Source organism: Salvia miltiorrhiza, chromosome 4, assembly GCF_028751815.1.
Source record: "Salvia miltiorrhiza cultivar Shanhuang (shh) chromosome 4, IMPLAD_Smil_shh, whole genome shotgun sequence".
In the NCBI taxonomy this organism is placed as follows: Eukaryota; Viridiplantae; Streptophyta; class Magnoliopsida; order Lamiales; family Lamiaceae; genus Salvia; species Salvia miltiorrhiza.
In genome coordinates, this window is record NC_080390.1 from 33,183,216 (window position 1) to 33,327,394 (window position 144,179).

At 36.2% G+C, this 144,179-nt stretch overlaps 13 protein-coding genes and 1 long non-coding RNA gene across 25 annotated transcripts; 6 read left to right on the top strand and 8 right to left on the bottom strand.

Annotated features, from left to right (window-relative positions):
- Positions 1-4,101: 4,101 nt before the first annotated feature.
- On the bottom strand, positions 4,102-6,726 carry LOC131021214 (uncharacterized). Its single transcript, XM_057950314.1, has one exon. The coding sequence runs from the start codon at positions 6,257-6,259 to the stop codon at positions 4,292-4,294; it is 1,968 nt and encodes a 655-aa protein (XP_057806297.1). The 5' UTR covers positions 6,260-6,726; the 3' UTR covers positions 4,102-4,291.
- A 608-nt stretch (positions 6,727-7,334) lies between these two features.
- LOC131021215 (alpha-mannosidase I MNS5) lies at positions 7,335-14,252 on the bottom strand. Of its 2 annotated transcripts, none has more exons than XM_057950316.1 (15): positions 13,850-14,252; positions 12,749-12,791; positions 12,592-12,657; positions 12,445-12,506; positions 12,178-12,277; positions 11,769-11,951; positions 10,903-10,951; positions 10,579-10,758; positions 10,321-10,441; positions 9,992-10,073; positions 9,825-9,910; positions 9,560-9,660; positions 8,758-8,899; positions 8,396-8,546; positions 7,335-7,849 (listed from the first exon to the last, which is right to left on the bottom strand). In XM_057950316.1, exons 1-15 carry the CDS (start codon positions 13,984-13,986, stop codon positions 7,625-7,627), a joined length of 1,728 nt encoding a protein of 575 aa, XP_057806299.1. In that variant the 5' UTR covers positions 13,987-14,252; the 3' UTR covers positions 7,335-7,624. The 2 variants fall into 2 exon arrangements, with proteins under 2 accessions (XP_057806299.1, XP_057806300.1); XM_057950317.1 differs by having other exon boundaries at positions 12,592-12,673; positions 13,850-13,946.
- Positions 14,253-24,725: 10,473 nt separating this feature from the next.
- Positions 24,726-27,162, top strand: LOC131021216 (uncharacterized). 2 transcript variants are annotated; one of them, XM_057950319.1, is made up of 3 exons: positions 24,726-24,929; positions 25,433-25,516; positions 26,387-27,162. In XM_057950319.1, exons 1-3 carry the CDS (start codon positions 24,912-24,914, stop codon positions 27,035-27,037), a joined length of 753 nt encoding a protein of 250 aa, XP_057806302.1. In that variant the 5' UTR covers positions 24,726-24,911; the 3' UTR covers positions 27,038-27,162. The 2 variants fall into 2 exon arrangements, with proteins under 2 accessions (XP_057806302.1, XP_057806301.1); XM_057950318.1 differs by having other exon boundaries at positions 24,734-24,929; positions 25,433-26,260; positions 26,387-27,157.
- A 2,798-nt stretch (positions 27,163-29,960) lies between these two features.
- Positions 29,961-32,258, top strand: LOC131021217 (U-box domain-containing protein 38-like). The gene has a single exon (XM_057950320.1). The coding sequence runs from the start codon at positions 30,378-30,380 to the stop codon at positions 31,965-31,967; it is 1,590 nt and encodes a 529-aa protein (XP_057806303.1). The 5' UTR covers positions 29,961-30,377; the 3' UTR covers positions 31,968-32,258.
- Positions 32,259-33,685: 1,427 nt separating this feature from the next.
- On the top strand, positions 33,686-34,270 carry LOC131023325 (protein ALP1-like). The gene has a single exon (XM_057952868.1). The coding sequence runs from the start codon at positions 33,686-33,688 to the stop codon at positions 34,268-34,270; it is 585 nt and encodes a 194-aa protein (XP_057808851.1).
- Positions 34,271-54,213: 19,943 nt separating this feature from the next.
- Positions 54,214-57,239, bottom strand: LOC131021218 (uncharacterized). Of its 3 annotated transcripts, none has more exons than XR_009100896.1 (3): positions 56,853-57,238; positions 56,292-56,375; positions 54,214-54,411 (listed from the first exon to the last, which is right to left on the bottom strand). XR_009100896.1 is itself a non-coding variant. In XM_057950321.1 (3 exons), the coding sequence occupies exons 1-3, from the start codon at positions 57,060-57,062 to the stop codon at positions 55,327-55,329; spliced, it is 441 nt and encodes a 146-aa protein (XP_057806304.1). In that variant the 5' UTR covers positions 57,063-57,239; the 3' UTR covers positions 54,703-55,326. The 3 variants fall into 3 exon arrangements, 1 of the variants encoding a protein (XP_057806304.1); XR_009100895.1 differs by lacking the exon at positions 54,214-54,411 and adding an exon at positions 54,440-55,612; XM_057950321.1 differs by lacking the exon at positions 54,214-54,411 and adding an exon at positions 54,703-55,473 and having other exon boundaries at positions 56,853-57,239.
- Positions 57,240-62,112: 4,873 nt separating this feature from the next.
- LOC131021221 (uncharacterized) lies at positions 62,113-69,628 on the top strand. 5 transcript variants are annotated; one of them, XM_057950327.1, is made up of 8 exons: positions 62,113-62,258; positions 66,551-66,737; positions 67,178-67,435; positions 67,531-67,723; positions 67,803-67,912; positions 68,182-68,260; positions 68,345-68,412; positions 68,661-69,628. In XM_057950327.1, exons 3-8 carry the CDS (start codon positions 67,211-67,213, stop codon positions 68,934-68,936), a joined length of 951 nt encoding a protein of 316 aa, XP_057806310.1. In that variant the 5' UTR covers positions 62,113-62,258; positions 66,551-66,737; positions 67,178-67,210; the 3' UTR covers positions 68,937-69,628. The 5 variants fall into 5 exon arrangements, with proteins under 5 accessions (XP_057806310.1, XP_057806313.1, XP_057806309.1 ...); XM_057950330.1 differs by lacking the exon at positions 66,551-66,737 and having other exon boundaries at positions 62,134-62,258; positions 68,661-68,727; positions 69,299-69,628; XM_057950326.1 differs by lacking the exon at positions 66,551-66,737 and having other exon boundaries at positions 62,134-62,258; positions 68,661-68,727; positions 69,349-69,628.
- LOC131021219 (probable LRR receptor-like serine/threonine-protein kinase At3g47570) lies at positions 62,136-66,484 on the bottom strand. Of its 3 annotated transcripts, XM_057950324.1 has the most exons (5): positions 65,265-66,484; positions 64,358-65,182; positions 62,960-64,285; positions 62,512-62,881; positions 62,136-62,220 (listed from the first exon to the last, which is right to left on the bottom strand). In XM_057950324.1, exons 1-4 carry the CDS (start codon positions 66,178-66,180, stop codon positions 62,532-62,534), a joined length of 3,417 nt encoding a protein of 1,138 aa, XP_057806307.1. In that variant the 5' UTR covers positions 66,181-66,484; the 3' UTR covers positions 62,136-62,220; positions 62,512-62,531. The 3 variants fall into 3 exon arrangements, with proteins under 3 accessions (XP_057806307.1, XP_057806305.1, XP_057806306.1); XM_057950322.1 differs by having other exon boundaries at positions 62,523-62,881; positions 62,960-65,182; positions 65,265-66,483; XM_057950323.1 differs by having other exon boundaries at positions 62,960-65,182; positions 65,265-66,483.
- A 5,542-nt stretch (positions 69,629-75,170) lies between the features above and the next one.
- Positions 75,171-76,621, bottom strand: LOC131021222 (protein JINGUBANG-like). The gene has a single exon (XM_057950331.1). The coding sequence runs from the start codon at positions 76,451-76,453 to the stop codon at positions 75,326-75,328; it is 1,128 nt and encodes a 375-aa protein (XP_057806314.1). The 5' UTR covers positions 76,454-76,621; the 3' UTR covers positions 75,171-75,325.
- A 12,139-nt stretch (positions 76,622-88,760) lies between these two features.
- Positions 88,761-91,698, bottom strand: LOC131021224 (uncharacterized). Of its 2 annotated transcripts, XR_009100898.1 has the most exons (3): positions 91,559-91,698; positions 90,147-91,487; positions 88,761-90,040 (listed from the first exon to the last, which is right to left on the bottom strand). It is a non-coding gene; the product is annotated as an uncharacterized LOC131021224 (long non-coding RNA). The 2 variants fall into 2 exon arrangements; XR_009100897.1 differs by having other exon boundaries at positions 88,761-91,487.
- Positions 91,699-92,660: 962 nt separating this feature from the next.
- LOC131021223 (probable transcription factor At1g11510) lies at positions 92,661-94,157 on the bottom strand. Its single transcript, XM_057950332.1, has one exon. It carries the CDS (start codon positions 94,004-94,006, stop codon positions 92,951-92,953), a length of 1,056 nt encoding a protein of 351 aa, XP_057806315.1. The 5' UTR covers positions 94,007-94,157; the 3' UTR covers positions 92,661-92,950.
- A 25,561-nt stretch (positions 94,158-119,718) lies between these two features.
- LOC131021225 (aminoaldehyde dehydrogenase 2, peroxisomal-like) lies at positions 119,719-125,200 on the top strand. Its single transcript, XM_057950333.1, has 15 exons — positions 119,719-120,061; positions 120,280-120,422; positions 121,256-121,336; positions 121,423-121,571; positions 122,560-122,652; positions 122,734-122,857; positions 122,956-123,021; positions 123,118-123,184; positions 123,441-123,517; positions 123,708-123,821; positions 124,159-124,236; positions 124,308-124,459; positions 124,544-124,604; positions 124,704-124,810; positions 124,905-125,200. Exons 1-15 carry the CDS (start codon positions 119,953-119,955, stop codon positions 124,993-124,995), a joined length of 1,512 nt encoding a protein of 503 aa, XP_057806316.1. The 5' UTR covers positions 119,719-119,952; the 3' UTR covers positions 124,996-125,200.
- A 2,371-nt stretch (positions 125,201-127,571) lies between these two features.
- On the bottom strand, positions 127,572-129,233 carry LOC131023326 (uncharacterized). Its single transcript, XM_057952869.1, has 2 exons — positions 128,427-129,233; positions 127,572-128,105 (listed from the first exon to the last, which is right to left on the bottom strand). The coding sequence occupies exons 1-2, from the start codon at positions 129,231-129,233 to the stop codon at positions 127,572-127,574; spliced, it is 1,341 nt and encodes a 446-aa protein (XP_057808852.1).
- A 3,488-nt stretch (positions 129,234-132,721) lies between these two features.
- LOC131021226 (uncharacterized) lies at positions 132,722-136,965 on the top strand. Its single transcript, XM_057950334.1, has 15 exons — positions 132,722-133,093; positions 133,537-133,634; positions 133,836-133,936; positions 134,034-134,112; positions 134,262-134,322; positions 134,410-134,456; positions 134,556-134,648; positions 134,744-134,834; positions 134,990-135,038; positions 135,414-135,530; positions 135,606-135,753; positions 135,832-135,924; positions 136,027-136,095; positions 136,259-136,301; positions 136,725-136,965. Exons 1-15 carry the CDS (start codon positions 133,036-133,038, stop codon positions 136,823-136,825), a joined length of 1,248 nt encoding a protein of 415 aa, XP_057806317.1. The 5' UTR covers positions 132,722-133,035; the 3' UTR covers positions 136,826-136,965.
- The last annotated feature ends 7,214 nt before the right edge of the window (positions 136,966-144,179 follow it).

Consider the following 144,179-nt stretch of genomic DNA (forward strand, 5'->3'; position numbering starts at 1 on the left):
TATTTCATCTCCGCCTCCAAATCCTTCTCCAATGCACCGTAATCGTCGATGCAATGGACCACCGCCCCGACTTGGGATTCCAGCTGCAGGGAATTGAAGGGAAATAATTAAAACAGGGAACTCAAAAGGTCAGCAACATAAAAATGCAAACATGTTAATTGATGCAGGGTACCTGAAGCACTAGGCGACTAAGGGAATTCGCCAGCGCAGCTTTCGCCATCTTCTGCGTAGCCTCCCTATCCCGGGGATGGATTCGGGAGAGGAGGGTGTTGACGAAGTCACGCCCCTTTAGGGATAAAAATGGCCTGGAATCAGGGTCCTCCGATTCCTCTTCAGGTGAGGCCACTGTCTTACCTCTTTTAGCAGCCACGGAGGCAGCCTCCACTTCACCCGCCGACCCAACCTCAGGGTCCGTGAGCTTGCTGCCTTTTTCGAGGTGCGCCTTGCGACGCCTATCCGCAAGGTCTTCCGCGGCAGACTTCCTTTTCCTCGGGACCACTCGGGACCCGGGAGTAGGAATATTGCGGAGTGATCGGACAAGGGGCACATCATCCTCGGCGTCCTCGGCATCCTCAACAACCACCACTGGGATGATGGATTGTCCTCCACTTTGGCCTGCGCCAGAGTCCTTTGCCCTTTGGCTGTCCGGGCTGAAGGAAAGAAGTACTTCCATGTCCTTCCCCTTGCCAGGGGGAAAGCGTTGCGCCAGAATAGTCTCCCTTGGGACCACAGGAATCAGCCCGGAGATGTCCACCCCGGCATCCGTAGGCTGCCCAGAGCCTTGGCCTTCTTCGCCAGAGGCAGGGTCGGTGGAAAGATCGGACCTACATTTGTTCCTCCACGACATCCCTGCAAACAAACACAATCTTATCACCAAAAACAAGGTAACAAATAATTTTCACATACGCTACTAATGCCTATTTTACCTATGGATCCAGGAGGGTATAGGGGAAACAGGCCATTGGCTGCCAAAGCCGAGAAATTTTCAGTGAGATCTTTGCAGGGGAATGGCTCTTGGGTGTGGAGGGCATTAAGGTTACGCAACACTCCCAGGTCGTGATCGGAGGGGTTTCCTTGGGAGACCGGCTGGTATTTGGTGCGGGAGGTATGCCATCGCAGCTCTTGGGCGCCATACTGGTGCCAAGTACCGGAAGTAGTCTTCACATAGCAGTAGGAGTGAAGAAAGTCATTATCATAAGAACTCAGGGAATTCAGGAAAAAGGCAGGATATGTCTTACGCGCGGCAAAGCTATACAGGGGCCCCCCCTGCAATCTTAGGGATTGGGTCTGGGTAAACAATTTAAAGGTATTCTTAACACCATGAGCGGTGCAAAGAATGTGAAAACAATACAACCTCCGAATGGCGGAGGGAGCTATTTGATAAAAGGGGATTTTGAAGTGATTGGCCACGTTTACTATAAGCGGAGGAGGGGGAAGCCTCAGACCGGCATCTATCTGGGCTCGCCAGATAACCACCATATTCATGTTCATTTGTCAAAGGCGGGCATCAGAGACTTGGATTGGGGTACGAATTTTAAACCCGGAGGTTGCCTACAGAGGTCAAACATCTTGTGCAGGCTCTCCATGCTCAATCGGAATTCAGGCATGGATTTGGGCGTCCTAGGGGCTTTCTTCTTGCCCTTAGAAGATTTAGGGGTTGCGGAAGCGGGGAGAGAAGATCCAGAAGCCGATGGAGAAGTCCGGGGAGAACTAGGGTTCGAAGGAGGGGGAGAATCAACCGGGGAGGGTACAGGAGAAGGAGAAGGAGAGGGAAAAAAGTCAGGCTGGGCAACAGGAGCGGAGGAGGAAGCCATTATAGAAAAAAATCTAAAAAATCCTAGGGTTTTTCACGCTCAATCAGAGCACCAACAAATCTCAACACCACTTTACACTAAACACAAATATCGGGAGAGGAGGATACGCGAGTTACCTAAGTCAAAGAAAGATCGACGGTAAAAACTGGAACAGGTACGCCGGAACAGGGAGAGGATTGCCGGAAATCGCAGACGAAGGAATTCGGAAAAACGGGAAAAGATGAATAGTGGGAAGTAAAAAATTCAAAACTGACTAAGTAACGTACGCGGGCAACTACCAACATACGGAATGAACGACACGTGGCCCTAAAAAAGCAATCGACGGTCAAGGATTTCTGCGGGGAGGCGAAAGGACGTGAGGGCTGAAAAAGGTAACCTGGGGATACGGAAAAGCACTGTAGAAAGGGCAGGCATTTAATGCGGGTGACGTCAGCCACGCGGATGAACACTCTGACTAGGTTGCTTTGTTCCAGAGTAAACTAGTCAGACCAGAGGGGGGAGTGGTTGATGAGGAGTAATATGTGCAGAGCAGAGAAATGACGGTATCAGGGGAATCATGGGGAGCAACGAGACGGCTCTCGCCAGAGGAATCATCCTCGCCAGAGGAATCACCCTCGCCAGAGGAATCACCCTCGCCAGAGGAATCACCTTTAGCAGAGGAACCATCTTCGCCAAAGAAATCGTTCTCGCCAGAGGAATGGTTTTCGCCAGCGGAATCACCGAAACGCGGGGAAATCTCCCGCGTAGAGGCGACTTTACCATTATGCCCCCGACCACGCAAGACGCATGCTCCGGTGCTGATTTTACTGTTTTACCCTCCATATGTAAATCTATAAATATCCGCATGCGTGCTCATTTGTATTTTACGCTATCTCTATTCCTAATACAGCAGTAATCAATTTTGTGCTCTCGTCTTCACTTTCTTCTCTCGATCGTCAGTAACACTAGGTATAGTTCATCGTTTTACCTTAATTCTCCGATTGAATTTACACCCACGAAATCATGTCACACCAATATATATAATAGCAAAATAAATCATATCCTACGTGGCGTCATATAATCACTCTATTTTAATTTTCTTCAATTTTCATTCATTCTTTTTTTTCTAAATTTTTAATCAATTTCCATATCTAAAAAAGATTTATATTTGTATTTTATTTTATTATATAATATTAGTTTAAGTTTATCACATCATACTCACAAATTAATATGTATATATATAATACGTTTATATGTAGATGTATTTACTTAAATAATTAACTATATATATGATTGAATATGATTTCAAATTTGACGATGTAGTTTAAAGTTTGAGACAAGATTATTCTCATAACTTAATTATAGTTTCACAAATTCTAGATAAAATGATACTCACTAGTAAGTTATAATCTTCAAGCTCCATACAAGATGATGCTCAAAATTCAGATGTGGTATTTCAAACTACAAAGAATATGATTTTCAAAATTTTGACGTTCAAATGTCATGTGTGGTCTTTAGAGCTTCATATGATTATCTGGTCTTATTAGGTCCATATGAGGTGATACTCAAATGACATATGTTTAGCTAAATTATTTCTTATCCGTCAAATTTAAAGAATTTGAACAAACTTAATACTTCATCTCCGTCCCCCAAACATATTCCTAAGAGAGGATGACACAGGTTTTAATAAAAGTTAGTTATGTATTTGATAAATTGAGAATGAGTCCCACAAAAAGTGAAATTATAAGAGTGATAGTTAGTGAAAGTGGAGAACGAGTCCCACAAAAAGTGAAATTGTAAGAATAATAATTAGTTAAATTGTTTCCAAAAATAGGTTAGGAAGATGTTTTGGGGACGAATCAAAATAGAAAAAAAAATGTTTGAGAGACGGAGAGAGTAAATATTATCGATATACGATTAACGGCAGATGCGACAAATCAATCGTACATCATATCATACTTTAAATTTATATATTTTTTTCTTCTAAAATCTTCAATCCCGCATCAATTTTTTATAAACTTCATCAAATGAATATTTATATAAAAATGTATTTCTATTATCACAACCTACATTTAATTGGCGAAAGTGATTAAGATTAATATTATTTCAAATATTGTATTACTAATTTAATTTGATGATATCAAATTAATTAAAGAAATAATTTATATATGAAATAATAAAATAATTATAAATAATGATATAAAATGATTCGACGCTAGGTGTGCAAATAGTAAATTCGTTGGCAATAAGGTGATAGAGTATGATGTGGGACATTTAGAAGTGAAGGATGATATGATAAGATTGTGAATAACGAGTCTGGGGCCCAACCCAAAAAAGCCCACAATTTGGGTGGACATCCTACCCGATTTTAATTTTACAGTTACAGGTGGGTGGTGTTGGCAAAGTATAAAAGCAGAAGACATTGCAATGCAAAGACGTGATCCTCTGCAATCCATTCCTCCAACAAACTACAATTATATACACAACACAACACAAATTCAGTGGTACTGTTTGGACACTCTGGATTGATAGAGCTCGAATCTCTTCTTCGCCTCATAAACCAGCGTAACAATGGCGTCGTCCTGCATCAGATGCGGCTGCTTCGTCGACCACTCTAGCGCGATCAACACATCTTCCTGCGCCAGCGTCTCGCTATCCGGCACGTGCATCGCCAGATAGCACAGCAATATGAAGGACGGGATCTGCACCATCTGCTCCCCGAAGTAGATCAGCGGGATCAGGTGCTTGTGCCCTCCGCCACTGATGATCGATTTGCAGTGCGTGTCGTGGAGGAAGTTTTCCGGGCACGCGAACTTGTTCAACGCCAGCGCCGCCTCGCAGCTCACCTCCGGCTCTCGATCGTCCAGCAGATTCACCAATGGCGGTATGAATCTAGTCTCCGTCGCTCGGAACGTTCTCGCTAGGTTTCCAATTGACCTAATGCTGGGGATCAGGAGCTCGCAATCGGCTTTCTCCACGATTCGGAGGAACTGATCTACCACTGCTTTCGCCACGGGGGCGGTCGGCTTGAACGCCGATCGCCTCAGATCTGAATCCTGCTCCGCCACGGCCGTGATCTCCATCAACGCCATGGCGGAATTGTATTTCACTTCGTCTTCCCCCTTTTCTAGTAGCACGGCGAGGCATAACAGAGCACGTGACTCTGTTATGCTTCGGCATACGGCGACGTTTCCTGCGCAGAGGTAGCGTAGGGCTCTGGCTGCCATGGCTTTCATCTCTGCTTTAGTAGCGGGATCTTCGAATTCCCTGCGCTTGATGCTGCTCCCCGGCAATCCATGGGTCTTGTGCTTGTGGTGGTGGTTGATGAACTGGTTCTGCTGCTTACTAACTTTGCCGCTTTTTTCGCCGGCGTCGGAGTGGCTCGGGGAGCCGGCGGCGCCTTTGTTAGGCAACATGGTGGATTTCATCGCCAAGGTGTTGGTGACGATGTTGTGCATTTGGCTAGGCATTTGGTTGTCCATGGGGTGATTGGCAACGCTGGTGTGCTTCTCTTCACCTTCGTCGCTGCTTTTTGGGGTTGAATTCGCCATAACAATGGAGTGGATGGAGCTCATGGAGTGCTTGCTGGCTATGGCGTATTTACTGTGTTCGGGGATGGTTTCGAAGGCGAGGTGGCTGACGAGGAGGCGGATGACGTTGTGCTGCGCGAAGGGATCCTGGCATTTGCGGTGGTTGGCGGCGAGCTCCGACAGCGCCCACGCCACCACAATCTGCACCTTCATGTGCCCTTCCTTGAGGATTTTCGCCACCACCTGGCAGACGCCGGCGTTGACGATGTGCTCCACACTCTCCGGATCCCTCCCGAGCAATCCGATCGCCCTCGCCGCGTTTTCCTGCCCTTCCATCCGCCCTTCCTTGAGCAGCTTCAGCAGCGGCGGCACGCCACCCTCCTCGATAATCAGGCTGCCATAGCGGTCGTTGTCGCGGGCGAGGGACACGAGGGAGGCGGCGGCGTCGGCGCGCTCCTCCAAGCCGCCGGAGCAGAGGATGGCGATCTGCTCCCAGATGAGGCAGAGGATGGGCTCGTTAGCGGCGATGGGGGGCAGGCCGAGGTACTCGTCGTCGCGGTCGTCAGCGGGGGCGGAGACGCGGAGGAGCCAGGAGACGTCGCCGATGGAGTTGTCGAGCTGCTGCTGGACCTTCTTGAAGGCGGCGGCGGGGGTGATGGTGAAGATGCGGCGGAGGCCGTTGGAGCGGCACTTGAAGACGAGGGTGAGGGCCTTGTCGAGGACCTGCTCGGTGTCGTCGATGATCCGGCGCGTGGGGCGCTCGTAGAGGTCGCCGCTGGCTCGCGCGGCCTGGCGGAGGAGGCCGGCGAGCTTCTCCGTCCTGACCTTGATCTCCCCGCATTCCGCCTTCATGAAACTTGCCTGATCCGCAAGCTTGATCACCTCGTCCGCATATTGGATCGGCTTCGCGAGGATCTGCTTCACTATGTCCGCCATGATCACAGCGGACCGATTATGAAACGATTAACAATGTCTTCACACCATTCAAGATCTATCTCTCCTCGTTTCCATAATTTTGTTTGATAATAGGGGTTTAGCAGCGATTGTGCATGTGGATGAGAGAGAAGGCTGAGGCTGAGGCTGAGGCGGCTGTGACGACGGTGGTGGAGATGGGGAGATGGGAGTGGTGAAACGTAATTGTTGTCTGTTTGTGTGGTGGTTTTTTTGTTTTGCATTAAAACCAGAAAAAAGGAGCGACTGTTACAACCTTATTAATAGGGACGATGATGCTTCATCGACCTTTAAACTCCCAAACACTACAATTTCCCCATATCAGTAATTAATTACTACTTCCATTTATATATATTGGTAGCAAACCTATCAACCAATTGCCCATGCTCGACTAATCCTATTTCAACTCCTATATCTAGTAACGTCGATTTATAAGCAACAAGCTATTGCATCCCCTCTTTATATCTTGTATATATACATCAAATATACCTTAATTTTAAATTTTACCTAAATACTATTGTCATATTTTTTTAAAAAAATAAAAAATAAAACTCTCCTTTCCAACTAATCAGTTGTGGCGAACAAATCAGTTGTGCCGAACAATTCAGGAATGGCATGCAGGCGAACAGATCAATTATGTCGAATAAATCAGTAATGGCTTGCAGATTCAAAGGGAGTTCACACTTTTAAATTGATATGTAATTAGTTACCAACTTTTAGTTCCATGTATGATTTAGTATTGTTGGAATTTTAATTCAATCCATCCAAAAAAATTAAAATTATTTTTTGATTAAAAAAAAAATAGAGTTGGTTAATGACCATAATTTAGATATAGTTGTCTTTAGAGACAATTTAACCTTTTTTTTTTTTTGAGAATACAATTTAACCTTTATTAATCAATTACTACGACCACTTTTATCTTGTTATGAACAATAATCTTTGTTATTATTATTATTTTTGCTATTATCTGTTAATATAGGACGCATTTGATGTCACAATTTATAACTGATGGTTGGCTTATAAATTACTTGTTTGGAAATTAACACATACAATCTTCATCTGGTAAGGAATCAAATGCCTCAATGTTTTAACGAATATCAAATGATATTCCCATACATTCTTTTGATCTGAATTTTGTTTTTTTTTCCTCACAAAGATGGTAATCATGAAGCTAGTCATCTACAAATATTATATGATACATTTGTGCTACAAGATTTGTGTGATACATGTGTTTCATCTTGTTTTCCTTTTCCTTACAAATGTTTGTGTGAGTCTAAGCCTGTGGTTCCCCCAGAAACGGGCGTCTGTTATTTTCCTGTCACAAAACAAAAGAATTTGCCGCGCGTGCCCTCACGAGAGCCACAGACCGCAGTAGCCAGCCATGCTGCACGATCTTCGCCTGCACGACGTAGAATCGACACCGCAATCCTCATCAGTGACACATCTGTGATCAGCACGAGCATCTGGGACATGACAAACGCTCTCGAGCTGCTCGTGGCTGTGCCTGCAGTTTGGAGCTGTCGCTGGACATATCCGCTGTGACATTGCACTGGCTCGTTTTCGTCGCTCTTCACTCTGCAAATAAGTTGTGAAATCATTTCAGTCTTTCAGATCTTGCAAATAGATGGGACAAGGTTTTCCAAAAAATTTACTGCTTTGCTAAATCTGGGGATGGAATCATGGAATGATGAGCTCTTATCGAATTCTTAGGTGGAACAACATTGCTTTATTAGGTGAGGTGAGAAAAAAAAATCACCTAAAATCCATCGTCGGATTTTATATAATGGGACAGTCTTTGGAAAATGTTGAAAATTTGGGAATTTTTAATAGAAAACGAAAGTCAGGAACATTTTTGGAAACTGCTGAAAGTTACAATGGCTGGATCCCGTTCATGACCCATCTAACCGTTTCACAAGCCTTCGTCACTTTGAATATGAGCTGCTTTTTCGGTCATACATAAATATCCGACTAAATATAAAGACAATCATCTCCTACTTTCAAGTACTCACAACAAGACAGAAAATTGGAGTAAGATGACTAATTAGAATAGCAAATCTGTAAAATGGAAGAAATTATTTCGAATAAAATCAGTAATCCAAATGCACATAAAGTAAGCAATACCTTGACTGATGTCCAATTACTGGGAATATATGCCTCAGGAAGTCTCTCATGCCAAGAGCTTAAAATAGGCAATGGGTGGCCTTCAGTCGTAAATATGTAGTTTTGGTTGACCAAAAATGAATCGTCAAACAGAAGATACAGGTATTTGCACCTACACAAAGACAAAAGATGAGAGGCACCTCAGATAAACTATTCACAAATGGCTCATGGCTGTGTCACTAAGCGAAACTTTTTTCAAAATTCTATGACTATACACGGACGCTAGAAAAAAAGGTTCTAATAATACAGCAACAACTTATCAGTTGCCAAATAAGAATAAGCAGAATAAATGACCGTTGGACTAGCAATTACAGTAAACTCACGTCTCAGCGAGGAAGAAGCTATGCTGATGATCTTCCAACTCCATGGTTGTTACATCTCTAATGCTAGCAAAGCCACCTTCAACTCGTGTGTGCAAATTGATAGAATCCACAATTGACTCCCCCACTAGTAGATACCACGGATCTGACACATATGATGTAGGTGGTTTTATAATGGGAAGATAAATGGAATGGCTTGCGAGAAAGCTCATTAGCTAGCCTGTAAATCATAATTGATCTAATAGCTCGACATTTAACATAATTTTTATACTTTTACATATGATAATTATATAAATACATATTAGACTTAATTTTAATATAACAAATCATTTGCCATAAAAATATGAACAAAAATCATCAATTTGAGCAAATATATTGTATTGTTTGAGATTGCATAAATTACCTTTTCTAAAGAAACAACAAATATCATTCTATTAATATATAACTGTCAAGCAAATTTTGCCCGACAATTAATGCTAGATCTCAAGTTGATAATAACAAGCCAAGCTCAAGCTGCTAAGTATTATATGGCACGGCTCGGTTAAATTACATCCCTCTATATTATTTCAAATTGCATCCATCATGAAACAATAGGTGTAACTTACAGTATATAATTAGAACTTTATGTTGCAATGGATCTCCAAAAGGGTCAATATATATACATATGCTGAGTTTTATCCACATATTTAATTATTTTCTGAGGCGATTCTATCCATACATGATACCAAGCTATTGACCCTAATACATTAAGTAATGCTTGGTAAAATGTAAACTTGAAGTATAATATACCAGAAAGATAGTGTACCTTTGGTTGCTTGATATAGGTAATACGTTGACTCTGCCAACTCTGGGCGTAAAGGATAGTATTTCTCAGTAGGATGCAACATTTGATGATCCAGGAGATATCTAAATCACAGAAAATATCATTATATTATCCACGTCAGCAGCAGATTACAAAGACTGGAAATAACATCAATCAACAACTACACATACACAAAACAAAAAACAAAAAACATAGTATATACGAACAAAAGAACAATAGAGTATAGAAATAGAATAAAATGTGATACCTCTCTGGTAATACTCCAAACTTCTGCCATACATAGAAAAATTCGCGATGTGACGAGTTAGCGGCAGCGACGTCCCCAAGAAGAACCTAGCTACCACAACAAAAATCAAGAATAAACTTCCACATTCAAATTTTTTAGGAAATGCTACGAGTTGCCAGTGTATATACCTGAAGGCCAGGCCAAAATGCTTGTAGGCTTGTAAGTTGCCAGTACGTTGCTCTTCCTGTCCTCATGTCAGCTTCATGGTACCTAGTGATAGTTAAATACTTTGTATAACTTCTAACTGAACTCCAAGTCAATAGTGCAAAGCATAATATAGCAAAAGATCACTGCCGAAAAAATAATAATGGGGACAGAAATGATAGCAAGATAATCATTTTATTCTTCAGCTATCCTTTGGTTAGTGTTTGTACCAGCGCCATACTTCAAACAATGAAGCAATGCGAAGCAGTCCAGCAGACATATGTAGAATAAAAACATGGACTGAAGAGTTTACCAAGGACCATGTCGAAAATATTTCTGCACAGCAGTATAAGCAGGCTGAAACATCCTCCACAATTCTTCCCTTCCAAATAAAATGTGGGCTTTAAGTAGATACTCATAGAACGAATCAACTCCTGGAGGACAAGAAAGTGGTTTAGGAAAGCGTAAAGAAAGGATGTTTTGATTGATTAACATTATGCACCAGCATCTGCTAAAAGGTGATATGTGTATGCTGACGTAGTTTAAAATTGGCTGGCAAAAAGAATCACACCAGCTCCGATTCCAGAAGAGAACTCTATCCATTCCCCTGTTTCTACATCAAGTGTCGTTCCCACGAGATTTAAAGAGCTCCTCATGCCCCATAACTTGCGCAGAGCACGAAAAGCAGCAGACTCAAATCTTGGGTCACCAGTTAAATGTGACAGTGCTCCCATTTCAAGAATTAGAGAACCTAGAACCAAACATGTCAAATTAGCATCTAACGTGTTAGCATGCAAGCACCAAGTTGCAAGGGTTTCTCTAAGAGCTTGTGTGTGTGTGTGTGTGTGTGTGTGTGTGCGCGCGCGAGAGAGAGAGAGAGAGAGAGAGTTCATACCACAACCAGATGTGCTTGTTTCTGTTATCTCGTTCTCCATCACACCATGCTGCACATAGAATTTTGTTGGTAGACGCCATGAGAAACAAAAAAGTGCAAGTGTGGAAGATATATAAACTAATCATGCTATAAGTAACTAATATCAAAACTGAACGAGAGATGAACCTTCTTATGTTACAAAAAATTAAATGGAATTTCAACCATTTGCATGATTCATGTTTCATGCACTTTTAAACTCAAAGTTAGGGTCAAGAGATCAAGGTTCACAAAAATAATTCTTCCAAGTAATTTTACCCATCTATAACCCTGCTGAAAGATCCTTGAAACTAGAGCAAACTAGCAAGTAAATGTTGTGTAGATGTCTCAATCTTTCGTCCGGCTGAGAATAACTGTTAGCGGTACATTGAACATCTAATACATCCCTATCTAGAAATAATCTATTGAGGAAAAGGAGTAGATGTCAATGAAGTTTCAAAATCTCAAACCATATGGATCAGCCACTGTCACAGAAAGCACAGAAATTCAATGTGTTTACCGTGATATACACAGAATGATATAAATGGAAACAAGAACTCTACAAAGTGAACAGAGACTGTAAAATCCCGTGCCATTTATATACTCTAACCGGATTAAACAATTTGAAGTTTCAAAGACTGAAACTGTGGGATGTGTAATTACTAAACTTCCGGTTCCGGAACTTCAAGCGGTCATATTTAAATCTTATAACATGACAGCGGCAGAGACAGTAAAAGTATTGGTGATTGTTTAGAAGCACATTCGTAGATTTGTACAATGCAATTTCAATCAGAACAAGTTACATAAACTAAGTTAGTATTCAGTTATTTAATGCATGATTCAAGCAGTACCTTCAAGTTGATCCAAGCGTAAGGCAGTCCAGTAGGGGTATCAAATGCAGGTAAAAAACGCTGTCCCAACTCCTCAGCCAGAACAAGAAGTTGATTACTATAAGTTCCTTTAGTTAACCTGTTTGTAGAATCAGTTGCAAGAATATGAGCAGACACAAGTCCTCCAAGTACTCTTATGTTGCACTACAGGATATCAGGCAAAGGCAAGGAAGGATATGATTAAAACTCTCCAAAAGCATGATCAATGGTGGAAAATATTATTTCTACAGTGTGTCATGATCATATTAGATATAGCCACGAAATTTCGATAATAATAATTGTACAACAAGAAAAGGCCTCATCAGATAAGGTTTTCAGCGATAAGATTGAGATTATCCTAAAATGCAAAACTGAAAAGTTGATTCATTACCTCAAAGAGATTTATCCTAGCATCAACATCAAATGTTAGATTCTCGGATAACCAAAGAACTCCCTTCTCAAACTCGGTATTGTTTCCCATAATTACAAGGCTGAAAGTTAAAGAGGAGGACATCAGAACTAATCTGAGGGCAATATGATGCCACCACTAAAATGATACTAGAACAAGAGATAACCAGAATTGGTTTAAAGCCAGAAGCAAGATAAGTTAAGGTTTCTCTCAAAAAAAAAAAGATTAAGTTAAAGGTGCATATCAAACCTGGACAGAGACTCGATGAGGGTGAGTGCTGAACCATTATACTCTTGTGGCAGATGTTCAAGCTAAAAATCAGGAAAAACTCATTGTTATTTTAATAGGTCTTCAAATTAATAGAGACTATTCCAAGTATAATAGTATAATACTCACCTTCAGATTTCCAAGCTCACTTAGAGAATCCGTGAACGATTTTGTCAGAGGCCTCAATTCATCGTGCTGAGAAATAAGTCATCTGGATTAAATACTTGAGTCATGCTGATTGGTAAATAACCTCACATGATATGCAATTATATAATTAAAGACTGACCGGGAAAGCATACATCATATAGTTGTCATAGGCATGGTAAAACCTGTCATGGAGATGAAAAGAGTGAGTATACACTATACACTACAGACTTCAGTGAAATGTCAGTTTGATTAGTTATCTTTTCTCAAACAATATCGGGCTCAGAAACTTACTTTTGTTCCTTAAGCATATTCCAATATCCTAAAGCCTTGTTTACCTTAGTGGATAAGGGTTTGATTGCTAAAATCCAACTTTGTCCAATGTTTACTTTCCTTGATTTCAAATGGGTGATTAAATGAATATGTATGTCGGATATGGTTCAAGTTCAACCTTCTCTTTCTTCTCGATACATCCAAAGTAACAAAGGATATATTTATCCTTTTATTATATCCTACCACCTATCCACTAAACTACAGATCTACCAAATTATAAATGCATCGAAGTAAACAAGGCCTGAAAGTACACCTGACATACTAAAAAAGTTTTACCTGTATTGGAAACTGAAGGCGTGATTCTAAACGCTTAGTAACTAAATGAGAGTCCAGATATCAACCTATATTGGTAATTCGATTCTTCTGAAAATTGTACATAATGCAGGTTCATCTCTTAGAGTGCCTTATATGAACATACAATCATGCACGAGTGGTAGAGCTCTAGCACATATCACCACATCGCAGTATATTCATTGGTTAATGTCTCTCCCAACACACATTTCTAGTCTACCGGTGCGCAGTGCTCAACATATAAAATGAGGAATCTAACAAATTCATGACAACAACACCATAGTGTCCCCTTTCTCAAACACCCAAAGCAAGCTGGAAATCTATTAATTCCAAGCAAATCAACACCCAATTACTAGGCAGCATACAGTAAGTGATCAAATCCAAATACAAACACACATCATTGTATCAATACCAATTAAACAAAATTACGAGCATAAAGCCAGAAATCAAACACTAAGAACTCCCCAAAACAAGACATGAATCACTTTAAACAATCAGCTGGACTAATCAGACACTGAACAGCGAAAATCCCCCACTAGTTGCTCTTTCCACAGCTTGTATTCCTAATTTGAAGTGCCTACTCAAAAAACAGTTAAATTCGGAAGAGAGAGATAATTACATCTGGCGGACTTTTTCGCTCATCCGCTTCTTCTTAGCTGCATACGGGTCTGGCTTTGACGAAGCGATTTCGATGTAAAATGTGGAAAAAATCGCCATAAATATCAGAAACGATGCCCATCTCTTTCCAAGTAACATAGATTATCCGTGCGCGCAAAAATGGAAGCCGATAATAGTATTTGAGCAAATGGGACTTCGAAATTACCCTTGAAAGTTACGAGTATATATGGTTTTTGGGGGGGTTTGGGATAGGCTTCTCACTTATTTTGTGTTTGCTCTTGAGCTTCTTCTCTCTTTTCCGGAACAGCTACTATTTTGCTTCTTAAATTAAATCAAAATTAAAAATTACTGTGCGAGATTAATGTGCAATTAACGTATAGTATTATTCTTACATAATTAGCGCTTATTCAATATTGTTTCTGTATTATTTCCCTTATAATAAACGAGGTGTTTAATAGGATTTTTCTTCTGATAAAAGGTAGTAGGAGTATAAAAAAGTCAACCCACCATCTTTCATCTTTGATTCTCGCAAATCGCAATAATGTTTAATACTCCCTCCGTCCCAAGAAAGTTGGCCACATTCTTTTGGGCACGGAGATTAAGAAATGGAGTGTTATGTTTTAATTGAGTGGAGCCCATCAAAATTAATGAGTTAATTAAGGAAAAAAAAAATTGAATCTGGTGCTTCTTCTTCTCGCATTGGGCGCTTCTTCTTCTTCTCACCTTCTTCTCCGGCGGCGCCGCCGCCGCCGGCGACATCGACGACCCCAAAACCAAACACCGCCTTTACCCGCCTGAATCGCACCTCCATTTCTCCTCCAAATCAGGCCCCAAATAGTGTGTGAACAAAATCGAAAACACGAATATGCCAAAAACATCTAAAAATTAATCATCTTTCATGTTAATCAATCTAAAGGCACATGCGTAACATCAATTGAAAAACTCCATTTCTCCTCCAAACCAAACCCCAAATCGCATACCCAGAATCTTGCCCAGGAAATCGGTGCACATGTGAGCTTCGAACACCACAGCCTATCCTCGATCTCTTTCGGTCTGCCGCCCTGACGCCGGAGTCGCACCTCGAAGAGGCAGCGCCGACTGGAGAGGCGGAGCCCTAGCCCCAAATCGGAGAGGCGGAGCAGCGCTGGGGGAGGGAGATAGTTGAGACGACGACGACGGCCGGAAAGGCGAGAGGAGGCGGCGGCGACCATGCGGGTGGCACCCGCCGGAGAAGAAGAGAGAAGGGGGTGGGGCGAGAGGGAGAGAGCAGAGGCCAGGGAGAGGGAAAGGGTCGGCGGTGGTCGCGGCGAAGACCACGACGACGGCGGCCGGAGGCGGCGGCGACCATGGGGGTGGCACCCGCCGGAGAAGAAGAGAGAAGGGGGTGGGGCGCTGGGGGGAGGTGGGGTGGCTGTGTGCGTGTGTTAGTGTATGTTTTGTGTGTGTGTTTTTAAATAAAGGTGATTTAGATTTAATTAGAAAATTTTAATTGAGTGTAGAAGATAGGTTTAATTAGGTGTAGATTAGTTGATTAATTATAGAGTTTAATTTGGTGTAATTTTTACCCAAAAATGAAAGTAGTCAACTTTAGTGGGACGCCCAAAAAGGAAATGTGGCCAACTTTCTTGGGACGGAGGGAGTACTACTATTTTCACCATTTTTTTCGTTATTTTCATATAAGTATTTATTATGATATACTCCCTTCGTCCCTAAAATAAGTTCCTTTTTTTTCCATTTTGGGACGTCCCCCAAATAAGTTCTTCTTTCTATTTTTGGACAACTACCCCACCACTAATAATAATTTATTTATTGTTACTTTTCACTTTTTCACCACTCCCAATACTAATTATAACACTTTTTCACATTTTCACAACTCTCAATACTAATTGTAACATATTTTTCTCCACTATCAATACACTTTACCATTTTTCCTTAAAACCCGTGCCGTCCCCAAAGATGAACTTATTTTGGGGATGGAGGGAGTATATTTTTTTTAATATGATGAAATATTTTTTCAAACAACTTCTTTGCACTCATTTTCTCTCAAATATTGAATAATATTATCTTTTGATAGTGGTATAAAAATATTCCAACATTTTTCAATATTTTCATCTCTAATAAAAATATAATAAAAATAGAGAAAAAAAAGTATAATATTTTCTCATCTTTTCTTAGTCATTATTTTTCAATAAAAACTTTACAACCAAAATAAACGTAAAAATTACTTATGAGTCAAGGTCTGTGTAAATCAGTTTAGTTCCCAAAAAAGATCACCAACTTACAATCGTCTAACCAAGCCACTCAAGAAGGAGTCAACTAATAACAAATCTATACTATATTAAAACAGCAGTTTTCAATTTGAAATTGATTTCAAATCAATTTGAAATTGATTTGAATGGCGATTTTGTGATTCCTTCAAAAAATAATGTCATATTTTATATACACAAAAAATGGATTAAACTAACTTAAATTAAATTACAACTTACAAATCCCACGTCTAAAAAAATGGAGCATACACTAAAAACTGCATTTTTTTACGTGCAATGCATTGAGAAACTGCATATGAATTTAAGAAAGCATGCGTCTCAAAAAAAAAAAAAAAAGCAAATAGATTTGTGCAGCAAAAAAAATTGATTTTTAATTTACTTTCTTTAATCTATACTTTAAAAAGTTAAAATTTTTATTTAAAATTGAGTGGTAATTTTTTAGTTATAATAAAATTTAAGGTTTATTTATAAACTATATTTTTTTTTTCTTTTCTTTTTTTCCCTTTTCTTTATCTTCTTATTTTTTATTTATTTTCTTTCTTTCTAAAGTTGTGAAATTTGACTATTTATAAAATATTTAATATTCATATCAAATTAAATATCATGATAAGAGCTTTAATTTTATATATTTTATGTAAATATTTAATTTAAAATATAAAAGTTATATTTGTTTAAAGATTAAATTTTTTTAAAAAAAATCTCTCTCCTCACTTATCTTTTATTTGAATAATTTTTCACTTCTTTTTTATTTTTACTTCTAATTTTTTACTTACATTTTTGGCTTTTCATAATATCAATTTTTATTATTGTGAATTTTTCTTTATTCTTGTATATTTTTCAATATTTAGCTCAAATATATTCAAGTATAATTAATTTTCTATTATATTTATAAATATAATAATTGAGTAGGAATCAATTTTATATAAATATAAAAATATAAAATCATTTCCCGTACATTGCACGGTATGCTTAATAATTTTGATAATACTTTTAATATGAAGGTTAAAAAAAAATTATTAACACCACTAACTCATTTCACACGTTCACACTAATTCAACAAAATATATTAATTACTTAGAAAACACTATTCAAATATATTTATTCAATTTGATTTTCTTTTAAATTCATCAACTTTAATTTATAAAAAAATATTCAATATGGATGTTAAATTAAAGATAATGACGATATCTTTAATTTGATGTAAAAATTATAAAAAATAAATTTAAAACCAATAAGTTATTATAGTTTAAAGTCACCAAATTATTTTTTTCTCTCTCCTCTCTCTTCTCTCCTCTATCATCTCCTCTCTCATTTCTCATTTTTTAAAATTCACGGTTCTTTCATTCCTTTTTCCATATTTTTTTTATTTTATTTTTTATGTTTTTACTATAGATCAGTATTTTTTATATTTTACTATTTATATTTTTATTATATCAGTTTAATGCAATTACAATGACGAAACTTATATTTGTTCATTTTAGAAATCTTTAGCTTAAAAATATTTTTTTAAAGGTCAACTTTATATTAATATAAATTTGTAGATAAATAACTAACATATAGTATATCTTAAAAATCGAATTTTTAAGCTTCAAAATTACTCATTGGAAAATCAGTAATTAGAGAACCATTATCGATTTTCTTTAAAAATAAAAAATAAAAGTAAATTGAAGAGTTTAATTTTTTAGTAGCACATTTATTTAAATTTACTGAAATTGTATACATTTTATTTTGGAAAATGAACGACACATATCTCATGTTAAACCCTTTATTTTTTCACTTTCCAATTGAAAAAAAAAATGTATACATTGTAACTTTATTTTAAAATTTGAGCATAAACAAAATGACCTCATAAATATGCATTCGAAAACTATATTAAACTACAGTTATACTATATGTAAATAAATAGTTTTGTACATCTTAGAATATTATATGATCCATAATGATACTCATTATCATCTATACTTGCTTTTGATATTTCATAATTTATTTATTTATAAATTTATACACATTATCAATTAAATCAATTAATTGCTATTTCAATAATTGAAAATTCGAATTTTTTCAGATTGATATTTTTATTGAGATTATATTGTGAATAATTTATTTTTTATTGAGATCATTTATGTTTATATTTACTTATATATATATATATATATATATTATGTTTAACATTTTTATTTATTTATTTAAATTATCGTTCAATTTCGATGATGGTCGTGCATCGCACGAGCGGGCACATACTAGTTAGTTTATAAAATAACAATAATAAATTAGCTGATATTGACCGAATTGACGATTAACAATCTCTAACATAATCTGCAAACAGGTACGATGGTGCATAAATTGATGACATGTTCATGTTGTAGGCATGAAAAACGATGACACATCAATCATAACAGTAATAAATTCAATGTCACGTAAGATCGAGATTTAAATGAGCTCCTCTAATGACTTTATTATCTTCTCCTTTGATAAATATATGACGATTTCAACACAGAGAAGGTTACTAACTAGAAAAATTATGTGAAAATCTACAAACTCTCAAGCTCTCGACTCTCTTAAGCCAGCAAGTACCAACACAAAAATACAAAGTTAAGTGAATCTCTCGAAGTGTTGTTTCATATCCACATTTAAGATTCCAACGTATGTTTCCTACTGTGTTTCTAAGCATTATCCGTAGTAAATCTAAAGCTTAAATTTGAACAAACTAAACGGCATATATAATTTATTCTTTATTATAACACTTTGCTCACCTAATTTGATACCCTTCAAACACTCAACCCGTCAATAAAGCAATTAAGCAGCAAAGTGTAAATTGTCTGAAACCGAAGGAAAGAAATTAGTCACGATTAGAAACTCGTGGTTCAGATTAAGGTTACCAAACTAAACAATTAACTTACAACTATAAAACAAGAAATCCTAAACTTAAGTGGATTCACCTGATTGGATGAGATCCATGGACATAGTAGACTTTACGCTGAACCACGTTAAAATTTTGTGTGCTTTAGTTTCTACTTTTACATTAAGTGTTAGTGAATTGTCATCTATCAGCACACTTGTACCAGCTAGCTCATAAGCACACTTTTGTTAGCTGAATCAATTCAGCTAACTTGCACTTAATCTGACTAACTTTGCATGAGTTGGTCTAAGTTTTCTCAGCCATTTTTAAGTACAAGCAAGTAAACTAAGCTAACACATTCTATACACCAACTTAGTTATCTGTCTAACTGATAAGCTCTAAGTTGTCAGTAGGTTAGTAAATTGTTTTGTTCACTCTCGATAAAACAAACTACTTAAAAAAGAGTAGCTCACATTTTATGCACTTATCTATGTCAACTTAAGACCTAACTGCATTAAGCTAACCTAAAGTCTTATCTTAAGCTAGCAACAACAAAAGTTGCAAATGATGTATTTATTCCTCATACACAAATATTCACGCGTTCGGGATCTATGTTATACATGGACATTTAACATATGTATATAAATTGATCCATGACTACAAAATTTTTCCACCTAAATTGAACCAAGTAATTTGTACATAGTTTTTGGCCAAAAAATTTGTATTATTTGGATTGGAAGTGTCATTATTTGTTGAATATCTAAATAAAAAATATTTTAGTTATTTTTTCAAGTTTATCAACTATTCCACTCACTTAAAAAAAATACTTCTTTCATCCTGTGTAATAGTCCTATTTTTTCACTTTGAACGTAAAAAATAGTCTTATTTCATTTATACACACTACCCACAAAAGATCGATATATCAATATATCAATGTATTTACCTATTCTACCACATATGACATACCACAATACATTCAACTACAATTATGAATACTACCCCTAAGGTGGATCCCTTTTCCCACTCACAAATCACTCAACTACAATTATCAAAATTTGTGTCACTCCCTTCTAAAATTATATTAACAGGACGACGAGAGTATATAAATATTTGGACGCAACTTTGATATTGACGAGCCCATTTTTCGTGCTCTTTTCGTGTGTCTTTTAGGTCTAGATCGAGTCTTGTTTTCGTGTGTTTTTGTGTCTTTTGTGTTTGGGATGACATATTTAGGGCACAAGGACAGGTGGATAGGATCTTGGGCACAACAGGCTGCATTCCGCAAAAGAGGCACAGATTTGAGATCATTTATGGGCACAATAGTTGTACTAATGTGCCCAGACCAAGTACCATGCGGGATCCAGTTGCGTTCTAAGGCACAGCGGCGAGACAGGAGCAAAATCTGGCATTCCAGGGCACAATGGAAAAAGTTGGTGTTCATGGGCACAGCCGCAAGTCAGAGGCAGAACGAAAACTAAGCAGAATTGTGATGCTGACTTTGAGGCACAACCTGGCGTACAAGGGCACAACGCGCACCCATCAATATAAGGAAAGAAGAAGGCGGATATCCACTTACAATACATAAGAGGATCTGCCCTGCTTTACTTGCCAAAATTATGGGATGCATATCTGATGCGGGCAAAGCAAATATGGAAAGAAATCTCAGTAACATGGCTGCGCCCAGAAACCCTAGCCGCCGTGCCCAGAAACCCTAGCTGCTGCGCCTAGAAGCCCTAATTTACATGGACCTGGCCCAAAGGCCCACTGAAATCTCTATATAAAGAAGCAGTCCCCCTGCGGCCAGAGGAGCGAGGGACGAATTTGGTGAGCTAGAGAGTGAAAGTTCACCACACATAATTCCACACCTTAAATTAGTTTGTTTTGTATTTCTATTTTCAATGAGAGTCTAGCCAAAGAAGAAACAAGCCCTTTGGGCACCTTTTTATTTTATGTATTGTTTTTATTTGCTTTGGACAAAGTTGGTGTTGTCCAAAGATTGCTTTTATTTTTTAACTTCTCTTTCAATTCAAGTATATTTATTTCGTTTATTTATTTTGTGTTATTTTATTTAATTATGTCTAGGTAATTGTTTTACTTGGTTTGAGGCTAAAAATTGAGTTAAGTATGAGCAAGTGAAATCGTGAGGTCTAATGTGGGCACAAGATTTGTGCAATCACGTTCCCGAAGTAATTGGCCTGATTCCAACACAACTTGGACAAACTCGGCACTTTATTCGGTCGGTACTGTTCTGGGCATGGCCAAGTTACAAGCAGTATGTGGGCACAAGTTAGGATAAATCCAGCTCCATGAAGTGCGGCAATTGTGGGCGAGTGGTAGTATGTCTTTGAACATGGCTGATGACCATTTGGGTCCGACAAACTTCCTGTGGGCAACCACATGAAGGGCGCGGATGAGGGCGGGGTAGGCTGCGCACGTGATAAGTGACAAGGGGGCCCGGCCTATTGACATCTGCCCATAACCAATGACGTGAAGACACAATGACAATCCTTGAACCTATGAGCGATGACTGTGCCCTGACTTGACGAGACTATGCCCAAACCAAGTTTCTTTTTTTATCTTTCTTTTGTTTTATTTCAGGTTCTTTGTTTCCAGTGCTCTGACCAGGGCACAACCCAGAGTGTGTGATCGTGACCGTGACAAGAGAGAAGAATACACCAACTCCTCGTGGGATCGACCCTATACTTACCGCTAGTAGAACCTAGCTGTGGACATAGGAAAATTACAAATTTATTTGCACGGAGAATCCACCGCATAACGGCAAGGCAAATGAATCGCCTCCGTCAGATATTATTTTCATTTTATTAAAAATAAATTACATAGTGTATTTAAATATTTTCGTGATATGAATATTAAATGCATTGCACTGAGGGTAGATCTAGTTATAGTTTTTTTTTTTAGATCTAGTTATAGTTTAATAGTTAACAACTTCAAAGTTTGATTAGAAAAAATTTATAGTTCGAACTTTCAGTGAATTTTAGTTTGTACTCTCAAGTTTGATTTATTTTTGGTATGTTCTAAACTTTGAGAAATTGATTAATAATGTGGCTTGTTTAAATTTTCCGACTCCAAAGTTCCACAATCATGCTGAAGTGATGTTCATAGTTGTTCTTTGCCGATTTGTTTTTTTAGAGAAAGATAAATTTCATTTCATAGCAACAGACTATACGAAATGCCTGACATGGAGTCAATGAGGCCTAGCCCAAGCGGTTAAACTGAGGCACCAAAGTCTTTCTCTTGCAAGAGGTCATCGGTTCAAGTCCAACCGACGTCATGTAGGTTATTTTTCCATTTATTTGGATACTTGGTTTAGTTTGTACTAGCTTGATTATTGGTTTAAGTTGTACTAGTTATAGTAAATTTTAAAAGAATGTCTGATATGAGGCGAAACTGCAACATAATATTAATCATTAGGACCTCTAGCCATATTATGTGTAACTTGATTGTGGTTTTGATGATTGTAGCTGAAGGAAACATGACAATCTCTATCGATCATCTACAGAATATATCGACAATGTAACTCAAACCCTTCCATTTTTCTTCGGTCATTCAACGCCCTCATGAAATTTTGGTTGTCATTCCCACAATCACATGATCGAAATTACGATCTATGGTGGTCTTAAGTGCATACCTTAATCCTAAACCATCCAAGACAAAACTACTACACGGTCTACACCCCGCCCTGGACTTTTGTAGCCCAGCGAGAAGGATCTGGCCTTTGTTTGCTAAAATTATACTTAAAACAATGATCATCATTACGACACTATAGTCTATTGTAGACTATTCTACATTAAAATAGATTTTCAATGGTAAGTAGTCCATCGTCGTCAAACCATCAGTGTAATCGGAATCACGATTGTAAGTTGGCCAATAGTGGTGTCGAGTTTGCGACCAGTTTCTAGTCGTTTTAGAACAAGATTCGTTTGATTGATGCCTGAGCTTTGTCGGTCATATCAAGATCAAAATTTTTGACATACTACTCTGACAACTGTGGTTAAGTAACGAGGACGAATTTTGTCAAAAAATAGCGAAGAAGTTGTTGTTCGCGTTAATGCAGCGACGTTTAGACCACATCAGTTGTTTGATGATGATGGATCATCTATTGTTGGAAATTTCTTTAAGCGTGGAACATATTTGACTCTGGTTTCATGGCGAATATTGATCATTGTTTTAAGTGTAATTTTTTTTTTGAGAACAGTTTTAAGTGTAATTTTGATAAACAACAACTACTGTCATAACTCCGGCGTGATTGTAGCATTTTTTGCACCAAATTTTTTTAAACGAACTATAATTATTCAATTTTTCAAAATTTAAAGTATACAAAAAAAAATCAAGTTGAATCTACGACTTGAGATTTGCTTAAATTTCAAGCTAAAAAGTTATAATTAACCCTTCAATAATTCTATCTTATAATAAAACGATATTGTTTAATATTCTTAAAAATTTAAACATTGAGGATAATATTAAAATTTCATACCATCCTTTTTTCTGTATTTTTTCATATTAAAAGTGGAATACAGTTGGACATAATAAGTTATGGAATAGAAGATTACATCTCTGTCTCTTGTAAGTCTATAGATTTGCAACTTCACTTCTCATCTTCGTTTTTAGTTTAACTTTTTAATGCAACTTCAAACATTCATTTTCTTATATATATTTTGTTTTTTGTATTTTGAGTTCAAGTGATATATAACCCTGTACACCATTTAATTGAAATGATTATTTTTTCAATGTAAAAGAATTTTTTTTCTTTTTTTCTTAAAGATAATTACCTTCAAATGAATCAAATACATTGTTGGAATTGATCATTGTACCACCTAATCGATATTACTCGTGGAAGCGGAAATGTTAGTACATTAAATAAAGTGAGAATAGCTGATAGTACCCAACTATCTCAACCTACATTTCAAAACTATCCACTTTTTCATACTAATTCACCCCATATCCATTCCCCTTAAACAATAATAAAAGGTACACTGAAGTTGGCAGGGAGTATCATGCGTGTCAGTAGGAAATTTATGACCAAATTTATTGGGTTTAGAAATAGGTTGGTAGAATTGTCTTTATTATGTCCAACCAATTCTCTCCAATTATGCGCCCCTCCCCAATTATGCGTATGCGCCCCTCCCCAATTCTACCTATTATGCGGAAATTTCCTATCTGCGCCCCTCCCCAATTATGCGTATGCGCCCCTCCCAATTCTACCTATTATGCGGAAATTTCCTCTCTGCGCATACGCATAATTGGAGTTCAATTTAGTTCAATATATAAGCAAACTAAGTCCCATATTTTGTAAACTCACCAAGAATTTGCAACAAAATTAAACACTGCGCATTTATGATTCTTTTTACACAATTAAAGAGCAATTTTATTGGATCAACTACCAATTTCCGGATTTATAAATTCATTAGAAGCCATTTTTTTTTCAATTAATTTGTGTTCGAAATATATTAATTTATTATCCACTCAATTAATTTACTAATTTTACCTAATATGGCAATTCGAGAATTGGGATGTACCAAATACATAGAATGCGGAAATTTCCCCCTCCCCAATTATGCGTATGCCCTCCCCAATTCTAGGTAGAATGCGGAAATTTCCTCCTCCCCAATTATGCGTATGCCCTCCCCAATTCTAGGTAGAATGCGGAAATTTCCTCCTCCCCAATTATGCGTATGTGCCCCTCCCCAATTCTACCTATTATGCGGAAATTTCCTCTCTGCGCCCTCTCTCTACGGAAATTCTGTCTCTGCGTAACAAATCTCTCCAACCCTTTTTTTAAAAACAATTGATGCGCCCCACCCCAATTCTCTCTCTGCGGAAATTCTCTCTCTCTCTGCGGAACAAATCTCTCTCTCTCTGCGGAAATTCTCCCTCTCCCTCTCTCGACCGAAGCTTTATTTATTTTCACCGTAAATTGGCCGCCGGCGCCGGAGAAGATGGACCAACCGAATGAGGTTTGGTTTTTCTGCAATTTTTTTTTAATATTTATCCTATTTTGTTTGGAGTATATGTTTGTTGGTGCTCAATTTATTTTCTTATGTAACTTAGATTATTTAAGATTGAAATTCCAATTTTTATGCTTTGGTGTTGTTACCTGATTTAGAGGTTTTTCGCTCGTCCGATCTTGAAAAAATTTTGCCCCCCTAATTTGGTATTATTTTTTCGAAATTTTGAAAAAATTTTGCCCCCCTAATTTTCGCCCTAAATGAAAGTTGCCCTAATTCTTGGCCCCTATTGTTATCAATTTAGTGTTACGTCTATATTTGTTTGTTTATTGTGAAAGAAAATATATTTTGGAATTGTTAGTATGCGCTAAAAGATTTTGTGCGCAAAGTAGTATATAATTTGCGCATAGATGGACTCATAGTATGCAAATTACATGCGCATAGTTGGACTCATTGTTTGATATTTGCATTGTTTTGGTTGAATTTTAATAATTATTTACCTGTTGTTACAGGGTCATCCTGTTTTTTTGAGAGCGGACACAATTAATTCAACGTGGGACGTTGGCACATATTATAAAATAAAGTATCTTAGCAAGGTAAAATCTGTTTTGAAGGAAAAAGGTGGTCAACAGTTATTAGATAGATTTATAGGGGGTTGTTTTGGACATTTTTTGGATTGGAATCCTGGTCCGAAATGTGCAATGGCCGTGCATCATGTGGTATCCCGCCAAATAAAATCAGATAATAATGATCTCTGTTTTAAATTGAATAATACTAAGGTTTATTTATCGAGGAGGGATTATGCTTTAGTGACCGGTCTTCAATTTGGTGATTTTAATTATGATATGTCACGTAATCATAATTTGGATGAAGTGGAAGTGTTTAGAAGATTTAGTTGTGGTCAGTCTCATGTGAAAGTGTCGTTTCTCGTTGATTTTTTTGATAATTTTAAGATTGATGATGAGGATGGGAGTTTGCACTTGAAGATTGCCTATATTATAGTCTTATATGGACTTCTCGTAGGCTATGAGACTGATAAAACTGTTGAGCATTGGGTTTGGGCATTAGTGGATGATCTCGATGCATTTAACCGATTTCCGTGGGGGGCGTATAGTTATAATTTGTTATGTCATCATGCCAGTAAAATTTTTACATCTAAGAAACAGTATAAATTTTATGAACCTGTGTGGGCATTGCATGTGTGGTCGCTTGAGGTAATGCCCGACTTAGGGCAGGTTGTCGGTAAATGTGTGGCGGAGTTTGCGCACCCCCGATGCTTAAAGTGGAAGTTTCGGAGTCGACCTTCTACAAAGGAGTTACACCCATTCTTCGAGAAAGAGGTACTTGGATTTTGTTATTTTTGGTGTTTTAGTTTTAATGTTATACTAATCTTTTGATAATTAATGTGTTTAGCATGTCATTTTGATAAAATGTTACACTGATCTTTTTATTTTATTTATTTTTAGGAGCAACAAATATTGGAGCTTCAACCAGATGAATTTGAACTGACGACCATGTACTACTTATCTACACTTGGATTTGATTTGGGTCAACCGGGTGAAGAAGATGATAACCAGGAGGAAGAGCCTCATCCATCCGGCTCTTTGAATGATATCCATAGGGCACGGCATGAAGAAACGCCTGATTTGTTGTTTGATGCCCCAATTGAAACACATGAAGTATCGGCTCTACATGATACACCTATTGGTGTGGAAGATATCCCCTGGACAGGGACTGATAGACGGGTGCGGGGTTCATCGTCCCGCGATGGTTCTCGTGGAAAAGCTAGGGAAAAGCGCGTTCGTCAGCCTACTCCGTCTTCATCATCTAGCAGCGGTGAGCAAGCAAACCGCCGTGTAGACCGCGAGTACATAGATAATGCTGTCAGGAGGATTGATGCGGCAAATGAGGCGAGAATGCAACGACACAGCGATGCTTTGCATGAACGAGTCCATTTGATGTGCAATGGACTCATCCAACGAAACATGCGATGTATTCTGCTCATAAGTGGATGCACTAGGTATATCCATGGAAGGTCGGTATACATCACGCTGCGATGGATAATTCCTTCCATTGTCAGTCACAAAAACTTGTGGCTCGACCTCATTGGTGCATAACAGCCGAAGTTGATCATCATTAATTAACAAGGAACGAATCAGCCGACCACTGCGAGTTCTTGAAAAACAATAAAGATCATAGTTTGGATTCAAGGAGTTTGCCACCAAATAATAATTAATACTTTGCCGCAACTCTAGAATATTTATATTATCGGCTCGAACATAGCAAAAGGTAGCACTGCCGCCATTATAAAGATTATCATTCCAATATCCTCCATAATTTACGATAATATTCTTCCACTCCGCCATCTACGAAGAGACAACGACAAATACCATTATAATTCAATAATAAATTTTCGCCTTCATGAGGGTATATCACATAAACATCCGAAATATTATACACCAAATTTTTCATGACAATATTAAACACCAAATTTTTCATGAGGATATTATCCACCAAATAATAAAACAATCAACATCAACATCCGAAATATTAAACAACAAATTTTTCATGATGATATATCACATAATACAAATTATCATCTACGATACACCAAATTTTTTACATCTAAAAAAATTAATTTAGCAACATAATGTATTACGCATACATAGATGCATAATAATAATTAATAAATCTAAACTAAGTTTCATTTCATGATTACACTCAATAAAATTAAAAATAGTGCATAATGTAGCAATTAAATATTACATAATAATCTACATATGAGAAATATGAACCTCTTGTAGCTCGCTTCAGTTCCTAGATCTCGGGGCAAAGAAACTTTCAATTTGTGAGTTCTCCAGCTCTCCACGACATTTTTTTGTTCATTTACAAGGTTTCACAATTATTTGTGTTCCCTGCCCACCAACAAACCAAATATCATCGTATCGAATAATTTCCCGTGAACTAAGTGTACGTTCATCGTATGAAATAATTTTCCGTGAACTAAGTGTACCTTCTTGATGTTGACAAATCGTTCACATGAAATCTACCATTACCCTTACAGCTATACCATATTTCCACGTGAAACAGAATAAAAATTAAAATTGCGCATAGATCTAATTAAATGCGCATAGATCTAATTAAATGCGCACTAAATGCGCACTAAATTTCCTGCGCACATATACCAAATTCATGCGCATAGATCTAAATTTGGTATACCATATACCAAATTCATGCGCATATATACCAATTTGGTATACCATATATAATTAAATGGCGCAAAGATCTAATTAAATGGCGCAAAGTTGACCCCCTTCTGCACGGCGCATAGCTTGTTGCGCATACATCATCAATCTCTCATGCGCATAGATCTAATTAAATGGCGCAAAGTTGACCTCCTTCTGCACTGCGCATAGCTTGTTGCGCATACATCATCAATTTCTCAATTTTCCTTTACCTTATTGCGCATACACCATGAATTTTCCTTTATTTTTTTTATATAAAAATTAATACTAATTCAATTATCATACTCGGGAATATAATAAAAATTAATTTTAATTAAATATATATTGAATTGAATATTAAAAAAAATAAAAATAGAAAAGAATTTATACTTATAAAATTTGATATTATGAAAAGATGTATAGCTTATAAATAAACCTTCAATTTTATTCTATCTACAAAATTGCCACTCAATTTTGAAATTGATTAGCAATGGATTTGAAATCAATTTGAAATTAAAAACTCCATTTTTAATATAGTATATAGATGTTAGTCGTGAATTTGAGTTTTAAACCTTGATTCATGACTAACAATATTTCTAGTTGTGAATGCAAGCTTTCAAACTTTAATTCATGACTAACAATATTCCTAATTCATGACTAACAATATTATCTTAATGGATAATTTTAATTTTTACTATTTCAAAGTGGCTATTTTAAAAATCCACTCAAATTAATACACAATTTTAAGTATAGATAATTATTAATAAAAAATTACAAATTATATCAAAATTCATATATATATTGTTTTCTCAAGATCCTTACATTAGTATATTTTAATTAAGATATCTAATTAAATTAGATATCTTAATTAAAAGGCGTAGATTAAGGTGGATCCCACAATTAAATTAGATTGAGTAAAAGACGTATTTTAATACTAATATATAGTCATCACTTACTTATAATTAATTAAGGTGTTCTCAATTTAAGAAAGGGCGTAGATTAAAGTGGATCCCACAATTAATTTCCTGCGCATAGATCTCTAATTAAATGCGCATAGATCTAATTAAATGCGCACTAAATGCGCACTAAATTTCCTGCGCATATATACCAAATTCATGCGCATAGATCTATATTTGGTATACCATATACCAAATAATTAAATGCGCAAATATGGACTATGCGCACTAAATAATTAAATGCGCAAAGATACATGTCACAACATTTTCCAATCAGGAGACAAAACACGGAAAACAATATCACTCAAAGTACCAATAACCAATAATTGGTGTACTTGTCTGACAGTACACAACAAAGGTAGCAACTCAAATAATAATAAACAAATGAAATGGTCATGGACTAAATTAGCTCAAAAAAGTGGGTAGTTTTGAAATGTATTTTGGAGGAGTTGGGTAGTATAGAAAACCTCTCTTAAATAAATTGGGTGAGGATGCTCATTTACATATTATTGTGTACTTGTATACTTGATATGCTAATCTTCGGAAAGCATATTATTGGGTACATTTGATTATGTAGTGTCTAGTGTGTGATTGTATACTTGATATGCTAATTTCGTTAAGTATATTATTGGGTACATTTGATTATGTAGCGTGTGCTTGTATACTTAATATGCTAATCTCGAAAATTAATATCAATAGGCTTTCAAATCTAACGTGTTTTTAGTAAGTGTTTGTTTTTGTACATAAAAATAGTACTAGTAACTTAACTAATTGAAGCTCGATAAAACATAAAGTCGGTTATAGTTTTAATACTACTAGTATTCAGCATTCAACATTCGATTTCCCAACAAATCTTTGGATGAATTAAAAATTGAATAAAACCTAGAGCAGCTGGATTTAAGCATAGTCCGAGCAAAGAAGTTGTTCAATGATAGTATTTCATTTTATATTTCCCTTTGAAGAAAGATGATGACTCATTCTTCAAACAGTCTTCCATAAGTATAACATAATTAACAGTATCATAATTAGCGCACATCGTGAAACGGCATTTCCTCTCTTCTCTCATCATCTCCATCAACAACAACAACATCACCATTTTCTCTCTCATCCGCACGCACGCAGACTTAGTCCACCCAGATTCTCCCTTCCCCCTAAAAATCCAATCTTTACCAAAACCCCCCCACCATTAATAAAAAGCTGCTCCGAATCACATGAATCTCTTCAACCCTAAGCCGCTTTTCCCCTAACCCCCCCAATCTCCAAGATTCGCACCCAAAATGGGCGGAAATGGCAAGTTCCGCCGCTGGAGAATCTCGTTCCACAGATCTCCGGCCACCGCCAACAAGGACCCGCCGCAGGAATTCCTCTGCCCAATCTCCAACTCCTTGATGTTTGACCCCGCCATCGTCTCCTCCGGCCAGACATTCGAGCGCGCGTGCGTCGACGTCTGCACAGCTCTGAGCTTCGCCCCCACTCTCGCCGACGGCTCCAAGCCCGATTTCTCAACGGTCATCCCCAATTTAGCTCTCAAAACTGCTATTCTCAGCTGGTGCTCTAAGACCGGGTCGGGCCGCCCGTCCCCGCCCGTCCATTCGGAAATCGAGTCGACCATTCGCTCCCTCTCGGCCTCCACCGGAACCCTAGAAAGCCCCAAAATTCTGGTGTCGGAGAAGGAATTGCTGAAAGGCGTCGCCGAAACCCCTCCGATTTTGTTCTCCCACGCCGCGACGGAACTGAATTCTAGGGATTTGAACTTGTCTTCGAGCTCAGAGGAATCGGTGATCGCCAATGCCACGCCGCTTCTCCCCTTCGCGACGCGGCCGTCGTGCTTCTCGTACTCGTCCTCGCCCTCCACCTCGTCGGAATTCGTCGCGGAGGAAGGATCTACTAACGCCGCATCGATAAATTCGTCGTCGGAGGATGAGAATTTCATCACGAAGATGAGAAGTCTGGACGTTTACGAGCAGGAGCAAGCCGTGATTCAGCTGAGGAAGACGACGCGGACGAGCGAAGAAGCCCGCGCCACCCTCTGCTCGGAGCGGCTGCTTCTGGCGCTGAAGCAGCTGCTGAGCTCGCGCTACTCCGCCCTGCAGACTAACGCCGCGGCGGCGATGGTCAATCTCTCACTCGAGAAGGGGAATAAGGTGAAGATCGTGAGGGCCGGGGCGGTTCCGCCGCTGATCGACATCCTGAAGAGCGGCTACGACGAGTCGCGGGAGCACGCCGCCGGCGCGATCTTCAGCCTCGCGCTCGAGGACGACAACAAGACCGCCATCGGCGTGCTCGGCGCGCTGCCGCCGCTGCTACACGAGCTGAGATCCGGCACGCGGCGGAGCCGCCACGACGCCGCGCTGGCGCTGTACCACCTCACACTGGTTCAGAGCAATCGAGCGAAGGTGATCCGACTCGGCGCCGCGGCGGCGCTGCTGGGGCTGCTGAAGGACCGTGACGTGGCGGCGCGTGTGGTGCTGACCGTGTGCAACCTGGCAACGTGCGACGAGGGGCGCGCGGCGCTGCTGGACGCCAATGCTGTGGATTGCCTCGTAGGGTTGTTGAGGAACCGGGCCGAGTTGAGCTCCGAGTCGACTCGGGAGAACTGTGTCGCCGCCTTGCACTCGCTGAGCGACCGGAGCTTGAGGTTCAAGGGGCTGGCTAGGGACGCCGGGGCAGAGGAAGTGCTGCTCGACGTTGTGAAGGCAGACAGCGAGCGGGCAAGGGAGAAGGCAAGGCGGATTCTGGAAGGGCTGAGAGGGCCGGAGGCGGCGGAGGACGGGGAGGTGGATTGGGAGGCTGTAATGAAAGGTGGGGTAACTCAGGCGAGGCACCGAGTTGGGAAGAGTTCGGGGCGGAACTCGACTGAGTTCTGAGTTGGGATGGGTATTTAACTATTTATTGTGTAATTAAATCAATATTTGGTGGTGATTAATTTTGGTGGAATATGTCAATATTGATGGTTCCCTTTTTTTTTTTTTTTTTCACTTTAAGGTGTTTTAATAATCTTTATTTTGAGGATTAGAGCCTAACATCTTTTGTTTCTTGTTTCTTTAAGAAGAAATAATTGCTCGAACTTTGAGATTAGGATAGTGATACTTAGCTTTTGGTATTTATCTGTATATATAATTTGGTGTTTTATATAGTTGAAGATTGTGGACTTTCTACTTGTGGGCTGCTTTTTCTAGAATGGTGGAATTTATTACTACAAGATGTCAAATGTATTAAGCTTCAACTTTCAACACCCAACTCGAGACTCATCATATATCGAGGCGTACTAAAACTGAGATACCTTAGAGCACCTCCAACGGTAGTGTCTTAGAGGGGTGTCTTAGAAGTGGGGCCCATCTAAGACACACCCCTCTCCAATGCATTGTGTCTTAGATGCGTGTTTAAATCCTCATTTTCACAAAATTCATATTTTTATATTTTTATTTTTAAATTCTCAATTTCATTAAAAATAAAATTAAACATTATAATAATTAAAATAAAATTAAAACATAATTAAATAATGAATTTCGATTTATTTTTTTCATTGGACACGTCCTCCGGACGCGCCACACATTTCTCGCCTTCGACCCGTATTTTGGCTAAAACACTGCCTCGCACCAGGGTGGGTCTCCAATGCAGCCTCACTCCCTAAGCCTCGGATCGATCCTCCACTCGCATCGGCGAGTGGAGATGCTCTTAGAGCATTTACAGCGGGCGTGTCAAAGCCCGCGTCGAACCTCCTCGACGCCGAGCTGGAGACCCGCCCTGTTTCGAAGCAGTGACGAAGAGAAGACTCAGGGCGAAGAGCGTTATTTTATGGCGCGTCCGCCTATTAAAAAAAATCGAAAATGCAATTTCTTTCAAATTTTTTGACCGTTTCATTTTTTTTTTCACTTCATATATATATACTCCAAATCAACTCCATTCAATTCACTACCAAAAAACATCTCCACATCAAAAAAATCTCTACAAAAATGTCATCCTCTTCAATCTTCATCAAGCGACGACGAACGACGTACTCAAGAATTCTCTAATCTCGTGCAACAATTTCATCAAATTGTTCAAGCTATTGGTGATCCGCGGAGACGGAACCCTGTCGTCGTCGACAAAGAGTGGCAAAGAAGGCGTACATTCATCGGGACCGTGAAGGCGGATCACAACGTTTGCACGCGAATTATTTTGTCGAAAATTCGGTCTACCCCGACAACGTTTTTCAGCGCCGATTTCGTATGCGTCGTGCATTGTTTTTGCGCATCGTCAACGCCGTGCAGTCCGATCCATACTTCCAACAACGCAAGGATGCACTTGGGAGACCCGGCTTCACACCGTTACAGAAATGTACGGTTGCTATTCGTATACTAGCTAATGGTGGGGCAGCGGACCAGTACGACGAGCATCTACGGATTGCAGAGTCCACCTCGTTGGAGTGTTTGCGCAGATTCTGTCGAGCCATTGTCCAACTCTTCGGCGCGGAATACCAGAGGAGGCCGACTTTCGCCGATTGCCAAAGGCTTCTAGCACTGCACGAGGCAAAGCACGGCTTCCTGAGAATGCTAGGGAGCCTCGATTGCATGCATTGGGTGTGGAAGAATTGTCCAACGGCATGACAAGGCGCATACACTCGCGGCGATCAGGGGAACCGACCATCATCCTCGAAGTCGTCGCATCTCAAGATCTATGGATCTGGCATGCCTTTTTTGGGATTCCTGGTTCGAACAATGACCTCAACGTGCTCAATGCTTCGACGTTGTTCAACGATCGCCTACGAGGAATGGGAGTGCCGATCACATATCAAGTCAACAACTCCTACTACACAAGTGGGTACTACTTGACTAACGGCATCTACCCCAATTGGCCTGTTTTCGTGAAGAGTCCTACACATCCAACGGACACGAAGGAGAAGAGGTTCAAAGTGATGCAGGAAGCGGCTCGCAAGGATATTGAATGGGCTTTCGGCGTGCTTCAAGCTCGTTGGGCAATCGTCAAAGGACCGTCGAGTCTTTGGAGCAAGGAAGAGATGAGCGACATCATGTTCACGTGCATCATTTTGCACAATATGATCATCGAAGACGAAGGCGAGCACGCAACGCAATGGGAAGAAGAGGTCACCGACGAAGCTTCGAGTAGCGCCGCCGCATCTCGTCCTCGTGCCGGTGTTCCGCCGGATTTTTGTGTATTTGTGGCATGACAAATATCCATGCGAGACGCGGAGATGCATGCTCGCCTCACTTCGGACTTGAAGGAGGACATTTGGTCTCGTTTTGGTCCGATTGAGCCCTAGGAAATTATTATAATTTTTATTTTATTATCGTGTTTTAATTATGTCTTTAATTTTATTTTAATTATTATAAGGTAGAATTTTAATTTTAATGAAATTTGGAATTTAAAAATAAAAGTATAGAAATATGAATTTTGTGGAAATGAAGATCTAAGACCCCTTCTAAGCCACAATGCATTGGAGAGGGGTGTTCTTAGGTGGGGACTACCATCTAAGACACCCTCTAAGCACCAATGCATTGGAGATGCTCTTATAATTTCTCTTTATCTTAGGTACAAAGAAATTATATATTTTTACTTTATCTTTATGTTTTGGTACATTTTAGAGCATCCACAGTGGGTGACTCGATGGGGATATTCGAGTCACCCACCCATCAAGTCACCCCACTGCAAAGTTTCCTTACTCGAGTTTTACTCGAATTTAGGGGTAAGACTCGATTGCTTTAATTAACCGCGCGTGTTTACACGCACAAGGAATTAAACAAAAATTGAAAATTTAATTTCAACTGCTCTTTTAGCCATTTTTATTTTGATTATTATTATTATTATTATTATTATTATTATTATTATTATTATTATTATTATTATTATTATTATTATTATTATTATTATTATTATTATTATTATTTCGATTCAAATGGCTATATGGTCGTTCAATCCTTTTTTTTTCATTTCCCTTCCTAAAAAAACCCTCACACTTTTCTATTCATTCACACCTCCAATTCATTCTCTCCTTTAATATTTTTCTCTTTTTTTATTTTTAAGTTTTTTTTGTTTTTTTATGTAATTTTTAGGATTTTAAAATTAATGCAATTTTAATTTGAAATAATTTATGTTATTTAAATTTGTGCAATTAAATATAAATAAAAAATATAAAAATCAAAACTAAAAAAATCAAGTAAGAGATCAAGTCATCCCACTGTGACCTCCTTACTCATTATGGTCCCTCCTTCTATCAAGTAAGCTATCAAGTCATCCCACTGTGGATGCTCTTATTGGGTATTTAGCTGAGCTGTTTAAAACAGCTTATAAGTTGTTTATAAGTTTTTTTAAAATGTTTAATAAAATAAGCTCATAAACAACTTATAAGCTGTAAAAATAAGCTCTAATAGCTTATAAGCTCTCCAAAAAATAAATTCTTTTATCCCAACTTATTTTCACATTATCTTATAAGCAACACTCATTTTACAAAAATAACTTAACTATAATTTTTTATTTTCATCATATATTATTCTAATTTCATTTCTTTTCAATTTTCTCTCTAATTAAATTTTTTCTCTCTAGCTTATAAACTAAATTATCCAAATACGTTGACAACTTATAAGTTCTTAAGAAACTACATCTTATAAGTTTTTTGTAACATCTTATAAGCTCTTTAAAATAAGCTTAGCCAAATATCTTCTTAGTTCGATATAACACAATTTCAATACGAGGAATTTAATATTTTTAGTTCATATTTATTGCAGTATGCCATATTTTTGCTATATATCAAAATAATCGATATCTCAATTTTGCCAATAAAATCAAAATTACACTGTTATGCTGAAATTCGATACTGTATATCAATAACTTATTTATCTAATAATTCATTATATATCTTTTCTTATTTATTCTAAATTAAATGTAATATCGTGCACTTAAAAAAAATTACAAAAAAATTGTGCTTTACAGGAAACTTATTCGTAAATTTATATCGGCTTCTTTGTTATTCTCACTTCTCACGAAAATAGTTATTATCATTGGATCTTCAACCCTATATATGTGTGTGTGGAAAGGTTCACTATTTAAGAAATCATTCTCAGCTTTTGGATCATGAAGATCTACGATTGATGCATAGACATAAGAATAACGAATAAGCTAGTATATAGTAATGAATCGTGCATTATATAGTGTTGAATAACAATATTCAAAAAATTGATAAAATTTTCGCTTCTTCCAGGATTTGAACATATAAAATTTTGCTCTTTTCAAGTAAATATCAACCATTAGATACATTAAATCAACACTTACAAATTAATCTAAGATCTCACCATATATGAGAGATCTCATTGTTATTGTTGTTGTGCTGATTTAAATCAAAGAATAAGGTGGTCCACCGACAGTGGCTTTTTTGCAGTTTAGTCGAGGACGGAAGCGGCATCACTCTAGCAACGCTATTGCTTGAAATCGAAGGGAGTGGAGGCTGATATTCAGGGATCTAGGGTTTTATAGAGAAAGAAGGAGAAACAGAGAGAGGGGAGAGATAGAGAGAGATGAGAAAGGGAGACCAAATCGACAGTAAGAAGAGGAAGACGCCAAAAAGGGTGTTCGAAGGCAGTGCTGTCGTCAGAGATGGATCAACGACGGCGACAAATACGTGTAGCGTGTTGGTATGTGTGTGTTCAGTCAATGGGGAGAGGGAGAGAGAGAGAGAGAGCATAGAGGTTTTCAGCAGAAAACGTTTTTGGATGTACTCCCTCTTTTCAAACCGTGTGTTTTTTGATTTTCAAATGCGTTTTCATTTATGTGGATTTTTTTAATTCCACGTGGACAACATGATAATTGGTCGGAACACGTCAATTATTGGTTGTTGGATTATTTTGTGGGCCAAAAATAAGAAAAAAAAATAAACAACGAATATTATTTTGTAGTTACCATTAGAGTGTGATATTTAAAAAAAAAAATACTCAAATAATGGACCAAAATAGTATAATATTTACCCTGTTATAAGATTTTCTTTTAGTTAATTAAATTCAAGTTAATTTATGAGTTTGTTAAATGTGTATTGGAGAATGGAGAAAAAACTCGAATTTGGTGACGTGAAGTGTGAAAGACTGAGAGCTGAGAAGTTGAAACTTGAGAGGTCTACAATTGGAATATATCCTGTATTTAAAAATCATGTTAGGTTAAGAATTTTAGATACACTTTTCAAATATTTATACGAGTAACCTTTGCTTTTTAAAACGTGGTGTAAAATTATTCTATTAACATATGCAATGTAATCGTTTCTGAAACTCATGGATTTATGTCGAAATAATTGCTCCGAAGTTAAAAACAGCCAAGAATTCTTATGGTTCCGATAATGTGTGTGTGGAACATCTGAAATAAGTTTCTCTTGAAAAACAGAGGAATGTTAAAATCGAGTAGATGAAAGTCAAATTGCGACAATAGCAAAATTAATAGCTGACTGTGGAGGAACTTGATTTAGATGTCACATCAATTTTAATAATCAAATACTCTGGCAAGATTCATGAGGTTGCCAATTCGCCATCCAAGCAGAATTAGTCAAAAGAAATTCGTTACACAACAACTTCTTTTATTCATATTTTTCTTCTCACAAACAACCACACACACTTAAATTACATTTTTACAATTAATTTCATAAATATCATCCACAAACTTTTTAGGTTTCAAAACTGTTGCATTGATACATGTAATATTATTAACGAGGCCTAGCTCTAATGGCATTTTTTTTTAAAACGGTTCAAGTGACAAAGTTAAAGCACCTAAATACTCTTTTTTGTGATTGGTGATCCAATCTCACCTGCTTGCGGGTAATTTTTCCACTTTTGTGTGGATAGTAATTGATGAGGATAATTTTATGCATACCTCTTTGAGCCAAGTTTAATGAAGGAAAACTATCAAAAAAGAAACGCAAAACACTTGTGTCAACCTTAACGACAGCTTCGCTGGAGTCAGTCTTGACGGGTCAGCTCTTCCAAGACCAGCCTTGACTGGTCAACTCTACCAAAGTCAGTATTGGCTAGTCAACAGACTCTACCAAAGTTAACATTAACTGGTCAGCTCTACTAATGTTACCGTTGACGACTCAGCCCCGACAGCTCAGCTCTGCCCACATATGATAGTTTAGCTCTGGAACTAAGACTATTATAATGAGACTAAGCCCAAATTGACCTAATGAATGAGCCTTTAAAGTTAGGGATTCTTTGTAAACTATAGATAGAACTTTCACTTGTAAACTTAGGGGATTATTCTTTTTGAGCAGCTAAAACTTGTAAATATAATCTCTGAACAATAGTGTAATTCTCCGGCGACCTTCTGGACGTAGATCATTTGATCGAACCACATAAATCTTCGTATTTTTTATCGTTTTATTTAATTTGTTGATACCTGTTTCATCAGTAGTCCCACCTGCGTGCGGGTAGTTTTCTCACATTTGTGTGTTGTAGAATATCTACACCATCTTTATGTGGTATAGAGATTCTGCATACGTGCAGGTTGCTTATTTGAATATATACCTCTTATAATTCTAAAAAGCCAATACATGTAATATTTTGATTTGAATAAGTTAGAATAATCGTATTCTTCAGGTCAAATTCATGGTCTACAACTAGGGATGTCAATCGGGCCAGCCCACCGGGTTTCGGGTTAATCGGGTGTGGGCTAATCGGGTTGGAAATTTTGTCGGGTTATAAATCTTCAACCCTAACCCTAAACGTTTGGGTTTCGGGCTAGCCCATCGGGCTAGTTGGCTTAAATGCGTAAAAATAAAATAATCATTTGTATTTTATTATTTTTAATGATTTAATGTATAATGTATAAAATATTCATAGAAATCATATAAATTATATAGCAAGCATGAAATGCAAAAATATAAGATATTGAAAAAAACATCAAGATTACATAACATATAAAATAAGTTGATAACAATAAAATGTTCAATTTTGTTAACGAAAAAACAATAAAATATCCAACAATAGTTTGAATTCATGGAATCAAAACATCTCAAAAATACAAAAAAATGAAATGATGAAATTTTATAATATTTTGTCATTTTTTTTATTTTTATATCTAAATATTTAATATTAAGTATTCGGGTTTCAGGCTAGCCCATCAGATTAGTCGGGCCGACCCTATCGGGTGCCGAACTATTCGGTTACGGGCTAATCGGATTGTAACTTTTATCGGGTTGAAAATATTCAACCCTATCTCTCTCGAATAGCGGGTTAATCGGGTCAGCCCACAAGTTTCAGGTTAGATTGACATCTCTATCTACAACTACAAGTATACAACATTGAGCAATGCCGCGACCGTGAGTTTCGTGTCCATTTTTTTTTAAGACCTGAAAGCCCAATTCAACATTTTGACTAGCTTCATTGGATCGTTGTATTTATTAGTATTTTAATAAGTATAAAATTATTAAGAAATATCTAAAATCCTTAAATGGAAATCCCCCATATAATGTATTTTACGATATACTCCCTCTGTCCCATCATTTTAGTCTCTTATTCCATTTTGAGATGTCCCAAAAAGATAGTCCACTTTTCTAATTAATACTATATAAGAATATTATTTTTACTAAATTAACCTCATTTAATGCTTCACTTAGAAAAGGATGTGTGAAAATAATAAATAAGGGTATAAAAGATAAAAATATAAAAATTAAATGCATTTTCTTAATATGTGTGAAAAGTGGGAAGGGACTAAAATGGTGGGACGGAGGGAGTAATTTTTTATTCAAACAGAGAAAATATTTGCCTAAGCCTTTATATACTGATCACTCAGTGAAACATATCAATTACTCCCTTCGTCCCATTATTAATGGAAGGTATTTCATTTTAGGATGTCCCAATTAAATGACTCATTTCTATTTTTGATAATAATTTTATACTACAAATTATATGGACTCACATATTTTTATACACTCTTACATTATAATTTTACTTTACTTAATTTTCGTGTCGAAAAGGTATGTTCCATAAATAATGGGACGAAGGGAATACTTGAATCCAATATACGACAATTTTTCGTCTTTAATTTTGAAATTTCAATATATAATGAAGATAGGTTCATATGAGTGCAGATCACATCGTCCTATTACTAGTTAGAAGCCTTTGCGAAAGCCCAAAAGCTAAACTATATTTACTTTTACCAACAACTAGGGGTGTAAACAAACCAAGCTGCTCGCGAACTATTCGGAGCTCGGCTAAAGAAAAGCTCGTTCAAGTTCGTTTAGAGAAGCTCGATAAATAAACAAATCAAACTTGAACTTTGTAGTATTCAACTCTTTAGCTCGTAAACATGTTCGTCAAGTGATTCAACTTGAAAAATATAAATTATTAGTATATACAACTTATATTTATCCACTAAAATTAATAATAATTATATTAAATCTCTAATTAATTTTATTTGTCATAAGAAAATAATTAATATATTTATTATTTTAAATAAAATAATTTATTTTTAAAATAAAATAATCAATATTTTGAATATAAATATAATTTAGAAAGTTCGTATAGGCTCGATTAGGCTCGCGAGCCTCAAAGTATTCAGTAAGTAAAGTTCGGGATTCGATTCGATACTAAACAAACCAAACTTGAGCACACCACTATTCGCTTCGGCTCGGTTCGATTACACCCCTACCAACAGCCTACTGTATTTTATTGTCATTTTCAGTACTTTAAATAAGGGTAAATATCATGAAAACTCCTGAACTATACCCACTTTATCAAAAATACCCTGAAGCTTTTGAAATGTTCTCTAAACCCTCAAACTATCAAGTTTTTATCAAATATATCCCGCATCTATTTTTCGGTTACCAGAAATGTGATGTCGCTCGCCGGATGCCACAATGTAATTTATATTCTATTTTTTTTAATGACATGGAAAAAACGACTTTGTTTCGTACCATATTCTATCGTGTTTATCCCTAATTCTAGGTTATTAGCGTGAATTTCAAACACGATAGGAGTGAATTTTAAATTTCATAGTGGATTTTTTAAAATGATATGGTACGAAACGACGTCATTTTTACCATTGCATTTAAAAAAAATAGAACATAAATTACATTGTGGCATCCGACAAGCCACATCACGTTTTTGGTGACCGAAAAATAGATGCGGAATATATTTGATAAAAATATGATAGTTTGAGGGTTTAGAGAACATTTTGAAAGTTTCAGAGTATTTTTGATAAAGTGATATAGTTCAGGAGTTTTCATAATATTTACCCTTTAAATAATAATTAGTTTATAAATAATTGTTTTAAATGGGTGGGTATTGCGGTATTTTTCGATTCACAATCTAGTTTTTTTTTTATATAAATTAACAGTATTAAATAAAAAAATTTAAAGATCGCGCACAGTGAATTCAAACCTAAAACCTTTGACCTTAGGTATTAAGACCTTACCGCTTGACCAACACACAATCACACACACATTCATAGTTTAGTTTGAGTCTTATAGGAACACATCTACGGTTTTTTATGTTTATAATGTTGAGTTGTATTCTATATATTAATCAAAGGGTTAAGGTACAGATACCCCCCTGAACATGACCCCCCTAGAACGTATACCCCCCCATTCTCCAACTTGGTACAAATTGCCCCCCAAAATCGACGAAAAGTATACAATTAACCCCACGTCACAAACGGCTGTTAGACGCCGTCCAGAATTTTTTTTTTTTTATTACAAGCGGGGCCCACCAAGAATGTTTACGCGGGTTTCTCTAATAACTGATCCATACGAAGAGTCTCCCACATTCAAAACTCAAGAGGGGTAGAAGATATTCAAGACGACGAAGTTGGAAGCAACGCGCGATTTCTCAGGCAATAAGTCTCCACCGGCGACCACAGTTTGCTACTTCCTAAAAACAGGTAAGTTATGCTTAAACTCGAATCGTGGGGATGGTTTTTGATTGCATGCAGTTAATCCCTAATCAATGAATGTTAATAGATTGAACTAGGATTGAACTGTGGTGTTAATACAAGAATATGTTGTTTCGTTGTGCAGAATGGCAAATCCTATGGTCACCTTTGTGTTCAATCTTTTTGGTGTTTGGTCTAAAGATGAAAATAGTGGTGAAATCAAATATGATGGTTACGATTCCTCTGAAATACAAGACAACTTAGGCAATATGACTTTTGAGCGAATAATGTCTGAGTTTGAGTCATCTGAGTCTTGCTTCATGTCTAAACCTAGGGCAGTTTATGCGTATGATGATGATTACAGATTACATAAAGGCCTAATTCTCATTAGGGATCAAAGGCATTGTGCGAAGGTGTTAGATTATCTAGAGATGGTTGGCCAAGGTGAAATTCAATTCTTTGCTGACTTTGAAAAGATTCCTATGCCTAGTTTCACACTATTGAGCTTGTTTACAGAAGAAGAGCTCGATACTCTATATGGGGCTGGGCCAGAGGGTTTAGAACACACAAAGGATGGGGTAGATGTTGGGGCATCTGGTACTGATACTATTGTAGGGGATAGGGTTCTTGATAGCTTAGTAATTGACAATGAGGGCGGGGATAATGATAGAGATGAGTGCAGGGATGATGAGAAAGATGAGGGCAGGGATAATGATAGAGATGAGTGCAGAGATGATGACAGAGATGAGGGGGTGAAAAATAATGACAGATATGAGGGGGTGATTAGTGATGAAGTAAGAGATGAGGCAGTTGACATGGAAGCAGAGGTGGATGAGAGTGACAGTGAAAGAGAAGAGGGCAGGGATAATGACATAGATGAGGGTGTGATTAGTGATGATGACTCTAGTGTTTACAGTGCTCATTTAAGTGAGAGTGAGGTTGATGAGCAAGAAGTAGAGCAAGTGATTGCTACTATAGAGGATGGGGAGGAGGGTAGATTTCAGTTGGGGCAGACCTTTGCTGGGGCAAAGGAAGCTAGAGAGGCCATCAATTCATATGGTGTGAAGTTTGGTTACAAAATAAAATTTGTAAAAAATGAGAAAACTAGGATAAGGGTCATATGTATGAATGAGAAAGAGTGTCCCTTTGTCATGCATGTGTCCAAGGATGGTGATGCTGATGGTTTGGTGATTAAGACTCTTATTCTAGAGCATACATGTTGCAAACAGAGGGAGGTACCTAGTGCTACTCAGGGATACTTGGCTAAGTATTTCAAGCAAGCAGTTTATAGGAACCCAAAATACACCGCCAAGGACATGCAAGGTCATGTGAAAGACCATCTGAAATTGCATGTTAGTTTGGCCAAATGCAAGAGGGCAAAGAAGGAAATCATATGCAATCTGGAGGGGAGCTACAAGGAAGAGTTCAGTAGGCTTTGTGGCTACATTGAGAAGGTGAATGAATGTATGCCAGGAAGTAGGTTAGAGCTCCAGTTATCTACATGCAGGGCATGGGAATTAACAGGTATTCCATGCCCTCATGCAATTGCAGCCTTCTATTCAAGCTCCATGGAGCCACTGTCTGTGCTGAGCCACTGGTATAGTAGGGACACCTACTTGAAATGTTATGAACATACCATACAACCTATACCTGGAGTTAAATTCTGGAATGTGAATGAGGATGATGCAATTGAGCCTCCACCTGTGGAGAAGAAGGTTGGAAGGCCCAAGAAAAACAGGGTTAGAGCTACAAATGAGCCTAAACTGAAGCACAAGCTCTCAAGAAAGGGTAAAGTGCAGCACTGCAGTCTTTGTAGGAGTAACCTACACAAGAAAGATAGCTGCCCTGAAAAGCCTTCACAGGTATCAATCTTAACTGCTTAACATTATTTATTTGTGCATTAACTAACATTCTGTGATTCTTTTGCAGCTGATCAATGAATCACAAGCTTCAACATCATCCAAGCCAACAAAGAAGAGTGGAAGAAAAAGGTCAAACTCAGGAGTAGGTTTGTATGTGAATGAGAAGACTGGAAAACAAGTTCTATTGGTAAGTTAGCTTTATTTATTGTCTATCTCCATAATAGTTCGATTGACTAAACTGTAAAGCCATTGCATCTTAACACAGAGTGGAAAATCCTCATCTATTATCATAGATGAAGGGACCCCAAGAGGAACTGATCCACAGACCAGATTCCCTATACCAAATGAATCTGAGATAAGGAAAGAAAAGAGGCAGAGACAATGCACTGAAGAACCTGGCCCAGCACAAGTGAAGAAGGAAAAAATCAAGCCATTCAAGCCACCCAGAGGGAAGAAGGCAGATGATACGCAAGCACAGATACTAAGGAGATCACCTAGGGGGAAGAATGTCATCTCAACTCTTGGATCCACCACTACGAGTTGACATGATATACTTCTTTTGTTTTTGTGATGGATATAAGGTGTTATGATTTCTGTTGTGAATTTGAAAACAATTTCTGTTGTATTTTGGTATCATTGAATTTGAAAACAATATGTGAATATGAACTTCAGTTGTGATTTACATCTCAACTCTTGAAGGCAGTTATGAATTTTTATGAATTTCAGTTGTGATTTACATTCTAAGTTATCTTTTACATTTGAAGTTATCTTTTACTTGTAATTTGTATGAATGATCAGCAGCCCAACTCTGCTTTGCCCCCATTCGCAGAGCTCAGCACTGCCACTATGCACAAATAGAGATAGCACTAAAATTTGCAAATTCATTCCATCAAATCATTGTAACAAACAAACCTACACAAGAACTTGAAGGTTGCTAATTTCCTTCATTGCTTCATGGATGATACAACATCAATGATCAAAATCAACAGCAACACAAAAAGCTTTAAGCTTCATGCTACAACTACATACACTAGCAACAACCAAGAGAAAATCAAAATCAAAATCACAAGTGTATTTTTCCTTCTAACCCTTCTGCATTCTTCCTTCAACACTTCCAATACACTCCAAAGATCATCAATTTCAGTTTCCACGTCCATGGATGGGGCCGAACTTTGATGGATCTTCAAGAGCTTCATATTTTCATTCTTCAACATGTTTATAACATCTCTTGCCCTCTCGCACATTGGCTCGTCGTACCAATCGAAGAAACCACAGTTCTTTGTCTACGAGGGGGTAAAAAATGTACATAAATCTAAAAAATAGTGCCGCCAATACAAAGTTCAAAATTTAGTGAAATACCTTCCAATTTATACACCCATAGAACCTTCTCCCTGGGTTGTCGTCTGTCCACGATGTCATTCTTGGAGCTTTAAGTCGCTTGCCTTCAAATTGGCAAAGACAACAAACGTAATCACTCTCATTCTCAGTTCGCATCTGCCGTCGAGCTCGCGACGAGCTACACCCGAATCCAGAGTTAACACTCATGTGTACTTGCTCGATTTCAATAAACCAAGCTAAACCCTAAGCTAATTCGAGAAATTTCCTTCAATTTCTCTCCAAGAATCTGAAATGAGATAGTAAATGAGGGTTCTTAGTTTTTGAACCCTAATTTGTAATTTGAAAGCCGTTGATAGTCGTTGCTTGGTGGGCCCCGCTTGTAATAAAAAAAAAAAAAAAATTTGGACGGCGTCTAACAGCCGTTTGTGACGTGGGGTTAATTGTATACTTTTCGTCGATTTTGGGGGGCAATTTGTACCAAGTTGGAGAATGGGGGGTATACGTTCTAGGGGGGTCATGTTCAGGGGGGTATCTGTACCTTAACCCTTAATCAAACAATAAAAATTATAATGAGATTCTTAACAAAAGTGAAGGAAAAATGAAGAGATATAAGTTTGAAGTTGTGCAACGATACAAGCCTACTGCCTATAGTGAGAGTGGTATGAGCATCTTGGGTAGCACAACTTCTTCTAGGAATACTATGCAAAGGATAAGCCCAATCGTAAGGCCCAGTTGATGTGAAAATGGCCGAATATACTCTTTATAAGCTCGGTTTTTGGGGTTTCTTCAGTGGATCATGCACTAGACTTTGGATTGGGCCCAACAAATAAATTGAAGAAGACAAACTTCTGTGAAAAACGTAACGATGAAGAATATTATTTCTTGAAATTGAAATCCAGTTTTTCATGATTTTTGTGTGTCATATGTGTGGTGAAATCCCTTTTTTTGAGGGAATTCGCTGAAATTGGCTAGGTTTTTCCATTTTTATTTTTTATTTTTCCTTCAAAAAGAGGATCAACAATGATTCTCAACTCTTTCCATGATGACTCGAACTATGGATCTATTAGTCACAAGAGAAGTGTTTTACCAACTAAGGTGCGCTTTACTGTCAATTGGCTCGGCTCAAGGGTCACAAAATCTTCTTTTATTATAAATCTATAGTAATTGAAAAAGAGTCTAAGGCATCCTAAGACACAATTTGTGGATTGTCCATTTTACCCCTATTACATATTTTATTTTAAGGATTGTTTATTTTACCCCTAGCTATTACATATTTTATTTTAAGGTTATTTTACATATTATATATTTTTAAAAATATATTAATTCGTTAAATATTACATTTAATCTATGTTATATATATCTATAGCTATTGATAAGGCTTATAGATAAATAAATCCATTCAATAAATTATTTAATAAAAGTAATGAATTAATAAATTTTTTAAAATAATAGATTATCAAATAAAATAACATTAATTACACGTACAACGTACGTTCTTTCTGCTAGTAGAGAGAAAAAGAGAGCAAGAGAGAATACGAATTTAAAACGTATTATTATAAGGACTAAAAACCTTTATTTATAGAGTTATAAATCTAGGATTTAGTAATTGATCATCACTCTATATATTAAGAAAGATATATATAAATATATATTTCTACAAAACTCCTCCTTAAATTATCATCCCCAAGAAATTATTGCATCATTTAAACCTTGACGGAAAATTCAATGGAATAAAGTAATTAAGTCGATGCGATAAAGTAATTTTTTTGAGGGTATATACAGGGGCGGATCCAGGATTTAACGTTAGGGGGGGGGGGGTGACTTTGTTGAATTACAGCATTTGAAAATATTTACACACGGTTCGGGGACGGGTGCCCCTGAAGAATTTTCTTTTTTGAGTATTTCGTACACTTCCTTTTCATACATTTTTTTAATAGTGGATTGAAAACACATAAAGACATACTTTTTATGCATTTTTTTTAAAAAAAAATGTTTCATTTTCTAAACAAATGAACTAATTTTCATTATTAATAATTCGTAATTTTACTTTTAACTTGAAAATTGACTCAAATTCAACATTAAAAATTATTAAGAAAGAAAAATAGGATAAAAATAACATAAATGTAGCAAATCAATATATATTATTAAGCAATTACTATGAATAGTTTGATACTATATTTTTTCTTGTATTTCTTATTTATAATTCACATCGCATGGGTGAACGTACTAGTTACAATTTAAATAGAAGTGTTTTAAATAAATAATTAAAAACTATTCTACTCTATTTCAATCTTCAATATTATCAAATTAAATTCAACAAAAATGAGATTAATTTTGATATTAATTCTAAGTTGGGATTTTAAACTACATACCGTGATTTGCTTGTTGAGATGATGGAAAATTATTAAATTCAAATTGATCAAGACTTTGGAGTCAAGACAAGAACTATGATTTTTTTTAGGGGACGAGAACTACCGCTTTACTATTGTTGATTTTGCTTAGGAATTCGTGCAATGCCTATTTTCTTAGGGGCAGTTTAGGATTGATTAGGATTAAAATTATCTTGAGAAATTAGTGTGGATTAGTGTGGATTTATATTATTTCATGGGTGTTTGATATCATGGCTACTTAATCCTATATTATGTTTGATATCCATAGGATTATGTTGGATTATATTATCTAATACCAAAACTATCCTCACATAATTTTAAAAATATCATGTGTGTCCACCATTACTTGGGCATTTGCATCGATATGCGTGAGGAAGGGTAGCAGAATTTTTATCCAACTTCTCAGTATTAAATTTATCCGAGGGGGGGTGGGCGGATTATTAGTATGGGTTAATCCCACAAAATAGCATGGAGAAGTAGGATTAAGTAGGAGTTGACCATATTAACTGCACATGATATCAAACATCACACTAATCTGTATTAATTTAATTTATCCTACCTATAAACCCATATCAAACAGGCCCTTAGTTTGCTAACTGTCAGTTTTATTTATATGTTGAGATTATGTAGAAGTCTTGTTTTTTAGGTTGGGCTGGGCTGTGGGCTAGAATTTGGGCTGGGTTATGTAGATAGGAAGAATATATATAAGAAAAAATATTGGGCTTGCACTGGGCTGGAGCCCAGTGTAGCCATACTGTAGATCCGCCCCTGGGTATATATATCCAAAACATAGAAGAGAGAAATGAAGATACTATTATTTTGTAAGTAAAATGAAAGATAATTATATGTGACAGTGTGGTTATAATGACATTTAGTATAAATAATGAATTTTGTGGAAATTTGCTATGTATTGATTTTTTATTTTATTAAGTGATTTATTAAAATGAGATATTCAAATAAAAAAATATGATCTATCGAATTGAGACTCGGGAGTATATCTACGTGTAATATGTGTGAAGAATTGTTGACGAATGAAAACAAAGAAGAAGAAAGTATAAAGCCAATAATACAAAACGAGAAACCCGATAAATACCAAGGAAACAAATAAAAGGTCGAGACATTTTCATGGAATAAAAAGACTGCATTGCTGCATTTTGTTTTTTTCTCTGAAAAATGATTAAAGAAAAAAGAAGAAAAGAAAAATGAAAAAGCTGATTAAATGGGTTGTTCTCTCATGTTTCTTTATCAGCGGAACAGAAACTGGAAATAGCTCGCAATTTGATGTGTCACGCTTTCGCAGGAAATACAATTCTTTTATCAATAAATCTTAAGAAAATTTTAAATGAATCGAAATGCTGAAAACTTGAAGATACATAGCTTCTCTTTCTCTGCCCCTATTAATATTCTCTGGTATCTTACTAGTTTTCATTTTTCAAGAATGCGTGATTCCTTTGTGTCCTTGTTTATATTTTTTAACTAGTTATATGTGGTTATGTGTAAGTCTAACTTTACCTAAAACCAATAAAGTGTATAAGCAGCATATTCATCCCTTCCCATATACAGACATAAACAGCCTTTACTGTTGCCAAAAGAAGAACCAACTCATCATATATAGATAAATATATACATATAAATACACTCTTAAAATGTAAATGTATTCCTGATTTAGGCTAGCTAGCTTTCTTTCTCATCCAACCCCGAATGATTGATATCATAGTTGGGTGGCCACAATGTGGCTACATAGATTTATTGAAAAATAAAACTCAAATAACACAATACATAATAATGTTATTTTATTTTATTATAGGTCATAATTAATTTTTTTACGTGCAGTAGTGGACCTACATCGCATGTTATTGAGTCATATCAGCATAGAATCTTGCAATTTCATGTGTTTAAATTTAATAGGTGTACTTTATCAATTTAATTATGGGACAAAATGTGACATCTAGGGGTCCAACTAGGGTTGAAAGGGTAAAGGAGACATCATTGATATATATACTACACAGAGAGCGATAAAACTACTTTAAATTTGTAAGGAATATTTGATACAAAAACCTTGGAATTTTCTTCATCCTCTCTCAACATCAATCATCATGATGCTCTCACCTTTCCCCATTAATCACCACCTCTACCACCACCATCATTGCATCCACCACCGCTCCACCACCACCACCCCACCACCACCACCCATATCTAGAGATAAAAAGACTCTATCTTTCTCTCTCTTGAACAGAAAACCCTACTGATAATCAGAAGAAGATGGAGGCTAGCTCAAGGAGACTTCTAGATTCTTCTTAGAAGGTTGGCGAGTCTTCTTCGATCGATCTCTCAGGGAATCAAGCCGATTCGGTCCGAATTCATCTTTTTACATCATTTATTATTTATTAGCATACACTTTTAATAGGGTTTGTGTTTAATTACTGCTTTATTTCAATTCTCTTCCATTTGGGATTTTCTCAAATTTTCTTGGTGATTTTTCGTATAAATAAGCTCGAGCTTGTTTGATTTTCTTTTTTGTTGCTGTGTTGGTGCGGAAACACCTTTTTATGTGGGATATATATATGTGTTTATGCATTGTCTCCATCGAGTTGTCTCAAGAATCTATCATAGATATAATGATATACAGTCGGTTTGTTTAGATCTATATTTTACATATACATCTTTCTATATATAATCACTTGTTCTCTCTATCTCACTCTTTCTAATCCTGGTTTAATTTAAGTGAGTTTTTAGATATTAGGCTTCTGAGTTTCCGTATATAGTAATAGTACTTATCTAGCTAGGTTTTAAATCTTTAGACGATACATAGCGATATAAATAGCAATTGATGGACAACTAAATTCAAGTACTAAATCCTTGAGGATGCTGCAAGCCACAAACATGCGGATGGGGCTCCACGCCCCAGATCCGATCCAACCCACCGTTGCTTTAATATACTAGTAATTATATATATTACGTAAATTAGACTTTTTAAAAATAAAAAATATAATTATGAATACAAACCAAGAATTGTATTACGCAAATCAGACTTTTCATAAAAGTAAATAAGATTTTAAAAAACAAAAACTAAAATGAAATTATGCAGACATGTTTCGTCCCATAAAAATATGGAGACACGTTTCAAGAAATTCTGTAAAATGTAGTGGGAGTACTGGAGTAAGGATTCCACATTAATTGTGATGTTTAGTAGGGGAATTATTATTACGGAGTATACATGTTTTTATGAGACGGACGAAAGAGGAAAACCATGCATATTTTTATGGGACCGATGGAGTATTAACTAAATAAATAAGACTTTTATTAAAAGTAAATAAAATTAAATAAAAATGAAATTAAAATTATGCATACAATGTAGTAGTTATATTACACAAATGAGACTTTTCTTCAAAGCAAATGAAATTTTACTTAAAAATAAATAAGAATAAAAAAATGAATTTTCTTACTGTCACAATTTAAAAGGTCGAATCTGTGGCATGCATATCAGCATATGGAGCCTAGCCCCAGCAGCATATATACATGCGGTTTGCCATACCCAAGTTTTCGTGTAAATCTTTTAGCTTTCATTTTGTTGCATATCCGAATTATGAAGTGCATTGATTTATTTTGTCAAATTTCTCAAATTAATTAATGTTGATTATTCAATATCATGAAGAAAGAAAAAGAGAAACCAACGTTCATGAATTAAAGTTTTAATTATTTATACGTACATTTAAAGTCACGTCATTAATTAGTTGCATATACTTGATATTCTTGGTGTGGTTTAGGTACTTCGATTAAAAGTTACAGGTTACCATTTTAACTAATTCCAACGAACCAAATTATAAGTTCCACTTCCGCACATTTTTCTTTAGGGTGTGTTTTGTTTTGATTGATAAAATTTTCCTGAAAAAAATGAGTGATAACAAAAAATTCTTACTTTAAATCTCCTTTTTATTTTGCCTTATTTTCTATAAAAGAGAATTTCACATTTTTATCCCTTCTTGTAGTTAAAAAGAAGGAATGATGAAATTGAGGCTTATTATAAAAGAAAAAAGGAAAAAAAGGCAACCCTTGAAAGCACAAAGAGCATACTAAGGGAACGAAATTCGAAAGTAGATCGTAAAACTAAAGAAACTAACAAAAAGCATCTAATCAAGCCCTAATCTCAGGATCATCATCCATTTCCGACCAACGACCATGAACAATATTATTCATTGCACGCATACTAGGCTTATTGCTAAGGTCAATCATAAATTCCCTCGGCTGATAACCCATTTCCCTCGCATTCCTCAGGCGATTTTTTATGCTACCTTCCGGAGCTGCCTGCACAGGCTCCCTTCCCATGCCTTTCACCGAACCCTTTGGACGGCCACGTCCTCTTTTCGGCTCTGAGAGAATCTGCATTCCCTGATTAACCTGTTCCTCCAGCCGAAAAAGAAGGAATGAGAAAAGATGAAATTATCTTTTGTAAAAAAAAAAAATACATTTACAAAAAGAAGTTTTTATATCCTTATTTTTTGATGATAAATTTTTCTATAACACACACCCTATATCTAGATATGTAGGAGATGTGAATTGGAATTTTTGTGGTGAACTGAAAAAGGAAATGACGTCACCTAGCGATTAAACAATGTCGTTTTGACTCTAAAAAGTAAAAATAAATGAAGCCATGGATGGGAGGAGTTCATTAGCAGAGCCGCCATGGAAAGCTTTGCAACAATAGGTCATGAAATAAACCAGGGGGCTTAGCCCACTGGCCACCGGGTCCTCACTTAAGTGAAGTGACCCGGGTTCGATCCCTCTTGGGAACGAATTGGTGATTGGAGATATAAGGTGGAGTTTGGTGAATGGAGAGATAAGGTGGTTCTTGGAGTGGATGGGGAACTAACTACTAACATCTAACATGACTTTGACCGATCAAAAAAAAAAAAAAAAAAAAAAGGTCATGAAATAAATGAGAGCTTCTTCATTAATGCAAGCAGATTCGTGAAACCCTATTTGAAAGCCAAACCCTAATCGAACTTCCCTCGTCGTCCGTTCAAATCGGCCATGACTTGCCCAGACCTGCAGCGCATGCAGATGCACGTGACGGAGAGGAGCTCTCAGCACTTTTTTTTAAACAAAAAAAGAGAGAATAAACAACCATTCAATTTCAAACCGATGTTGCATGTTCGCTTGTAACGCCAACAATTAATGACTCCTTTCCAGAATCCACATACAATTTCGACGGTACAATCATAGCTGACTAATCCAAAAATTTGATCTAATGATATTTTTTTTATCAAAAAAAATGTGAAAGGTTATATATTTAATTTGTTGTAGTTTATATTTTTAAAAAGTGGAACTATTTTTTGTTAGAACACGCGAAGATTAGGATTCACAATTTATTCCTCATATCCCCGAAAAAAGAAGAGAAAAATACTCCCTTCGTCCCATGAAGCATGACACAGTTCTTTTCGACACAAGAATTAAGAAATTGGTACGTATTTTATGTGGTAGGTGAAAAAGTGAAAATGTGAAGGATAAATTTTTTGTCATTTTCAGAAACGTGTCATGCCTGTGCCATGCTTCGTGGGACGGAGGGAGTACATAAGCAGATATTGAGTTTTCATCCCTCTCGAAATTAAGTCATCGAACCTTTATCCTAGATTTTTATTTTTAATAATTTGTCATAATAATAATAATAATAATAATAATAATAATAATAATAATAATAATAATAATAATAATAATAATAATAATTCAAGAACCCAAATTAGAAAACTAAACGCGAAAGTTGAAAGAGCAAATTTTACATTATTCCAATACAATAAAAAAGCAACTAAACACTTTTACTGCTAAAATAAGAAGGGGGTTTGAATAAAAGTTGCTTTTGGCAGAATAAATTAGTTGTAGGGTGGTCTGAGTTAATGTTTTGACCCTGATAAAGTCATCCATACTTTACCAGCTTTCATTCCACTTTCTTCTCAACTTTGAGTGATTTTTTTTGTGGCCAAACACAATGAGATGATGAAAAAGTAGACCTTTAGCAAAAAGTGATTACTTTTTGGGTTAATTGCCCATAAATATACCATCTTTCCTTAAATTCTAGAATTGCACATCACCTTTAAAATTCGTCCCTAAATACACCACTTTTCCTTGAATTGTACAATTACACATCACCTTTAAATCCGCAACCTTTATATTTTTTCTGTTTTTGCACATGGCTAAAAAATCCTCAAGAAATAAATTAAAGTGTTAATTTATAAATTTAAATATCTTTTTAGCAGCGAAAATATGTTAGAAATGGATATTGGGCTCATTCCTCCCTTAAAAGGCCTTATAAGGGAGAGGGTTGCCTCACCATATAAAGTAGCTCATGCCACTATCTCCAATCCAATGTGGGACACTTCAATGCACCCCCCGCACGCGCAGCGTGGACTATCCCAAACGCCATCTGTTGACAACGATATTGGGGGGTCCATCATTGGATTGAGTTGGCTCTGATACTATATTAGAAATGGATATTGGGCTCATTCCTCCCTTAAAAGGCCTTTTAATGGAGGAATGAGCCCAATATCAATTTCTAACAAAATATAATAAAATAAAATTCTTTATAAAGTTTAAAATCATATATATATATATAAGTATTTTTGTAAAGAAATAAATCATCTAATAAATTTTTAGAAAGAACTTGAATTAAAAAAATAAACAAGCCATGACATTAAGAAAATAAAATGAAACTTTTATTTTAATAAATTTCACACGAATTCGATATAATTTGGAATTTAGAGTTACAATAATCAAAAGTACCACATGAATAATATAATGAGTTTGAAAGAAACATTTTTTTCTATTTTTTTTAAAGAGGTTCGACGCGCCCATTCGACTCTCCACGCGCCTCCAATGTCATTTACCTTAAATATTAAATATGGGATAAGCATACATAGTATACTTAGTGTGGCAACATGCAATTATTGTCCACGTTAATAAAATGGTAACACATACGATCATAACATTCAAAACGACATAGTTTTGCCAATCTGGAAGCCACGTCATTTAAAGTGGTAACACCCTAATCTAACTAAAGTGTTAAATATAAATTTAAAGCGGAAATATAATAAAATAAAATTCTTTATAAAAATAAATAAAAAAATTTATTTTATTATATTTCCGCTGCTAAAAAGATATTTAAATTTATAAATTAACACTTTAATTTATTTCTTGAGGATTTTTTAGTCATGTGCAAAAACAGAAAAAATATAAAGGTGATGTATTTTGGGGCGGATTTAAAGGTGATATGCAATTGTAGAATTCAAGAAAAAGTGGTGTATTTAGGGGCGAATTTTAAAAGTGATGTGTAATTGTAGAATTCAAGGAAATGTGGTGTATTTAAGGGCAATTAACCCTTACTTTTTCAACATTTTCAAATATTTTTCTTATTTTCAAAATAACCATAAAAAACTAAAATAATCAATTTAGTTATTTTTAATCTATATGTTGGAAAATTAGTTTTGAGAAGATTAATGTTGGGTCAATTATTTCGAGTAATAAGACATTTGATTAGTTTTAAAATCGATTTCTGGTGAGTTAGATATAATTAATTAAAATTAATTAGTTAAAATATAGAGTCGTGGGATAAAGTGATAAACATTAAAGATTAGTTAATGTTTATTAAACATCGATTAATTAGCATTAATTAATCATGTACTATATAAATTATTACATTAGTACATGTAACAATTGAATAAGTGATGAGCTATGAAACCCCGCACGCGTTATGTCTCGTGCCTAATCCCTAGTCGGAGTTCGTGAGACTTGGATCTTGGCAATTAATGTTTGGGCATGACCTTAGTCTTTGTTTGTCCTTGATGTTTTGGACCCCACCCATCGATGAGCTTGAGGCCTAATAGATCGTGGTCTAGATTAATGGGGATCCATCCACTCGTTGATCTCTCGTAGTTGTACTGGGTGTTGACCTAGAGAGAGGCTCCCACAATAGCCAAAAACGTCATGTCATAATTGGATTATTGAGGATTACACTGGTAATTAATCTTCCCAAGTTTGGTGACTATCATCCTTGTGCCATTGCAAAGCTCATTTGAAGGATCTATATTTCTGAGAAGCATGTAACAAATATAGTTTCTACAGCACAAATATAGACCATGAAGTCCACTTATAATTCAAAACGCCTGTTCCAGACTCATTACAATTATTAACGGCATGCTCTAAAACCCCCCTGTTCCCACCCCAGTAAAGATCAGAACAAATACTTTCGATTGCTTAACAAAACAACTACTTTTAGTTGGCTGTAAATTAACTCAGAAATGTAAATAAAAGCATATGAATATGAAACATTCCCACATCTTGAATTGAGGTAAGCAACCAAAAGTCCAAAAGATAAGATTAATTAGAAAACTAAGAAAAAGGGTGGGGATCAAACACATTCATTCCATCTTCACTTGGTAATCCTCAAGAGATTCAAACTTACACCGTCATTTCATAAATTATAATCAAAACACAAATGCAACAATAAAGGATTAGATTAAAATTGTGGTGATTAATGCAGCGAAAGTTTTTAGCTTACACCATACAGATGCCCATTTACTGATGCAGCTAATTAGTTAATCTCCAACAGAAATATCGATAAATTCAGTAGCTATAACAGCAGAGCCAATAAAGGATTTGAACCCATCCAACTCGGTAACATAAAGAAAAGGGAATATGAAGTGGAAACACCAGAAAACAATCTGTTGACATAACTGAAATGGAGGGTGAGAGAATTTGGAAAACTTACAGTTGAAGTGAGAATAGGAGTGGGTGAGTGCAACACAGCGGCTGGCGAGCGGCGGTTCTGGACCAGGCACCTAGAACCAAAAATCTGGAAAAAAGAAGAAAAATAAGAAGAAGGTATTGTCGCGTTAATGCAAAAGAAAAGAAAGACAACAAAAGAAGAAGAAGGTTACCTTGCGTCTGCTGCATCGTTAATAATTCAAACTAATGAATTTATAGATGAAAATTTAGGGTTTAAGTTTCCTTCGATAAAATTCTTTTCAAAAAAAATTCTTTCTAAAGTTTATAACCATTCTATATTTACATAATTTGCAGCAACCGAAAATTAATTAACATAAAAATCTAGGGTTTAAGTTTCCAGTGTTAAAAATCTTTCCAAAATTCTGGAAAAAAGAAGAAAAATAAGTCAAACATTTAATACTTACCATATGGGGGAAAGGAGGTGGCAGATCGGCGGCCATGGCTGCCGTGGTCACCGGAAGTCGCAAGGAGGCGGTGAGGATTTGGGGATCTAGGGGCGCGGGGATAGGGGAAAAAGAAAACTTACAAAAAAAAAAAAACTTACCATGGTCGTGGCTTGGTGACGGGCTGGGGCCGATGGGGCGAATCGCTGGAGGAAGGAAATGGAGGTGGCATATCTAGTGGTCGGCGCGGAGAACCGGTATAGAGATGCGAGGGGGCAGATCGTTGTGGGGAAAGGAAGCGGCGATGGTGGGAGGCAGATCGCAGATCGGTGAAGGGAAATGTGGGGCCGGTGTGGAGATGAGAGGGGCATATCTCGGTGGAAAAATGGGGGAGGTGGTCCGGCGAAGCAGTCGAAAAAGTGTGGCAGATCGCGGCGGTGGGGAGGAAGCGCCGGTGTTCGGAGACTGGAGGACAAGGTCGCAGGGATTCCAGGGAATGGATTTGGGAATTAGGATTTAGGAGGGGTGGTGTGTAATGTGATGTAAATCAAATAATTTAACTAAATAATATAAAATAATAATTGATATGGAATTATATTGCCACGTCAGTGATAGAGAATTGAGCTAGAGGCTCTAGAATTGCAGGGATTTTAAACCTTGAATTCTTAGATATGCCACGTAGGACCCCGGATTAAGGAGAGCGCAGGAATCCTTAATCGTATTATATATTGATGATTACATATTAGGCGTTAATATAAAAGGGATAATTAAGGATTATTGAATTTGAGTAAGGGAAAAAGATGGTATGATTATAAGTGAGATTAAAAGATAATTAAAGATTATTGGATTTAAACAAGAGAAGAAGATACAATAATTAAGACTAAGGGGGTGTATTCGTTGTGGATTTCCACAGACTTTAAAAAGTCCATGGATTTTAAATTCCATGGAATTCACATAGATTCCAGACGACTTTCAAAGAATTCGTGGTTGGATTTCACCCCGATTTTCACTGATTTTCGAAGAATTTGGGGGATAATTCTGGAATTGAAATTCATGATGCCAACGCCCGTTGAGTCCCAGCACCGCTGGGAATCCAGCGAGCGCTGGGACCAAATAACTACTATATAAAGGGCCAGCGAGCGCTGGTGCCCTAATATTTTTCATTCTTCTCCTCTCCAGCGCCGCTCCAGAACCTCCCCCCAAAAAAATCACCTTCAACTACAATTCTTACATACCACTACCCTATAAAATCACCTTCAACGATATAATGGTCCGAACGAAGAATGCAAACGTCGGTAGAGAGGAGCTTACTTTGAGCGAAAGGTATGAATGTCCATTTGAATTGCAAAGCGAATTAGAGGGAGAAATATTTAAGAAATTTAACTCGAACTATATTACTCCTCCGCATTACTTGGATTGGGAGTTGATTACTGATTTGAATCTTGAGCGGCAAGTTGGTTTGTATTTGAAGAATCTAGGGATGAAATGGTATGCTAAAAATATTGAATTTTCTGGGTATGATCCTCTATGTTATGAATTTATGACTACTGTGAATTGATAACAAATTTACCTCTATATACGCATCCCATACTTCATCTGGGGCCGTGAATTTTTTGGTGTCGTTGTCATAACCAAAACCAGAGTTAAACTTCAAGAGTGTTGAATACGCATTCCAACGGCTCTTAAACCATTTGATACGACTTTGGTAGTGATTATAATTTTTATTGGACCTAAGTTTTTCATTGAGAACAGGCAATATCCTTTCCTCTACTGTTGCTTTGCTAAATATACCACTATTATCGTGCCATCCCCTAATTGCAGATTCAACCAGAATTCGTAACAAGGCATCACTTTGTTCCTGCGTCCATGCTTCATACACTGCCCTTTTTTTGGAATCTTGTGGTTGAGAGTCTCCCATAATAATATTACTAGACACCGAACAGTACTATATGAATGAATAAAAATAAAAAATAAAAAACATCAACAAAAAACTAAAATCAACTCACATGCAATAGAAACATAACATACAGTTGCTAACAATTTATAAATGTACAAGATTCATTCTATAGAAAAATTGCATAATTAAAATACTATGAAGATATAAAATTTATGAAAAAATACCTGGCTAAAAGCTAATATAGAACCCTGAACTTGTATTCTTTTTTGAAGGGCTGTAGGCGTCCGTCGAATGTGAGAGGGGAAAAAAAATCGAAGAGGGGTATTTAAAGGCGTTGCTGGGCTGGGCTGCCTGGGCCCAGCGACCGCTGCAACCCAGCGGCCGCTGGGAACCCAACGCACGCTCAAATCCAGCGAGCGCTGGAGTTTCTCAACGGGTGCTGAGTTCCGGCGCTCGCTGGCTTCTTGGCCGCGGCCGCTGGAACTCAGCGCTCGCTCAAAACTCCATGGATTTCAATTCTCGTGGTTCTTGGCCGGATTTCGTTGTGTGTATTTTTTTGATGAAATCCATGAAAGTCATTCCGGATTTGAAGTCAATGGAATAACGAATACACCTAGATTTGTATGGATTTTAAAAAGTCTGAAACGAATCCACCCAGATTTACATGGACTTTTAAAAGTTTTGAACGAATACACCCAGATTTCTGCAGACTTTTAAAAGTCTGGAACGAATACACCCAGACTTTTAAAATCCATAGAAATCTATTAAACTCCACAACTAATACACCCTCCTAAAATTTAAATCTTTATGTTAAAATAAAAGATTTTTTATTTTTACCTTTCTGTTAAAATAAAAGATTGAAAACCAATAAAGCCATGTAGATCTATATTATTAAAGGCAAAAGCTCTAGAATTACATATAAATACTAAAAATAATTTTTTTTATGAAGTCACGTAGGAAAATGAATTAAGGAAAAGATAAAACCACTAATTGTATTATATAATGATGATTCTTGCTAGGGTTGTGGCTTTCACAACAGTTCTAATAGTCAAACTAATAACTCTTTAAATTTGTTTATTCAGTATTGGAGAGTTGAGTTAAAGTTTGTAAATGGATATCAAAATGATGAAGCTCGTGCTGTTTTTTTGGGAGAAAAAATAAAGTAGACTTTAAAAAAAGTTATTTGAAAAAATATATTGGGATAAAAAATGATTAAATATTAAAAAAAAAATATTCCCTCCGGTCCAACGAAGATGCTACATTTCTAAATATGAATAAAATAAAGAATTTTAATTGTAAAATTACAACTAATTAATCTCTCCTTTATTATCTTCTCTCTCCTATTTTATCACTTTTATACTACACACTTAAAACACTAATCTATAACTCCTTAAATCCTGTGTCCCCTCCGTCCACCAAAAATGAGGCACAATTACTATATTTAGTGTCTACAAAAAATAGGGCACTTTCTTTTTTAAGACACGAGCCAACCACTTTTTCTTATATTTTACCCTTATCAATACCCCTTCTTTACAAAAAAATCAACTTTAATTCAATTTCAACTATTCATTTCAAATAATGGTGGAACCATTTCTCCACTAACCACCAATTTTATTAAAAAACTTATGCCCAATGAATGTGCCCCATTTTTGTTGGACGGAGGGAGTATTATTTTATCCACACTGTAGTTTATTATTATTATTATTATTATTATTATTATTATTATTATTATTATTATTATTATTATTATTATTATTATTATTATTATTATAAACGTAAAAAACATAATGAAAATTAAAAAGATATTAAAAATTTACATAAATAACTACAATGTGGAGAAAACTATAAAACTAACTAAATGCTTTTAAAATTTGAACACATTTTTTTGAGTAAATAATTTTTTTAAGTTTTAACTTTTTTAATACAAATATATTTTATCCAAATAGCACTACCTTTTAAAAATTAAAAAGTAGTTTACTTTTTAATTGTGACGTTTTAAAATTAATAATGACATATTTGTCTAATTAACACTGCTTTACAAAAAAAATAGTTTATTTTTTATTGTGATGTTTCCAAAGTTATTTATGTAAACAAAGTGATTTAAAAATTCCTTTCAAGGGGTTTTTTTTTATTGGATATTTTGATGTCCCATTAATAGATACTCCAGGAAATATATAGTACATTCATCCATGATATTGTTTTTATTTTTATCATTTTAATTCATGGATGATATCATTTTCATTTTTATTTATAGTAGTAGAGTCCACAAATTTTCACTCATAATCATAGTGAGACTCAAACTCCACTCACAATAATATCACTATTATCAACTACTATTCACCACTTTCTTAAAATCCGTATCGTCTACAAAGTGAAAATCATACTATGGATGGAGGGAGTATGTTTTTTACTTTAATAAATTTTTATTTTCTTATATTTTAGAACTAGTTGCATTTCGCACAATTTATCATGTAATTCGGGTAGCGAAAAAGAAGAAAAGAAAACCTTCATCCTTTAGATCTCATCCTTCATGTTCACTACAAGCCTATAACGTTTTTTAGGCTATGTTAACTATAAACTTAAACCACTATTTATTTATGGATCTATTTTTTTATTTTATTTTTGAGTATTTTTGTTTTTAGAAATTTAAACGTTATATTTTATATTATTCATTAAACCCTCAAAAATATTCACAGATCCATCAGAAAGATAGACGGTTAAGGTGAAGCTTATGGGTATTTGTGTTTAGATATATAATAATCTATATATATATATATATATATATATATATATATATATATTTATCAAGAAACGATTCATTAAAATTGAGCTGGTACCAAAGATACCACAAAATAGTTCGTCCTTTACAATACAGAGATAATCATATCATTCGAACTCCAAGAAGAAAAGCTCTTCTCCTTGTTTAAGATCCTAAAGATTTTATTCCAACACCACATTCTTGCTTTTACCTCTATATATAACAATACTTTTGATGTGCCAAGCCACTCCTTCTAATCTGGTTTATTTATTGACTTAACATATTTCAAAGAATTGCACAAAAACCAAAAGAATTAGAAAAAGTCTGTATTTATTTATTTATTTTAATTTAATTTTTGTGTGGCTATTAAAATTTTTATTTAGGATGAACGTTGATCATTTGACGAGTCCATTAAAGAGGCGTTTTAAGCGACAAGACATGATTGATTAAATAATTTATTTTAATCAAGTATTTGATTGTATGATTAAATTGTAATTAATAATTTAATTAATATCTAATTATTCAATAAATAATTATTTATCACCTTAATATTGAATGAATTATTTAATTATTTATTCCAAGTATATTAATTTTATCCATCAAAGCAAACATATACAAGACTCCGTATAAAAGGAATTGTGCAATAACCTATTGGAAAAAACAACATATACTTATATTAAATTATACATTAGTGTTTTACTCAAAGAAACTAAAACAAAAAATCAGCCATCCGTTTTAATTCAGGAAACCAGCGAAATTGAGAAGGAGAAAAAAACAAAGGAACAAATAAGGTCAACTAAAGATCTTACGCTGAAATCGGACAAAGTTGCTGATGGAAGATATTGGATGGATGTAACTGCAGAGAATCCATCAACTGAAACAAAAAATCAACTCCAAATCATCTGGAAGAAGGTACATATTGTGTTTGCAAACATTTTTTTCCCCATTTTAGATATTGTAGTTTTCTATTGATCTAGTGTACAATACTCCAGCTGTTTGGTGAAATGCCTGAACAAAAGACCTTTCTCATTTACCATATCCACAAAACACTTTTCATGATTAGGATCCATGACCCATTATTTCATCATCTTCATTAAATTTTTAGGATCATCCTATTTCCTGGCAATTCCATTATTTATATAATAAAAATCATAAAAGAAAGTACCTTACTCTTACCACTGAGGTTTAGGCTTCACCCAAAAACTGACGTCTGAGTTTATGCAGTTCCGGTAGAGTTTCTTTCATGTTAATCCTGTCATTAGGGGATTTTGCAGAGCACTTGCAAGCCAACTCCAATATGGATGATGAGAATTGGACAATTTTGTCGCCATGTTCTTTGTCAAGATTCATTAGTAAGTTGGCATCTATAACTTGATATGATGATTGTGGAACTGAGCTTTCAATCCAATTCTTCAAGCTTAGATCTCCAGCAAACATATCATCACTTGGTTTTTTTCTTGTAAAGGTTTCCATCAACAACACACCATAGCTATAGACATCGCACCTTGTGGTGACTATCCCTTCAAAACCGTACTCTAGAATGACAAGAAGTATTAGTCATAAAATTATTTAGTAAGAAGACATAATAAATTAATTAGAATAAGAGAATTCACCTGGAGCAATGTAACCCATTGTTGCTAGGGTAGTTGTTAGCACAATGCTCTCCCCTTCGCCTAATAGTTTTGAGATACCGAAATCACTCACATGGGCAACCATTTCTCCGTCTAACAAGACATTGTTGGGCTTCAAGTCACAATGAACAATTGAAGTGGAACAACCATGGTGAAGATATTCCAATGCTGACGCCACATCAATCATTACGTTTAACCTCTGTATGAAATCCAAGAAATAGTTGTGTGAATACAACCAATTTTCAAGGGTTCCCTTAGGCATGTATTCAATCACCAAGGCCTTGAATTCTTCATTGGAACAACTGCTTATGACTTTCGTCAGATTTCTATGACGAATACTACGTAGAATTTCACATTCAACATCAAAGCTCCTGAAAGAAGCTTCAGACTGCAGTTTAAACACCTTTACAGCAATGGCATTCCCATCCCCAAGAATTCCTCTATAAACAGAACCAAAGCTTCCAATGCCTAGTAAATTGCTCTCACTGAACTGTTGAGTTGCTAGCGAGAGTTCATTGTATGAAATCCTTTCGAGTTTAATAGATAAAATTCCATCAGTTCCACTAGCTACTTTTCCTTTCCTTCTATATCTAAGGAAAATAAAGCCCAAACATAGAATTGTGGTGAAAGCCACAACCCCAGCAAGAATGAACAAAACTATTTTTAACTTTTTCCTCTTAGATTTGTGAGTGGAGACAACATGACAAAGTGTGACATGGAACCTTGGAATTCCACATAGTGCTTCGTTACCTTTAAAGGACTCCATTGTGAAGTTCATAAAAGGACCATCACTGGGAATTTCTCCACTTAGATCATTGAAAGAGACATTAAATTTGTCGAGGTATTGAAGCTTCTGCAAAGATTTTGGTACTGAACCAGAGAGGTTATTGTAGGAGAAGTCAAGAGTTTCTAAACCGACCATGCTCCCAATGGACACTGGGATCAAACCTTCAAATCTATTATGTGCTAAAGAAAGACTAACCAAATTTTGTAAACTACCAATCGTGCTTGGGATAGACTCTGACAACTGATTCATTGATAGATTTATGTAAATAGCTGCTACTAAATTACCTGCTTCTCGAGGCAAGAATCCAGTCAATGAGTTAGCAGATAAGTCTAGTATCAGCATGTCTTTCAAGCGCCAGAAGCCCAATGGTATGCTTGAAGTTAGCATGTTAGACTTTAGATTGAGTTGGCGTAAGGATGTGGCATTTCCTAAACATTCTGGAATTACACCCGACAACTGATTTCCACTCCAACTCAATACAGACAACCTGTGTAAATCACACAGATCTTCTGGAATGGAACCTGTCATGTTGTTATTGCTTATAAATAACCCCTGGAGCTTAAGCAAATGCTTCACAGTAACTGGAATATTACCAGACAGGTAATTGCCGAATAAAGACAGTTTAACCAAGTTAGTTAAGCTGCCGATCTCAGCAGGAATTCTGCCCTTCAGTTTGCAGTTGTATGCAGCGAATGTTTGGAGCTGAGAAGATAAGTTCCCAATGGAAGATGGAAGAGTGCCATCAAGAGGATTAGAACTAATTCCCAAAAAAATCAACGATCTACAATTTGTCAATGAAGTGATGAAACTCACTTCTGAAGATGGTGATGATTCAATCGTTATATTGTTGCTTGCAATACTCAATATTTTGAGGAATATTAGGCTTCCGAGAGAGTGAGGTACAAGGCCAGTGAATTTATTAAAGCTGAGATCGAGATATCTGAGTTGAGAACAGTTGGAAATTGATTCGGGTATTTGTCCGCTGAAGTGATTATCACCAAGGTAAAATTCCTGAAGAAAAGGAAAGCCGCTGCACAAATTGGCTGGAAGAGCACCAGACAGACGATTCCCTGTCAGTGCAAGAACTCTAAGAGTTGAGAGGTTGAATATCTCAGGTGGAATTGAACCACTCAACATATTCACCCCTAATGCGAGTTGATCCAGCTTGTAAAGACGTTGGCCGATTTCTCTTGGTATAGCACCTGTGAAACTGTTCTCCCCGAGATCTAAGTGTGTTAGCATTGTAAGATTCCCGATGTCTCTTGAAAGGTTCCCATAGAATTTATTGCTCCTTAGGCTAAAAAACTGCAAATAAGAGATATTGAAGATATTGAGGGGCACTGCGCCTGTAATCTCATTAGATGCAACATTAATCTCAACCAGTTTTTGTAGTTTACCAATCTCCTGTGGTATAACACCTGCAGAAAGATTCATGACTTGAAATTAATACATTCACAAGAAGGAAGAAAATCTAAAATTTTCAGAGTAGGCAAAGTTTACCACTTAAACGGTTTTTCCAAAGATCTACACTTTGTAGAGACTTTAAGCCGCCCATGGCTGCAGGTATCTGTCCACTGAAAGAATTGGAAGCCAACGAAAGTAATCCAAGTTGTGAACATCGTGACAGATTTGATGGAATTTGGCCACTCAATTGATTTAAAGCAAGGTAAACGCTTTCAATAAACGGAAGATTGGCGCACATATCATTTGGAAGATTTCCACTCAAATCATTTGATGTGAAAGCTAAAACTTGTAAGGTTGATATGTTGAACAAATCAGATGGTATAATTCCTGACAGATGATTATATTGAATGCTCAGATGTTGCAGTTTTTGAAGTCGGCCCAACTCTTGTGGGATTATGCCTTCAAGGGAATTGTATGAGAAATCGAGGTAATATAGATTTGTTAAGTTGGAGATGGATTTCGGAATAGAACCTGTGAAGCTGTTATTTCTCAGAGATAGGTAGTCGAGTTTAGGTAAGAAAGACAACCATGATGGGATCTCTCCCCTAAAGTTGTTGATCAAGAGAGAAAGAAATCTCAAGCGGCGAAGGAGAGACAACTCATGAGGCAAAGTGCCGCTGAAATTGTTGCGTCTGAGGTCGAGGGAGACGAGGAAGGAGAGATTTCCTAGTTGTGGTGGAATGGTGCCGGAAAGGCCCATGTTGGAGATATTTAATGTGGCGACTCTTTGGTGGCGTGTGCCGCATGTGACGCCAATCCAGCTGCAAACGGAGCTCGAGTTAGTCCAATTTTTTGTGATAGTGTGAGAAGGGTCTACAACGATTTGAGCTTTTAGTGAGAGAAGGGAAGAAAGATCTGTGGCGAGGTTGGTAAATGTTTTGGCTGTGCAAGGCTTTTGGGAGGTTAGTAAAAGGACTAGAGATGCAAAAATAAACTTGCAGGTTTTCTCCATTGCTGCAAATGTAGATTGTGGGTGGAAATATGATGTCCAACATTTTTTTTTATATAATTTTTAATTTGAATTATTATACATAAGAATACTTTATTATAAATGGGGATATTTACGATGGTTATATAGGGACCCAAGAAAAGGAAAATTAGAGCACTTGAAAAGTCTTGCCACGCAATGAAGGAAAAACAAATGAAACACTACTAGTTTTCAAAGATCTGGAAAGAATCATATTTGCTTTGACTTTTTTTAACCTAAAATTTCATAAATGGAAAGAGAAAGTAATAAGGCCCTTGCGAAATTATGGTGTGATGTATATAAGTCGTTGTGTTGTTGGACCGTATATGTCATATTCATTTTGTAATCATGACAGGCATGGAAATTGTGGAATGAAGGAAAGATAATGAAGTTGATGAGCAAGCAATATATATATGATAGTGGAATGGAAGATGCAAATAGGCCTAACACGTCGACACTGCTAGAGCTTCCTCACCCGAAGCAGCCAGCATTCCTTCGGATGCAATGCAAGAGGCTCTCAAGCTATAGAAAGAGTTGATTTAGTATATTTGATATAATTGTTTTGTGGTATTGAGTAAGGTTTAGTAGTTGTGGTAATTAAAATCTAGAATTATTACAGTTGTGTTGTTGTTTGCTTCATTCTTTTTTTGAATCTAAATTATTGTCATTGTTGCCAACTTTACAGCAAAAATACAAGTTAGATAAACAAAAATTATCCTGGAATAATCAGTTTTCTTCTCCAACTACTTTTCTCAAAATTATTCTTATAATTCCACCACCCGCCGGATGTCATGTCTTGATTTGAAAATCAAGAAATTTGACGAGTTTTGGTGCAGAATGCTGCCACAGTGGGTTGTGTTGTATTATAGCCACAAACCGAGGATCCGCTCCGTTGGATTTTATTTACCAGTCGAGGCCCATTTATGAATAAAACCAAGTAGCCCAGGCCCATATATGATTCAGATTTTTCTTTATGATTCAGTTTTCACTCTTGCGCCAACAGCTGGCGCCAAAAATGTTGATTTGTATGAGCCCCCAAGCTTCTACTCTGCTTTCTTTGAGGTCTTTCTTCAAACACATTCCGCCAATTAAACCATCAACGCTCAAACTTCGCCATTTTCCCGCCGGAATAGCCGCTTTCTCACGCGCCGCAGCTGCTACCCCCAATTTTCAAGCCTTGACCTCGCACCAAAAGCATCAAGTTCGCCTCTACATTGACTCCCTCCTCGAATGGAACCAGGTGCTTACATATTATAGCTTTCACCCTACATTTTTGTTCTCCTTCTTAGATTTCACATGATGTTGATTGGAATGTGGTCGTTTTTGGATGTGCAGAAAATGAATTTGACGGCGGTGAAAGAGGAAAACGAGGTGATGGAAAGACACGTGGAGGACTCCCTGGCGATTATCGAACCCGTTCAGGATTCGTATATGTTGCGCTGCGGGAGCTCTTTCGAAAATTTGAGTGTTGTTGACGTTGGAAGTGGAGCAGGGCTTCCTGGAATGATTCTGGCCATTGCATGCCCTAGTACTGATAATGCTTTGTATTTAGGGAAAATGAGTTGTTGCATATTTTTTCATTCTTACGGCTGATTTCCGTTGCTTAGGTTGGAAGGTGACTCTGTTGGAGTCATTGAATAAGCGTTGCGTCTTCTTGGAGCATGTCGTTAGCCTCGTTGGCCTGCAGAATGTCCAAATTGTACGCGATCGGGCTGAGGTAAAAAAATTAATGTCTACATTGAGGATTAATATTTCTACACCTCTAGCTTTGTTTTTTTTTTTTTTTTTTTTTTTTCATATTGTAAGTTTGTAGAATCAGTAGATTAATTTTTATGTCAAAGTGGAATGTGGTTTCTAGTTGGTTAATAGAGTTTACTATTCTAGCTGTTTCTGTCGTATTAACGCAGTATCACAACCTATCTGTCTTTTGATGTTTCATTGGATTCGGGTGTATGCTCATATATAATTGATCTCTGTATAGAACAGAATGTAGGACAAAACCTTGACTACAGAGAGAACTTTGACATTGCAGTTGCTAGAGCAGTTGCAGAAATGAGAGTATTGGGTAAATACTGGCAACTGAATTTCTTTAGTGTTTGGTTTGGGCCGTTTATCGGTCTCTAAGCGTTTTCTTTTTGCTGGCGTGAAGCTGAATATTGTCTTCCTCTAGTCCGTGTTGGAGGTTTGTTTGTGGCAGCAAAGGGTCATGATCCACTGGTATGCTAATTCAAATGGAGGGTTTGAATCCTTTTTGTTATTACCTATCATTTACACATAATTATAAGTTCGGTATTTGTTTAGTTTTTCCTCCTATGGTTTGACCATTAGATGCTTAATTTGATTTTAGAATTACGCGTACATCTTTACATGATTTCGTGTTGGCTTATGCACAAATTTAGAGGTATATGCATCTAACTCTTGTATCTTATGATCTATACATCCCCTGTTGCGAACATCCCTTCCAGGAGGAAGTTGCAAAAGCTGAAAAAGCTATTCATTTGATGGGTGCTTCTCTCTTGCAAACATGTTTTGGTATGCATCTCTTATATTCACTTTCAGTTTCACTTTTCACTTTCACTTTCACTTTTACTGATAGTATAGCACTAAGCTTTTCAAGAAGGTTGTGTAAACTCTTTATCTTTCCATATATTCCTAAAGTATCCTACTATCCTTACTATGTCCCCTCTTGGGTTATAGACCATTATCAACTTTATCTCTCATCCTGGAAATCCGATGACTAGCCTAAGGGCATCTGGGAAATTGTAAAAGTATCTTCACTATAATTGCTCTACTATTACCTTCAGGGGGCGTGTACTTTTGAGGATTAGCCTTGATAGATAAGAATAGTAAGGCTAATAATCCCTTGTTTACTTAGATGAATTGAAACTTTCTATCATTTAAGCTAGTTTTGCTTGATTCATATCTCATTCGAAGGGTGGGATTGGATAATTCCTACTCTTGAGGATAAAAATACTCAATCATGCAAAGTAAACTCCCCTCATTTGATTAATGGAATAATTCTTAATAGTAATCCAAATACGATTGCCTTAAGCTAGAGTTGCTGTTTTCCATGTCAATCTGAGCCATCAAATGTTAAGTGCAGAATCACGCTGAACTTGTGTAATGCTAACAAAATCTTGCGCTCCAATTCAGTGGAATCTCATAGCAAATTTGGACAGAGAACGGCCATTATATGCCTGAAAGATGGTCCAACCCCAAGAAAATATCCTCGGGCACCGGGCATTCCTTCAAAGCTCCCACTATGATGTTGATATTAGAACAGTAAGGTTTAGTTAGCTATCTGTTTTATCGTATTATCTAGTTACTTCTTGTGAACAAGATTCCTGTGTCATTCAACTGAGACACACGGTGATGTACATCATATCTTGGTATATACTCTTGTGCACAAGTATGTACTTGTTTGTTGTTCTAATACCAGGCACATCGCATATAAGCTTCTTCAGCATTTCACTTACATTCCCTTATGCATCAATGGCTGCAAACATCACGAGGTTATCTCTTTACTGGGAATGTTGCCTACTTGCTTTCATGTTGAACCCAAATTTGTTTTTGAGATGTATTATCTGCTTACATTTAGGCTTGGGCAGGACTTGGGTGAGACGGCGTGAGAAGATTAAATGCATGCAATTAGGAGGTTCTTAGGGTCACTCAAAGTTATTAGGGATTCATAGGAATCTATACCTAAATCCTCAACTGGATCACATCGCATAGTTATCGAATTTAGCCAAACATTAATCAACTCGAACTCAGCTTATTTTATCTTTTTGTATGATGTAGATAAGTTAGAATGAAATCCCATTTCTAAAATTGTTATTAAGCTAGGTAGCTAGATTCTCTTGAGCCTTTCCTCCTTTTCCTCTTCCTTTCATAGGTACCGTTCACGAGTAACTATTGCAGTTTGCCTAAATTACTTGAACGGTGAAAAGGTGGGTGTTGGAGGTGTAGATTTGAGAGACTAGTAGCAGTGAATTAGGTGAAACGACAAAGCTACTCAATTGCATGTTGGCAACTACTTCAAAATATACAAGGTTTGGTCGTATTTACTTTTTACCTTCCATCGCCTTTCACTCAGCAAGCGATGACCAGACAAAAGTGTAACGCACTCGGTCTGCTCACTAATCTTTATATAATACTGAAATACTCACATGTTCACAACTAGTGTCTCTCATCATCTTCTTCCATTTACGAATAATGTTAAAGAAAATTTGTAAATCTACCAAATTTTGCTTATTCAAATTCACAAAAATGGCAATGTCTTGCTTGTGTAGAAATAATTAAGATGTTTTTTTGTAACCATACTAATATAGTACTATGTCTATCCATTCTGTATGATTCACATATAAATTGTTCAATTCTTTTACTCCCCCCGTCCCATTACTTTTGGGTACGGAGATTAAGAAATATATAATTAGTAGATAAAGTAGATTTGTGGAAATTGTTTAAATATTAGGTATAGAGAGATAATATGTTACCAAAAAAAATGAGACATCTCATTATGAAAAATGAGACATTTTTAATGGGACCGAGAGAGTATTTTTTTCAAATATAATGACTCGCTTGATGCAAGTGATGAAGGTGTATTAGTATATTCTTATGATACCCAATAAACTAAAGGGATTATAGCCAAAAAATACACGAACTTTGATAAAAGTTGCAATTTTCGCCTGAACTTTCAAATTGGCCAAAATATACCTGAACTTATATTTTTTGTTGTAAATTTCACCTCGACGGAGTTCAATCATTGCAAGTTCAGGTGAAATTTACAACAAAAAATATAAGTTCAGGTATATTTTGGCTAATTTAAAAGTTCATGTGAAAATTGCAACTTTTATCAAAGTTCGTGTATTTTTTGGCTATAATCCCTAAACTAAACTATCACAATATATATTGCATATAACTTAATACATTTAAATAAATATAATATTAATAATTTATACGATACAAGATATTTGAATTAGACATATCTAATTTATCGTGTAGAGCCTCAAGTGCACGGCAACTCGTGGGATTCGCTCGTAGTAATTAAATCGATTCAATTTATTTGATTTTATTTTTGTAGCATACATAGCACATGATCGTAGTAGTATATATATGCCTTTGCACTGCATCCAGCATAAGGGTGGCACGGTACGGTATACCTTATTAAATCGACCATACCTTATACTTTACCTTTACCTCCGGTATGAAGAAAATTCATACCTTTACCTTACCTTTACCTACGGTATACCTTAGTTCGGTATACCTTAAGTACGGTATGGAGAATATACAAAACATTTACCGTACCTTTATTTCGGTATACCTTACCGAATTTCGGTATACCGTACTTTCACGGTATACCGCACTTTAACGGTATACCAAAATAATCGGTATTATCAAAATCGAAAAAATTCAATTGGTATACCGTAGTTTATATTCGCATACTTGTATGCATTCATGTAATATATAATAAATTATATAAATGTTATAAGTTACATATAATTTATATGTTAGAAGTAATATTATTTATAATATAATACTAATATTATAACTATGCTATTATATATGTAACTATTATAAGTTAGATGTATAATTTATTGTAAAACAATAATTTTAGTTATATATTATAACTATATTATAATATCAAAATAAATAATTTTATTTTATTGTATAACTTATACTATATACTATATTTTATTTGTTTTTGTATCATTTGATGATATTTATAAATTTATAAGTTATATAGTATATACTATATACTATATAGATGTTATAAGTTATATGAGATTTATAAGTTAGATGTAATATAAGTAATAATATAATATCAATATTAATTATAGCTATGCTATTATATACATAGATGTTACACGTTAGATGTATAATTTATTGTAGAACAATAATCTTAGTTATATAATATAGAATATTATATTATAACTGTGTTATGATATCAATATAAATAATTCAGTTATATTAAATTATATAACTTACATACTATATTATATTTTATTCACTTTTACATCATTTGATGATATTTATATTCGCATACTTGTATGCATTCATGTAATATATAGTAAATTATATAGATGTTATAAGTTACATATAATTTATATGTTAGACGTAATTTAATTTATAATATAATACTAATATTATAACTATGCTATTATATATGTAACTATTATAAGTTAGATGTATAATCTATTGTAAAACAATAATTTTAGTTATATATTATAACTATACTATAATATCAAAATAAACAATTTTATTTTATTGTATGACTTATACTATATACTATATTTTATTTATTTTTGTATCATTTGATGATATTTATAAATTCATGTACAATTGTATATATTCACATAATATAGATTATATACATCATTTTATAAAATTTATAAATATTTTTAAAAATATAGACATAAAAATAAATATTATATATTTTAAAACTATAGATTTTGATACGATATATACCGCAATTTTCGGTATACCAATATATACGGACAACTGCGGTATATCAGAATAAGGTATCGTACCTTATTACCGGTATATACCGAATATTAAGGTATACCAGAATAAGGTATGATACCGCATCACCGGTATATGCAGTAATATTCGGTATACCAATAATACGGTATCATACCGTATTCTGGTATATACCTTTAATATGATATTTATTGATTTTTTCGGTATATACCGCGGTATCGGTATACACCGGTATACCCCGGTATTTGGAAAATCCATACCTTTACCTTACCGTAAATCTTCGGTACGGTATCATACCTTACTAAAAAAACCGGTATACCTTAAATTCGGTATTTTGCGGTATTTTACGGTACGGTATGACCGGTATACCGAGTTTTCGGTATATTTTTCCAGCCCTAATCCAGCATGCTAAAGTTTAAATGGCATGAACAAAGTATTTGAGCATGTATATAATATAATGCATCGACCTTATCATATGTTTGTCAGCTGAACAAAAAGATTAATGCTAAAATATTACTATCATTCACTAATGGTACAACTCGCTTCTGCTATTGCACGATTAATTACTAGTACTACTTTTTTGGGCATGCCAAATCATACCTTTACACTCTGTATAAAGTGATATACTTTATCTGGCTGAGATATATAGCCAAATGGCTCTCCATATAATATACGAAATTTGAAAGTTTGAAATGTTATTTTATGATTTATGGAGTCATATATATATTGTCTTCTTCAAATATTTATATTAGGGCAAATAGCGCCAAAATCCCTATAGTTTTCCGAATTCGTATTTTTCCATTGACCTTTAAATTTCTTGTTAAAATCCTTGAACTTAATTCCAATTCCCGTTTTTCCATTAATGACGTTTTCCGGCAAGTAATTGCACTTACGTCTCACCTATGTGGCAAGCTTGTGCTGAGTCATTAAATTAGGACCAAAACGTCTTCGTTTTATACACGAACAATCCCTTCTTACTATTGGCAGGGGCATTATAGGCAACATAATTCTCAAGAGAGACGGATAGCTCGGACGAATCGGAGGGGAGGGTGGTCGGTGCGGCGGCGGTGGTGGATGAGGAGGAGCTGCGAGTGAGGGGGTAGTGGAGCGTGTGGGGTAAAGAGAGAGGGGAAGGGCAATTCAGATAGTGAGATAAGAGAATCGAAGGAGGAAGGCGGTGGTTAGGGTTGAAAGGGCAGGGGACGAAGGTAGCAGCGGCGGTGGAGGTTTCGGCGTTGATTGGTGTTGGGAGGGGTCAGAGGGCGGTGGCAGAGAGATTTGAGGTCGGAGAGAACAGTGGTAACAGACGGCGATGGCGGTGGCGGTGGTGGAGGCGAAGTTCCGGCGGAATGATGAAGACGAAGACATGGATTGGTTGTTTTTTTTCTCAAGAACCCTAATTTGAGAATGAATTCAATTTTGCCCTCAATTTTTCGATTGGATTTCAATTAATTCCCTAAATAGACATAATACTACTTCGTTTCACGTTATAACTTAAACTATGCCGTTTGCTTCGCCGGAAACTTAATCCTACGTGACTTTTCGACAGCCATGTCAGCATTAATTAAATTGCCAATCAATTTTTTGGGAAAGACGAGAATTGGAATTAAGTTAAAGAATTTTAACAAGAAATTTAAAGGTAAAAAAAAAATGCGAATTCGAGGAAACTATAAGGATTTTGACGCTATTTGCCATTTATATTACCCCATTTTGGTTAAAGGGTTTTGCAGAAAATCCGTGGTAGTTGGCCACCCTGCTCTACCAAATTGGAGTCTGTTTTGAGAACACTGAAATACTACTATGATAATGAATATGCGCGGTCTTCTAGAAAGACTAGCAAATCTGCATCTTCACGTCTTCAAAATATTCACACTTCCTAAACCTAAATAGAGTCATGCAAATTACTCCCTGCGTAAGTGTGACCATTTTTATGAGCACGAGAATTAAAAAAAATGTGTATTTTGTGTGTAGATGAAGAGATGTTTAAAGGATAAAACTTTTACTTAGAAAGTAGTCTCACTTATGGTGGAACACCCAAAATAGAAAGAGTCTCACTTATAGAGGGACGGAGGGAGTAAACATTTATATAAATTTGCGAGCATCGATATGACAGATGATGTGTGATTCATACTGGTATTTTTTCTATTATATTTTAATTATAACTTAAAAATTATGACCAGGATAATTAAATTTATAAATTACTTAAAAATAAATCTTGTTTAATTATTAATTTTATTCCTCCATTTGAAGTTAACGGGAAATTAAAGAAAAAATGAAGTCTTATTAAATAATGTAGGAATTTGATGACTCTAATACTAATAGTTTTTGACATATAAAAGGGGAAAAAATGCTAATGTGAATTGCACATAATTGATGCTCATGTAGCAAGTACTCATAAATAGTGTGCAATATATCGATTTTATTATTACGCATATCTTGCTATAGGCTTTGGGATGGGCGAGAATTGGAGCGTTGGAAGTCCATTATGCTTATATTAATGCCCATACACATACATTAATTACTTGATTAGGTACACCTGTCAATATCTATATCGTCATAATCCATGTACACAAACGAACAAAACCATAAAGAAGCATCACCCTTTCAATTCTCAAACAACCGCTTCTTAATTCTAATCACATCTTAAATGTAATTATCTTATAGAGTGAGGCATAATTAATCTCCAAATTTTAATATCACAATCAAGAGCAGCAGTGTAGAGAAGAAATGCGGTTGAACAAGTATGATCCAACGCAACCGCGATGCATTTGATAGGCCCTCGATGGCCTTGCAGAATCGCTACACACGCATACGATGATTTCCCAATCCCTGATCTCCACACCCTCACCGTTTGATCCGCAGACCCACTGCAGACCATGTCCGCCACCGCAGCCAAGCACAGCACTGCCTTCGCATGCCCCCTCAGCGCCGCCACCGCCGCCATTCCACCTCCAGCGCCGTCGCTCCTCCACACGCACACCAGTCTGTCGGAGGCGCCGGAGTACAAAACGGCGCCGTCGTGGCTCATCGCCAAGGTGTTGATCCCGGCCTTGTGCTTGGTTAGCGTAGCAGCCAATGAGTAGGCCTTCTCCCCTTGCCTCCTCGTCCACACCTTGATCTTCCCGTCGGAGGACCCCGTGTAGACGGCGCCGTTGCCCGAGAGGGCCACGGCGTTGATGGCGTCGTCGTGGGCGTCGGCGACGGACTCCAGGCATTTGAAGTCGGCGGTCCTCCATATCTTGAGGGTTCTGTCCCATGAGACCGAGTAGAGGAGCGACTCGTCTCCGGAGAGGGCTAGCGCCGACACGGCGTCCACGTGGTGGACCCATGTGGACGTCTTGTGGCGCCGGACTCGGACGTGGTTGCCCGGCAGGAGGAGCTTCACGGCTCGGTCGCTCAGGGTTGGGAGCGTCGCCAGCTGCGTGATTCGCTGATGCTGGTTGCCGGCGGCGTGGTCGACACTCCATACTCGGATCTTGTGGTCTTGGTGGGCGGTGATGAGCTTGCCGGAGGAGGCGACCAGGGCCTTCACGGCGCCTTCTCCGGCGGCGATCATGGCGTCGTCGGGTAGGGTTTGGTGGTGGGGGAGGGAGGTTAGGCCGGCGCGGTGGATTTGGCCCGAGGAGGAGCCCGTGAAGAGGTGCTCTCCGGCGAGGGCGAGGGCGGAAGTGTAGGAGGTGTGGCCCTTGAGAGTCGCCACGCAGTGGTGGCGGAGCGGCGGCGGCGGTGATGGAGGGTCATCAATGCTTGAGGTGCAAGTTTGGTCATCACTTGGCCACATTTTGATTTTGGGGTGATTACATTGAGAGAGAGAGAGAAGTAGGGAGTGAGCTGATTTTGAGGTGCCCAACTTGTTTAATTTCTAGTGTTATGTTTTATTGATATGGATGTGCTATATATAACATGAAATTTAATATTATGTGTGTACGTCATATATATATATATAGTGGAAGCATAATAGTAATATTTAAGGCTGGAGTGCCCTTTTTTTGGTTTTCAAGGTATATATGGTTCGGGTTCAGGCATTATATGAATATTTAATCAATCATGCATATAGCTCACTTAATAACTATTATAGTCATTACAATATAAATATTCTAGTTATTTTATAGAGTAAAATTTTGAAGCAGTAAAAATGAAGCATAAAACACAATTTATGGCCACACATTGAAAAAATATAAAATTTGACCATTTTTATTGATTTGGACGTTTTTACCTTTAATGAAGCGGACCGGGTAGGATCAGGCGCGCGGATCGTGTGTCGGGTCGGGTTAGACACTTATGGCATTATTAGTGCCATAAGTGCCAAGATTTTACTTTGGTTTTATTTTGAATTTCCGTTGGCACTTATAGTACTAATAGTGTTAAAAGTGCCAACGGAAATCCAAAATAAAACCAAGTAAAATGGTCCTTTTGGCACTTATGGCACTAATAGTGTCATACGTGCAACAGATGCAACAGTAATAGAATCAAGAAATCATAAATGGATCATCTAAACCCTAAATCGAACATCTAAACCTTAAATGGATAATCTAAACCCTAGATCGAACATCTAAACCCTAAATGGAACATCTAAACCCTACGAGAAAGTGTTTAAAATGGTTCTTTTGGCACTTATGGCACTATTAGTGCCATAAGTGCCAAAGAAAATCCAAAATAAAACCAAGTAATAAAATGATGCGTATTAGTGCCATACGGGCGCTGGTTTTTCCCCGCAAGCGCGCAACTCACCCATAAGCTTCCAGCAGCCACGCAATCATCCAACGGTCGCGCAATCACCCCAGCGACCGAGTAAAAAGGGAAAATTAGGCATTCCACCTAATTAATGGCCATATTTTGATGTTTTAAGATTAAGGGCCAAAAATTAATTTTCAATCTTCATTATGGTCATTTGACTACATTGTTTCTATTTTATATCTGTTAGTTTGAACTGCATGAATCATGGTATTGGCTCAATATATAAGTGTGTGTAGTCACTTACTATAAAATTAGACTTTAATTTGTTGTTGATTGAGATACTATATATATACAGTCAGATGCTGGTATCACATGTAAATAAATAATCAGCATTAGCATGCATTTTAATTTCAATTTTGTATGTTAATTTTTTCATAGTTGGTATCCGAAGTCACTAATCGCATAATAATAATAATAATAATAATAATAATAATAATAATAATAATAATAATAATAATAAATAAATAAATAAACTATAGTCCACGTAGATAAAAATATCGAAATACTAGTCATTTTTTATTATTATGTCCTTACATATTTATATGAATTTTGTGTATATTTAATATTCATGTAACAATTAAAATAACACTATTACATATAGATTTACACAAAACAATAAATCATATATGTGTGTAAGGACATAATAATAAAAAAATGATTATTATTTTTATATATGTATTTATATGATCATAATTTTCTGTATATATACTTTTGATTAAAATAGGGTGTTTTCTTTGAGTTGCTTTCAGTCAATTTATATTTTGATGAAACGTTCATACATATAGCTAGTGTGCATGTGTTGGGTTCGAGTCCCCTGTGACGCGGTTTTTAAATTTTTTTTATTTAATACTATTCATTTATTAAAAAAAAACATATATTCATACATATCATTTACAATACCCAAAGGTAAACTGAAGTTTAGGCACCTTCTCACCTTTTAGTGTTCAATTTAGATCACTTATGCTACCTGGCCTTCATAAAGTCATAAAGAGTACCAGTTGTAAAATTTAAATTTCACTGATCTTCCACAACAACAAAAAATGACGTACATGCTTGTGCACATAATATAATCTTTTTTCCACGAAAAAAAAAAAAACCCCGACAATGCACGTACTTGTTAGACAAAAAAGAGGTTTTAGAAATTATTCTTTTATATATCATATTTGATGATATTCGATTGTGGAAGACAAAGCCTTTCCCACTTCTCTAGTATATCTTGCTATTCCCCCCCACTCCCCTCCTTTTTTCAGGTGCAATTTATGTTTTTTCTCCCTTGATCCTAGCTACACCAATACCAATATATCTATATATAGAGAGAGGTTCAAATAAGAATCACTAAATAAAATAAGTACGAAGAATCATTTTAAGCCATTCGATCATCAAGATCTACGGTGGATGCATCATCTTGACGGATGAATGCAGAACATGGGTTCAAATCCTAAAGGGAGCAATTTTTTTTTCTTTTTCGAATGCAGTAAATTTAATAACGGATGCATTAATTTGTAATTTTATTTAAATAATTTAACATATTTCTAAAAATGGAATGAAAAATTTAATTAAAATAAATTACCATTTAAAAAAAATAAAAATATCCACTTAATGATGATTTTTAAAGCAAATTCAATGATGAATTATTATTCAATTAGTAAATAATAAATATATATAAATATAAATTAATAAAACCCAGTAAAAATTATTATTGAAAATAAATAAATTTAATGAATTTTTTTGTTCCCAATATATATATATATATATATATAGGGTTGAGATCTATGAAGAAGTAACTATATTTCGTTCTGAATAAGTCAATAAATTTACCGAATAAATCACGCGACCGCACGAATAGTTATTTTACTGAATAAACATGTATATTTTTCGTTCATGCGCTCGCATGATTTATTCAGTAAATGTATTGAGTTATTCAGCCTTCGTTGTTTCCTTCTACATTTAGCATTCTTTATTGATCCATTCCCTATATATATATATATATATATATATAATAAAATTATGAAATGAAAAATATATAAAGGATAATAATGTCCTTTATATATTGAAAATCTAATATTTATTGCATTTGAATCAAATCCAATTGATCCAAATAGCATCACCTTTAATTAAATCATATTGTATATTGTAATCTAGTTTAAATCATGTATGGTTTAAGATTTAAGATTCAAAGTAATTACTTTACCATTTCCAATAGGAAAAAGGAAATGCTACTACAGTTTTACCATTGTGCTATGTCCAATCCATGACATGCATTATTAGTCTTCATTAATGTTCATAAATATTTTGACTAAGTTGTGAAAATTGCATATCTAATAGTGCCACATCCCATTGTCTCCATGCATCACATGCTAAGCTCCCTATAAACTTGCTGCCTGCTGAGTCATTGTCCTTACGTACACACGTTAAATGGCTCAAATTCTTGACCTAATAATAGAAGGAAAAACGTTTTTTCAATTGAGTTGTATTTTGTTGTCCTCTTTTAATTTGTGTAGTTTGCAAAAGAAACCCACTTGAATATATATATATATATATATATATATATATATGAGGAGATTAATATAAAAATACAGTACAATATAAAATAGGATCGGAACCATTTTGTGGATAAAATATAAAACACGTTTATTAGCTTGTCACGTTTGCATAACAAATTTAAAATTAATTTTATTAAATAAACAAAACTAAAAACAGACATCAATCAATGTTACTAAAAAAAATTGCTACACATTTTAAATAGAGAGCGCTTTTGAAATAGCCATTTTAAAGAAGGAAACACACAATATTTGGCCACTAATTGAAAAAATACAAAATTTGACAATTTATTACGTATAAAGAATATTTTGCCCTTAATTAGGGCGGACCGAATTCGGGTTTGCGCGCGGATTAGACACATTAGTGCCATATGTACCAACTGGAAAAAAAAAACTAAGTATATAACATTAATGACACTAATATGACTATAAGTATCAATCGTGCAACACTACATAACAGAGTATATGACACTAATGACACTAATATGACCATAAGTATTATTCGTGCACTACACTAAATGGAGAATCTAAACCCTAAATGGATAATGTAAACCCGAAATGGAGAATCTAAATCCTAAATGGATAATCTAAACCCTACGGGAAAGTGTTCAAAATGGTCATATAATTGTACCCATCTAAATAATATCAACACACATGTATATGGCACTAATGACACTAATATGACTATAAGTACCATTCGTATGGCACTAATGACACTAATATGACCATAAGTATCACTCGTGCAACACTGAGTATATGGCATTAATAGTGTCATATATGCCTAAACCGAATCCGAATTAAGGGCAAAACAGTCCTAAAACGTTAAAAATGGTCAGATATTGTGTTTTTTCAATTAGTGGCCAAATATTGTGTTTCCTTATTCAAAATGGTCATACGAGTATATTGTTTCTTTTAAATATCAATAATTAATTGAAATTTTGTAATTGATTCACCTACACATTTTTCAAAATATGTGTGGATGATTCTGTGTCGGTAAAACTTCAATTAAGATTTAATAAAATAATTAATTAAGGCCAAAATATAAACGTGACTAAATATATTTTCTCACGTTTATTAAATTTTGTTAAATAAATAAAACTTAAAAAATTATTGTCAAATAATAAATATTATTAAAATATTTTCCTACATATTTTAAATGTCAATAATTAGTGAAAAAAAATTAATTGATTTACCTACACATTTTCAAATTATGTGTGGCTAAACTTCAATTTCTTGTAGTGATATTATCTCCAATAATATTTCTCTACCGCACATTATTATGTGTGGGTAAACTTCAATTTGTTGTAGTGATATTATCTCCAATAATATTTCTCTAAACATACAATAATGTTATTTTTAAATAATATTGTTATATATACAGTATTGCTTCTATACAAAAAATTAATGGTTTATATTGGCTCTAGTTTCTACATTGGAAAAAAGTTTTGTTTTGTTTTGTTTTTTATTTTATTTTATTTTATAAATAGAATTACAAGAGGGTATCTGAATATAGTCAATTATGCAACCCGCACGCAGACGGGACCTCAACACTACACAACTGTGGGAAAAGCTACACCGCACACCGGCGGGAATACAACACCACCTTTGGAAAAACATCACCACACGTAGGTGGGATTAAACCAAGACCTCTCACAAAGGAGAGTCTTTGGATACCTCAGCTTTGTCACTAGAGCAAGGCCTCATTGACTACATTAGAAAAAAGTTTTATATGGTTAACTTCCTGTATATATATATATATATATATATATATATATATATATATATATATATATATATGGGGAATGCTACAGTGAAAACACTTCTTAAAATATAAATATAAACGTTTTTTAATGTACGAATTTTATCCAACAGGGTTACGAATTCATCCAACATGGTTACGAATTGTGAAAAATAAATTTTTGCTACCTTTGGGATTCAAACCCAGGACCACGAATTCGTCCAACAAGGTTATGAATCAACTGTAGATCTTGATGATCTAAGGGCTGAAAATTGTTTATATTTTATATTTGGGTTAAGGTACAAATGCCCCCCTAAACAAGACACCCTTAGAGCGTATCTCTCCCCATTCTTGATGTTGGCCCAAATAAACCCCTAGAGTCAATAAAAAGGGTACATTTAAACCCAACAAATTAACGGCCGTCTAACGCCGTTAAGTTGCTAGGTTTAAATGCACTTTTTTTATGGACTTTGGGGGTGTATTTGGGCCAAGGTCGAGAATAGGGGGTATACCCCTTCACCCTCTCCGCAAAAACCTCCGGCACCGCCCTTCCCTTCTCTTCTCTACGACGACCTCACTTATGCCAGTGGACTTTCCTGCGCTGGATTTCAGCACAGGGAGCTGTGAGAGCGCCAAGAAAGAAGCGAGCGGTGGCGACAACTTATCCGCGCAGAGCATCGCGGCCAGGCAGAGGAGGCGGAAGATCATGGTGAAGACGCAGGAGCTCGGGAAGCTAGTTCCCAGCGGGCAGAGGATGAAATTGGAAATCTGATTTTGAAATCGGTTGTTCTTCTTGCTGGGTTGCGTTGAACCTTCTTCATGGAGTCCAGCGTGGGAGGACAGATGATTCGCGTGTTTCTGATGGTGGGCTTAGATGCCGGAGTGTCATTTGTCTCGTCCCACCGCACCGACGTTGGAAGACGGAGTGTCCGTGAACGGGAAATGACCGGCGAGGAAGCGTGATGTCTGGAAATGTCACAATCATTCTCTGGCGTGGCACCGAACGCGGCGGCGACGAAAATCAGAAGAAGGCGGCGACTGCTTAAAAGGTGGGCTCCACGAGAAAATAAAAAAAAATTAAAAATTTAAGTTAACGGCGTTAGACGGCCGTTAACTTGCTGGGTTTCAGTGTACCATTTTTATTGACTATGGGAGTTTATTTGGGCCAACATCGAGAATGAGGAGGGATATGCTCTAGGGGTGTCTTGTTTAGGGGGGCATTTGTACCTTAACCCTTTATATTTTAAGAAGAGATTTTATTTTAGCCCTCCCCTATATATATACACACACACACACATATACATATATATCGTGACTTAACTATGCAGTTGAAGGGAGATTTTCTTATATTTATTAGTATTAGAGCATCCACATCCATTGAGTAAGTACTCAATGGAGTGGGGGATCATTTATGAGTAAGCATCCCATATTGGGGAGACTCGTCCACTTACTCATATCCGTTAGTTTTGACTTTTGTATTTTTTATTTAATTTAAATTGCACCAACTTAAATAGCACAATTACTTCAAATTAAAATTGCATTAATTTAAAAAATCTAAAAATTGCATTAAAAAAAACTAAAGACTTGATTAAAAATTACATAAATTTAAACTAGCTAATTGTCGTTCTAGAATATTCGCCACCCATTGAGCATGGATTTCTTTTTTGCTCCGGTGTCATGTTGGTGGTATTCAAGAACAAGATCCGATCATCGTGGATCTCTTTCTTGAAGGCATTCTTCGTGGCGTACTCATTGATCATTCGATCGAGCTTGGCGTCGGTATTCGTCATGTACTCCTTGCGTTCGGGTGAAGCCTTCGAGCCTTACGACACCTTCGCCTTTCCTTTCCCCTTCACCGCTCTCGCTGCCGCCTTCCCCGCTTTGTTTCTAACAGGGTGGGAAGATGAGATTTTCTCGCCGGAAGCCTAGGTGGTGAAGCCGCCGCTCTACTAGTATTTGTCCTCTTTGAGGAGTGCACGTCCCTCGAGGAACAAGTTCTTGAACTTTCGGTTCGCCCGGAGTATTTTTCATGCGTTCCACCACTTGAGGGCACCGCCTTTGCTCCTCAAGGCGTAGAGAGTTTGGGCCTTCTCCCGAATCATGTCGTCGGAATGGCTGGAAGGCCACTTGGTGTTGGTCTCGACCCAAATCGCCTCCCATAACTTAACCTCCGAACTCACACGGGCTCAGTGATATTTTATTTGCCTGTGGTTGAGATGGCACCCATGATGGCGTTTGCTCGGTCGATGACGCGTTGCCAATAGGCTTTGCCCTTTTGATCAACACCACAGATGGCGTCGTTCGTCTCCTCCACCCAAATTTTTGCGATGAGGTCCGTCTCCTCAAGGGTGTAAGTATGACGACCCTTAGCCTTCACCGCCGGCGCCTTCTCCTTGTATGCCATCGCCTTACCGCCCGCCATGCTTCGGCGCCGCCGACGCACTATGGGCCATCGGCGCGACACCCTCGTCTGTCGTCTCGTCGTCCGTTGGGGGCTCCCTCCCTAAGTTGAATCTCGATAAATCGAGATGATAGTCGCCGGTAGATCGGGGGTCCAATTTGGGGAATAGTAGTTGGAATTACTCGGATCCATCTTGGTGGAGAAAATTGAAAGAGTTTGAGAGAGAGAGGATGAAGAGAATTACGGGTGTATGATTTTGGTGGAGGAAGAGGGTTTAAATAGAAGAAAAATTATTTTTTTAAAAAGCAAGATAACTGTTGGAATTAAAAAAAGAAAAAAAAAGAAAAAGAAGGAAGGTAACGATCGAATGAGGTTTGAAAAAATCATATTTTTTTTAAATAGGCGTGTGCATTGCACGCGCCACTTAAAAAGGAGTTTGAGTCTTACTCATATTTTCACGTAAGACTCAAGTAAGCTAGGCTTCACATCGGCTTACTCGTTGCCTATCTTACTCGAGTAAAGAAATGTGGATGCTGTTAGTCAACCAATAATTGAAGGTTATAAAATTGTGGTAAACATTTTGAAAAAAAAAAAAAAAAAGCCGTAATTATCAATTTTAACTCGAATTCAGTTGGTTGGTACATGTCTACGTCAAGATAGTACAATTAGAAACTCGATGTTGGTCGAGTTCTTGGTCTATAAGTAATACATTGATCTTGATTTTAGACACAATTATTTGAAAGTTTACTGAAAAAGCAATTTGATTTAGGTGAAAAATTAAAGGCATTGTTGCTAGGTTTAATATATTTGAATTGACCTAGAAACAATCCTTTCCTCACCGAAAGTAGAGCTCAAGGCCTAATGCATCTTATCCTACAAATAGTTATGGTTTTCAGAATCCCTAGTTTCCATTCTCCATAATTACTATTACGAGCAATCTTCATTAATCTCTACAAACAGTTTTCTTAATCTGACATCAACATGTGCATTTTCTGGTTTGCCTTTATGTGTGAATATGGTGGGGTAGCAGTTTGTGATATGCCTATGCAAAAACTCTAAAACCGAATAATTGAATCGATTCAAATCGAAATTTTAAAATATGGTTTAATATTTAGTTCGGTTCAAATTTTTTTCATAAAAAATTAGTTTTTCGATTCGATTCGATTTGACTTTTTTAAAACAGAACAAAGCTGAAAATCGAATTATATTTATATTATATATATATATATATATATAATATTTTAATTATAATTTTCTAATATCTAACTTCTAGTCTAACCCTAATTACAACATTGTTAATGGGCTCAATTAACCGTTCTTGTATAAGAAAAGGAAAAAATGTCCATCCAAATAAAAATATGGAAAAACTAGCATTTTTTAACGTAAATGTACAATTATACCCTTAATACTGTTACACACTTTTTCGCAAAAGTGTGCAATAACATAAAGTTTGTAACTGCGAAAAGTTTGTAACAGTGTAAAATACACTATTACACACTTTTTTCGTTTCTAAAAGGTGTGTAATAGTATATTTTATATTGTTACACACTAAAAGGGTATTTTAGTCAGAAATGCTAATTATTTCCATATTTTTATTTGTATGGCTAGAATTTCCTATGACTAAAAGGTTTTGGCTAGACTAGGGTGCTGCCTCTTTTAATTATATGTTCTTAAAATGAATGATCGATAATAATAAAATAGTATAATCTAATTTTGAGCAGTTTTTTTTAATTTTATAAAAAAAATAGTTTTTTTTTTTGGATTTTTTTGTTTTTTTTTTCTATTTTTCTCGGATATTAATATTTCGGTTCGGTTTGATTTTAATTTTAAAATTTTTGGTTAATTTGATTCGATTTATTCGATTAAGTTAATTTTTTTTAATATAAATTTAATTTAATTTGATTTTAATAAAAACCAAACCGAATAAATGCACACCCCTACTTCTAGTTCTTTTGTTTCGATTAACAATAAAATAAATTAAAATAGGATAGTCACCAGGCGAGTCATAGATCATGTGAATAAAAATATGAGTGCAGATTTAGGCTTTGTCATACTTGCGATCATTAATTGGGCTTACATTTCGTTCATGCTTTTTTTACTTTAAAATTGGTTCTCTTTAATTGTAAATTTATAATAAAAATAATAATATTTTATTTTCTAATTTCACTTTAAACCTCTTTTTTCTTTTTCCTCAAATTTTACAAAAGAAAATATTTCCTCCGTCTCATTATTTAAGACACTTTTTTTTTCTTTTGAAAACTAATAAAGAATTTCTCATTCTAGCAAACAGAGTACCAGAAGTACTCATAAAAATGACATCTCTAACAATCTGATAGCAAAAAGAAAGAAGAAACTAAATATTTGTCGGCATACAGTCGATAGGATGTGAACTCCACTCATGCAGAGAGGCATAAAAAGATGATGGATAGTGCGACTTCAACCATTTCCATGAGCAGACTTTAATACTCTCCACGATGTTCTCCGCGATTGGTATAAAGTTTTTAAAAATCTTCTCATTTCTCGCCTTTCAAATTCTCCACACAACACATTGCCAGATAAGGCCAAGAATTTTCTTCTTCACATTCCCAAAACCAAAACTCACAAAATCCTCAAAATGCTCTTTCAAAACAGCCGCATAAAGCAAATGACGATCAATCCCATCACAAACCTTAGACCACACAAGGAGTGCCTCGTAGCAGGTATGAAGAACATGGCACGGAGATTCATTTTGAGTCCAACACATAGCACAAACATCGTCTTCTTGCGAGTGTAAAATTCCTCTTTTAATCAAGTTATTCTTCGTTGGCAATCTACCTAGCATTGCTTTCCAAACAAAAGCCGAAATCTTCAACGAGATGGCTTTCCACCACAATCTTGGCCAATGATCTATAACTTCTTCCTCACTTGGTGATGCATTTGCAATGGCGAAATACAGGTCCCTTGGATGAAACATCCCATCTTTTGAAATCGCCCAAGTTCGGGAATCTGGTTGATTGTGATCGAATTCCAATCTGCAAATGCAATTCCAAACTTCCAAAAAATCATAGAAATCATAAGCATTAAAGACACGACTCCATTTAAACACCCACCCCCAAGAGACTCCATCAAACTGAAAGAACTCATTCACACTACAATTTTTCTGTCTAGACAAAGCATATAAACCCCTAAACCTTGTGCACAGACTGTCGCCTTGTTTCTGTCATGGATCTTCCCAAAATTTAATAGAAGACCCATAACCCAAAGATAAACCAATGTTATTACAAAATAAGACCCCATCTTTACTTTTTAACAAACCCATCAAGTCTTTCCACCACAATGACATGCTATTAGACTCAACATTAGACGCCCAAGCACTACTAATGGATCCATATCTCGATTTGAGAATCTGAACCCAAAGTGACTCTTTACTCGATAACAGTTTCCACAACCATTTACACAATAGACTCACATTAAAAATTCTAATGTCTCTCACTCCTAGTCCCCTGACACTTCTGTTTTTGCACACTGTATATCCCATTTGACCCAATTAACTTTTTTAGAACTTTCTTACTCCCCCCCTCCCCCATAAGAAATCCCTCTGGATCTTGGTTAAAGTTTTCAAAATGCAGATAGGGCTTTAAAGAAGGATAAGTAGTAGAGTGGAAGAGCAGCCAACACAGAGTTTAAAAGAACAATCCTTCCTCCAAGAGATAAGACTCTCTTTTCCCAACCCAAGAGTTTCTTTTGGAATTTTTTGATGAGTGGTTATCAAACTTTTTTTTTCATGTGATTCGCTCCAATCGGCAACCCAAGATATGTGAAGGGCAGCTTACCGATTTTACAGCCAATGATTACTGCATACAATGTAGCTCTTTGATTATCAATACTGATTCCATGAAGAGAGCTCTTATGAAAGTTCACACGGAGTCCTGAAGCCACCTAAAACAGACGGAGTAAGCTTTTCATCGTTTTAGCGTTTTGGACGGACGCCTTGCCAATTAACACAGTGTGCAAATTGTAAATGGCTAACCTTAATTCTATCTTCACCGATATCACATTAAAAAATATAAGAAATTTGGGGGTATAGTTGTACCCCCTTGCACCAATGTGGCTCCGCCACTGTGTTTGAATTTGGTGTGTAAATGTCTGAATTTTGAAAATTATAAGTTTCGCTCCCTATAAAATTCGAATCAGTAACCTTGAATTCATTCAACAAAGTGATGAATAATATGTAAATTTTAATAATTTTTATTTTATATTTTAAAATGAATTTTATTTTAGCCCATCTCTCTCTCATAAATGCAACTTAATATAGAGAATTTTGTGCTATTAATCCTCAAAATATAAAGAACGGAACATAAAAATTAAAAATGATGTTTGGAGCTTTATGTGCTATTAATCCGAATCTTTCTTGAATTACAAAGCAAAAAAAAAAGGAAATAAAAAATGAAAAGAATAATTATTTACAAGCATGCACGATACATAGAATTTCCTAATTCTTGCAGTTGCACCAATTCTATGAACTATTGCAAAAACCTAATCAAACTTACAAAAATAACAACAATAAAATTCAACACAACGTGGAGAGCTCAATCATAATTTAAAACACCTTTCTTTCTCACATGTCCATGAACGTGGATGCTACCATGAACCTTTGCTCTTCTCGTAAATCATATAGTTCATTATTCGTATCTAATTACTAAACAAGCTTATTCCATTACCAAACTATATATATCAAGATTATTCATATCGTACATAGAAATTCATCATCTACACAACTTGCTCAACCCAAAAAGAAGATGATGAGACTCTCATCATCACGTTGCATTCTGCCCTTGCTAGCTGCCTTAATTGCTCTCCGGCCAACCATCGTCTCTGCGTTCGACTATGGCGACGCCCTCGACAAGACGTTACTGTTCTTCGAGGCACAACGATCCGGTAAACTACCCACGAACCAACGCGTAAAATGGCGCGGTGATTCGGGTCTCCGCGATGGTTATGGTCAAGGGGTTTGTACCATAGACCTTACTTTCTTTATTTTATTTTTTTACGCGAAAAACACGAGTATGTGCATAAACATAAAACATGTTTTCTCTACACCAACAGGTGAACTTGGTTGGAGGATACTACGACGGCGGAGATCATGTCAAATTCGGACAGCCTATGGCGTTCGCTGCAACGATGCTATCTTGGGGCGCTGTGGATTTTAAGGCAGAGTTGGTGAGGTCCAATCAAATGGGACCCACTTTGGAAGCCATCAAATGGGGCACTGATTACTTCATCAAAGCACATCCTCAGCCAAATGTTCTTTGGGGACAGGTAACACAACATTCTATCTATCATTAGCTTGTCACTTCACCAATTAGATCACCCACGAGGCAACTTCACAACTAACTTTTTCCGACTCCGACAATCAGGTCGGAGACGGAGTGTCGGATCATTACTGCTGGGAGCGTGCGGAGGACATGACGACTCCTAGGACAGCGTACAAGCTAGACCCCGAACATCCGGGATCGGACCTCACCGGAGAAACTGCCGCTGCCATGGCCGCTGCCTGCCTCGCCTTCAAGCCCTACGACTCCGCCTACTCCGATCTCCTGTTAGTGCATGCTAAGCAGCTCTTCTCATTTGCAGACAGATTCAGAGGCTTTTACCATGATTCTGTTCCATCTGCTAAGCAGTTCTACACATCAACTGGTTATTCAGTATGTGTCTAAATCCATCTCCAAGATTCTCTCTTTCTTCAAGATGTTGTGTTTCTTGCTCTGACTGTGACAGTCCTGCATCCTAGGATGAGCTGCTGTGGGCTGCCACGTGGCTGTATCGCGCCACGAGTGACGAGTATTACCTGAAATATGTCGTAGAGAACTGTGCCTCCTTGGGTGGAACTGGATGGGCTGTGAAGGAGTTCTCTTGGGACAACAAGTATGCTGGAGTTCAGATTCTTCTCTCAAAGGTAATGCACCACAAAATCTTGCAAAAATGAATCCTACTTTCCTACTTATAAGGTCGAAAAAACTGTAACCTTCTCGGTCTGAAATGTGTGTAGGTGTTGATGGATGGAGGTGGAGGAGCATACACTTCCACATTGCAGCAATACCAAGCCAAGGCTGATTACTTCGCCTGCGCCTGCATGCAGAAGAACGACGGCTACAATGTGCCCACGACTCCTGGTTAGTAGCAGTAGCAGCACCTCGATTTTAACCTTTTCAACCATCATTCTTGCAAGAAACGCCCATCCTTGAACAATGTTGTTATGTTTCCTCTTTAGGTGGACTGCTCTATCTACGGGAGTGGAACAATCTGCAGTACTCTGCCTCTGCTGCATTTGTCATTGCTGTCTACTCGGAGTATCTTGCAAAGGCGAAAGGCGTTGTGAAATGCCCGGAAGCCCAACTCCAGCCTCAAGATCTTCTCAACTTTGCAAAATCACAAGTATATATATCAATCATCTTCTTCTTGCTTGTTTTGTGCTGAATTTGCTACTGACAAATCCAATCTTTGGCAGGCTGATTACATTCTTGGCAAGAATCCCAAGAACTTGAGCTACGTAGTCGGCTGTGGGAACAACTATCCAGCCCATGTTCATCACAGAGGCGCATCTATTGCCCCCGTCTCCCTCCTTCGTTCAGCAGTGGGGTGTATTGAAGGATTTGAGGCATGGTACAAACGCCCGGAGGCCAATCCTAACGTCATACATGGAGCACTAGTCGGCGGCCCAAATGCCAACGACGAGTTCGTAGATGACAGGTCTAACTATGAGCAGACCGAGCCAACATTATCAGGCACAGCCCCTCTTGTAGGCCTATTCTGCAAACTCCACAGCCTGCCTGGAGATTCTGCAGGTAAATTGACCCCTTGGTTTTGTGCAGTTTCAACAGCGTGTGTTCGACTCAATTAGCCTCGTTTTGCAGGTTCTGATAAGCAAGAACCACCGAAGCCTTCCACTCCTTACCACAAGCCAGAAGGTTTGTTGTTGCAACTTGCAAAAGCATGTTGATGTTGAGAAATTCCTGCTCATTCTGCTTTATTGATTTCTCTGAATCAATAGGAATATCAGTTTGAAAGAAAAACCACACACAAATGCACATATAAACATGGGTTAATTGCCTAAAAATACAATAAGTATTCCCAAATTTTTATTTTTAACATTACTATTTTCTTGGTCAAACAATGAATGAACTTTTATTTTTTTTAAATTCGGTCCAAATTAGAATTTCGGCCACACTTAATTCTTTCTGGAAGCCGGAAACTCGTTTATTCTTCGTTTATTCATAGACAATTAACTCTATAAACATTCAATTAGATAATAGTTGCTCATTTGGGACTTTTTACATTCATGTAATATGCATTTCATCATCAAGCATCATCCAATCCCGTTTGATTCTTACAGGCTCATCTCCCACATACACACCAGCCCCTGCAACCAAATCAGGTGAAGAACTTAAACAAATCCTCAATTTTCAGGTTCTCAAACACACACAGACTTACTTTAAAATTGACAACAAATTATGGCGATTCTTGCAGAAACCCCCATCGAGTTTCTTCACTCAATCACAAATACATGGACTGTGGGAAAGGAAACGTATTACCGGCACAAGGTGGTAATGAAGAATGTTTCGAAGAAGCCCATTGCGGAGATGAAGCTCTACTTCGAAAATCTGACTGGATCGCTGTGGGGTCTGACGCCGACGACACAGAAAAACATGTATGAATTCCCAGAATGGCTCAAGGTGTTGAATCCTGGCTCAGAATGCAGCTTTGTGTACATTCAAGGTGGTGCCCAAGCCAAGATTTCTCTTCAAAGCTACCATTAAATCTTGAACAAGTTTGACTTAACAAATTTCTGGTGATCTTACTTACATAAAATGACAACACAACTTTTTTTTTTTTTGTTTTTTGTTGATGGGGCTCTTGATTATTTATATTGTAACACTTATATATTTCTTTTACTTATCGAAATTGTTATACTTTACTTATTATCATGTGTTGAAAATGAGAATTGTGTTTGATGTTATTGTGAATTTTATTATAAATAAAAATAAAAGAATATCTAAATACATTTAATTAAAAGGTTAAAATTGTAATTCACCACAAAAACCTCCAAAAGTGTTGCTATTTTCCTGTAATTAACATTTGCATTTAACAATAAAATATTTGTGACAAAATAATGTTCAAAAGTAAAAAAAAAAATTATATTTTAATGAAAAGAGGAAATAAGAAACAAATATTTCATCATAATACTTTATTCACATATGATATATTTTGAGGACTGTATATTTTTTTAACTTAATATTTAGAGAGAATGTCTTAACAACTGAAATATTTCATCACAATACTTTATTCAAATATAATCTATTTTGAGGACTCAATATTTTTTAATGTCTTAACAACAACAAAGCAAGGAGCTACACTCTCTTTACAAATATTGTTGGCATAGTTATATTTACATACATAAATCTATCAAACTAAATCTCCTCCTCGAGAAGTCGAGATTGTCCCATTTGCTACTCACACATTCACAAACTCAGACTAATACTTTGTATTCTGAGATGAAGCTACACAACATTAACAAGCACAAAAAAGTGAAAAATATTCTACAAATAAGAAGCATGTTAAAAGATTGCCAAATAATGCAGTCGTTGGTATACAGATACAAAATGGCAAGTTGGACACAAGTTTTGAATAGTCTCAAACATGGTATACAGATGCAAAATGGTAAGTGATGCACCAAATCCAAAATAAAGGCACAAACATGGTACACAGATAGAAACCATGAAGTTGTATAGCAGAAGGCTGAGAAAGCTAACCATGACACAGACAAAATAACAGAAAATCATACAATTATAGCAGCAACAAACAAAAAGTAAGCTTTCCTGCATCTCAGTGATCCCTGCCTTTGATAGCTCCCAAAACAAGCTTCGTCTGCGCTACTTTGACCTCCAACTGTTTGAGGTAGAGCTGCAGCTCCTCCAGTCTCAGCTTCTGCCACTCCTTCTCCCCCTCCACCCCTCCTCGCCCCAATCCAAATACCTCTCCACCAGTTATCAACATCCTCTCCTCCATTGTCGCCCCACCTACATACGAATTTACCCTCTTCTCCTCCCCCTCCCAGCTCATAACCGCCGCATTCTTCACCTCTTCACTCTCCGCCGCATTCACCTTCTTGCTTGCCGCTTTCCTCACCACACTACCATTCACCAATTTCACACCCCCAATTTCTTTACCAGTTTCATTCCCCCAAATCGCTTTCGACAAATCGTAAGCGCTCTGCTCGTGGGGCTTGGAGAAGGTCCGTTCCTTGCCCTCCTTCTCTTTGCTCTTGTTGTTTTCATACTTCTTCTTCAGCCTCCTGATCTTATCCTGCAACTGAGTCCTGGTCACATCGATGTGCAGATTTTTCTTAATAAAATCGTGAAAGGCGTTCAAATCGGAAATTGGATCGGATTTGTTCTTCGACGTGTAATCGATCATCCCTTTCAAGATGACGATCTCATCCTCCTCGCTCCAGAGTCTCTGGAAGAGATTTGACTTTTTCTCAGAAACCTCCGGCTCGGCGGAAGCCTTCTTCGACTTCTTCGCATCCTTATCAGCCGTATCTTCAGCGGCGCGTTTTGCAGTGGCGGATTTCGTCGGAGTAACGGGCTCTGTAGATCTGGCCTTCTTGGTGCCATTGCTCGATTTCTGAGCCTCTTCGACTGGCTTGGACGCTAGAGGCCTTACGTTCGGATCTGGTCCGTCGGACTCCGACTCGGATTCAGATCCGGAGTCTTCTTCCTCGGAGGAAGAAGGGGCCGGCGGCGGAGGCTGGGATTTCTTTTGCGTCGCCGTCTGGATCTGTGAGGGTTCTGGTTCGGAGTCGGAGTCTTGTGAGTCGATTTCATCGTCGGATTCCGATTGGGACTCCGCCGGCCTCGCAGGCTCCCGATTTCTAGTCATCACTTTCAGGGAGAACTAGGGTTTGTGGGTAGCGATAGACAATTTTGTGCGTATTTCCCAAATTCTTTATACGCGTAGTTACTGACCGGCGTCGTTTCATACACTAAGCGGAAAATAGAATGTACAGAGAAAAGTGAAGTCGGTATAATAAGAACTAGTGCTGGTAAAAAATTCGTTACGGGTTTGTTTTTACTTTTTTAGGTTGAGCTCGTCTGGGTCCCACCGTGAAACACTCGAGCTAATTCAATGGAACTTTAAATATAGAATATAGTATACTATAATTCAGGATCTATGTCTTATTTATAATAGTGTAACTGATTCGAGCTTAGAGCATCCGCATTGGGACCTCCTTGATAGCCTCCTTGATAGCCTCCTTGATAGTGTTTGTGTTATTGAGTAGGTAGTGCTGCATTGGGGTTCCTTGATAGCCTCCTTGATAATATTAGTTTTGATTTTTATGTTTTTTATTTAAATTTAATTGTTCAAATTTAAATAACACAATTTATTTCAAATTTAAATTGCATTAATTATAAAATCCTAAATATTACATAAAACTTTAATAAAATAAAAAAAAACAAAAGAAAACATTAGTTTGGAAATCAAAATATATATATTTTTTTTTATTTGAGGCTCGAGTACTACTCGAACATTCGAGTAGTACTCGAGGAAATAGGTGCTGCAACGCCATCCTCGAGGAGCTGTGCATGATCGAGTAATGCTTCGAGTACCCGCGTTGCGGGTGCTCTTATACTCACATATATGGTGTGCGTGTATAGTGTAATTGATTCCAGCTTAATACTCACGTATATACTATGTGTGTTGATCAAACCATAAATGATTAATATTTAAAATCAAAGGTCTTAGATTCCAGCTACCAAACGGTAAATGATTAATATTTAAAATCAAAGACCTTAGATTCGAGCTACGTTAGATATGATTAAAATTTATTATAAAAGCCCAATAATATAAAGTTGAGGACTCTAGCTCAGAGCAAAAGAAGAAGATAAAGAAGACCTTTTCGGCTGAGGAAACGCGGTGGATTCATATAGGGCTGTTTAATTGGTTATCAGATTTCAAATAATCTAATAATCGAACCGAAATTTTCGAGTTCAGAAATTTTCGGTTATTGGATCGATTTCGAGTATCATTTTTTCAAAAATTTTGAATATCGGTTAATCCGATAACCAATTCGGGTTAATCGAATAACCGAAATATTTAATTAATAATTTAATATATATATATATATATATATATAATTATTAATAGAAAATTAGAAACCTTCGTCCCTTCCCAAAATCTAATATGTAAAGAACAATTGGAATCTGGAAACCCGCCCCTCCATCCCTTCCCAATTCACAAACCCCCGCAGCGTCGTTGACACTTCTCCCCTCTCCATAGCTCGTCGACGTCGGCCGTCGCCGCCCTCCTACGCGACGTCGCTGCCCTCCGCAACCAGAATTCAGTCCGCGACGAGCCGCCGTCTGTCTGCCGCCCATCCGCTGCCCGCAACTCACGCCACCCGTCCGCCGCTGTCAGTCTTCTTCGTTATTCAGTCTTCTTCTTCATTCAACTTTCCTTCCATATGTTTAAAGTTTGAGGTTTTGATCTATTTTTTAATAACATATTGATGGAAAAAAGTTTGAATTCTTCTACTAATTTGAATCTCTGATTATGTTACTTTATTTTGCAAAGTATTGACATTGAATATGATAATCTCCAAACAGTCTAATAAGTATCGAAAGTGAATTGTGTTGAGTTTGCAAACTGAATTCTACTGATTATGTTACTTCATTTTTGAATTTTAAATTTTGAAACGGGGGTTTGGATACCCAAATAACCAATTTGGGTAATCGAATCGGTTATTGGATAACCGATCACCTAAAACAATTCGGGAACGGTTAGTGAAATATGACATATTTCGGGTTCGGGTAATCGAACCGAACCGTTTAGATAGCCCTAGACTCATACGTGGTCCCATAATTGTTCCTGCCATAAGGAGTACCACAAAATATTTGTAGTCGGCTGACGTGACACCTAAAGAGTTGAATAGATGAAATTACCCTTCAGACTTAAGAATAACTGATATGAAATGATAGAAATATTCATCTGCATTCAGAGCTAAAAAGATCGAATTGCCCTCCGCATCCCAGTTACGAGGCATTTCCCTTGCCTCCATGGTGTCTGTGTTGTGTGTCTCCTTAGTTCGAGTTGTGTCTGCATGTGTTCCTGTGAAGTGAGGCTACTTTGATTGTCTGGACTCATTTTGACTCTTGGTTTCCTTTTGTGCACACACATTTTCACACGAGCATTGATATTGCACGCAGAGTGGGTCATTGGCGGCACGCCTTCCCTAGGGAGGCCAAGAGGCATATTTCATTTCTGATTCCTTGTTTATTATGTGGTTCTGTTAGACGAAAAGGAATAGCTGTAAGCACATGTTACTCATCATCTACGTCTACTTGTTGCGGCGGGGAAATTCACTGATACTCATTGGCGAGGATGTGCTTGTCATGTGTGTTTCCTATTAATACTCCTTACCAAATAAGATATTAGGGTGTTACAGGTATATTATACATCCTAATCACCCGTATCAATTAAACCTAAGGGCTCGTTTTGTACGCGGTATGGGATAAGGTGTGATGTGTTAAATGAGATATATTTTACTATATGTCATATTAATATCATATTTGGTAAAATGTATTATAATATCCACACAATATAATATGTTGTTTGGTATGATGTATTAGGATTATATAAAGTTAATAATAGTTATAATTAGCATTTGTATTACGTATATCACCTCTGTAGGCGGTATATAGAATCCTTCAAATCAGTATAACATTTTAGGCTTTTAATTTATAAAAAAAGCGTGTATTTTGTATTACTTCTTATCAAATAAAATATTAGGATGCCATAGTGATAAGGAGTAAATCCTGCATCAACCAATAAATTCTGATTTTCTACCGAAATATCTAATATTCAAGTATATAAGGTCTAAGGGGTTTTATCATAACATATGACTCCTAAGGTCCAGGCTAAAGATGGGCTTAAGGGCCCATGATTAAAGTTAGGCCCATGGGCCCATAGTAGAGAGTCTCGTGCCAGAGTTGAGGGACTAAGTTTCTCCCAAGACCAAAATTGGAGACTTCGGTATTCTCCGAAGCCAGAAGTGGAGAATTGTGCTTTCTTCATGCTAAACTCTTCCTTGCACAGAGTTGTGAAGTCGCCTAGTGCCACGGTGGAGCTTGTAAAACCGCCTAGTGCCACGGTGGAGCTTGTGAGGCCTTGCTTTGTGCCACTGTGGAGGTTGCTAGCCTCCTACAAGGGTCGAACCTATTGGCCCATATCAGAGTCAGGACATCAGGCCTCTTCTTAAGCCCAAGTTGAGGCATCAAGTTGCCTTTCACATTAGAGGTCAAGAGTTGAAGTGTCGAGTTCTTTATGCCCCAAAATTGAAGGCCCCAGACAATGGAGAAAGTGGGACTGGACATCAGAGTTGAGCTAAGGCTATGCTCTTAAAACCCCAAAGTCATAGTTGAATGGTGGAGGTTAGCTCCAGAGTTGAGCTCAAGAAGAAGGCTCCATAGTTGAGCTCAAGAAAAGGGCTTCAGAGTTGAGCTCAAGAAGAGGGCTCCATAGTTGAGCTTAAGAAAAGGGCTCTAGAGTTTAGTTCAAGAATAGGGCTCCAGAGTTGAGCCAAAAAGAGGACGGCATAGTTGAGCCAAGAAGATGACGACATGGTTGAGCCAAGAAGAGGATTACATAGTTGAGCGAAGAAGAGAACTACATAGTTGAGCTATGGGAATTAAGGCCAGAGTTGAGATTCAAAACCGACCTCAGGAAGGCCAAGGTTAGAGTCAGGTTCACCAAATGCCATGCCCGAGCTAAACTCATCAAATTTGAGGCTATTGCTAAGCTCCCAAAGCCATAGTTGAGCTCACCAAACACCATGCTGAAATCAAAGCCCGGATTGTCTTCAAACCCCGACAAAAGCTGCAAGTAATTAGATACAACATGGATGAAAAAGGCTGATTATGACAGGGAAGTTAGTAAGTACACGCAGAGTACGTGAAGAACAAATTTTACACTTATGCCATTTTTGTAATTGATTCATATGAATAGAGGAATCATCTTCATTTGTAAACATTCTATCTTTTAACTGAAATTCAATACGAAACCAAGTGTTCTCAATATTTTCTACTTTGATACTCAGGTTTACATTTGTTTTCTTCCTCTTTTTCATTGATTATTTGGATGTCTCATGAATGAACTCATCACATAGGCATATTATACACCCTAGCTAATCACATGTATCAAATTAATTCTAACTGTATGTGTTTATTTGTGACATTTTTAGTGGTGATTCAAGGAACCAACACCTAATCTACAAAGCGATAAATATAGACTATACCTAGTGTGAATGATCGGAGAAGGCAAAGTAAACAATCGGAAAACTCAGAACGGGAGAAAAGTAGCTGTTGTATTCGAAAATAAGAGATAGCGTAATTACAATGCACGAGCTCAGGTTCTGTTTATAGATTACAAATGGAGGGTAACATGGTAAATTCATCTGTGGTGCATGCGCCTTGTGTGGTCGAAGGGTAGGATGGTAATTTCGTTTTCACGCGGGAACTCTTCTGCGTATTCTAGTGATTCCGCTGATGAAGGTAGTTCCTCTGGCGAAGGCTGCTTCTCTGGCGAGGGTGACTTCTCTGGCGAATGTGACTTCTCTGGCGAGGGTGACTTCTCTGGTGTATAAGATGCCTTTAGTGAGTAAGATCCCTCTGGCGATGATGATTTCCTCTGACGAGTGCGCTTCCTCTGCCATACTTATTCCGTTGGTGGAGTCGATTCCTCTGATTTGCATCATTTCCCTACTCTGCACATATCACTCCTCATCATTTTGTAAACATTGTATATTCAATATCCATAACAATGACATGTGATATTATATTATAAGTAAATGTGTTTATTTGTGACATTTTCCTTAAAAATTATATATTAATTCAATATTTATAACAATGACATGTGATATTATATTATAAGTAAAATCTAATCAAATTTGTATACTCGAAATGATCTTGGAATCCGTCAACCACATGTTTTTTTTAGGAATAAGATACTTTAATAAATTAAAAAATATCAGAAACGGCAATTCTCTCAACCAACTAGGGAACACACTCGTCCAAATGACGGACTCCTCACATCTACGCGAAAATTGGGCTAATCTATGAGCAGCTTGATTAGCCTCTATATAAGCATGTTTAATCTCAATCAAAAAATTCTCTATAGCCACTTTCACAATATCTCTCAAATCCGCAGGTAGGCATCGATCATCCTCCTCCTCATTCACCATAGCTCTCACCGCCAATATTGAATCCGCGTATATCACCACCGGAGCCAATTCTTGCTCCACGCAAACCACTATCCCCTTAATAATAGCCATGATTTCTGCCATCATTACGGTCGATGCTGGCGGCATCTTGCGCGCCATAGCCACCTCCACCTCCACTTCCCCTTCACAGTTCTGTGCTATGATCCTGACACCAATCTCGCCGCTCTCTGGATCATACCAAACATCCACATCAACTCGGATTCTTCCCCGCCGCGGCCTCTCCCATTTTTTCTGCCCAATTTTCACGTTGAGCCATCTCTCTATCCATAGTATAGGTTGGCTTCGCACCCAAGTAAATCTCCAGAAAAGCTTTTCCATCAGCTTCATTGGGCTTCTCATAGCCGTCTTTAGAACCATGCTTTAGATTACATAAGTAAATCCATGTTTTCCAAAGCATTAACCCCCATAGTGCATACTCATCACTCTCATAAAAGAAGTGAATAGCTTCTGCTATTTCAACCATCGCCATACCCCTAGCCTTCTTGATGTAGTGGGCAAAATTTGTCAACATGACCCGTATCCAATCAGCACTCCAGGCTGGCTCAGCAAGCCAAGCAACCTGGTCAATCCAACCCAATTAATCTTTCAAGTTGGACCAATGAGCTAAACAGCCCGGTCAATCCAGCCCGACAAATTTCAAGTCCAACTTGTCTCAATAGTCCGGTTGGATAAATCGCACTTGGCCCAAACCCATCAAGTTAGCTCGCCAATCTGGCACGGCCCTAAGAGGCCCAGTCAGTCAAGCATATTGGTCCATCTAGCCCAAGAAGTTATAGATCAACTTGAATCGATAACCAGGCTGGAGGTATCACATCCGGCCCAAGGGTTACCGCCCACCTTGTTGACGAAGTCACATGACCTAGCCATCAACCCTAAAAAATATCTTTCGCCAAGCTGACACAGTCAAAGGATGAATCTTTATGATCCCGTCCAAATCGCAACAACTTGGAAGTGGAAAGCGTGGACGGATAAGGTCAGCTTGTAAAACCCTAGCGGCTGGCTGCCCTTTATATAGACAGACTGACTAGGTTACAAAGGACACGACGAAATTCTACTTGCTCTCTACTTCTTGAACTCTCTCTCTACTCCGCCGCCAGGCTGAATACTCTTCCAAATCGGATACAGCCAACTTGGCCTATCTCCGTCTCCCACATTCCATTATCATAACACACCGTCACCGTTTCCACCCTCCGACGCCGCCTACAGCCTGGAATAACCACGCATTCCAGCCTGTCTTCCTCTCTTATTTCAATCTATTTGTCATTCCACTTTGCTATTCCGTTACTGACTTGAGCGTCGGAGGCTCTACGGTCGACACCCCCACCCGGTGCTCAACCTAGGGCTCTTACGTGTTCTTGTGTTGACAGGTTGCTAGTGCCCAATCTATCCGGACGTGCAGACGTCAACTTCAATTGTAGATTTTAGCCTCTACAATTTGGCGCCCACCGTGGGGCCCTAGCAATCAAGCTAATCAACGCACTTTCCGTATATCTCTACAAGCATCAATCATGTCTGACGGTCGCGACAGATCTGAAACTCCTGATGCACCCCACGTGGTTGCTCAAACTACTCAGGCTGACCTAGCCGCCCAGATCGCCGCACTGACTGAACAGATGAATCAGGAACGGGAGAGGTGCAAGAAGTTGGAAAAGGAGAACGCCAACTTGTATGACCTTCTCGAAGCCATGGAGCCTATCGAGATCATCGAAACTCCCGGCTTCCGATCCCAAGTGTCTTCCATGCAACCCCTGGGAGATACACCGATCACTCACAAGGACAGATCCAACCATCTCATGACGGATCCGTCATCTTCGGTAAGAAACCACAATGTCGTTAGTAACCTGACTGATCCAGGTCGTGCTACTTTGAATGCAGGAACACTCCGACAGGATGGAACAACCACCATCGGAGGACAACTCGCCCGAACCAACTTCACCACCCCGGGCATAGCAATGAGCAATGCCGTCGTAGGAGGCACACAACCTACTATACTGGGGCCCAACCTGGCGGTCGCGCCAAGCCAACCCAATCAACAGGCGGACGGACCCAGTCAGAGGGGGATCGCCCAAGAACAGTTGTTTGGGAATGAATTCGCCCAACCAACCGCGATTGGCCCGTATGCAATCAGAGACGAGGTCCTGGCAAGAAAGTTGGCCGAAATAGAGGCCCTGATCCAGCGAATTCCTGGTGTCCCGGCACCCATCCACAAAAGCTCAGAGAATTGCTACGCCGACTCGCCGTTTGTGGATGAAATTGCTCTAGTTGAAATGCCCGTCAAGTTCAACTTTCCAATCATGCAAATGTTTGATGGAACAACGGATCCGATCGACCACATAGCTCAATACAAGCAACGGATGTTCACTGCAGCAATTTCTCGTGAATTGAGGCAGGCCTGCATGTGTAAGGGGTTCGGTTCTAGTTTGACAGGACCGGCCCTCCAGTGGTACACTCACCTTCCCAATTATTCTATTTCAAGTTTTGTTCAACTAACCGATATATTTGTGCAGCAATATGCTAGTAGCAGGAAACTTGAAAAGATATCAGAGGATCTTTACGCCGTGATCCAACGATGTGACGAGTCCCTTCGAGACTACATAAGTCGATTTAACAAGGAGAAGGTGTCCATTACAAATTGCAGCACCCAGACAGCGATCACTGCCTTTCGAAAGGGTCTCCTGCCCAACTCGGACCTCTACAAAGACCTCACCAAATACCCTTGTAGAACAATGGAAGATGTCCTCGCCAAGGCATGGGCACAAATCAAGTGGGAGGAAGATCAATACAGCCATCACCGATCTTCACCAAGCAGACACACTGGATGAAAATAGAGATACGGCAAGACTACGGCTTGCATCCTACCAGCAGAGTGTCGCCAGACACTACAACCGGCATGTTCGCACTCGGACGTTCAAGCTGGGCGATTGGTTACTCCGACGTGTATTCCAAAACACCAAGGAGATCGGAGCTTGCAAGCTGGGTCCAACTTGGGAAGGTCCATACTTGATCACCAAGGTGTTCGGCAATGGCGCTTACAAGCTGCAGGACAAAGATGGGCGCGACATCAGCAACAGCTGGAACGCCATCCATCTTCGGTCTTATCATTTCTAAACTTTCCATTCGATTATTTATTTTTTTCGTTAAGTTTATAATTTTTTCCACACTGTTACTAACAATTTTACCCAGGCCAAGTCGGAACTACATCGGACTTGATCCCGTCAAAGGGTATGTAGGCAACTCTATGGAGCATGGCTCTACGGAGCTCAGTCCGACCCAAGAACTACATTTGGCTTGATCCTCGCAAGAGGTATGTAGGCAACTCTCCGGAGTGCAGCCACCAACCTCAAATCTACATGTCTCAGCCTGCGAGATACAAGCTGCTAATGATGACTCACCTACACGGACAACGTCAACCTGGATCTATAAGGAAGAAATCATCATCACAACATAGAGTCCAAGACCTTTGATCTCTAGCCATCCAGTCAAAGGAACCACCCAGCTTGGAACAATCAACGAGATAGCCACAATTGGTAGAAATCAGTACGACCCAAATCTAATGAATTCTAACTTGCTTCGACTTCAATTATTATGTTTGGACAATTCAGAGCCAACAACTCTACAATTAGAAGATTTTGATTGGTAAAAATACTCCCAAGTCGACATGTTGCATGAAACTATATAATCAGTTAGCACTCCAAGGTGGGACACAACTCGCCCAAGTCAAACGCAAATGACAAGTTGACTAATATCAGTCGATTCCAACTTGGACAACCAAACGAAATCAAAGTCCAGCCTGGCCTTGTTCAAATACAATAAATTTTCGACAAATGGGTCAGCCTGGAGTAGTTTAAAAATTCACCTAATTCGAAACTCCAAGCTGGAGCAACAAATCATTTTGACAAACGAGCCAGGCTGGAACATAGCCTATTTGAATCGTCCCTCCTCTTTTCGCGAGCCAAGCTGGAATCAGCCCATTGGAAAATTGAATTCAACGGATTGCTTACAGGCTGGAGCAAATAGTTATGTCGACAATGAGCCAAGCTGGGGCCGTCTAAAAAAAAAATCCAAGCTGGAAGATATTCACCTATTTCAAATTATCAAGCTCCAAATTTCAATAGAACAATGGGAAAAGAAACCCCCAAGCTGGTGAAGCGCTCCAAAGCTCTACAAGCTGTATTTCGAAGAAAAAAAAAAAACTTCAAAATTGATCAATCACTCCAAGCTTATGAAGTACCAAATCCCACGTTGGCAAACCGATCCAACTTGACTCACATATTTACAAGCTGGCATTTAAAAATCCGAACTTGTCCACGCCGTCTACTTTGAAAGACTGACGTGAAACATCATTTTGAAAGACTGACGTGAATTTTTCTACAAACCGATTGGTTATACCAACTGAGACAACCCGACGTTCCGAGACATTCACCTCTACGGAATAGCTATAATGACTCTCCAATTAGAAAATTCTAATTGTAGAGTGGGGGGCTAACTGTAGTGGGCAAAATTCGTCAACATGACCCGTATCCAATCAGCACTCCAGGCTGGCTCAGCAAGCCAAGCAACCTGGTCAATCCAACCCAATTAATCTTTCAAGTTGGACCAATGAGCTAAACAGCCCGGTCAATCCAGCCCGACAAATTTCAAGTCCAACTTGTCTCAATAGTCCGGTTGGATAAATCGCACTTGGCCCAAACCCATCAAGTTAGCTCGCCAATCTGGCACGGCCCTAAGAGGCCCAGTCAGTCAAGCATATTGGTCCATCTAGCCCAAGAAGCTATAGATCAACTTGAATCGATAACCAGGCTGGAGGTATCACATCCGGCCCAAGGGTTACCGCCCACCTTGTTGACGAAGTCACATGACCTAGCCATCAACCCTAAAAAATATCTTTCGCCAAGCTGACACAGTCAAAGGATGAATCTTTATGATCCCGTCCAAATCGCAACAACTTGGAAGTGGAAAGCGTGGACGGATAAGGTCAGCTTGTAAAACCCTAGCGGCTGGCTGCCCTTTATATAGACAGACTGACTAGGTTACAAAGGACACGACGAAATTCTACTTGCTCTCTACTTCTTGAACTCTCTCTCTACTCCGCCGCCAGGCTGAATACTCTTCCAAATCGGATACAGCCAACTTGGCCTATCTCCGTCTCCCACATTCCATTATCATAACACACCGTCACCGTTTCCACCCTCCGACGCCGCCTACAGCCTGGAATAACCACGCATTCCAGCCTGTCTTCCTCTCTTATTTCAATCTATTTGTCATTCCACTTTGCTATTCCGTTACTGACTTGAGCGTCGGAGGCTCTACGGTCGACACCCCCACCCGGTGCTCAACCTAGGGCTCTTACGTGTTCTTGTGTTGACAGGTTGCTAGTGCCCAATCTATCCGGACGTGCAGACGTCAACTTCAATTGTAGATTTTAGCCTCTACACTTGATAATCTCCCAAAACCTCGAGCTACTCCACACCTCCTTCACCTAACCACATGTACTAATTTAGTTATATGTACATGACAGGAAGGCAGTACCACATGCTAGGATTTAATTTTCAAATTTAAATATGTATATGTAGGGATGTCAATCGAGTCAATCCATCGAATTTCGGACTAGCCCTATCGAGTTATGGGTCATTTGGGTGTGGGCTAATCAAGTTGAAATTTTTTTCAAGTTAGAAATTTCTAAATGTTCGGGTTTCAGGCTAGCCAATTGGGCTAATCGGGCCAGAAAATTTATACAAAAAAAATTAACTAATATATTCCTTTTGACAATATTATATGTGTAATAAATAAATATACACACATAAATAAGTAATATTTCTACATCGAATTGCATAATAACTAATATGCAAGTCTTAGAGATATAAAGATGCAATATTTTTATTAAATAAGTACTCCCTCCGTCCCAAATGAAATGTCTTGTTTCTTTTTGGCACGGTTATTTAGGAGCATGTTAATTAAAGTATTAAGTGGTGTTGTGTAAAGTTAAAAATTGAGTGGGTCCAACAATAAAGTATTTCATTATTTAAAGTTGAAAGTCAACTTTTCTAAAATAGCAATGATGGTTGCATTTAAACAAATGGCAACATTAACTCAAATTTGGTGGTGGAATCAATTAAACAATGTTGGCGGTGGAATGAATTAAACAAATGACAACATTTATTTAAAGCAGTTAACAAGGAACAGAATGTTAAAATTTTGGCAGTGGAATCAATTAAACAAATGGCAGCATTAACTCAAAATATTTTGGCGGTCATTCCATTTCACAATAAATTTGGCGGTCCTTCCAGTTCAGAAAAACAATAAATACAGCCAATATTCTTACAACCAACACATTTCTTCTTCAAAATAGCATTGATGGTAAACCGTTGAGAGGGAAGATCACGGCAGTTGCGACTCGCTTTGGAGCATCACCAAGAATAATTAGTCGACTTTGGGCTGCGGCAAAGAAGCAAAAAGTGAAGGTCAAGTCATACACCTACAAAGTGGTAAGTTCACTATGAAAAAAAACAAAAGAGTTCACATTGATGTGGAATTAATCTCAAGTTTGGAGCTATTCAAGAGAGGTACCATTAGAAGATTAGCAAGGGGCATCAATTGTAGCAAAAGCACAGTGGAAATATGGGTGAAACAAGAGCTGATCAGGACTCATACCAGCGCGATTAAGCCTGACCTAACAACTCCTAACAAATTGTTGAGGCTAAGGTTTTCTCTAGATGCACTAGAAGTGAATAGACTTGTCAATTCTATCAAATTTAGAAGCATGCATAACACGATTCACATAAACGAGAAATGGTTTTATATAACCAAAGGTACGCACAGGTTTTATATGACTCCAGGGGAGGCGGATCCACACCGAACATGCAAGAACAAAAAATTTATAGATAAGGTCATGTTTATGTGTGTCGTATGTCGACCTATGTATGCAAGTGATGGAACTCTAATTTTTTATGGGAAGATTGGCATTTTTTCATCCACACATCAAACGATCAAACAAAAATCGACCAGCAGGGACACTAGAAATAAAACCAATAGAATCAATCAACAAACAAGTTATGAAGAGCTGCTTTATCAATGAGGTAACATTTACATCAATGTTTATGCATTGTAACTGTAAGATTTAATGTATCATTTCAGTTTATGCAAGATTATGTATCATTTCATTTTCTGCCAGATTATGTATCATTTTAGTTTCTGCCAGATTATGCAGCATATAAGATTCAATGACAGATATGTAGCATTTCAGTTTATGTTCCCTTCTATGTTATGACAGATGATTCTAGCCATCAAGGCTAAATGGCCAGCCTGTGTAAATAAAAACATCATCATTTAACAAGACAATGCAAAACTGCATATCAAAGACGATGACATTGATTTCAAAGCAGCTGCACAATCAGACGACTTTAACATCAGATTAGCACAACAACCACCGAACTCTCCAGATATTAATGTGAACGATTTAGGCTGGTTTCGAGCAATTCAATCAATTCAAATAGAAACAGCAACATACTCAGTGGATGAATTGGTGAATGCAGTGATAAAGTCTTTTGAAGAGTTATCACCAACAACCTTGAACAATATATTCCTAAGTTTGCAAGGTTGTATGGTGGAGATCATGAAAGTTAGGGGTTAAAATTGCTATAAGATTCCCTATATGAATAAAGGTACCCTAATCCGAGAAGGAAGGCTTCCCATAGATTAAGAAGTTTCGGAAGATTTAGTAAGGGACTGCATAGCATATTTGAATCAGCTGGATACACGGAGGGAATGAAAAAGCTAATGCATGACTTAGGGATTGTCCAGGCAGAATTAAAAGGGGCTGTGTGCATATTTTGCTATGTTTTTTATTCTGAAAAGTCATTATCACTAGATGTTTAGGGGTTATGTGCACATTTTGCTATGTTTATGTCTATGAAACAAGGGTTGTGTACATTTAAGGTGTAGCTTCACTATTTTTTAATGCATTTATGATTGTAAACTCACTATTTTTTTAATGGATTTATGATTGTAACTACATTCAATCAGCCACATACTCCACTTAAACACACACCAAATTCAGCCACCATACTCAACATATACACACGACAAATGCATCTCATACCTAATCGAATCACTGATACATATCACGAAAACAAGCATGAGCAAATAATCATCATTTCAGCCACAATTATTTCCTCCCACAATCAATTGCTAGAATTGAACCACAGAAAAAATATTCACAATCAATAACAAAATGTAGCAAGAAGAATATGGTTTATAAATCACCAATTTCAGCAACAACTTCTTTCGTGACATGAATGCTCGTACATCTTGATACACATCATCTGTGCTTACTGGGAAATTACTGGGATTATAGTCCAAAAATGGCATAGATGGCAGATATGAAAGCTCTTCTAACGAACTCATCGTATCGTCTTTACAAACGGAGGGCTCAATTGAAATTTCAGCACACACAAAGGGAATCTCTTTATAGCCACCATAGCAGTTAGGGATTTCGAAGAAGACAGGGATTAAAATCCTTAGCATGGACTCCCCATGGATTACACGGGTCGGCGTCTCCGGTGGATATTCTGATTCCACAGCTTTGACGACCGGAATTGGATCCTCGAACAACAGCTTCAGATGCTTCCTCATCATTTTAGCAGAGGACTTCCATGCGTGATGGTGAGCAGAGGGCGGTCTGACGAGGTGTTTGGCAACCTCCGGCGATCTGACTGAATCGAATGGGTTAGGGTTCAGTGAACCTCCGTGCATGATGGTGAACAGATGGCGGCGCGGACCGGCAGTTTGAGAACACGGGGCGGCGCGGTGAGAGAGAAGAGGTGTCGTCGATTTAGGGCAGGGAGAGAGTGGAAATCATTTCCTCCTTTGGGTTGAAATAAATTGGGCTTAAGAGATTAGGGTTTAAATTAATTAAGACTAAATTAGTAAGTTAATTAGACACTTATTATCCCTTATTTTTTCCCAAAAATGAAACAGAACATTTGAAGTGGGACAACCCAAAAAGGAAAACAAGACATTTCAAGTGGGACAGAGAGAGTATTATTTTTTTAATTGTCACATCTAAATTTCTTATGTTAAGTATTGGATGAAAAATACAGAGAAGTGAAATGATAAGTGTAACTTCTTATATTGAATAAATATACATTTCACAAACTTTTGGAAAAAAATATTTTATTATACTAATTTTTATAAGCAAAGTAATGAAGTTGAAAATCAAATAACGAAAAAAAATTCATCTAATCAAGCGAACACATTATTTTCGGGTCAGTCCTCGGGCCGACCCTATCGGGTGTCGGGCTAATCGGATTGTAATTTTCAGCCCTAATCCTCTCGGATTGGCGGGTTAATCGGGCCAGCCCACGGATTTCGTGCTGGATTGACATCCCTATGTATATGCTCTCCGTCCACGATGAGTGTGGTGTAGATGAAAAATTATAAATTAAAAAAAAAATATTAAGAGATATATATGTATAAAGTCGAGAAATGGTCCTATTAAATTTATTTATTAGATAATAATAAATAATTTTTTTGATGTATTTTTTTATAAATATTGTGAATGAATGAGATAAAATATAAAGGTACATGTCTAAAATGGAAAATTACATTTATTATGGATGAACGAAAATAACAAAAAGACCGCACTTATCGTGGACGAATGAAGTAGAATAGAAGTGATGCATAAATTGTACTCGCATATCTGACTTAAATAATTTTTTATTCTTTTTTTAAGATATCTCAATATATAATTCTCTTAATCTAAATCTAAATTGTATTAATTTTTTTATTAAACTAAATGTATTTAGTATTTATAAAAATAATATATAAAACAATAAACAAAAATACTAGTATAAAACAATGACGTATAAATCTTATTTTTGAAACAATATTTATTTATATTTTACACGTGCGAAGTTTATTTAGTCATACGATAAGCACGGTATAGTTTATCATAAATTATTTCTAGAAGATTCTTTTTTCATTATAGATTTCCGTCATATTTCTATTCCAAATAAAAGTATTCACTTGTTATTGTGATCGTCTCATATTACCAATATATACATCGCATTAGCCTAATGCGACATTATTAGTATCCACATCTCCATTAAATAAGAGGGGCAGTTTAGTCCTTGCAAATGTAATAAGCGTTGACTCTTTAATACAAAATGCATGGATACACATTGCCTTTGCAAGCCTTCGCGGTTACACCAAATCCTAATTCTCCCTATATTACTACATAATCTCCTCAATATCTTTATTTGCCAAATTTCACTCATTTTTCGTTGATATCAATAACTCCACATATCATTCTCTCTCTCTCTCTCTCTCTCTAAGAATGGACGGTGGCTCGTGGGCAGATCAGTGGGACACGGCGTCGGATCCCATGCCGGAGAAGAAGAAGAGTGGCGGCGCCGCCGCGTATGGGAAGAAGGTGGGGGAGAAGACGAAATCGGCAGCCACCACCGGCGTCAAGAAGGTCAAGGAAGGGACATCTGTGGGATTTCAGTGGATCAAAGAAAAGTATCAGAAAACTACAAAACGTTGATTGTTTTTTTTAATTTTTTTTTTCAAGTATATTAATCTCATGTGGTGTTTTGTTATGAACATGAACATGATCTGTTGATTATATATAGCACTTTTCATCTGGAATAAAATTCATTGATTGTGTGAATTGGTGTTCTTCATTGTTGTACTTCTCTTTCTTTTTTGTTTGAATTTGCGGTGTGAATTATTTAATTACTAAGTATTGACTGCGTTGGTGGAATATTTGTTCGGCGATGTTGAAGATTTCCTTATTTTTGACGCAATCAAATATATAGTTGAATCCAACGATGAAATTGTGTATATTTTAATCAAGTTTGAACTAACATACAATCATTTTTTTCGTTCTTACTTGTTCTTAAATTCCCTTTATAAAATTATTATTTAAAAAAGATTGCAACTTGACTGATTCATTTTTTTTATAGTATAGATGTATCGTATTAGGTCTAACTTTGATTGTTCATACCCAAATAAAATAATTATTATATTACTACTTTTTATGAACGGATATTTAAATAATACGATGGGTGTATTTATTTTCTTAAAATTGTAGGCCCACATGAATTAACTTGATGCATTCATGAACTTTCGAGCTTGAACTATCCACACTCCACAGCGAAAACAAACTAACAAAACCCATGTCTATAATATTTATGGGAGAGAGAAAGGTTATATAAAAATAATAAAAAAGAAATTTTAATTTTTTTGGGAATGGACCGTTTGCAAATTCAAAAATCGACTTTGATAGAAAAATACAAAATTAAAATAGGAAAATCTTAAACACCAAGTAGGTAAAAAAAATTAAGAATTGATGTCATGAGAATGAAGTAATGATCCTGCATAAAAGAAAAAAGCAACGAAGTAATAATTCAAAATACATGAGCAAGCATATTAGCTTCTCCAAAAATGTGTGACGCACACGCATATAATAAGTTCATATATCTGAACGTATAGTAAATTTCCATGTAGCTCTAAAACGCGGAGGAATCAACGTACGTGTTGATCCAAGCATGACTATAGGCTATCTCAATAGCATCACCACACCAAGCAATTGATCAGATGGGATCATTTGTCCCACTATTTTGTGTGTATCATTCTTAATTTATCTATTTTATAATTATTTTTATAAAAATAAAAATATTATTATATTATGAACTTTAATTAATATTTATAACTAAAAATTGAAATTTTAAAAAATTATATACCCTAACTTTAAATTAATGAATCCAAATAATCAATTATTAATCAATTGTTAATTCGAATAAATATAAAAAAATTATAAACCCTAATTGAATGAGTGAACCCTTGTTAATTATTTTTTTTATAATATTAAAGTATAATAAATTAAAGCTGAAGAAAATATAATTAAAAATTATAATAAATTAAAAGTGGTACATGGTGTACACACAAAATAGTGGGACAGATGATCGTGGCAATTGAGGCTCCCGAGTCGACCATCCCAAAACAATATTATTGCAAGCATTACGTAAATGAATATTTTCTGTGAATTAAAATCAAAGCAGAGCTATGCGTATTAATTGCAAGCCTATAAATTAAAAAAGGGGTGACAAGCAAGTAACTTGAAAAAAACTCCGAGGACGAATCGCTCCATAACCCACTCCTAAACTACGCAAACAGTGTTTGCTCATAGAATAGAATAAATACTCGTCGTTTTTTTATAAGATATTTCACTTATATGTAGGTGATTTCTCTATCATTTCATTATAATTTTTCTCTTTTCAACAATCCATATTTATTTTCAAAGCATATATATATATATATATGGGTGCATAGAGTATATGAAGGGATGTATATTTATTAAATTAATAACTACAGGAAGAATGAGATAACGTTCAACAATACCAATATTTAATATTTTATGACTAAGAACTTATTATATAAAAAATGAAGGGAGTAATATATTCTAAGTGCTTGTTTGGTTCAAGTAGAAAAATGGAAAGAGAATGGAATTGGAATCAAATAAAGGAGTATTTTTATTGAGTGTTTGGTTTAACAATGGAAAGAAACCATTAGTAAGTGATTCTCTTTCCTTTGTTTCCCCTCTATTTTGAGGGATAACAAATTGGATGATTGAGTTACCCTTAAGTAAAGGTAATGGTTAACTCATTACCCAAACCAAACAATAAATAATGGATTCAATTAATTGAATTCCTTTCCAACCTCTAACAATACTCAACCAAACGTGGGCTAAAAAGTAATCGCTTTCATGTATTAGTTGTTTGTGCTTCTAAACAAAGAGAGCAGCTATTATTTTAAAGGTTAATTGATTATAAATCCACACATTGAGTAATCTTACTTCTTAGGCTTCAAAATTGCACCATTGTGCATCAATATTGGCGCAAAAAAGCACCAATAATCTTTGAAAAAATAGTATGTGGACCATGGTGGCGAAAATCCATCTGACAAGTGTGGGATGCAATCCACTTGATCACCCTCCATACTGCACCTGAAGCCGTCGCACGCATAAGAAATTGGCACTCATCTGGATACTTGCAATTAGCATTAAATCTGCTAGTGCATGACCTACTAACAACAAATTTAACTCGATTCTTCAAGTGATACAAACTCAATGCAATAATCATACTATCTTTGACCATATAAGTAGATCCAACAGATAAAGAATTCCGAGAATACAACTCAACATCAACAGCTCCATCGACATGCAACAAAGCTTGATCCAATGCACCTGTGATAATCCATTGGTGCTTAGTGCCAGTATCAACACTAATATTCTGATCATCCAAACCATCATTACCAAAAGAAGAAGATGACAGTTGAAACTATATGTCAACTTCTAACAATAGGGGGAACATCATGCTGTAAATCATCATCCAAGTCATCAAGACTATCCTGATCATCAAAAACCTCATCACCATCATCAAAGTATAAATCAATATCATCAATATTTTCATACAGATTATCATCGGCAAAATCATCTCCAACAACAGGTCCAGCCAACAAACGAGGTGAAACAGTCACAAATACTTTGGGAACCTCAGAAGTATCAATAACATACTGCAAATCTAAATAATTCATAACATTCATTACAATGTTATCTCTATCAGGTGCAGCAACAATAGAACTCAATAGATAACACACAGAACTCGTATCATCTGTAACTAGCAAATGAATATGACTAATCAAGCTCGAATACTTCAAATCATCATGAGGAATTAAGTGGAACTTTCTTTGTCCTCCAAGATACTTGTCATTCATCCATTCACCACCATAATGTATAATAATCTTAGGTCGACTCATCTGTATAATAAAATATAATTAATATAAAAAATTGTAAATTAAAACATAAAATTCAGATATTAGTAATTGAAACAGGGAATTCACAACCGAAGACACTAATTCACAACAGAATACATCAAACTGTTGTGAATTTGAGTTTTGATGTTTGGATTCACAATCACTATTATTGCGGTTGTGAATTAAAGATCTAAAACTATAATTCACAACTGAGACACTGATAACACTCATGTTTCCATGGTTTTTAATGTTCTTATGATGTTAATTTTATAGGAAATTCAGTGTTTGGTAGTTGTTTTGTGATTAAATTGCTTTATCTTGTGAAATACATGTTACTTGCTCGTACTTTGATGAATTTTACAAAAATATGGAGTTCGAATTTGTACTGTTGGTCTTAATGAAAGTTGTAGTTCGTCTCGATACGAGTTCGTAGGCGCAAACGGTTAGCAAATCCGAGTTCGGACGAGAAAGATGTGGCCAAAACAAGAAAGTCGCGCGCATAAGTGAATAGTGTCCGACGGGAATTTCCGAATTTTCGGGAATTTTCGGGATTTTCAGATTTTATCAGTATTTTCGAGTTCTACACTGTATTTATCTCCTGTGCTTATATATAGGTCCTTTCCCTGACCTATTAGACACATCTTTTTACCTCTCTTCACCTCTTTTTCTCCTCTTCTCATATTTTTCAGTTTTAGACTTAGGATTTTAATGCTTTCATAGATTAGATTTCTCTTCCTGCAAGATTCAAGATTCCAGCTGTTCATCCTGAATTCTTTTTGGGTTTTATCTATTTTATTTATTTCAATTGCTTTATTTTATTTTATGATGTCTGGCTAGTTCTTTTATCTGAACCTAGGGTTTGTACAAAGTTGATTTAATATGTGTGTTTGATTTATTGATATCAATTTGCCTTCCAACTTGTGATTCATGATTCCTGGTGCCTGTTTTCTTGTGAATTACTTGATCAATAATTTACATGTCTAGCTATTCAGTTTGAGTCTTGAATGCGATAATTGTTCAGCCGATTCAGGAATGCATGATATAGTGTCAGCCTTGAGTTCTTGAATGCGACAGGTGAAGCTATAGGAAGCTATTCTTTGTGTGCTATTTGGAGTTAATTTATTCCTTGGAGTCTTGAATGTGAAAAGGGGTAAATTAATCTACGTTCATAGGTGTTCGTTAGAGAAGCTTGTGAATAATATAGTGATCTTTCATCAGGGTTGGATTAAATTGGTAATTGAATCAATAGGTTGAATACATGTGTTTAATTAACAATAGTACATCTCTAGGGTCAGAGTTTGTTTTATTATTTGAGTTTTTATCATGTTTTATTTTATTTTGTTTGGATTTTAGTTTTGTTCTTCGTTCTCATGGGAGTTTGCCTGAATACTACTAGAGTTACTCGGGATTACTTAGAGTGATTCGTTATAATAGTCCCTGTGGATACGATACTCGACTTGCTGTTTCTGTGCTACGATTACACTGTTTAGTTGCAGTTTTTGTTGCTATAAAAATAGTGATCAACTTTTTGGCGCCGTTGCCGGGGACTGTGTAGAATTTACTTTAATATTTCTGACAGGACTTAGGCATTATTTCAGGCTCTTATTTATTTTTTATTTTTTTATTTCATGGCTCCTGATGTTTGACTGATGTGTCCCTCAGAGTATAGGCGTATAGTGGAAGATCTGGAAAGATTGCTCGAAGAATCGGACAGGCGTGCACAACATCAGTTATATTCAAAGTTGCAGGATGCCGAGGAGAAAGATGAGGAGATTGAGAAAATAGCAGTTGATGAGCCCTCTATTCCAAATGAGGATTTTAGCATCCCTCATATTTCTGCTGCTATAGAGCATGTTTCTATTCCTGCTCCTCCCAGACCCGAGTACAAGCTTGTTGTTCCATTCACCTGCTACTTGGCCATGCCAAATACTGATGAAAAGAGGACCAAGTTCATGGAGATCTCTTTAAAGCAGGATGATCCCGATAGCTTTATTGTTACTTGTGCGATTGGTTGGCTTACCTTTTCAGAGGTGTTATCGGATTTAAAAGTTTATCTTCTTTTGATGCCTCTCATTGCTTTCCACCGTGTGGGGATAGGATGAGCCATGAGGTATCGTCGAGCTCTAGACGTTAAATTAAGCACTTGTTGGGAGGTAACTCAACTGTTTTTCTTTGTTTTGTTTTCCTTTCTTTTAGTTTCGTTTTGTTTCTTTTGGTTTCTTTGTTTTGTTTGGGGTTTTAGTACAGTGTTGAGCTTGGAAGATGCGGGAACTCGCGCCTTGTTCATACCACCATCATGGAGCATGTTTTTCTGTGAGTAGTGACACATATATCATCATCCCTCCAAACTTATTTTCGAACTTATGTTCTGTAATAAGTTTGGGAGAGGGGGGTGGTGAGAGTAGATATGTGTATCACTTTTATCTTTTTGTTAGCTTTATTGTTTTATCCTGCTTGGTTGGTGGTGTGTGTTTTTGTTTTTGTTTTATCCTCCATTAGATTTCTGGTGAGATGCCAATGATGATTTCTGTGAAAAAAAAATTGGAATTTGATTTTTCTTTGATGATTTAAGCATAATTGGAACTAATTTGCATAATTCTAGAGTGATTTTGACCTTGACTTTTAGACGTTGAATAAACCTGTGAGATTTTGAGCCATAATTGTTTATCATACACAGTTTATTCTTTGTTGTGAGTTTTGTCATGCATGTGGTGATCTTCTAGAACTTGCCATGGTTTCTGTGTCGAGGTTGCTGTTGTGCCCAGGATTATGAGATGATTTTAGGCCATCTTTTGTTAGCCACATTATTATCCCGAACACTGTCCTTGAAAAAAAATTATCCTTTGTTATCCACTTTGAGCCTATTTAGCTTTTATTCTTTAGCTGGATGATAGGGGGTGATGTATTATATATGGGAATCTTTGTGTGGTGAATATTCATAGTGGGTTGTGAAAAAGAAGGGATGATTTTGTGTTACTATTTACTTTTATGAGCTCTAGAAAAGTTGTGGAAAGAAAAAAAAAATTGTTCAAGAAAAAGAAAAAAAGAAAAAAAAAAGATAAGAGAAAATGTGTTAAAGTCGAGTGTATATTGAGATATTTGTTTGAAAGTCGACTTTGTTTGTTGGAAATAAATGGAGAGCATAAAAGAGTGTTTAGTTTTGTATGGTGATGATTAAATCCCTTGAGTTGTGCTGATTATGGTGATATAGTTGGGTGGAAGATGAAATTTATTCAATACTTGATTTGTGAAGTTATAAGGTGTGGGTGTTCTTAATTATTTTGAGTCACGTAGCCTATATTTCCCTACCTTAACCAATGTCCCTACATTATAACCCAAAGAAAAAGACCTTTTTGATCTTAGTCCTGGCACACTTTTAGCGATGGAGATTGTAGACGATTGGCAAGCTTATGGTAAGTGATCTGCATTGCATTGAAATCGATGAGAGCATACACGTCCTATTTATTCCATCAAATTGAGAGTTGAGTGATACACATACCTTGTGAGATTCAATTGTTTGGAATGTCAAGGTTGATTTTGGTATAGGTTGTGTTTATTGGTGAATTTTGTGCTTAATTATTGAGGATTTGAGAATTCTATCATTCTTTAACTTTCGGAGGCATCGATGAGCTAGATTTCTTACCCATTTGTGTTATTGATTGTGTTCTTCTCATTATTCGAGGACGAATAATGGGTTAAGTTTGGGGGAGTTGATAACACTCATGTTTCCATGGTTTTTAATGTTCTTATGATGTTAATTTTATAGGAAATTCAGTGTTTGGTAGTTGTTTTATGATTAAATTGCTTTATCTTGTGAAATACATGTTACTTGCTCGTACTTTGATGAATTTTACAAAAATATGGAGTTCGAATTTGTACTGTTGGTCTTAATGAAAGTTGTAGTTCGTCTCGATACGAGTTCGTAGGCGCAAACGGTTAGCAAATCCGAGTTCGGACGAGAAAGATGTGGCCAAAACAAGAAAGTCGCGCGCATAAGTGAATAGTGTCCGACGGGAATTTCCGAATTTTCGGGAATTTTCGGGATTTTCAGATTTTATCAGTATTTTCGAGTTCTACACTGTATTTATCTCCTGTGCTTATATATAGGTCCTTTCCCTGACCTATTAGACACATCTTTTTACCTCTCTTCACCTCTTTTTCTCCTCTTCTCATATTTTTCAGTTTTAGACTTAGGATTTTAATGCTTTCATAGATTAGATTTCTCTTCCTGCAAGATTCAAGATTCCAGCTGTTCATCCTGAATTCTTTTTGGGTTTTATCTATTTTATTTATTTCAATTGCTTTATTTTATTTTATGATGTCTGGCTAGTTCTTTTATCTGAACCTAGGGTTTGTACAAAGTTGATTTAATATGTGTGTTTGATTTATTGATATCAATTTGCCTTCCAACTTGTGATTCATGATTCCTGGTGCCTGTTTTCTTGTGAATTACTTGATCAATAATTTACATGTCTAGCTATTCAGTTTGAGTCTTGAATGCGATAATTGTTCAGCCGATTCAGGAATGCATGATATAGTGTCAGCCTTGAGTTCTTGAATGCGACAGGTGAAGCTATAGGAAGCTATTCTTTGTGTGCTATTTGGAGTTAATTTATTCCTTGGAGTCTTGAATGTGAAAAGGGGTAAATTAATCTACGTTCATAGGTGTTCGTTAGAAAAGCTTGTGAATAATATAGTGATCTTTCATCAGGGTTGGATTAAATTGGTAATTGAATCAATAGGTTGAATACATGTGTTTAATTAACAATAGTACATCTCTAGGGTCAGAGTTTGTTTTATTATTTGAGTTTTTATCATGTTTTATTTTATTTTGTTTGGATTTTAGTTTTGTTCTTCGTTCTCATGGGAGTTTGCCTGAATACTACTAGAGTTACTCGGGATTACTTAGAGTGATTCGTTATAATAGTCCCTGTGGATACGATACTCGACTTGCTGTTTCTGTGCTACGATTACACTGTTTAGTTGCAGTTTTTGTTGCTATAAAAATAGTGATCAGACACGCAATTCACTACTGAATAAAAATCTGCTTGTGAAATTCAGTTTTTAAGATTGAATTCACAACCAAAATTATTACGGTTGTGAATTTAAGATATAAACTTATAATCTATAACCAGCCCTAGTTTCCAATTCATGTAAATGAAACTAAACCAGAAAGCAGTTGTGAATTTATATCACTAATCGTGAATTCAACGAATTAGTTGGGAATTAAAGAATATTCATAACAACTACAGAAACCAAAGCTCTAAACTGAAACGCAACAATTTATCAAAAATAAACAAACAACAACAACAACATTAAAGATAGAACATTACCGTGCAACAAAAAAAAAACGAAGCTTCAAAATAACGACAACGACGACGAATTCAAGCGGTGCACCACCTGAGATGATGACTGGAGCGCCTCACAACGCTGGACGACGATGAAGATTTGCAGTTGGAAGCTTGAAGATTTGAAAATTTGAAAATTTGAAGATTTGAAGGAAATAAGCTGCGAAAGCATTTTCTCTTGGACCGAAAATTTCCAAAAATTCACAGAGTGGCAGTTCGGTCATTTCACGAAAAAAGTGGGTAAAATTTTAAGTTATTATCCTATAGGCTAAATTTTATGTTTGCTATATGAAATAGGGTATTTTCATATATTGACACTAATAACATAGTTAAGGTGGGAATATTACATAAAATTATTCTTTTTCTCTCTCATCTATCATATTTCCTCTATCCTCTCCTTTATCATTTCTTCAAATACAACTTTACATTTCTTATCTCTCATTCATTTTATCTACTCCATATATATTTTATTTCATTTTTTATATTTGTATTAGATATCATTTTTTTAATTTTCTTATTATGATAATTTAATGCAACTATACAAATAAAACTTATATTTGTTCATTTTAGAACTCTTTATCTTAAAAATAGTTTTTAAAGTGAAATTTATATTAATATAAATGTTTAGATAAATAATTATATATATAATTATATATATATATCTTAAAAATAGAATTTTAAATATTAAATCATATACATTTTATTTTTTAAAATGAACTACATATATCTCATGTTTTAACCCTTTATTTTTTCACTTACCCATTGATAAAAAATATCGTTAAAATAACACAAATAAAATTTTTGATGCATATAAAAATAATCGTTGTCATGTTTATTCAAATAAAATCTTTGGATGTTGCATAGGAACTTTATTTTAAAATTTGTATTTAAACAAATGACCACATAAATATGATATAAATATGCATTCAAAAAATATACATGTAAAATAAATAGTTTTGTTCATGTTTTTTTTTTTTTTTCGAGATTGTGTCGTGGATAATTTCAATTTTTTTAGATTCATGTTTGCATTAACTCATATTTAAATTATGTTTAATATGTAGTATATTTTAGTTATTTAAGATATCATTCAATTTTAATGTTGATCGTGCATCGCACAAGCGTACATCATAGTAATCTCTGAAAATAAAAGTGCTCACAATCTTGCGTATTATTTAAATGCCATAAAAGATAAGGTAAAACACTTAAGTATTTCGAACCTCGAAAGTAATGCTAACTTTGTTTATTCATCCACCAATCCACACTCAGTTGAATCATCACTACAAAGTTAAAACCACATTTCTTAATCAAAGCTCAAAAAACAGTAGTATTAAAAAAGATCACACACTACACACAGTGAGAGCTCACACGGCAGAGCAGAGTGATAATTAATGGCAATCCCTATACCAAGTCGTCAACTCTTCATCGACGGAGAATGGAGAGAGCCCGTCCATAAGAATCGCATCCCCATCATCAACCCCTCCACTGAGGAGACTATCGGTCAGTTACCGAATCTGAATTTTACTTGCTTTCTATTTCTGTTTCTAGTGCTTCTCTTTTCATGATATCGTTCATTTTTGGTGGAGTTTTATGTGATCAGCTTGTTGAAGTAATTAGGAACATAGATTAATGGTAAAAAGGATTGAGTCAGTGCTTGATGGGGAATATGCTCTGTTTCCCACTCTAGGATTTCTTACTTTTACGATTTGTGTTTTCAGGGGATATTCCAGCAGCTACAGCTGAAGATGTTAAGATTGCGGTTGAGGCAGCTCGCAAAGCTCTTGTTCGGAATGGGGGCAAAGATTGGGCCAATGCGACGGGTGCACACCGTGCCAAGTACTTACGAGCCATTGCTGCTAAGGTATATCTGTTAGCCTGAATTACAATTATTACACATATAGCCTCTACTTTCAGTTTATAGGAGTCAAAATTATTGGTCAATTGAGGTTGATCATCCTACTGACTTCTGTACATCTGGCCATTTGGGTTTTGATCATCCTGATTGAGTTTTGGCCAATTGAATTTTGCACATCTATAATTGTGATCCAACAGCTAGTCGGAAATTTTGACTCGGGCTTTAACCTGAACAATGGAGATAAGTAGATACTATATTTGTAATAATTGTAAATTCTGCCTAAAAAATCACCACGAGGTTAAAGTTAGGGCTATGTTTTAAGAATAACCCTATTTCCTTTGTGGTATGCAATTTTTAACTTGATCTCTTAAATTTTTCCCAACCCTTGATGTCCTTTATGAGTTTCCTAGTTGATGATGCCTGATTATCTTGGAGATTTGGAAGGAATCTGCCTGTATCGACTTTAATAATAACTTGTTGCAAGCTATTGAGAAGTGCTAGGGTTGGTCTCAGCTTTAACTATTTACAGATGCTAAAGAACCTTCAGCTGTAGAGCAGTGATGGTCCACGTTTGAGTGAGGAGGTTCTTGCTATTTTCCTTAATTGAGTTACTACTGTTATAGTGTTGTAGCATGCATATTAGATGTGCGTTTGATTGCATAGTTAATAAGTCTTTGGGGAACATATATTTCTTGTTTTTATTTTGCTGCATTAATTGAGATTTGGATTTCCTTGCATCTAGTTAAGACAGACATGCTGAACTTCTGTTTGGAAATACTTATTTTGTAAAGAAAAATGCTAAAATGTTTGGTTACTTATCTTTTCCAAATTCCATATAGATAACAGAGAAGAAATCAGATCTGGCAAAACTTGAAGCGCTTGATTGTGGAAAGCCATTGGAAGAAGCAGCTTGGGATATAGTATGTTTTTAACACCCACAGATCCCTTTACTTATTCTCTGTGTCATACAGTACACTTACTTGATAGTTGGTTCTGTCGCATCCAGGATGACGTTGCTGGATGTTTTGAATATTTTGCTGATATGGCTGAAGCATTTGATTCAAAGAAAAAGACTCCTGTTTCTGTTCCCATGGATACATTCAAGTGTTACGTTTTGAAAGAACCCCTTGGGGTGGTTGGGCTGATTACGCCATGGTGGGTGCTGCTGCTTGGTTTGTTGAACTAGATATCAATCTTCAAATAAATAGAAATGGTCAAGGAACTTTGTTTCTTGGAGGCAATCCGACTGCTTTTATATTTCCCCCCTTAATTGACCGGATAATACTCAAGAAACGAAGAAAGACAATTAGACCTCATTCCCCTGAGATTCACTCGAAGTAGTACAAGGAGTTTTATCTTGTCTTTAAGAAGGTAGAACCATCTGACAGCATCTTAGACTGTGTAGCATGCAGAGTAGCAATCTGCTAATCAAGGGAGATATTTTAATCCTTCCAATTGTAGTTCCTAAAGACTTAATAAATGTTGACTGCGTCTTATCCACAGTACTGTGGTAGAAGTTTACTATCAATATGATGCAGTGCAAATTGGATTCTAGCTAGACTGGCATAGGGAGCTGAAATTAGATGTGAAATGCTTCTAACGAGACCCTATATTGTAAATCACTTTGCATGTCCTATTCCAACACCATTAATGCATACCAGAATATTCAGCTTCTGAATCTCCTGCTCCAGTATATTTCGCAGCCTCTCTGTATACGAACTCGTGAGATTGGGCTTATTGCTAGGATATGACATTGTCAATATACATGCGGTGTTGGAAATAGAAGATAAACACCATTTGCAATGGGGAAATTTAAACTCTTCGACATGCCACAAATTGACAATGAAACCAGAAGTAGGGATCTTTTGACAAGTTTGTAAATTCCTTATCTGGGGCTTAATTTTATCTGCACCACCATCAATTGTACTCAAGAAAAAAAATTCAGAAAGCTTATAATAGTTTTTGTCGGTAGATATTTTCCTTCTCTTAAAGGACAGTTATATATATTATTGCAGAAGTAATGCTGTGAACTAAAAATGGGATAATTTGACACTCTCTTGTTGAATTATTGTTACAAATTCTTTTCTAGTGTAACTTGGGTATCAATAGTGATTGTCCAAAATTGTTCTTTTTTCATTTATAGGAATTACCCTCTGTTAATGGCAACATGGAAAGTTGCCCCAGCTCTGGCAGCTGGCTGTACAGCGATACTTAAACCATCAGAATTAGCATCCATGTAAGATTCTTTCAATATTCATTACTTCAGCACCTATTTTTATATTTGTATGTAATGTTTTCCCCCACTTGGTAACTTCAGCACATGTTTGGAGTTGGCTGAAGTGTGTCGGGATGTCGGCCTTCCATCTGGGGTTCTCAATATTTTGACAGGCTTTGGTCCTGAAGCTGGTGCTCCTTTGGTTTCACATCCTGATGTTGACAAGGTCAGTTACGACCTTTCATTCTGCTTTTCAATTTCTCTTTTTCTTTTGAGTTGGATGTTTTGCATCACAATGACTATCGCTCCATGGTGAATCAACAGATAGCATTTACAGGGAGTAGTGCTACAGGAAGCAAAATTATGACTGCTGCTGCATCACTTGTAAAAGTATGTTAATGTTATAGCATGATACCTTATTATGATTTCCTTGATTATGCTAGTGTTTAATCAGCTGACTTTTTTACTTATACTTGGTTACTACAGCCAGTTACGCTTGAACTTGGAGGAAAAAGTCCAATAGTCGTTTTTGAAGATGTTGATCTTGACAAAGGTATGGGGGCCTTTCAAGTAACAAATCATGTCGTCTGGCTCTTTTGTATTTCAAAGGAAGTTCACTTTTTCTCCCTCTTGGTTCAGTTTAAACTTTGAATAAATTGAGTATACATTTGATCAATTGGTTCGTGAGGGTAAGAGGGGTGAGAAGAAACCGGGGAAGGGTTACACAAAATCTTATGACATATTTTCATGAAATAATCTGATCTGCGATAATCTCTCATTGTCTTCATTTACGTCTATTATGCATACAGCTGCTGAATGGGCTCTCTTCGGATGCTTTTGGACGAATGGTCAAATATGCAGTGCTACTTCTCGACTCATAGTCCATGTAAGTAGGAGGATCGCAGGCTCTTAGCAGTTAATCTTGTATACAAAGAAATTGAATACCATCAACAATTAAATATGTAGAAGCGCACCTAAAGAAACTTGTTTTAATTAAATTAGTTATTATGTTTATTGTTGTTTGCGCAGAATGTTTTAAACCTTAATAATGTTTCAACCTTACACAAATGTATCAGGAAAGCATTGCAGAAGCATTTTTGGACAAACTGGTAAAATGGTGCGAGAACATTAAGATTTCAGACCCGTTAGAGGAAGGCTGCAGGCTTGGCCCTATTGTTAGCAGCGGACAGGTGAGAGAGTCGTTTTTTTTACCAGTTTGTACTCATAACAAAAGACATTGAATTACAGTATGAAGTTTTAAATATCTTGTTATGATTACAAGATTAACTAGATCTAGAGCAAAACAGTGAGCATTATCTTTTGGTCAGTCCTCTAAAAATTGCTTCTTCCATTTTCTGAACAGCAATACGGACACCTCACTACCCAATACCATTTTATGGAAACTAACTGTCGAAATTGAGGGAACCATATAATGGAAAACAGCTGTCTCTTTTTTTCATGGATAAAATGGTTGAACATAAGGCAAACAACAGTATAACTCATTATATGATAATGATAATGTTACAGTACGAAAAGGTATTGAAGTTCATATCAACAGCTAAGGATGAAGGTGCAACCATCTTATGTGGGGGTGTGCGACCTCAGGTAAAAACTGTCCCCTATTGCAGCCTTTTGCTTCACGACATTATTTCCTAACTTCATCAGTGCACTTGCAGCATCTAAAGAAAGGCTTCTTCGTCGAACCCACCATAATAACGGATGTAAAAACTTCCATGCAAATATGGAGAGAAGAAGTTTTCGGACCAGTTCTCTGTGTTAAAACATTCACAACCGAAGAAGAAGCCATTGAACTGGCAAATGACACACAGTTAGTTAACTCCCACCTCATTATGTACATGTTATTGCACACTATAATTTGAAATCCTCTTATTCATCGAATGGAATTTCACAGCTATGGTTTGGGTGCTGCCGTATTATCACAAGACCTAGAAAGGTGTGAACGGTTAACCAAGGTGAGCTTCTTTCGCATCTAACTAGTAAAAAAACATGAAATTATATCTTAAGTTACAGTACTATTTGAACCTGAAAACGTTCCCTTTTTCGTCTTGCAGGCTTTTCAAGCAGGCATTGTGTGGGTCAACTGCTCGCAGCCCTGCTTCTCACAAGCTCCTTGGGGAGGCAAGAAGCGCAGTGGTTTTGGGCGTGAACTTGGAGAATGGTAAGACTGACTTTTTATTTCTTGTGATCGTTTCACTCCACCAAACACGTTGGTTTCAGCCATGCTTACTCGACCTTGGTTGCTTCTTTGTCAGGGGGCTCGATAACTACTTGAACGTGAAGCAAGTCACACAATATATATCTGATGATCCGTGGGGTTGGTACAAGCCTCCAACAAAGCCATGAGAGTTTTCCACCAGCTGATTGTAATTTCTATGTACTTTGTTGTGTTTTTTTCGAGTTGCAACTCACACAAATAGGCGAGTCGAATCTTCTACCTGTTGGTTAGAGGGAAAACATCTTGGAGTTGCAGTTCGTCTATGTACTGTGTGTAAGAATAAGGAAGATGCTTTCATTTTATTCGAATTTGCAATAAATTTAATTCGGTCTATTTGTTCCAGTTTCTTCTTAAATTTGCACCTTTAGATTTTAGTTCATAATTTTATCAGTATAAAAAATAAATATTGCACTTAAACCTATTTCGTCAAAGGCGACTGCGTTGTCACAAATTTGGTGATCTGTGCAAACTTCAAGACTAGGTTTTGGTCGAACAACTAATTATCTTCAAAGTTAAAAACTGTATCTTTTTTCATAGGGTTAAATGTTAATAGACTTCATTGCTGGTAATATGTTTTTAGATGGAAGAAGATTTTATCACGAAAGAAAATCAGAATGTATAATATAATATCTAAAAAATCACACAAAAAAAAAATCTGAGTTTGAAATCATTACATCAGGATTATTACAAGCAAAATTCAGTAAATCTTTATCTTTATATATATAAAAAGCAAAGTAAATGTAATTTCATTCAATTTGAAGGGTAATTTTGGAATTGACAAAAATAAATAACTAAAAGATAAATTGGACGTGAACTACTTTTTCCTTAAAAAAAGAAAAAGAAAAAACTGCCGTTTAACTAACAAGCATTTAATAAATTGGACGTGGACTATAAAACTAACGTATTGACTACATTTAAGTTATTTTGTTTATCTCTTCTTAGTTTGTAGATAGAATGCAATTTTCTATTTTCAACTAATTGTGTATTAGACCAAATATGTAATACTATGTCTTGAATAAAACATCATAAATTGATCTTTGTGTCAAAATTAAATCTAAAATAAGGAAGTTGTGATAATTGAAAATTATAATTCATATTTGTAAACATTGATATAAAAAAGTAATGACATTTTACTTGAAATTAAAAACCGTGCTCAATTTTAAAAATTGCCAAATTATGTGTTTTTATTTAGTTTATATCAAAAAATTATTAATAGCATATTATGTAACTATCACAAAATTGTACTACTATATACTCCCTCCGTCCCATTATTAATGGCACGTTTTCCTTTTTGGGCTGTCCCGTTATTGATGACACGTTTCCTTTTTTGGAAAAAATAAGGGAGTGCTTAATGTTAATGAAACCCCTAATTAAAAGCCTAATTAAACAACTTTAAAATTAGAAAAAGGCACGCGTCTCTCTCTCTCATCTGAATTGGAACCGTCTCTTCTTCACTCCATTCCATTTAATTCATCTCTCATGTCCGCCGCTCTCTCTTTCTCTCGAGTCTGAAACCCTAATTCCTTCTCGCCTGAATTCTCCATCTCACGCCTGCCGCCCCTCGTCGCCTTGTTAGGCTGTAAGCCGCCGCCCCCTCTGAATTCGTCTCTCACTGATTTGGCCTCCACCATCGTCCCCGATTGAAAAATCCCAATGATGTAAACCATAACCAAAATCAGATCTGTCTCTATCTTCGTCTTCTGCCTGTCGTCTCTCTCTCTCTGTGAGTCTACCTTCAAAATCTGAGGGATCTAACCGAAGGATGTCGAAAGACTACGGTGATTCATATGATTGGGAATGGATGGCTTCTTTACAGACATGGATCGAGGTCAAGGTGATTGAAGATCGAATCAGAGAACGGGGTCGCTTGGCTTTAGCCCAACAAGGTAAAGGCCCTATCATTACTCCTATGGTCTCCGATGAACTGCCTGTATCATCTTCTCCTGCTAATTGTGATGCTTACCCCGATTCCTTTTTTCTGTGTGAGGAAAATTGGCAATTAGGAAATGGGTGATGGGCAGTTGCGGATGTTAAAAACCCTGCTTCCTGACTTTTTTCTGGTGAGATCTACCCTAATCCCTAATTTGCTCTTCCTGGTTTGCTGATATATGGCCGATTGACCACTGATTGTGGTGATATTGATATGTGGTCGATTGATTTGTTGGATTAATGACCTTGTTGGCTATTGCATGTGGGATTTGCACTGTTTATTGGTGTGGCATGGGTCTGAAATGATGAATTACTTGTGAAATGTTAGGTCCCTGTTGGTTTTTAAAACTATGATCTTTTTAACTTTCAATGAGTTTAAAGTTGCCTTGTGCTTACTGGTTTGGTTTCCTTATTGTAAGCCTATGTGATTGGGGGTTGTTGCTGTTTGATGTTGTTGGCTGGTGTTTGAATGTTTGGTTAACCACTGATTGTGGTGTTGGTGGCTGTTGTGATGTGTGTTTGAGTGTTGGTTGTTGCTGTTTGATGTGTGTTTGAGTGTTAACTTGACCACTAAAACTTCCAGTAAACATTCACATAGAAAATGGCAGATGCATTTACAAAATGTTTGGTCATTCACTATTTTTAATCACAAAATGCTGCCAGAATTTACAAAATGCTGCCTTCTACCTCCAAAATGCTTCCTTCTTCCACATCACAAACCTTCATGACCTTGAATTTGAAGGTTATGCACCATCACCTCAAGCTCATTTGTGCATCATGCATTCACTCCCAACTGTTGCATTAATGAGTCAGTTATGGATAGTGCTCCATGCTCAATTAGATAAGATATGCACTTCCTAACAAGTTCACTTGGAACTTGGAGATTCAATGGGAGCATATCCTGCCTAATTAGTGCATCCTTCCTCATATGAGGAATTTTGTAGCTATTCCTCCCTTTAACCTTCAGAATTTCAATCATGCAAGATTGTAAGCTCAAAAACACTTTGTTCAAAGTGTTTGGGCTTAATTCATTGAATGAATTAATCACAACATTCACAAGATCTGATACACTGTTACAAACTGATTCAGTTTGTAGGGACTGAATTGCCCTAAACCACCCCAGATCATTGATGTTTGTGTTTGGGGAGTTTGGTGGTTGATTTATCAAATGAATATCAAATCCATCTGCTGAAGCAACAGCTCTGAAATCTGGGTCTGAGTCTTGTATGTGAGGCCTAGCATTATCTTGTTGTATGTAGATGGTTTTGCTAGCATTTGCTGGCCATTTTGCTTTAATAGCAGGAACAATCTGTTTTACAAAAAAAAGAAAGCATTCACACTTTAATAAACTGCATTCCAAACTGCCATCTGCATTCATACTTTAATAGACTGCATTCACACTTTAATCTGTTGCATTCACACTAAGCATACAAAGAACATGACTTGCATTCACATCTGAATTAGGGCAGAACAGCAGGAACAATCTATTTTTTTAAAAAAAGAAAGCATTCTGGTTTTAAAACATTGCATTCCAAACTGCCACTTCATTAACTAAGCATACAAAAGAAACCAAATGAATTTGGTACATGGTATTGGTGCATTTAGGGAAGAATTCAGGCAGCCTTTGTACCTTGTTTATAAAGCAATCTTTCACAACTTCTTTTGTGATGCTTTGTATGGGCTTGAGCTCCATTGTCCCTGCAGCCCTGTTTTTGCTCTTCCTTTTGGCTGGTACTAATTCTGTGAATGGAAATATTCCAATCTTCCCATCAAACAAGCAGCTGCCATCATCATCAAACACTGGCCGACACACAGCACACATGAACATGACTTTTTGGATGAATTTTTTGCTCTTGCATGTCCTATGCGGTTCTGTCTCTTCAGGGGTGAGGTAGAACCTTTGTGATGTTTTTGTGATGTAAAACCACTTTTCATCAATGTGGACTGTGTTGTGCGTGCTTTTAAATGATGAACTCCTAACAATCCTATCCCATTCTAGAGCTTCTAAGGAAAACCGTAGCCTAAGTAACTTGTTTGGAGCCATAAGATCAGGCTTGATTGCATTTGTATATGCTCTGATCAGCCCGGATTGAATCCACCTGCCAACTGTTGTTTTACTGCATCCAATCCCACATGCTAGCCTTCTAATTGTAGATCTTTTTGTCAAGTCTATGCTAGCAATCAATCCTAAATCAATTTCTACACATTTTCTTCTTGGATTTGAAGGTTTTTTACTCAAACAACTAATTACCTCACCACGATCTTTTTGCTTTTTTGCAGCTGCCCAAAGTCGACTAATGGTCCGGCGGGAACTCTTCCACTTTTGCACCGCTGCAGTGAGCTTTCCTCTGCCCGGTTTGCCGCTTTTGCTCCCTTCAAGAAGGAATTGAAGTATAGCTGCCCTTTCAAATGAAGAAAGATCTTTTCTTCTAGCCATGTTGCTGCTACTTTTTCAACGTTAGGTGTTAGATTTTGAGTGTTTTTTGAGACTGAATGTATGGCCTATTTATAAGGGCTCAACTCAAAAATTGTGGGAAATTTGAAGTATTCTGAAATTTTTAATGAAAGTGCAGATTCTGAAATTTGTGGCGCCATTTCTAAAATTTCATTTTTCATTTCAGTTGGTTGCACTGATCAGTTTTTCATTTTGTAGAATTTCAGTCTTTTATTGTGGCACCATTTTAGATGGTTTGCTTATTTAATTTTTCAGATCAGTTTAAAAAAAATATGAGGAATTTAATTAATGGTTATTAAAAATTAAATTAATAAAAAAAATAAAGTCATTAAATTAATAAAGAAAAAAATAAAGTCTTTATTTATATTGATAAAATAGAAATATCCCTTAATCACAAACTTAAACATGTGGACCAACACTCTTTATTCTACTTAATTCCTTCTCCTTAATCTCCGTGCCGAAAAGAAACGTGCCATTAATAACGGGACGGAGGGAGTATTACTGATAATTTATTTTAAGGCAGACTAATTCAATAATCTCATTTAATTAATTAAATATTAAATTAATTTTTTAATTTACTAAAACTTGAATGAATATTAAAACTTGAATTCACAACCAATATTAAAATATGATATTTTTTATAAATAAAAATGAGACTGTGCACAAAAATAAATGATAGTACATTACGTTTTAATTATGCAAATGACAATTTTAATAACAAAAAAAAATATTTTGTTCGATTGATCGGAGTGGAAAGGAAATAAATGGGGGGAGGAATTGGGCAGGCTGTGCACAGTGCAAGCACACATTTGACCCTACCGCTTAATTCTTTGTGATTGAAAAATTTGCCAATATTAAATATAAATCTTCAAAAAAGTATATATACAATGCATGTATATTTTTTAAAAAAATCACATTTCATTATTACTTAATAAAAATAATATATTTACAAATTTTATATTTACTAATATAATAGTAAATTTACAATATATAATATTTTTCGTGCATCGCACGGGAGGCGTACAAGTAAAGCTGTAAAAGAATGCCATTTTGGACATGTTATAATTGCACCATTCAAATGTGTATCCTAAATTAAAGCTGTTAGCGCTAGCTTAAGCTGGCACGCAAGAAGGGATGCAGCGCTAGAGTGCCGCTTAGTATATATAAAAAGAGAAATAAATGTTAATAAAATCAATTTAAATGGTAATTTTTTAATTGTAAAAAATCTTAATAATTAATATTTAATTAGTGGTTAATTTATTTGTTTCAATCGGTTCCACTTACTTCTCAATCTATTTTTTGTTCTCATTCAATATATAAAATATATTCCGTCTAAAAAAATACATAACACATATTTTCTTTTCTATTTATTTTATAACTTTATTATGAATATAATAATATACAAAATGCATCTTAAATTAAAGATCATAAAAATATCTTCAATTTGGTATATAATATATCAAAATTTAATAAAAAATAAAGAAGTTGTTATCATTTAAAGTTTAACCATATTCAAAAAATAAATATTTTCTAACTTTCCTTCAAATGTGTATCGCGTTTAAATATCTTTCAAACTATTTTTAAATTTATATTTCTTCTTTCTTTTTATGAATTTGATTTATTTTCTTATCCTATTTTTTATATTTTTAAAATTACATTCACCGCGCATAGCGCGGGAGGTACACTAGTATGAGTAATATCCACATTGGGCTGTGATTGCACACGAGAATTATCCACCACCACCATAAAGGAACGCTGAAGGAATGAAAAAGACTTCAAAAAAATCACATCCGTACCTCTAATCTCTTCGCGTAGGACATGAAACAAACACACCTTCAATCTTTGTAAGATACCATATACTCCATTCCATTCCTTCATAAAAGTTAATAGTTTTATTATTATTTTGGTCCATTAGTCTCTTTTTTATATAAAAATTATCCCTTATATTTTAAATTTCATTAATATTTAATATTTACAAAATAAAAATAAAATAAAAGATAAACTCAATCATTTAACACATTATTTGTAGAAAATAATATACTCGTGTGGCCATTTTGAAGAAAGAAACACATATTTGACCACTAATTGAAAAAGTACAAAATCTTGCCATTTTTTACGTTCTAGGACTGTTTTTCCCTTAATTAGGGCGGGCCGAATTCGGGTTTGCGTGTGGGTTAAGCACACATAAAACTATTAATGTCAAAAGTACCAACAGAAAAAAATAAATAAAAAAAATCAAGTAAATTGGTACACTTGGCACTATTAGTGCCAATAGTGCCATGCACGAATGGTACTAGCGACCATATTAGTGTCAATAGTGTCATATACTTGTGTTGATGCATTGTCTTGTCTTATATAGATGAGTACAGTTATATGACCATTTTGAACACCTCCTTGTAGGATTTAGATTATCAATTTAGGGTTTAAATTATCATTTTGGGTTTAAATTTTCCATTTAGGGTTTTGATTCTCCTTTTAGGATGTTGTACGAATGATACTTATGGTCATATTAGTGCCATTAGTGTCATATACTCTCTCTTATGTAGTGTTGCACGAATGGTTCTTATGGTCTTATTAGTGTCATTAGTGTCATATACTCTATCTTATGGTCACTAGTACCATTCGTGGATGGCAATAGTGCCAAAAGTACCAATTTATTTAGTTTTTTATTTTTATTGGTACTTTTGGCACTAATAGCGCCATATGTGTCTAATCCGCGCGCAAACTCGAATCCGGTCCGCCCTAATTAAGGGAAACAGTCTTAAAACGTAAAAAATTGTCAGATTTTGTGTTTTTTCAATTAGTGACCAAATATTGTGTTTCATTCTTCAAAATAGCTATTTCGAAAGCGCTCTCTTATTTTAGTGAGTATTTATCCACCCAACTTTAATAGGTCAATTTTTTCATTTTATACACATTTCTTAATCATATTTATTAGTAAAACACATGTGCTCTAAATTACACTGTAATTTTTGTGGATGGATGAAGTAATATTTATATATTTATTGAACGTAATACTCCTTTCGTCCCATAAAAGTGTACATAGTTGTTGGTGGCACAATTTTTAATAAATATTAGGTGAGTGCGTTATTAGTGAAAGAAATGGCCCATTGTTATTAGTGGAAGAAATTATTCAAAAAAGAAAAATGCACTCTCATAGAATGATAGAACGGAGAGAGTATATTATATTAATGTTATTATATCGTCTGCATGACATATTATTAAAGAAAGTGATAAAACCTGTAGAGTGGTGAATGTATAAAACAATCAAATTAATTAATTTTGTTTGTGCGCGTGTGTTGACCTAGTGATAAAAGGTTAATGTGTGAGACTTGAGATCCTGGGTTCTAGTCATCTGTCGCGCTGTCTTAATTTTTTTTTTTTTATTATTATTACTTATGTAATTTATTAAAAAAATAATACTAAAAATTAATTTTTTTTATTGGTTATGTCAGCGTAAAAGAAAAGTTGTAGTAGTTCCAAATTCTGTTGGAATGATGGGATTAATCTGAGTTCCCTTTCCCCTACCCCACCCGTCTCCCCAGCTTGCATTCGGATCCGTTTAAATCAAATCGCATATTCCCGTCTTAAAACTTACAACTTACGATGTTGTTCTAGCTACTGTAATCATTTTGGCAGTTGGCTTCGCGTCACTTCAACATCTTTCCCTCTTCCTGCACTGGATTGCGATATTACTTTCACATGTTCTACACTTATTTCCCAATAGTTTCAATTTCTGTTTATCAATTTCCGAGTTTTGAGATCTCAGCTGTGGGTATCATCAATGGGCAGCTCGGAAGAAAGAGTTGTTGCCGTGATCATGGTGGGAGGCCCTACTAAAGGTGTTTCTTACTTTTCTTTTACTCTTTTTTTATAATGCTGAATTCTAGTTTTGCTCAATGTTTGATTTTGGTCGGATTTGATTCCCGTGGATCAAAATGTTGGATGTTTTGCATGCATTTGGGGTTTAATTCTTATATGTAGACTAGTATTACAGGAAATTTATGGATCTTTAAGATGATAAGAAATTTATTGCTTGATTATATTGTTTGGTGGAAAAGGAAAAGCATTGATTGTAGATATTATTGAATTTTTGTATTGGTACTGTGCGTGTTTTTTAATACTCCAATTTATGGTTTGGTGAATGCAGGAACTAGATTTAGGCCATTTGCTTGATTATATTGTTTTGTGGAAAAGCATTGATTGTACATATTATTGAATTTTTGTATTGATATTGTGTTTTTTTTTTTTTTTTAAATATAATCTATGCATTGGTGAAATGCAGGAACTAGATTTAGGCCATTGTCACTGAATATCTCGAAACCGCTTTTTCCACTGGCAGGACAGGCTATGGTTCTTCATCCTATTACTGCTTGTAAACGGGTAAGATAGATTGATAGTCGAAGACTTGCTAATTTTGGAAAATGGTGTATTTTTGGCAAGAGGTGATATTGGAAATCTGAAATGAGTTGATGATTTGAGTAGTGCTTGATCAATAATTATATTCGTAATTTGGTTAGTGAGAAATTTGTAATGTGGTACTGTTCGATAAAGTAACTGGTTTTATTTGGATTCTTGTTTTAGATCCCAAATCTGGTTCAGATCTTCCTCATTGGTTTTTATGAAGAGCGTGAATTCGCATTGTTTGTTTCGTCCATTTCTAATGAGCTTCGGGTGCCTGTGAGGTAATAGCTGCATGTTAACATTTTCTTCATCTTTCTATATGCCAATAACTTGTAGTAAATCATTTCCTTTTTATTTTTATTTTTTTTCTTTTACTAGATATTTGAAAGAGGACAAGCCTCATGGTTCAGCTGGTGGACTTTATAACTTCAGGGATAGGATCATGGAAGAAAATCCGGTTCTATTCTGATCTTTGGGAACAAATTATGTATACGAAACCCTTAATTTATGCTAATGGCCTCTTAGATGACAAATTTCTCTCTCTCTCTCTCTCTCTCTCTCTCTCAAGTATATATACATACATCTCATCATACTTTTACCTGGCAGTCACACATTTTTTTGCTGAATTGCGATGTTTGTTGCAGTTTTCCACTGCCAGAAATGCTAGGTAACTTTTCAAGAGTGCAACAGAGAATCTAGACTAAAAGATATACGGTGATTATACTATGGTTTTGATTTGTGAATTACCTTGCAGAAGCTCACAGAAGATACGGTGGAATTGGGACAATCTTGGTGAACAAGGTCAGTATCTCTATGTGTTTGTTTGAGTTGATCTTCGTCTCTCATTGTAAATATTTGTTGACTGTTCGCTGATTCACATATTGTTTTCTCTTTTCGCAGGTTTCTCCTGAATCCGCATACCAGTTTGGCGAACTTGTGGCTGATCCTGATACGAATGAATTGTTGCATTATACTGAGAAACCTGAGACCTTTGTATGTAACAGTTCTAAGATCGAACTAGTATCTACGGTGCTACTTCCTGATATCTAAAATTGATTTTGGTGATGTATCATTTCTGCATGACACAGGTTAGTGACCGTATTAACTGTGGAGTCTATGTGTTTAGCCCGGGCATCTTTACAGCTATTCAAGGTGTATCCACACAACGAAAGGAAAGAGGTCTGTAAATGTAACGCCTCAACTTATATATTTAACAGAAGAATCTTCATATCTATAGATGCATATTGACAAGAACCAAAATGTTGAAGTTTTATTTTCAATTTTCCCCTGCTAACTAGATCTAGTTATTTTCCACTTTTCTTTTCTTTTTGCAGCTACCCTAAGGCGTGTAACCAGCTTTGAAGCACTTCAACCTGCAAACAGGTAGAATCGTTATCGTCTTTAAGAAAATAAGGACTGGTCACCGTCGTTCTTAAATTATTTCAATTTTTCCCAAGAAATATTTTCAAGATTGAGATCAATACACGATGATGCTCCGCTTTCAAGAAGTCATAGTTTGGAACAACCTGATAAGTTTCCCCACAAATTTATCTCCTTGTTGCCTGAACTTGTACAACGAGAACCAAGAACCTAATGGTTAGCGATGAATCTAAATTTCCCCATAGCAAATTTTGTCGAACCTACATCAACCAGCTTACAAGACTTGTTCTTAGACTATGTGCATAAACAAAGACAACTGAAATAGATCTGTCACATTTTATCTGTTTTTCAGTCTATTATACATGTTATTTTTGTCAGGAGTCTTCCTACAGATTTTGTGAAATTGGATCAAGATATTCTATCTCCACTTGCTGGGAAGAAGCAGTTTTATGTATACGAAACCCTTGATTTTTGGGAACAAATTAAAACTCCCGGGTAAGGGCTGTACGTGCTTCTTCCTCGCCTGAGCTCTTATGTCATTTGTTTATCTGACAGTGCTTTTTTGTGTAGAATGTCACTGAGATGTTCTGGGCTCTATCTTGCACAGTTTAGGTTAACTTCGCCCTATCTTTTAGCAAGTGGAGATGGTTCGAAGAATGCTACTGTCTCTGGTGATGTATTTATTCATCCTTCTGCAAAAGCTCATCCAACTGCTAAAGTAACCAAAGCTAACAGTTTATTTCTGTGCAGTACTCTTTTCTCTACAAAATAATTTACTTATGCTCTGGTGGTACAGATTGGTCCGAATGTTTCAATCTCAGCCAATGCTCGGATAGGAGCTGGGGCGAGGCTTGTCAGCTGCATTATCCTTGATGATGTTGATATCCAGGTGCTCGTCAGCTAATTCACTAGTTAATACAAACAGTCTATATTGATAAATTCTAATGATGCCATTGATTCATAAGACTCATCTTAGTGTTATACTTATTAGGAAAATGCTGTCGTCATTCATGCAATTGTTGGATGGAAGTCCTCCATCGGAAGGTGGTCTAGGGTCCAGGTAACTCATAATCGAAACAACTTCTTCTTGTTTCTTCATCAAACTCCATCTGGATATTATGCAAATCCTACTAATTGTTCCCTCCAATAAATTAGAAAGATCTGCAGATCAATTTTGCTGCTTCGTTTTGTAATGTGTCCTGAGATTTGTTGTCGTGTTTCAGGCTTCGGGAGATTACAGCGCGAAACTTGGGGTTACAATTCTAGGTAGTTTATGCAATGACTTCTCTCTATGAATCTTAAGTTGTTCTCTTTCTCTCTCATAAGCAGCAAGAATCTTGCACAATGGTGTTGTGCGAAGTCTCTCTCGCTCTCTTTTGTTGAGGTGTAAGAAACTTTCACAATGGTGTTGCGTGAAGTCTCTAAGAAACTTAAAGCATGGTGTTATGTGAAATCTCTCTCTCTCTCTCTCTTTGAGGAATAAGAAACTTGCAGCATGAGTGTGTGTTGGCCAAGCGGTAAGGGGTTAATGCCCAAGGCCAAAGGTCTTGGGTTCGAGTCCTCTGTGGCGCGGCCTTTAAATTTCTTTATTTAATACTGTTAATTTATCAAAATAAAAAACTTGCAGCATGGTGTTGAGTGAAGTCTCTCTCACTCTCTCTTACGCATGCATGGTGTTGTGTGAAACAGGAGAATCTGTGACTGTTGAAGATGAAGTTGTGGTGACCAATAGCATTGTACTTCCACACAAGACTCTCAATGTCAGTGTTCAAGACGAAATCATATTGTAACTCTGTCTATAGCTACAATCATATTTTACCACACGGTGTATTCATTCTTACAGGAATTTCTAACATCGATTTTGTTCATATCATTCTGCAAATTGAATTCTTCTTTATTTTTCATAATAAAACAAAGTGTGTTCATGAGAGTTGATTTCGAATTTGGTGAAAGTAGTTATAAACTCTCCCGTAGTTCTGATATATCTGTTTTATTTTATTTGGCATCGTAAGCACGTCTGAATTAAAAAGGGCAAAAATGCTGATTTTCTAATGCTAAAGTTTTAACTCCAATCATATGTCCCCTTTGTTTGGTTGGATGTGAGACTGTCGAGCACCTCTTTTTCTCGTGTCAAGTGGCTTATAAAGTTTGGAAGAGTTGCTATAGTTGGTTTCCATTCAATTATGTGAGTCACGTAAATCCAATTTCTAATTTGAGCATCACATGAAAATTGTTAGAAAGAAGAATCTTGTAGAGGCGTGGAAGGCTTTGTGGATCTGTGTAGTATGGAATATTTGGAATCACATAAATGAAAGGATCTTCAAGAATGAGACAAGCAACAGAGATGATTTGGTTGAGTTAATAAAAGTTCGGTTTTGATTTTAGATCTTTAATCTATCTCCAAGCTTTTCTAGTTATAGTTTGAGTGATTGGATTTGCAATCTAACTCTTTGCTTTGATACGTAGGATCTTTATGCCTTTTTTATGATTGTTTGTTTATAATCTATTTTGGGTTTCACCCCTCGTGCGTGATTAACTGATTTTACTTATACAAAAAATGCTATAGTTTTAACCAATTAAATTTTATAAATAAACGATAAAGATTTCCCGAGATGGTGAGCATATGTCTACAATATTTAAAAATAATATCGCTTGTATAACTTAGTCAGTAAATCATCATAAAATTATTTTATAAACATCATTTGTGCTCTCAATTAGATTTTTCTTTTTGGCTTTTTGCTCTATGATCACATGCTATTTTCCGACTATAAAATCACAAAGAATTTGTTACAAAAATAAGCATCTAGCAATTATTCCCTCACAAAAAAAAAAAAAAAAAAAAAACAATTATGAAAGCAAGAAACAAAATACAGGAACATGTTTATTTCTCAATTCGTACGTTGTGCCAATGATGCCACTCTATATTTTTCTGATACAATTACAAGGAATAATGCAGCTATTAATAAAGAGAAAAATAACCCTAATCAAGCCCCAAATACAATCCGGCCCAAACAACTGAAATAGGCCTAAAAATATTGTATAACCGTCGCTTGCATGACCGAATTCACCGGTATTATTAAGAGGCATGCATTTGATTTGGGTGATTATGATTAGGCGGTAAATGAACAGAGCTACTCGCAAGTTATTCGAGATTCGGCTCGAAAAAAGTTCATTCGGAGCTCTATTCGATAATAAACGAGCCGAGCTCGAGCCTGATTTCAAGCTCAAAATTTTTATCGAGCTCGGCTCGTTGAGCTCGCGAACATATTCGAATTCGATTGTTCGCGAGCCTGTTCATGAACCTTCAGTCGAACCTTCAAACGAGTTAGTACACGAGCCTTAGACGAGTCGAACTCGAGCTCGAGTAACATATTAATTAAGAAGATTTTCTTAAATTTATAACAAATTCGAGCTTGAACATCATATATACGAACATCTAATGAGCCGAGCTCGAGCTCAAGCTCGAATTCGACATTATCGAGCATCACCCGAGCCGAACTCGAACCGAGCTTGAGCTTGTTAAGTGGGTGACGAGCCGAGCTCGATCATCAAGATAAATGCTCGGATCGAGCTCGAGCCGAGCTCGAACACCCGAATATTTAAACGAGCCGAGCTCGAGCCTGCTAGTATTCGGCTCGTTTACAGCCCTAATTATGATTGATAAAATAATTTAATTTAATTAAGTATTTGATTTATATGATTGAATCTGTGATGAATAATTAGACTAGTACTCTAAGGGTGATTTCATTCATAGCCACCATTTTACTCTTTATAGCTCCTATTTAAATTAATATTTAAAAATAGTTAGAATTTTACTAATTTAACCTATACTTCATAACCCCCGTACGTTTATAGCTTAGCTTCATCGCTTACAACACGTAGAGGAAGATGATTGTGAGGATTGCGATTCTAGCAATGTCTCCTATGGCTATTGCGACGATGGTTCTGCTCCTTAAACTTGTCTTTTCCTCGACAAGCAACACCTCCCGTATTGTTCATATAAATCAAAACTGTTTTTACTACCATAGGGTGTCTGTCTATTCAATTAACTTGTCTGGCCTGCTATGTAACGGATCACATTAGCCATGTTCCCTTTCACAATGAAGAAATTTCTTTCATCGTTGTTCTCCAAACACAGTCACACATGCCTTGGTATCAGGGACGGAGCCAAGAACTAAGTTCGGGGGGGGCTGAAATTGTACGGGGGTTCGGGGGCGGTAGCCCCCGAGAAATTTTTTTTGGGCATTCTGTATATTCAAGGTATTTTTTTTATTAAAATACGAGCATAATACTAATAATAACGAACAATATTTTCATAGATTATATAGTTTCAATATATCACAAAACCTTTTTTGGACATTCCGTATATTTAAGACATTTTTTATTAAAAGGCAAACATAATAATAATAATAATAACAAACAACATGTTCATAGATTATATATTTTATATATATTACAAATTAGTTTCAATACATTATAATTTTTTTTAGCATTTCATACATATTAGGCATTTTTTATTAAAAGATAAGTATAATAGTAATAATAACAAACAATATTTCATAGATTATATAGTTTTAAATAATAGGATTATCCTTAAATTAAGTATATATGAGAGAATATAATAACCAAATACTCTTTTCTAAAACAAAATTATTTTATAATAGGTATAAATATATATCTATATATATTTTATAATAGGTATAAATATATATCTATATATATCTAGCCCCCCTGGCTCCGTCCCTGCTTGGTATTGTTCATATAACCCAAAACTGATATGGTAAATTAATTTAATTTGAGGACTATGAAGTATAGGATAAATTTGTAAAATTTTATAATTATTTTTAATTAGAGGGGGCTATAAATAAAATGGGAGCTATCAGCTATGAATAGAATTACCCATTGAATAATTTTTTAACACCTTAAATTGAGTGAACTATTTTATCTATCTCATTCACCAAATCAACCAGCTTTTAATCTCCATAACTCTTCTCTCCAAGAAAACATTTACCGACATTTTTAATTCCAATTCTTCTAAAAAACACAACTTTTCGACTAAGGCTGGCAAATCGTGCGGGTCGGATCGTTATCGGGTCGACCTGATATCGATCCGACCTAATAAGGCCAAACCCGAACACGACTTGTTAAGGGAATGCCCGAACTCGACACGAACCCGACACGATTTACCTAAATTCGAACCCGACACGAACCCAACACGAACCCGATAACAATACGATTCAAAGCGTGTTGACACGACACGATAGCGACCTGATCTGATTACAACCTGATAACAACACGAATTTAGAGCTGATCTGATTTGCCCAAATTCATGCACATCAATAATAATAATAATAATAATAATAAATACAAGTAAATATTTAATAAAGGCTAAACTAAAGTGTAGAAAGAAATCATGAATAAAAAATTAAAAATAAATATTTAATTCTATCGGGTTACCCGAACCCGACACGAAATTATCAAGTCCTTATCAGGTCGACCCGATAATGACCCGAACCTTATCGTGCGTGTCACTAACCCATTAATTTCGTGCGATTTCGTATCGTGCTTTCGTGTCGTGTCGAAAATTGTCAGCCCTATTTTCGACTATAGTGACGTTCATATATATATTTGACTATATTATATATATATAGTTGATTAACACCACAGATCTTTATATTTTATCTATTTATTATCCAAATGAAATTCCAGTTGAGAAACCTAGATTGATTATGGCTAAGAAATTGAAGTATCGTACTAACTAGCATGTCATATAAGTTTATAACTGTTGAGAATGGAGTATATTTTGATAGAGAATGATCAACAATAAAATTAATATATATATATATACTCCGTCCATTTAGAAAATCTTTGTAATTTCTTTTTTCGTTTCTCTATAAAATATTTTCCATGCTTATTTTTTGGACATAATCTCATTAATTAATTATCATCCTTAAAATTTACGCATATTATTGTTAATGGATCCACAATATTGCAACTTTTTTTTTTTTTAATTTAAGAAAAATGTTTCATGAAAAGATGATGTATATTGTAATTAATTTACCTTTACCCTATAAGAAAAACGCTAATAGACTAGACAAAATTTGTTGTCTATTAGGAAAAAGTATGCCATTAATAGAGTTGTAGTCTATTCAGGGTGGTCATAGACAATATATTTTTTGTCTATCGTTGCAACTGTTATCTATTTCTATATAAATGATCGATTTTTTTTCTTGTGGATGACAGTTTTCCTACGTTGTTTATAAAATTCATACATTCAGACATCATTCGCTATTTCATTAATATTCAATAACTAATAAATTAAAATAGGTTAATTACCTATAAATACACAAATTTATACTCATTAAAATAATCCATTAAAATGAGATAGTGAATGATTGAGATTAGCCCACTAAAATAAAATTTCTAAATGTGAGACCTTTATAATTTTTAAATTCCATATTCATGTTGACGAATATAATTAAAGAATCAACATTTATCCATCACCTCTTTTAGATAATAACATTCATTCATCATTAATTCAAACCAAATTCATACGATCGAATCATGCAAGAAGGTTAGCTATAACATCAATGGCGTCGGCCAAAACCCCTGTGTCTCCATTCTCCTGCTTCAGCCCGGCATCCTTCGCCACGGCGGCCGCACAGCCTCTAGCAGCGCCGCTAACAACTCCGGCCGCTGCTATGAGCTTGCGGTAACTGCGCTTCCGCAGATACTCCGGCGCCAGTAAGAGCTGATCCAAAGCCCTAGCGTTGAGATTCTCGCAGTTCATGTAAAGGCTCTTGAGATTTGGATCCCTAGCCGATAACATGAGATTGTGAACCTTGATTTTGACCTCGCCGGCGGAGTCCGTCGCAGCGGCGATGGCTATTTCCCCCAGCTCCGGTAGGGTTGCCGTCTGGCTGCGTGAATCGGAGGACTTTAATAGCTTTTGGCAGCGAGGCGGTTGCTTAGTTTTAGCGCAGACGTTGTCGATTGAGGCGGCGTCTGCGCGGCGGAGGAGGTCGCCGGCGGTGAGAGAAAATAGGAGGATGAGAGAGAAGAAGGTGGCCATGATGTTATAGTTTCTTAATTGTTCTAATTGGTTGTTTTTCTATGGAATCGGTTTTGTTATTTATAGAGTTTTATTTTATGATCGGAGAATTAGTATTTTTTTTTTATTTGATTTGATATTATGTAAAAAATGGAAAATTAATTAGAGCTAGTTACTCAGAATGCAACATTATTGATGGCCATGGAATGGAAGAATGATTATTAGGAAAGTCTCGAGTGGGATGATCTAAACGTATCAAAAAATTTATTAGTGCGATTGGTTTAACATTTGGATGTAAATATTACTCCTTAAACATCATGAACATGTCATACACCAAAGCATGCATACTATTGTTTGTTTTTCAACGCCATGGGTGAATGTATAATACAAGAATAAATTAAATCTATAATCGATTTTGAAATGCATACCACCATAAAAATAACGTCTTTCCGCAACAAAAGTTTTCATCCTCAAATAAAAACATAATTAAAGTAGGAATGGAATGAGAACGAAAAGGTGATTCCTATTTCCACTCTTAATAATTATATGATTAATACGATTTTTTGTAATAAAAAAGAGATGCGGTTAATTCCTCCCATCCCCAAATGTATGATTAGTCAAAAATAAAATTTTATTTCCTTTTAATTAATTAAATTATCTTATTTAGTTTTTGTTTTGACAATAATAATAATAATAATAATAATAATAATAATAATAATAATAATAATAATAATAAGGGTTAATTGTAGTTTACGGCCCAAACTTTAGAGTTGTTGGGAAAATTATAAATGTTTTGATTTGATAGCAAAACTCCTCTCTGTTGATGATATGTATGCTGATGTAACTCGTAGACTATAATTCATTTATTAGAGAGTATGCTTCTTATGTTTACATGTTAGCAACTTGAAGGATCAATATATATAATTTCTTGAATGTGCATGAAGACCAAACTCCAGATGATCCAAGATTAGGGATGGCAACAGGTCGGATCTCATCAATACGAGATCCAGATCCGCCCCAGGTCCAACGAATCTGAAAATTTGGGATCCAAATCTAGATTAGTCAGATCCGCGGGTCCAGATCCATGAATCTACTGTTTTTAAAGTAAATTTTTAAAAAAAAGTCACAAAATCAACAACATCTAGTTTCCATCATAAAAAATATTGCACAAAACATATTCATGCAATACAAAGTCTCAACATAGAAAAATAAGTCACTAAAAATTCAAAATAAACCAAATAAAAAAAAATTCAAAATAAACAAATCTCAATGCTCAAATCAATGATAACAAGTCTTCCAAATTACATTTTCTAAGAACAAAATATCTCCATAGTGCATTATTTTTAATTTTTAATATATTTAAATTATTAATAAAATAAATAATATATATATATATATATATATATTAAATAAAACAGATCCACGGGTCGTATCTGGATCGGATCCGAATCTAAAATTTCAAGATCCAAATTCAGATCCGTTTTAAAAATTGAGATCCAAATTTACCAGGTTCAAAAAATTGAGATCCAGACCCTAAAAAACGAATCTGAATCCACGGATATGGGTCAGGTCCAAGATCCATTGCCATCCCTATCCAAGACTAGCATTGTAGATAATAGGTTGCTTAGTTGAAAAGCGAAGCATGCTAAAACTGATTGACTTTGAGCAGCTGATGCTAAATGGGAACTAAAGGTGATTCGAAGCCACGTCGTCCTAATTAATAAGTACTAGTATTCCACCCGTGCATACGCACGAGGTAAATTATTGTAGTTTTTTTTATAACGTTAATTAATTATATATTAATTATCATTGTATTGTGTTAAAATAATAAATGAAAATTATTGTGTTATATTGAAAAAAAACACATAACCTTTAACTAAGCAAATAATTTATTTTTTTAATTATACTATTAAAAATATGGGTACAATAATAATAATAATAATAATAATAATAATAATAATAATAATAATAATAATAATAATAATAATAATAATATAATTGATGAGTGTGGAATTAATCTCAACATAAATAATATAAAAATAACACAAGTATTTAATGTGGTCTTATCGTTAAGATCTAAGTCCACGAAGAGA

Coding starts and splice junctions, on each gene's coding strand:
- LOC131021214 (XM_057950314.1), bottom strand. CDS start 6,259: ATGGCGGACATAGTGAAGCAGATCCTCGCGAAGCCGATCCAATATGCG.
- LOC131021226 (XM_057950334.1), top strand. CDS start 133,036: ATGGGCAGCTCGGAAGAAAGAGTTGTTGCCGTGATCATGGTGGGAGGC. Junction 134,649..134,743: donor CTGAGAAACCTGAGACCTTT/GTATGTAACAGT, acceptor TGCATGACACAG/GTTAGTGACCGTATTAACTG. Junction 135,039..135,413: donor GCACTTCAACCTGCAAACAG/GTAGAATCGTTA, acceptor TATTTTTGTCAG/GAGTCTTCCTACAGATTTTG.
- LOC131021221 (XM_057950325.1), top strand. CDS start 62,193: ATGGATGTAACTGCAGAGAATCCATCAACTGAAACAAAAAATCAACTC. Junction 67,724..67,802: donor TCTGGCCATTGCATGCCCTA/GTACTGATAATG, acceptor TCCGTTGCTTAG/GTTGGAAGGTGACTCTGTTG. Junction 67,913..68,181: donor TTGTACGCGATCGGGCTGAG/GTAAAAAAATTA, acceptor TGTATAGAACAG/AATGTAGGACAAAACCTTGA.
- LOC131021225 (XM_057950333.1), top strand. CDS start 119,953: ATGGCAATCCCTATACCAAGTCGTCAACTCTTCATCGACGGAGAATGG. Junction 120,423..121,255: donor TACGAGCCATTGCTGCTAAG/GTATATCTGTTA, acceptor AATTCCATATAG/ATAACAGAGAAGAAATCAGA. Junction 124,237..124,307: donor GTGGGGGTGTGCGACCTCAG/GTAAAAACTGTC, acceptor GTGCACTTGCAG/CATCTAAAGAAAGGCTTCTT.
- LOC131021222 (XM_057950331.1), bottom strand. CDS start 76,453: ATGTGGCCAAGTGATGACCAAACTTGCACCTCAAGCATTGATGACCCT.
- LOC131021223 (XM_057950332.1), bottom strand. CDS start 94,006: ATGACTAGAAATCGGGAGCCTGCGAGGCCGGCGGAGTCCCAATCGGAA.
- LOC131021217 (XM_057950320.1), top strand. CDS start 30,378: ATGGGCGGAAATGGCAAGTTCCGCCGCTGGAGAATCTCGTTCCACAGA.
- LOC131021215 (XM_057950316.1), bottom strand. CDS start 13,986: ATGTTACTTGGAAAGAGATGGGCATCGTTTCTGATATTTATGGCGATT. Junction 12,658..12,748: donor ATATGATGTATGCTTTCCCG/GTCAGTCTTTAA, acceptor CTTATTTCTCAG/CACGATGAATTGAGGCCTCT. Junction 9,911..9,991: donor CATTTTGGCCTGGCCTTCAG/GTATATACACTG, acceptor TGTGGTAGCTAG/GTTCTTCTTGGGGACGTCGC.
- LOC131023326 (XM_057952869.1), bottom strand. CDS start 129,233: ATGGCTAGAAGAAAAGATCTTTCTTCATTTGAAAGGGCAGCTATACTT. Junction 128,106..128,426: donor AAGATTGCTTTATAAACAAG/GTACAAAGGCTG, acceptor TTTGTAAAACAG/ATTGTTCCTGCTATTAAAGC.
- LOC131021216 (XM_057950318.1), top strand. Junction 26,261..26,386: donor ACCCATTCTTCGAGAAAGAG/GTACTTGGATTT, acceptor ATTTATTTTTAG/GAGCAACAAATATTGGAGCT.
- LOC131021219 (XM_057950322.1), bottom strand. CDS start 66,180: ATGGAGAAAACCTGCAAGTTTATTTTTGCATCTCTAGTCCTTTTACTA. Junction 65,183..65,264: donor TTGGAAAAACCGTTTAAGTG/GTAAACTTTGCC, acceptor ATCTTTCTGCAG/GTGTTATACCACAGGAGATT. Junction 62,882..62,959: donor AATGGGTTACATTGCTCCAG/GTGAATTCTCTT, acceptor TTGTCATTCTAG/AGTACGGTTTTGAAGGGATA.
- LOC131021218 (XM_057950321.1), bottom strand. CDS start 57,062: ATGCCCCTCTCATCTCCACACCGGCCCCACATTTCCCTTCACCGATCT. Junction 56,376..56,852: donor GTCACCAAGCCACGACCATG/GTAAGTTTTTTT, acceptor TCTTTTTTCCAG/ATTTTTGGTTCTAGGTGCCT. Junction 55,474..56,291: donor CTCCTATTCTCACTTCAACT/GTAAGTTTTCCA, acceptor GCCTCTCTCTAG/GTCAACACCCAGTACAACTA.
- LOC131023325 (XM_057952868.1), top strand. CDS start 33,686: ATGACAAGGCGCATACACTCGCGGCGATCAGGGGAACCGACCATCATC.